The sequence below is a fragment of the Salvia splendens genome, chromosome 3, assembly GCF_004379255.2.
Source record: "Salvia splendens isolate huo1 chromosome 3, SspV2, whole genome shotgun sequence".
Lineage (NCBI taxonomy): Eukaryota > Viridiplantae > Streptophyta > Magnoliopsida > Lamiales > Lamiaceae > Salvia > Salvia splendens.
The window spans coordinates 19,233,657-19,377,306 of record NC_056034.1 but is presented as its reverse complement, the minus strand read 5'-3'; the positions used below and the strand labels follow the sequence as shown (position 1 = coordinate 19,377,306).

General features: G+C 35.2%; 6 protein-coding genes, 2 long non-coding RNA genes, 1 other non-coding gene and 1 pseudogene across 17 annotated transcripts; 5 read left to right on the top strand and 5 right to left on the bottom strand.

Moving 5' to 3' along the window:
- Nucleotides 1-15,569: 15,569 nt before the first annotated feature.
- On the top strand, nt 15,570-17,149 carry LOC121797439. The gene is made up of 2 exons (XM_042196196.1): nt 15,570-16,797; nt 16,876-17,149. The coding sequence occupies exons 1-2, from the start codon at nt 16,332-16,334 to the stop codon at nt 16,911-16,913; spliced, it is 504 nt and encodes a 167-aa protein (XP_042052130.1). The 5' UTR covers nt 15,570-16,331; the 3' UTR covers nt 16,914-17,149.
- Nucleotides 17,150-25,534: 8,385 nt separating this feature from the next.
- Nucleotides 25,535-25,637, bottom strand: LOC121797531. The gene has a single exon (XR_006049894.1). It is a non-coding gene; the product is annotated as a U6 spliceosomal RNA (small nuclear RNA).
- A 36,935-nt stretch (nt 25,638-62,572) lies between these two features.
- Nucleotides 62,573-63,833, top strand: LOC121793491 (dormancy-associated protein homolog 3-like). Of its 2 annotated transcripts, none has more exons than XM_042191501.1 (3): nt 62,573-62,733; nt 62,887-63,042; nt 63,604-63,833. In XM_042191501.1, exons 1-3 carry the CDS (start codon nt 62,619-62,621, stop codon nt 63,717-63,719), a joined length of 387 nt encoding a protein of 128 aa, XP_042047435.1. In that variant the 5' UTR covers nt 62,573-62,618; the 3' UTR covers nt 63,720-63,833. The 2 variants fall into 2 exon arrangements, with proteins under 2 accessions (XP_042047435.1, XP_042047434.1); XM_042191500.1 differs by having other exon boundaries at nt 62,887-63,047.
- Nucleotides 63,834-70,005: 6,172 nt separating this feature from the next.
- On the top strand, nt 70,006-71,834 carry LOC121793428. Of its 2 annotated transcripts, none has more exons than XR_006049109.1 (3): nt 70,006-70,400; nt 70,813-71,350; nt 71,474-71,834. It is a non-coding gene; the product is annotated as an uncharacterized LOC121793428 (long non-coding RNA). The 2 variants fall into 2 exon arrangements; XR_006049108.1 differs by having other exon boundaries at nt 71,422-71,834.
- A 4,439-nt stretch (nt 71,835-76,273) lies between these two features.
- Nucleotides 76,274-83,996, bottom strand: LOC121795373. 3 transcript variants are annotated; one of them, XM_042193894.1, is made up of 10 exons: nt 83,853-83,996; nt 82,396-82,770; nt 78,116-80,840; nt 77,971-78,037; nt 77,760-77,830; nt 77,602-77,667; nt 77,433-77,522; nt 77,090-77,266; nt 76,750-76,945; nt 76,274-76,665 (listed from the first exon to the last, which is right to left on the bottom strand). In XM_042193894.1, exons 2-9 carry the CDS (start codon nt 82,752-82,754, stop codon nt 76,910-76,912), a joined length of 3,591 nt encoding a protein of 1,196 aa, XP_042049828.1. In that variant the 5' UTR covers nt 82,755-82,770; nt 83,853-83,996; the 3' UTR covers nt 76,274-76,665; nt 76,750-76,909. The 3 variants fall into 3 exon arrangements, with proteins under 3 accessions (XP_042049828.1, XP_042049826.1, XP_042049829.1); XM_042193892.1 differs by having other exon boundaries at nt 76,275-76,665; nt 82,396-82,804; XM_042193895.1 differs by lacking the exons at nt 76,274-76,665; nt 76,750-76,945; nt 77,090-77,266; nt 77,433-77,522 and having other exon boundaries at nt 78,100-80,840; nt 82,396-82,804.
- A 13,655-nt stretch (nt 83,997-97,651) lies between these two features.
- Nucleotides 97,652-101,201, top strand: LOC121797304. The gene is made up of 4 exons (XR_006049818.1): nt 97,652-98,198; nt 99,636-99,704; nt 100,361-100,430; nt 100,961-101,201. It is a non-coding gene; the product is annotated as an uncharacterized LOC121797304 (long non-coding RNA).
- A 5,472-nt stretch (nt 101,202-106,673) lies between these two features.
- LOC121796701 lies at nt 106,674-109,497 on the bottom strand. Its single transcript, XM_042195495.1, has 3 exons — nt 109,405-109,497; nt 109,038-109,204; nt 106,674-107,400 (listed from the first exon to the last, which is right to left on the bottom strand). Exons 1-3 carry the CDS (start codon nt 109,495-109,497, stop codon nt 106,674-106,676), a joined length of 987 nt encoding a protein of 328 aa, XP_042051429.1.
- A 2,535-nt stretch (nt 109,498-112,032) lies between these two features.
- LOC121795368 (serine/arginine-rich splicing factor SR30-like) lies at nt 112,033-117,821 on the top strand. Of its 5 annotated transcripts, none has more exons than XM_042193889.1 (18): nt 112,033-112,160; nt 112,544-112,655; nt 112,825-112,890; nt 113,035-113,109; nt 113,196-113,277; nt 113,537-113,616; nt 113,877-113,942; nt 114,149-114,223; nt 114,305-114,410; nt 114,508-114,554; nt 114,664-114,721; nt 114,857-114,906; nt 115,011-115,067; nt 115,138-115,241; nt 115,651-115,701; nt 117,318-117,351; nt 117,441-117,518; nt 117,597-117,821. In XM_042193889.1, exons 2-18 carry the CDS (start codon nt 112,572-112,574, stop codon nt 117,609-117,611), a joined length of 1,128 nt encoding a protein of 375 aa, XP_042049823.1. In that variant the 5' UTR covers nt 112,033-112,160; nt 112,544-112,571; the 3' UTR covers nt 117,612-117,821. The 5 variants fall into 5 exon arrangements, 3 of the variants coding, with proteins under 3 accessions (XP_042049823.1, XP_042049824.1, XP_042049825.1); XM_042193890.1 differs by having other exon boundaries at nt 112,055-112,160; nt 112,568-112,655; XR_006049458.1 differs by lacking the exon at nt 117,597-117,821 and adding an exon at nt 116,848-116,940 and having other exon boundaries at nt 112,112-112,160.
- Nucleotides 117,822-118,169: 348 nt separating this feature from the next.
- Nucleotides 118,170-124,939, bottom strand: LOC121795367 (annotated as a pseudogene).
- A 12,060-nt stretch (nt 124,940-136,999) lies between these two features.
- On the bottom strand, nt 137,000-143,099 carry LOC121797225 (F-actin-capping protein subunit alpha-like). Its single transcript, XM_042195981.1, has 10 exons — nt 142,763-143,099; nt 142,567-142,682; nt 141,506-141,595; nt 140,437-140,501; nt 140,081-140,242; nt 138,821-138,899; nt 138,619-138,696; nt 137,889-137,963; nt 137,776-137,811; nt 137,000-137,376 (listed from the first exon to the last, which is right to left on the bottom strand). The coding sequence occupies exons 1-10, from the start codon at nt 142,866-142,868 to the stop codon at nt 137,263-137,265; spliced, it is 921 nt and encodes a 306-aa protein (XP_042051915.1). The 5' UTR covers nt 142,869-143,099; the 3' UTR covers nt 137,000-137,262.
- Nucleotides 143,100-143,650: the final 551 nt, after the last annotated feature.

The window sequence follows — 143,650 nt, the reverse complement described above, 5'->3', positions numbered from 1 at the left end:
GATGTTTGGACACACGTTTCTAATTTCCCCTAAGGGTTTAATAAGCTTAGGGGCTAGGGTATAGTACGTAGACATTACTAACAAATTGTTGTTATTGGAATATACGTATGTGCATTATTTGGTTTAGGTAGTGCATTATGTAGCTGTTAATTGTCATTATCTCAGTATATTATGCATTATTAGAGGTATTGTGTATATGGGTTAATCAACGGATTGAAGATTACATACGTGCATTTAGTAATGTCTACGTACTATACCCTAGCCCTAAGCTTATTAAACCCTTAGGGGAAACAAGAAACGTGTGTCAAACATCATAACATTGTACATCTTATTCGTATGCATTGCAGTTCACATATTGTGCATTATATAGTTAATAACATCCATTACTCGTGACAATTTGGTGAATTATTCGTATCGTTTTATAATTTGTTATTAATGCGTACGTATTATACCCTAGTCCCTAAGCTTATTAAACCCTTAGGGGAAACAAGAAACGTGTGTCAAACATCATAACACAGCACATCTTGTTCGTATGCATTACAGTTCACAAATTGTGCATTATATAGTCAATTATATCCATTACTCGTTACCATGTGAAGATTACATACGTGTCTACGTACTATACCCTAGCCCTCAAGCTTATTAAACCCTTAGGGGAAACAAGAAACGTGTGTCCAAACATCATAACATGGTACATCTTATTCGTATGCATTGCAGTTCACATATTGTGCATTATATAGTCAATTATATGCATTACTCGTGACCATGTGGTGCATTATTTGTAGCGGTTTCCAGCCATTATTAGATTACTATTGTACCCTCATAATGCATAAAATAGGACAAATAATGCAACACGGGATTAATTACCCAATGTTGATCTTGACCGTCCATTTCTCTAATCTAATGGCTGATATTAAGAAGGAAAAAGGAGGAAATATAGGAAAAGGAAATGAATACATCCCTATATATATATATATATATATATATATATATATAGGGGAGCCTTATTCTCCTATTCATCCTTTAGATCCTTTATTCTTCTTAATATGGGCCGTTAGATCTCATTCATCAACGGTCCAGATGATCTGCATTATTACACTATAATGGTGCATTATTAGTCGGTGTGCATTATTCAACTGAAAATCTGCATTATTAAATGACACGTGGCACCAATCTAACCGTCGGATGACAAAATCGTGGGGCTGAGATTAAAAAGAACAAAGAACAAAAGATACAAAAAGGAAATGAATACATCCCTATATATTTATATATATATATATATATATGTTAAGGTCCTTCGCAGCTTTTCAGTCCATACTTCTTTTTAATCACAGCCCTTGGATCCTTGAATTGGATGGTTGTGATGATCTGCATTATTACACCATAATGGTGCATTATTAGTCGGTGTGCATTATTCAACTGAAAATCTGCATTATTACATTATAATGGTGCATTATTAGTCGGTGTGCATTATTCAACTGAAAATCTGCATTATTAAATGACACGTGGCATCAATCTAACCGTCGGATGACAAAATCGTGGGGCTGAGATTAAAAAGAACAAAGAACAAAAGATACAAAAAGGAAATGAATACATCCTTTTATATATATATATATATATATATATATATATATATATAGAGTAGTGATATAGGGCAAGTGCCAACTAACTACATAACTAGAGAACAAATCACAGCCACAAGATTAAGAAGATCAAGGTCTAGTATTAATACATGAAATTTTAGAATTTAAAGGAGAAATTAGTTCCCTCTCCCATAAACTTACTCCACAATAACAAAGCAGGGGTATAATGGTCATTGACAGCCAAAATTAGGTTACGTCATTGCAAATTCAATCCAATATCCGTTGGTCTTCTTCACCTCGACGCAGCTGCTGGCGCTCCGCCGCAGGAACTGCGGAATATTACCTGCTCCGATCTCTCCTCTCGCGCAGGCTTGGGAGGCTGACCGGTCTTGTTGTTCTCGATTAGAAACGAGATTCTCCCGACTCTACCGACCTCCATGGCGCTGCAGGAGTTGTGGTGCGAGGAGACGTCGGAGCAAGAGCAGGAAGAGAGATGCTGCTCGCCCGTGTGTATTGTGATATGCTATAAGTAATTAGACTTTTGTGTTGGACATTTTTACTTGAAACAAAATTGTTAGCCACTCCACCACAGCTGAAAATTTGCAAATTAAAAATGTTAGGTTGATTTTGCAAGAAAAGTGAAAAATCATTATTTTTCTATATTGCTATTTGCTCCTACTTTTCTGGTAAGGAAGTTAGAATGTCACAGTTGAGTACGGATCCCATTTGTCATAACTTCAATCTTAAACTTTGCTCCAATAAGAAGATGAGATTTAACTAACAACAACACACACCATCGTACTACTCAAAAATTTGGCCCATGAGACGATCCGACAACCATACAAACTAGAAAGAGTTTTAGCAGACCTCAATAGTTGAGAAATCTACACAAATTTCATGTCAGTTGATCAAATTTTCAAAATTTGTGTTTTGTTAATAACAGTGAAGTAAAATCATGCTAATAGTGATGTGTTTTGTTAACAACAGTGAAGTAAAACCATTTTAATAGTGATGTGTTTTGTTAACAACAGTGAAGTAAAATCATGCTAATAGTGATGTGTTTTGTTAACAACAGTGAAGTAAAATCATTGTAATAGTGATGTGTTTTGTTAACAATTATTAAGTAAGTAAAATCATGCTAATAGTGATGTGTTTTGTTAACAACAATGAAGTAAAATCATGTTAATAGTGATGTGTTTTGTTAACAACAATGAAGTAAAATCTACTAATTCTGGTGATTAGAGGCTACTTTTGATTGATAATTTAACGAAGCTTTACAGTTGATCGATCGAGTAGAGCTTGAACTTGACATTATATAATACAAGAATTGATGAAATCAAGTAAAAGTGTTTTCTCATTTTAGAATAAGTAATTTATTAAATTCAATTCTTTGATAAATAGAGTTGGAATTCTACTCAATACCAATGAGTCAAGCATAAGCTTAACCATACTGCGTAGAGTTCAAATTGTACGATTATCTGCATATATTGCACAACTCAAATAATGAAAGGAAATTTCATCTTATTTATTCATAAATGAACGATCAATTACAAGAATCAATGAAACATTTATTTAATCAAATAAGAGAAGAACAACCATAATATGGTTGATACACAATTTCGAGAGGCAAATTAATAATGAAGAAAACAAATTCTTCAATGAAAAAGGCTCAAAAATTTAAATTTAAGATTCTCAGCTTCCTTCTCAGTTGCCTGCACAACCACGGAGATGGACTTCTCAGATTCACAGAAAATCTTCTCAGATTCATCACTCGAAATTCTCTTTATAACATCAACAAACATACTAAACTAGTGATCATAATGCAAACAACAAATTAATATATGATACTTATATCACAACCAACATCAAGTCCAAAACCGCCGCCGCCAATGCAAAACCAATGCGCGCACGTAACCCCGCCGCCGCACTATCAGGCCGCGCGAGAATCATGGACCTGTCGACATCAACTATGTCCCCATCGGACTCCAGCCTCCACCCTAAAAAAAACCCGCGCCGGAGACCCGGGAAACGGCAGCACCGGGAACATAATATAGTCCTCCTCCTCCGCCGTGAAGTTGAAGTTGAAGTTAAACACGTTATTTCCTAAAATACCCCTATGCAATTTCTATTAACTAAAAATGTTTACTTATTTTAGTCATTGGATTAAGATAATGTGTGGCTAAGATTTGTTCTCTAGTTATACACTTAATATTAGTTTTTTTTTATACACTTAATATTAGTTATGTATATATATATATGCCGGGTCCTGTTAGGTCGAGATTTTTAGGCATAATTGAGAACTAAGATGCATTTTCAGCCACTCATTCACAATTTTCGCGCGATGTCGACTACAGAGACATTATGTCAACTAGGGGGCATAATTGTCACTTTCGCGCGATGTCAATTACAGAGACATTATGTCAACTACGATGTCAACAACAAACGTTATTTATGTCAACTATTATGTCAACACCAACATTTTACAAATAGTAATTAATGTCAACAACAAATATTTTCATGTCAACGACCTATATTATTTATGTCAACAACAACGTTATACATATAATATATGTAGATATATGTAGTTGACATGGATTATATATGTAGTTGACATTATAGGGTAATGTGTCACGACCACATCTCCCTAGTCAAAGAAAGTGTAGTTATATCGCGAGTAAATCTTACTGAAACTGTCTCAACTCATCATAAGATGCTTAATTTAAATGAAACTTTGTCTGAAATGTGTTGATGGTACAAATCATATTGAATCAGAGTAGTTATGAAACAATTGTCTTTACTAGAACAAGTTCTAAATTTGCGCAACGGAAGAGTACCAAGACAAATGTAATATGTATGAAGACATACTACACCAGCTATCTTCCTACTTATTTAGTCTTCTGTCCCAACACCTCCTCGGCTTTGACATCGATCAACCTGCACATTAAGGAAAATAATATGCAGGGCTGAGTACTTGATGCACTCAGTGGGCTCATGCCGAAAATATTTTTCATTTAGTTGTCAGCCAATCTGAGTGAACGCGGAGTTTCTTTTCTGAAAACAAGTCCCGGTCACTAAAATCTATTATTTCTTTCTGAAAGTAGACTTCAGTCTGAAAATAGAGAAATCATCATCAATTAGTTCATCCACTCCTACACTTAGTTAGCAATCTCTCTTCGGTAGATCAATCCTTCAGCATTATCCTTCATATTCTCGTTCCTCGCCGACAGCCATGGTCACCTGAAGCTCATCAGTTCGCCGGAGTTCCACATCCTTTCGTTCCAGTCAGCGTATTTCGTAGTGTTAACAGTTTCATCGCCCGGAGTGGCAAACAATCTTTATTTGCTTTCTTAGTTAATCGCACTTTGTTTTCTTACGTTGGATTTGTTGCACTTTCAATATTTGCTTACTTTGCAGTCTTAGTTGTGATCCAAACGTTTCTATGATATGAAATTGTTTTTGTGCATCGGTTATTGTTTGATATTGTTCTTTTCTGCCTAGATAGCTTTATTCCAGTAGTTACGGTAATTTCCGTTTGTTGCGAGCATGTTTCCATTTCCGAATTGATAGATCTGAGTACTTGAGTTCAGTTTGCTGGTAGATTTTAGATCTAAAATGGTTAAATGTGAAAGCCTAGTTTACGTAGTTTCTGACACCTTGCATGTCGCCCAGTAAGTTTAGTCGCAGTTTCGGTATTTGACCTTTTGATTTGAGGTTTTAATTGTAGATCTGTTCTCAGGAAGTTGTTGATCTGTATTTCTATGGTGATAATTCTGGATTCGCTGATCTGATTTGATTCATGTTGAAGAAGACAACATCTCCATCTAACTTTTGGACCACTTTTGCTTTTTTAACCACTTGCTACTTTTGTCCTTTACTTTTCAGCTGTCACTTTTCAGATCTGTAGGCCTAGTCACCTAACTACCTCTTTTCCTCTGATATTCCGTTTAGCCTTTTATAGTAAACTCGTACTTTCCATATATTTCCTGAAACCTATGCTCCCCACTTTCCACGTACACAGCTACATGTCAATCATCTTTCTCCCCGCCTCCTAGTCAGTAGAGTAACATCTTAAATTCCAGCCTAGATAAAGTCTCAACCCAAAGCGTGGTAGCTAACCAAACCTTTCCAGAATTTCACCACAATTCCCAAAGCGCATTCATCTCTATGGGATTCAACCCTTACGTCCACTATACTAGTCAGTAGAAGTGGGTTGAGGAATTATTGATACCAGGTTCAGGCATAGCTGGGGTTCCATCCTGATCAGTAGGATACATCCTGTGCTCGACACGACACCTGACACAAACCTGCTCTTTCAGCCACATTCCACGATCACTGGGCCGGCTAACCTGGAGCTAGCTCACGGCCCCTGGACCGGCCAACCTGGCGCTAGCTCACGACCCCTGGACCGGCCAACCTGGCGCTAGCTCACGGTCCCTATGAGTACACTAGTCCGAGTAGGGTTTGCGGCCAACCTAGTGCTAGCTCAAGGCCCTACTGGGACCCGAATTCGATTTAACTAGTTCGCATAGCCAACAGATAGACAATTATAAAATAAAACTGGGCATGACAACTCATTCAAATAATCATGTTTTCACATAAAACACGCTTTAAAAGAAAGAAGAGAAAGCCCACCTCGATTGCTTAAACTCTTACAAAACGGGTACTTTCCTTGTCCTGAGATTACTCGTCGAGCGACGACGTTCCTTTACAAAAATAATGTACTTAAATTAGGCTTTAAGTAATTATTTATCTTGCATGTATGCATGCCTAAGCGTGTGCTTATTATTTTTCTTCCTTCTATCTGAATTTAGAAGTCTTAAATCTTTAATTAAATTCACGATTTAATTTATTCGAAATCTTGCGGAACTGCTCGGGTATAATAAATTGTTGGATTATTTCTTTTAGTATCTTGAGATACTTACTTGGACTACTAAATTCCACCTCAATTATTTACTGACTTTTATTGTAACACGACTAATATTTTCCGGGCTCAAGAGATTAATTTCTAAAATTTAGGCTTTCGTGGATCGGTTTAAAATAACCCGGTCCAAGCTAATTTTTTTTTCCTCACACCAATTCATTCCATCTTTAATGAGGAGCCCAACTTAATTAAATTTCTTGGCCCAACTCAAAACTAAAGAGGCTTTAAAATCAAGAGGTTTGGCCCAAAGGAAAGATATACTCCCCATCTCTCGTCGGCCTACCTCCCCCTTTCTCTCTAATTCAATTTTCAAAGCCCTAGCCTCCAATCTCTCTCTTCCTCGGCGTCCTTACATCGACCGCTCCGACGCCGGGCCGACGGTATTGTCGTCGCCACTGTCGGCTGTACCTGGTGCCCCTCTGTCGCTTCATGGTTCGCGGTGCCTTTCGCGATGACGTCGGTATCCAGACACGACATCACCGCCACCGCCCGCAGTCAAGGATGAGCAACCGTCTTATTGCTGACGTCGCATCCATTTTTTTCTTCCTTCGACGACACCGAATCTCTCAGCTTATGAGTGATACGCAGACGGCGGTTCTTCCTGCCAAGACCCTCACACTAACCAAAGCCAACCTAGAACCGCCTATTACCGGTTACAAACCCCAACTACCCTTTTTCCACCCCATAACTGAATCGTCTCTCCCATTTTTCATTTCACAAACCCTCAATTTTTCCATTTCTCTCTGCATTTTTCCACCATCACTCCACAAAAAAACCACCACCCACATTCACCCAAGAATCACAGATCTAAACCATGGGAAAGAAAGCCTGGGCGAAGAAAGTAAAGGGCGAGAAATCTACTGCTCACCGCAAGGAAGAAACCCCAGAAGCGCAACCGCCCGTAGAAGCGCGACCTCCGAACCCGCCATCTCGGGCGCCAGTTCCTCAGGCGCTGACGATGATTTCTTTAGACGCCATGGCAGAGTTTCTGCGACTACAAGACCCTAATCGGGACTGGACAGCGACACTGGCCGGTTTTAGTCAAATAGGGGGAAAAGGGAGTATGACCGGAGGAGCCCCATCTGAACTGAATGTTCAATCCACGGTACAACCAACTGTTTCCATTTCGATTTCCGCCGAAATTCCACCAGAAAGAAAATCTCCATCGGTAACCGTCCCACCAGAATCTTCGGAACCCTCCCAAACTCCACAACAAAGTGATTCGATGGAGGTTGACCCCATATCCGCCCATTACTATTCTGACTCAGATGAACGTGAAGCGAGGAAAAGCAGGGAACAGGGGAGCCTACAGGGAGACGATGAACCAGAGAAAAAGCCGGCAGCGGGGACCGTTTCTCAAGGAACGGCGAGGGAAGAGATAGATTTAAATGAGACGGCCAAGAAACAAGGCCTAATGACGGATGACGAATTTCAGGCAATTTTGGATGGAGTAAACAAGAGGGAAGATGATACTGCCACGATGGTTGAGGATCTGAACCTCACATCTAGGGCAGTAGGAGAAGATGAAGAAAGCAGAGGCAGGAGAGGTTGGAAAGAACAGTGGCAGAGTTAGCCGATGATAATAGAAAAGCAAGAGCGGAGTTAAGCCGTTTGGCAACTGTGATGGAAGGAATCCTGAAAGAACTGGCGACCGAGAAGTTGGTCCGTGAAGCTGGACCGAGTGGCCATGGAGGCCAGGATGATGAACCCATGGGAACCGAGACAGAAGAAGAGAAACAAGAGGAAGCAGATGCCGAAGAGTCGACAGAATCTGGGAACAAGCAGTCCGAGAATGAGGAGGAACAATCGAAAGAACCACCTGCACCACAACCTGCCCCGCGAAGGAGTAGGAGGAACAAGTGACCAACCATACTGACCAGTTAGTTTTCTTTTTATTTTCAGTTTTTAGTTTTTCGTATTTTAATTGTGTTTTGCTGTGTTTTCATGTAGTATAATCTGTGTAGTATGTGAGCAAACCCCTTTCATAACACATAGCCTACGCAATAGTCTAAGTGTGAGAAGTAAAGGGTTTGCTATTTTTGGCGCATGTGTTTGTGTTTATGTTGTTTTCTTTCCGTGTACATGTACCTCACACTTAGCCTATTATATAGTCTAAGTGTGAGGAGTTTGTTGTATATATATGTTTAGGTTTGATGGTTTCTATTTAGATTTTAAACTCTCCCACTTAGCCTATTATATAGTCTTAGTGTGAGAAGTTTTTAGTATAAGTATGTCTTGTTGTGTTTTGGTATGTCTGTGTGTCAGCCATACTGGCCATTACCTTTTTCCACTTCACAGCCTCATCTGAGGGCAGACACGTGTGAAGTGGGAGGGGGGAATGCACTGGCCAGTATGACATGTGTACATACGTGTTATCTGTGTTTAAGTGTTTGTATAGTGTCTAGGTCTAGTTTTTTTTATTTGATTGGGCTTAAAACTCAACTGTCTCGAACTGATGGTGAGGGGAATTGAGGGAGATAGGACATGCTGAAAAATGGAAACCACCCCCCCCTAGTATCTCCTAGTCAGTATAGATGATGCGAGTATGGGAGAAAAGCCTACACTTAAAGCCAAAACACAAAAGCCCTCTTAAAATTTGAGTCAAAAGCCCTCTTAAAATTTGAGTCAAAAGCCCACACCGCGTGTAGCAACACTGAAGGCAGTAGGAAACTCTCAAAATATATATATATATATATATATATATATATATATATATAGAGAGAGAGTTGTGATCAACGTCGAACCAATTTTAAAGACCGAACTAGAGACCAAATCTCATCCACCCATTAATCACATCTAATGGTTATTAAAAATTAGAACTTATCTACTTTTTTATTCAATCAAATTGCCAAAAGGTTAGTTTTGGAATTACGTCGCCATGATCCTCGCCTACGGCTCCGTCAAATGGTGGAAAATCTTCACCCCCGACCAGTACTCCGGCATCAAACGCTTCGTCGCCTCTTCGTCGTCCCTCTCCTCTCCTTCCACTTCATCTCCACCAACAACCCCTACGCCATGAACTACCGCTTCATCGCCACCGACACGCTCCAGAAGCTTATCGTCCTCGTTGTCTGGTCGAGGATCAGCGCCCGAGCTTCCCTCGATTGGTCCATTACCCTCTTTTCCCTCTCCACACTCCCCAACACCCCTCGTCATGGGCATCCCCTTGCTCAAAGGCATGTACGGCGCCGACTCCGGCAGCCTCATGGTCCAGATCGTCATCCTCCAGTGCATCATCTGGTACACGCTCGATCCTTAATCTCCGAGCAGTTCCCTAACACCACTGCTTCAATCATCTCCTTCCGCGTCGACACGGATGTCATTTCGTTGTACGTGAGAGAGCCGCTGGAGACGCAAGTTGAAGTTGGCGAGGATGGGAAGCTTCATCTTATAATAACTGTACTTCATCTTATAATGAAATAACTTCACCCGAGAAATAGAAACATTTCGGTTAAAACCTCCCTCCCCCATCGTCTACATCTCGCTCACTGCATCTCTCTCCAGTGCCTCTACCTTCGCCGGCGAGTGGCGGCAGGCCACCCGTCATTCTCCCTCTTACTCACATCGGGCATCTCTCTCTCTCTCTCTCACCATCTGCCTTTGCTCAAAGTCGTTCACTCTCATCCCCGTCTCCAATTTCGAACCCTAGCCATCCGAAAAATCCTCTCTATCAATCTCCTCTTTCAGCAACTTATAGCCACCCTTGATTCGTGACATCCGGTGTTGGTAACCGCCATAACTCGGCTCTCCCTACTCGCGGTACAACATTGTTGTTCAGGCACCGACTCGAGGTCAGTCTCGGGTTGAATTTCACCCGCAACTCGGCCCCTATATAGTGTGCCACCACCGCCCCTACTACACTACCGTCGTTCAATCACTTCATCTTATAATCACTGTACTTCATCTTATAATGAAATAACTTCACACGAGAAAATGGAAACATTTCGGTTAAAATGAGCCAAAATTTGAACAGTCCAAAATAAATAACATCATCTTATGATATAATTTATCCATCTTATAATTACATTGCTTCATCTTATAATCAAATAACTTCACCCGAGAAATGAAAATAACTTATAATAATGTATTATGACTAAATAGCCTCTGGTATGAAGTAAATTGCTCTTAGGATGAATGACGGAAATTATTTGTACAATATCTCATCTCATCCATCAAAAATTAGATCCAATGGCTAATATTTGGTCTCTAGTTCTACACTAAGGAGGTGTTGTGCATATAAGGGGACCCTATATATATATATATATATATATATATATATATATATATATATATATATATAGATGTATTCATTTCCTTTTCCTATATTTCCTCCTTTTTCCTTCTTAATATCAGCCATTAGATTAGAGAAATGGACGGTCAAGATCAACATTGGGTAATTAATCCCGTGTTGCATTATTTGTCATATTTTGTGCATTATGAGGGTACAATAGTAATCTAATAATGGTTGGAAACCGCTACGAATAATGCACCACATGGTCACGAGTAATGCATATAATTGACTATATAATGCACAATATGTGAACTGCAATGCATACGAATAAGATGTACCATGTTATGATGCTTGGACACACGTTTCTTGTTTCCCCTAAGGGTTTAATAAGCTTAGGGGTTAGGGTATAGTACGTAGACACGTATGTAATCTTCACATGGTAACGAGTAATGGATATAATTGACTATATAATGCACAATTTGTGAACTGCAATGCATACAAACAAGATGTGTTGTGTTATGATGTTTGACACACGTTTCTTGTTTCCCCTAAGGGTTTAATAAGCTTAGGGGCTAGGGTATAGTACGTACGCATTAATAACAAATTATAAAACGATACGAATAATTCACCAAATTGTCACGAGTAATGGATGTTATTAACTATATAATGCATAATATGTGAACTGCAATGCATACGAATAAGATGTACCATGTTATGATGTTTGACACACGTTTCTTGTTTCCCCTAAGGGTTTAATAAGCTTAGGGGCTAGGGTATAGTACGTAGACATTACTAAATGCACGTATGTAATCTTCAATCCGTTGATTAACCCATATACACAATACCTCTAATAATGCATAATATACTGAGATAATGACAATTAACAGCTACATAATGCACTACCTAAACCAAATAATGCACATACGTATATTCCAATAACAACAATTTGTTAGTAATGTCTACGTACTATACCCTAGCCCCTAAGCTTATTAAACCCTTAGGGGAAACAAGAAACGTGTGTCAAACATCATAACATGGTACATCTTATTCGTATGCATTGCAGTTCACATATTGTGCATTATATAGTTAATAACATCCATTACTCGTGACAATTTGGTGAATTATTCGTATCGTTTTATAATTTGTTATTAATGCGTGCGTACTATACCCTAGCCCCTAAGCTTATTAAACCCTTAGGGGAAACAAGAAACGTGTGCCAAACATCATAACACAGCACATCTTGTTCGTATGCATTGCAGTTCACAAATTGTGCATTATATAGTCAATTATATCCATTACTCGTTACCATGTGAAGATTACATACGTGTCTCTGTAGTATACCCTAGCCCTTAAGCTTATTAAACCCTTAGGGGAAACAAGAAACGTGTGTCCAAACATCATAACATGGTACATCTTATTCGTATGCATTGCAGTTCACATATTGTGCATTATATAGTCAATTATATGCATTACTCGTGACCATGTGGTGCATTATTCGCAGATACCAAAATGTGGCAGTTACTTTTCTGTCAAATGTCAATAATAACCCTATAATGCATACAACCACCTTCTATAATGCAACACGGAACCAGTTTTATAGAATCAATCTGATCCGTTGATGCCTTAGATCTAAGATGTGAAAAGGAGAATAACGCTCTCCTATATATATATATATATATATATATATATATATATATATATATATTTTCCAACCCTTAGAACCCCACTTTCTAGCCATATATACACAGATATAACCCCTAGCCCCTGGAATTGTGTGTGCGCAAGGCATAAGGAAAGGAGGCAACTGGCCAGAAGGACATACAACAAAGAAACCAACTGGAGCGAAAAGAATTGAGAAGCAGGGAGAAAATCGACCGGGAAGTCATTCCAGGCCCAAAAATAATAAGAAGGAAAGAAGGAAAATGTGAAGAAAATGGTCGAAAACACTTGACCACAAAAAGAATGAGAAGGAATAAGGGTGGCGAAGCCACAAGACGCTACTGACCAGTTGGGAATCAACTTTGGAAAAAGTCCAGCCAAGCAGAAGTGGCAGCCGAAAGCCTGAGCGCACACAGTTCCCCCGCATCAGAATAAAGTAATGGTTTTTGAACCTTAGAGCCTAGGAACAACCACCCCAAACACTATAACCCAATAGCCTCGTTACAAGCCTAAAAGACCTTTAGTAGCCGCACGTGAGATCTAAGTCCGAAGCATCTGTGGTTCAGCGCTATGAGAGAATACAGTCCTAACATCCCTAGTGAGGAGTGAGTGACTGAGAGAATCTAGTGTTAAGCCGCGAGTGTGGGTGATCTTGACAAGCGGATGTACTGACTAGGAAGGAAAAGGGGGGGCGGCGGAAATTCAAGGTTGTCTAAGGCCGGATTGCACCTGATCCCAAGGGGAGAGATGGTTGAAAGTATAGCCCAATTGAGTTGTGTTTAAGTGTCTTTAGTTCTATTTATGTGTATGTGTCCGTGCTTATGTGTTTTTCTTTGCGTCATAGTTTAGGGTCTAGGTTAGGATAGAGTCGGTCAGGGGAGTAACCAAGCTAGAATTCGACTTACTTCTTTTGTTGTTCTTCATGCTTGAGGACAAGCATGTGGTAAGTGTGAGCAGTTTGTTAAGTCATATTCTAGGCCTTGGTTACTGGTCAGTATAATGTGCATAATTGGAATATATCTACAAAACAGTTGCTAAAGTGTGCAAGGAAGTGTTCTAGCCACTATGGGAATGTTAGGAAAATTCAGGTGAAAATGGCTTCAGGATGTTGTTATCCTGACCAGTATACATGCTAAAAAGGCTCGAGATGGAGAAGAAGGATAGCTGGGAAGATTAGCCGCAAGCAAGGGGGCAAAAGAGTCATTTCATGTGTGAAGTCTACCCTAAAAATCAAGGGAGGCCTCCCTATAAAAGGAAGCCACTTGGAGAGAGAAATCATCATCAATTAGTTCATCCACTCTTACACTTAGTTAGCAATCTCTCTTCGATAGATCAATCCTTCAGCATTATCCTTCATATTCTCGTTCCTCGCCGACAGCCATGGTCACCTGAAGCTCATCAGTTCGCCGGAGTTCCACATCCTTTCGTTCCAGTCAGCGTGTTTCGTAGTGTTAACAGTTTCATCGCCCGGAGTGGCAAACAATCTTTATTTGCTTTCTTAGTTAATCGCACTTTGTTTTCTTACGTTGGATTTGTTGCACTTTCAATATTTGCTTACTTTGCAGTCTTAGTTGTGATCCAAACGTTTCTATGATATGAAGTTGTTTTTGTCCATCGGTTCTTGTTTGATCTTGTTCTTTTCTGCCTAGATAGCTTAATTCCAGTAGTTGCAGTAATTTCTGTTTGTTGCGAGCATGTTTCCATTTCCGAATTGATAGATCTGAGTACTTGAGTTCAGTTTGCTGGTAGATTTTCGATCTGAAATGGTTAAATGTGAAAGCCTAGTTTACGTAGTTTCTGCCACCTTGCATGTCGCACAGTAAGTTTAGTTGCAGTTTCGGTATTTGATCTTTTGATTTGAGTTTTTAATTGTAGATCTGTTCTCAGGAAGTTGTTGATCTGTGTTTCTATGGTGATAATTCTGGATTCGCTGATCTGATTTGATTCATGTTGAAGAAGACAACATCTCCATCTAACTTTTGGACCACTTTTGCTTTTTTAACCACTTGCTACTTTTGTCCTTTACTTTTCAGCTGTCACTTTTCAGATCTGTAGGCCTAGTCACCTAACTACCTCTTTTCCTCTGATATTCCGTTTAGCCTTTTATAGTAAACTCGTACTTTCCATATATTTCCTGAAACCTATGCTCCCCACTTTCCACGTACACAGCTACATGTCAATCATCTTTCTCCACGCCTCCTAGTCAGTAGACTAACATCTTAAATTCCAGCCTAGATAAAGTCTCAACCCAAAGCGTGGTAGCTAACCAAACCTTTCCAGAATTTCACCACAATTCCCAAAGCGCATTCATCTCTGTGGAATTCGACCCTTACGTCCACTATACTAGTCAGTAGAAGTGGGTTGAGGAATTATTGATACCAGGTTCAGGCATAGCTGGGGTTCCATCCTGATCAGTAGGATACATCCTGTGCTCGACACGACACCTGACACAAACCTGCTCTTTCAGCCACATTCCACGATCACTGGGCCGGCCAACCTGGAGCTAGCTCACGGCCCCTGGACCGGCCAACCTGGCGCTAGCTCACGGCCCTTGGACCGGCCAACCTGGCGCTAGCTCACGGTCCCTATGTGTACACTAGTCCGAGTAGAGTTTTCGGCCAACCTTGTGCTAGCTCAAGGCCCTACTGGGACCCAAATTCGATTTAACTAGTTCGCATAGCCAATAGATAGATAGTTATAAAATAAAACTGGGCATGACAACTCATTCAAATAATCATGTTTTCACATAAAACACGCTTTAAAAGAAAGAAGAGAAAGCCCACCTCGATTGCTTAAACTCTTACAAAACGGGTACTTTCCTTGTCCTGAGATTACTCGTCGAGCGACGACGTTCCTTTACAAAAATAATGTACTTAAATTAGGCTTTAAGTAATTATTTATCTTGCATGTATGCATGCCTAAGCGTGTGCTTATTATTTTTCTTCACACCAATTCATTCCATCTTTAATGAGGAGCCCAACTTAATTAAATTTCTTGGCCCAACTCAAAACTAAAGAGGCTTTAAAATCAAGAGGTTCGGCCCAAAGGAAAGATATACTCCCCTCTCTCGTCGGCCTACCTCCCCCTTTCTCTCTAATTCAATTTTCAAAGCCCTAGCCTCCAATCTCTCTCTTCCTCGGCGTCCTTACGCCGATCGCCCGACGTCGGGCCGACGGCTCCGACGTCGGGCCGACGGTATTGCCGTCGCCACTGTCGGCTGTACCTGGTGCCCCTCTGTCGCTTCACGGTTCGCGGTGCCTTTCGCGATGACGTCGGTATCCAGACACGACATCACCGCCACCGCCCGCATTCAAGGATGAGCAACCGTCTTATTGCTGCCGTCGCATCCATCTTTTCTCCCTTCGACGACGCCGAATCTCTCGGCTTAGGAGTGATACGCAGACGGCGGTTCTTCCTGTCAAGACCCCATAGCAGCTCGCTGTCTAATCGGACCTTCACCACGCCGAAGCTAAGTCCCTACTAGTTTATCGTGTTTCTCTTGTTATTGGCTAGTCTTAGTTCGCGTTGATATAACAGATTCGAGCAAGGTTCTGGTTTGGGGCTTAGGGTTATTAGTACCTATTTTAAAAGATTGATTCTTTCTCATGTTGACTGTTGTTTCTATGTGACTGATTCTGTGTGGAAAGGAGGCTTACTATTCTTCTCAGATCCTCATGTTATTATGAATCGCTTTCATGCTTTGTTTCTATCATGCTCAAAATGATGCTATTAGACTTAAGATTTTGAGCTGATGGGTGTTACATTTCCCCTGCACCTCTACTGAACTTGCTAAGTTGCTCCCCTCCTCGGTCTTGATCTCCCTCACTCATCCACTTGTTGCTCCGTTTAGTGAGTATATTGTTATGTGATGGAGGGTGAAACTGAGGCAAGAGGTATTTATAGGGGTTGTAACTGAAAGCTGCAAGTTTGTTACTAAATGTCAGGGGAAAGGGGATCCTCGGCTGCCCCTTTGATTTCCTGCTCCTTCCTGCAACGCTGCAGACATGTACCCGGTGCTGTTAAGGGGCTGCTGTATTCTTGTTTGTATCCTACTGAAATTTTAACTGCATTTGGCTTCATGTGGGTACTTAGTACTTGGATTCATAAATGGAACTTGTTTTTTGTTGTGGCAGGTGCACAAGAATGGGCAGAGGTTGTTAACTGCAGCTCTGCAGTTTGCTGCAGCTGGAAGGCAGACGTTGCAGGCTTATTTGTCCCATTGCAGCCTGCGGTTAAGGCTGGGAAAGGCAGGGGTGGTACTCGAGCTGGAGTGCAGAGTTGCTGCAGCTCTCCTCTTCTTTTTATTCTGGTTCGTGGCAGCCTCTCGGCTGGTGGAGGAAAAGGCTGTAAGAGCTGCCCTCCATCCTCCCTATCTTGGCAAATTTTGGTCTTCAACAAGGAAGGTAGTGTTGCCTCTTACTCCCTTTTGCTTTGATTGCTAGTTATCGGTGCTTATTGGTTTTGTTTGGTGGTGTTTGCAGTTGGAAAGTGGCGATGGGGTGAAGGAGTGGCTGGCTGAAACGACCTCGTGTGTCACGTTTCGTTGTTCTTGACCCTGCGGTCGAACGAAAGCGAGGCCCGAGGCCCTGGTGCAGAGTGCTTTGGCTCGAGATGGCTGAATATCCTTGCTTAATATTCCTTGTTTTGTTTTCCTTCGCTTTCTTTTTATTGTCAAACATTTGTAAACTTGAGACTTAGCTCGAGATGTATACCTCGTATCTCATTTACTTAAGAAATAAACGGCTATTTATTTTTTTTGTGCCTCTAACAAGCGTTTTCTCAAAACACGGTTTGCATCGTACTCGTAATGACTAAATTAAAAGACGTAGTCGTTCTACGTTTCAACTTTATTTCATAAATCTCACGAAATGAGTTCGCGGCTATTACATAATGATATAATGAAAACCATATATTTAATACAAACTCAAAACGTTAATCCTAGCCACTAATTATTATAGATCAACACCTATTATGTTTCAAGATTTAAATTTTTTTAACTTCTATGAATCTGTCAACAGGGGGTATATTAGACACTTTCATAATACGGTGAATCATTTAATTATAGAATAATTGTGAAATCTCAATTTCGTCGTTCTCTCTCCTTCCACTATTCATGTTAATTAAACCGTTTCAATTACTCCCCCTCATTCCAACTTTTTACCTTTTCGTCACTCTCTCTCCTTTTCGACTATTCTCCCCCTCGTTCTCTCAACCCTCATTCAACGGCTGCAGCGGCGATTATTTGTGAAGCAGCAGCAGAAAAAAGAATCAATGCAATTTAATGCAAAAAATCACCAACGGCAGAACAAAAGAATCAACGAAATTTCAGTGCAAAAAATCAACACAGATTTCATAATTCAACAAAAAAGCAACACGATCTATTCAACACAAATTCAACAAAAAATCAACACGGATTTTAGAATCAACATAGAATCAATACGATTTCAACAAAATATTCAACTTCAGCTGAACAAAAAAATCAACGCAATTTCAACGCAAAAAATCACCAACGGCAGAACAAAAGAATCAACGAAATTTCAGCGCATAAAATCAACACAGATTTCATAATTCAACAAAAAAGCAATACGATCGATTCAACACAAATTCAACAAAAAATCTTCATAAGATTAACACATATTTTAGAATCAACATAGAATCAACACTATTTCAACACAAAATTCAACATCAACAAAGAATCAACGCAATTAAAGTTTCGACGTCAATTACAATGGTGTTAAGATCCTTTCGAAGATGTGAATATTTTCAGTTTTGGAAGGTTGGAGAGAAATTAGGAACGCATAAACCGTTCAGAAACTTAACTTACAAAAATACCCTCTGTTGACAAAATACATGCTCTTGTTGAGATAGAAATTCTACGCAATATTAACCACAGATCTGTTATAATTAATGGTTGGGATTAAAGTTTTGAGTTTGTATTAGGTATATGGTTTGCATTGGATCACATCCCTAACATTATATGTGTATAGTTGACATGAATTGTATATGTAGTTGACATATATTGTACACATAATTGACATTATATGTGTGTAGTTGACATGAATTGTATATGTAGTTGATAAAAGAAAATTTAAAAAAATAATAATAAAACATTTTTTAAAAATTTTAAAAAATAAAATTAAAAAAATATTTATTGAATAAAATGTACCGTGAAATTACCATTTTGCCCTTTCATAATATCTAAAAATATTTTTCATCTGGCAAATTCTGGACCACTCATTTAATAAAAATGAGTAGCTGATAATGCATCTCAATTCTCAATTAGGCTAAAAAATCTCAAATGATCACAACCCTATATATACCTTCATCCTTAATATTTTAATTATTCAACAGCCATATATATGTATTCTCTCTTTCATTTTACCAATTATATTAATTTTCATAAAGTTCCAAAACTTTACCAATCATATTAATTTTCATAACGTTCCAAACGAGTATGATGCATAATGAATTAGAATAGAGATGGACAGTGTATCTAGAATGGAGATTGACAGTAATGCTATTCCATATTGCTTTCTCAATATTCACCTTCAAAAGAAGACTTTTGTCATTGATTCTACTCCAGTTTTTATCCATTTTTCACTTAGCCTTCTTCAATTTCCAACATCAAACCCAAATCTATGTAATGATGAACATCAAATAAAGCCGACATATCGAATCCAAACAATATACTACTACTATTAAATTTTGATTTACATCAACTATACTCCTAATATATAGTTGTGGTACTCGGATAGATCAACCGAATTGTGGATGGTCACAGCTGCATCAATTGCTTGTAGGTCGTGATGCGCCTTTAGTTGATTGTATAATAAAATTTGACTAAAATTATGAAATATGAGGTCTACTTACCAAAAAAAAATGTGAAATGGTGCTTTTATTGGGACCGGAGGGAGTACTATTGGCTTAGAGCATCCACTATAGGGAGGACTAGTCCATCCCATAGCCCGCCCTATACCAATTTATAGTCTTCCACGTCAGTATTCTATGTCCTACATCTTCAGCTGCCGTGGATGGACTATAGCCCTCCATAGAACCTTCCCTATCTTTTACTAACAATCATTTGGTATTTATTTTTAATTTTTTACTTTTGAATATAATAAAATAACAAAATACATAAATTTAAAACCACAATATGAAAATCTTCGTTTTATTAAAAAATGAAAAAGTACAATGTGAAATACTAAAAAACTACAATTTCATTGGTTACGTACCAAATTTCTTCGATGTGAAGTGAGTTAGGGAAAGAGATTGGAAGGCGTGAGAAATGAAGATAAAATGTGATGTATTTATATTTTATAGAGTGGAAAATAGGATAAAAAAACAAAAAATAAAATTAAAAAATAGAAAACCATAGAACGGGTGTCCGCAATGGGCAGACTATAGCCCGGACTATATTCCGGACTATACATAGGGCGCGGGTGTATGGGGCGAGGCTTAGGTTGGCTATGTGCAATGGTGGACTATACTATAGTCTGTCCACCGCGGATGCTCTTACTCTTACCTATGAGACTAAATATCACAAGAAACGTGTTCTGTTTGTACAAGTGTTACCTCATCATAATCTAGAGATAGATTGTTCGAGAACTCCAACATACAAATGAGGGAAAGGCAGATAAAGAAAACTTGCTAAATAAGTCATCATCACCTTTTCACCATGGTATCGGAGAAAGAGTGGGGAACCCATGTTGGAGAAGAAGGTCACGTGCAAATCCAAAAGAACAAATCTCATGTGTTATGCACGTGCCCTGCTTCTCCAACAAGGGCTACTCACCCATAGTTATTGAACTAAGAACCCACAAGAAAAAATGGAAGGCACAGCTCCTGCATTTATATAGGACGATTTAAATCAATCGAGTTGCCATTCTTTAAATTCTCTTCACTATCACGAAAGAAAAGTGATCTACATTACTTTTCTGTCAAACAAGCATAATATTGATTGTTTTGGTTTTCGGGAAAATGAATATTAAAGGCATGTATTTTTGGGCATGAAAAGTCATTATTGTTTCCTACTTACCTTGGTTGCATGATGAGAAACAGAGTGAAAATTCAAAATGAGCAATGAAATTTGTGTTTTTTTACCCCTAGAGATCTGACCTCAATTTCACACGTTCAAGTAAATCTTTTTCGTCCAGCTTTTGACACTTTGCATCGATCTTTGCCATCGTTCAAGTAAATCTTTTTTTACCCCTAGAGATCTACTTTTTTTAAAAAAAATGAATTTAAAATTAAAATCGAACCAAACAGAATTACTTGAAAAAATCAAACACCAGAAACTCAAATTTGAACTACAAAATTCAATTTGAACCCTAAAACCAAAATCTCAACTAAAAAAATCAAAACCGAAATTGCACAAATATATCTAAAATATGAAGGAAATAAAATCAAAAAGTTCAAAAATTAATTTTCTATAATTAACATAAAAATATAGTACGTCGTATTAACCAATTAATAAAATCAGACACTTATAATCTATAATATTTAATTATCATAATATTTGTTAAACTACATTTGAATTTCATTCAATCTTTCTATGTTTGTTTTGTTAAATTGTTCAATATCCCTCCCAAGTAACAGGATCCTTGTACTTAACTTGGCCTAATATTTATGTACAGTTTTGTAAACTTTCGACCTTAATTACGAGATCATCTAATTGACTTCTGATCTGCCATAAAAGATATTCAATGATCCTTGTTAACATTCTCTTTTATGAAATGTCTGTCAACTTTCACATGTTTTGTTCGGGCGTGTTAAACTGACTTTTCTAAGATGTTGATTGCCACGTTGTTGTTAAGAATAACTTGCACACTTTTGAAGGTTAATAAGTTCAATTTTGTCATCAGTTTTCTATAGTCACGGGATATCGGTCAATCTACTTTTGATTACTCGAAACTTTGTCTCGATGCTTGACTAAGGGCAACCACATTTCATCTCTTACTTCTCTATGTCTCAAGTAGTCTCCGATGAAAGTAAAGTACCTAGCAGTGGATTTCCGATCAATAGGATTTTCAGTCTAATCTGTATCGGTTTACCCATCTATTTTCAAGTGATAGTGTTTGCCAAAAAAAGTCTGTCTTGTTGTCCATTTGGAAATGTTACGCAAGATGGGGTTGTTCAAACCCATCTGCCCTATTTAATTTGAGTTAAGGATGTTTGGAAATGCATAACTCAATACACATTTCCAAATGCGTATTTAGTTAAGTATTTCCAAAATGCATGCAACTCTACATGGGCCTATTTCAAAAATCCAGTTTCTACATAAGCTCATTTCATAAATCAAGTTCCAACATGAGCCTTTTGTACATGGGCCTATTTCGAGAATCCAGTTTCTACATATGCCCATTTCAAAAATCAAGTTCCTACATGAGCCTATTTCGAGAATTTTGCTATTGAAAGTGACCTCATTTAAATCCAAATATCATAAAGTTCAATTATAAGTAAAAGACACGATATTGATGTAGTGCTAAGTGAAATCATTTTGTTTCCACGAAGACAAAATTAACAATAAATTTTCAAAACGTATAGATAAGTTAAGTGGGACCTTCGAGAGGATATTGAAAGTGGCTTTAAATCAGAGAAAATATCACATTGGACAAGTCTCGTATGGCCCATTTTGGCGTCTACTGGCGGCTGATTCATTCAGCTGAGACCACTTTATTCAGAGATTAAGAACTTAATTAATCACTTTTTAATATTTCATTCATTTTTCTGTTTTTCATATAATTAATATTCTTGCAGACCAATTATTTACGATTATTAATGACCATCCATCAGTACCAGTACATATATTAATGATAATATAATTACGTATAATAAAGATAATTAAAACAGTACTATTTTCTGTTTTCCATATCATTAATATTCGTTCTAAACAAATTATACCTTTTTATATTATTATTAATGACCATTCATCAACACCATTATATAGATATTAATGATAATATAATTATTTATAATAAAGATAATTAAAAAAATTATATACTAGTATATTACTATAAAATTCCTAAAAAATACAACTATGACAAATACAGAATAAAACGTAATCAAATCTAAAACGTTAATAACATCCAGCTGAAATACAAAATTTAAAATACACAACTGTTGTTTAAAACATTTCATAATATTTTTGCATGGATTGAAATTATGGGAATCGAAGAACAAATTATTGTCAGCAATCATAGTACGTAAACGAAAATAGACACTGAGCGAGAAAGAGATTATAGCAAAAATGAAATACTATATAGAGATCAAAGAAAAGATTTTTGTTGTTAAACTATAACAAACTTGGTTTTAATCTTTAAAAATAGAATTAGAATCCAGGAAATTGAGTGATTCCCCCTTGAATAAAAAATCATAAATTTGGTATAAATTTTACTTTTTTAATATAATATCTAAGTATAAAATTTATACTCTCTTTTTCTACTATAGTTGAGACATTTCTTTATACGGTAAGTTTATGAAAATAATGTTTAGTGAGTTATCTGGAAAGAGAATAAAGTATGAGAGAATAATCTAAGGATTAAGTAAAAAGAGACCAAAGTAAGATAAAATAAATACTATATCGTAACAACATTGGTAATGGTTGAAGGGAAAAGTGTCGCACTGCAAGTTCCAATGCAATGCAAGGAGGGCCGTGTTGCTAGAGGGGGAGATAGGTGGGGCACCGACTAGGGTACCCTTCCAATGGTAGGATTCCGAGTAATGGTGGCGGTCCGGGCAATGGAGCGGTGCCCATTGTGGAGGCAACGCTGAACCTATAGGGGGTGGTGGTGGTGTTTTAGGGAGGGACGGTGGGTAGAGTTTGCATTTTTTTTAAACCCAAATTTTAAACTCTATAAATACAATTATATCATTTCATGGAAGAAATTTGGATACAAACACTATCAGATTCCAGCAATTGAGTTAGTCTTCTTAGTTAATGTAATTTTTAAGAATATTAAGGAAGTCATTTTGTTATTTATATATTGTTATTTATTTCAATTCATAATGTGAATGATAATTAAAAAATTCAAATTCAAATTGTTGGAATAGAGGTATGAAGTTGTAGGATTTGTGGTGTGTAGTATTAGTTGAGGAGAATGATGATGTGTCAGTGAGGATGTTCTAAAAGAGATTATACTAGTATGTTTTGTTTTGTTGGAATAGGAAATTACTTATCTATAATGAGACAACTGAAAAATGAAAATGATTTAATTATAATGGTATGGAGTGTATATTATTTTTTATCTTAATATTTTAAAAAAAGTTATAAATTAATGAAATTGTAATAAATGATACCATGAATAAATTCAATTATAGTGATACATTGTAAATTGATTTTATTTTAATATTAAAGAAAAATTTATGAACCAATGAAATTGTGACAAATAATACCCCATCATTGGGTAATAAATAGAGGTAGGGAGACTATGCAATCTTCTTTTTTTGAAGGAACGACTATGCAATCTTATTTATTTCGATTAGTCACCACTCACCATGGATTAACGAAAGATTGGCATGTACTAATCTCTTTTACTAATCTCTTTCTCCCATTAAAAATAAATGAAACATTTTCCTTTTTTAGGTTGTCCCATTAAAAATAAAATGTTTCTTAAAATATAAATAACTTTATCTCTACTTTTCTTTTTCTTTTATTTTACTCTCTATTCTTTAACCCACAAAACAATACTACATAACCAAAAAGCAAATATTTCATATTTATTGGGAAGGAGGAAGTAATATTTTTCTTTTTTACTCCCTCCGTTTTTTAAAAATAGCAACTATTTTCATTTTGGGTTGTTTCTTAAAAATAGAAACTTTAGAATATTTCTATTTTAGGACATGACATCACAATCCACTAACTCTACTTTTACTATTTTTTCTCTTCTTCTCTCTTACTTTACCATTTTTCTCTTCTTCTCTCTTACTTTACCAATTCTTCTCACTTACTTTACCAATTGTGCATTAAAACCCGTGTCGTTTCAGATGTTTCTATTTTTTAAATACGGAGAAAATATTAATTAATAGGATGGAAACAGAGACATGCTCATGGTGTATGTGTTATTACCCAGTCTTTCAGTATTATGTATTTACACAAACCACCCCCAACTAGCTATTTGATTTTGGAAAGATTGCTTTTTCCCCAAAAAAATATAATGAGTGATGATATTAGCGGAAACATCTTGTTGTAATGAGTCTGGGTTCGAATTCCATTACTGTTATATAGTGGCTTACATCTCTCAGGCACAAGTGTGAGGCTGATAGAATAAACCTCCTATCGGGCTGATAGGCGTCCGTGGATCGGCGATCGATAAATGTCTGTCACGGGAGAGTGCCCGTCGAGCAAGACGGTTTTCTCACTTTGGAGAAGAGAATGAATGATAATATTAATATTCTTGATTGATTTCTCAAATGATTACAATAACTCCTATTTATAATGCTAATAACTAATTTAATGAACAAGAAAACAAAATATAGAAAAAAAATCGCAAATCCCAAATCTAACTAACTAAATAATGCTTGTATCAACTCCCCCGCAGTTGAAATCCACTTTGTCTTCAAGGTGGGAAGTACGACACGCTGAAGAGAGTCGAAAACATCAACTTTGGCAGGCTATTGGCAGTGTGATGTCGGGCTGCGGAAGTAGGGTTGTCCGGCGGCTAGAGCTCGGCAACCAAATCTGGTGTTGTGGGCAGAACGTCTTCCGTCGGGCAGCAGCGCAACTTTGGTTCGAGATGGTGGGAAGGCATAACTAGTTGTTGTGCGCGGGTGGATTCCTGTTGGGTAGCGACGTAGCTATGGTTCGATCGGTGTGGCTAGTTGCTGTGCGCGGTGGATTCCCGTCGGGCAACAACGTAGTTGTGATTCGATCGGTGTTTTGGAGGGTGAAATCGCGATGAAAGCACCAATTTGATAGGATAAACCTCATATCGGGCTGATCGGCGTCCGTGGATTGGAGATCGATAAATGTCTGTCGCGGGCGAGTGCCCGTCGAGCAAGACGGTTTTCACACTTGGAGAAGAGAATGAACGATAATATTGATATTCTTGATTGATTTCTCAAATGATTACAATAACTCCTATATATAATGCTAATGACTAACTTAATGAACAAGAAAACAAAATATGAAAAAGATCGCAAATCCCTAATTTGGATCATTTCTCGATTTATGCGTGTCATCCTTGCGCAGGGGCCATGCTAATCTTCTCTGTATCTTTCCAATTTTATCGGATGTCCCCGAAGGGACGCAAATCCCTAATTTAACTAACTAAATAATGCTCATATCAAAGGCCTTGGGAGATGGGCTTTTGGCAGCCAGTGGGTTAAGGCCTCCCCCTTAACGGAATACTGCGTACCCTGATTGAACCCCCTCACATGATGTCGGGCCAAAGTGTGAGGGCCATTAAGGCGACGGAATAGCCTTTTTTGCTGCAATGATGATATTAGTCTCCAACTGAAGGGGGGTGTTTAGTGTATTAAGTAAGCAAATAGTAATAAAGTAGGAGACAGAAATATTATTTTCTCTATTTTATTCTAAATGGAGCATTTCTTATTCAAAATAAGATTTTATATAGTGATTTTGTGAGTTAAGTTAAAACAAAACAAAATGTGAGAAAAAATTAAATAGAGATAATGATGTTTCTTTTAGCCTGCTGGTAAAACCTGAAACCCAAGAATTTAGGATTAGAGTTATTAATAATTAACTCAATAAGATTTCAACCCAATAAGTCTGCAACCTGAATAAGATTGACTCGAATGTCATTGGACTGGCCTGATTGAAATACCTACATAGTGAAAATACATAATATTTAGTTGAACAATTCACTTTCCTACAAAACTTTTAATCAACGCGAGGGAGATCTAGGTGGACAAAATTCCATAAGTAGCTTTTAATTTTTTTCTAGTTAGAGACACTGAAGTCTTTTACCATCATGCCTTAATTGCTACTGAGATATTCTTTTTCTTTAGCTTATTTAAAATTTCAAATACGAATTGAAATGTCAGTTATAGAACATACCATAAATTAAAATTTATAGTATATTACATCTTCGTTTTATGTAGAAGTGGCCATTCAATTTCGTGAGATGCTCATTGGATTAACACCATAGCTAGAGCTCTTTCTTTCTAGAGCTCATTCATTCCACTATCACTATGAGTAGTATAGTAGTACGTAGTAGTAGTAAGTATAGTTTACTAATTAAGAAGACCATAGAGACTCATTGGTGTTAAAAGTGATTGAATTTTCTAAGCCAAATATTTGTTAATACTGACTGTATTTTTCTAAGCCAAAATGTTTCATATTCGAATTTCACTAATACGTAATGTTAAATTCGTCCATTACCAGTAGTCTTAATAATAGAGAATATAAGTTTGGATATAAATTAGTAAAATAAGAAATGGAAAAAAATGTATGGTATTATTATTTGAAGACGGATAAATATAAGGGAATGAGCAAAAGTAGTGGATCATATTTAAAATTAGGAAGAGACTAGTTTTTGTGCTGGAAATGAAAATATGGATTAAAACTACACATTTTATTCTTATAAAGATGTTTTTTCAACTGAAAGAAATCCTTATAAATAAGACATTTTTGAAACCTCATGTTTTGTTTTCATATTTCACTAATCCGGAGTACAATATTTTGAGAGATTTAAGACTGCACGGTTTATTTTAAAAATGATTTTCCAAGTGAGGGGAATAAATCATTAATATACCGAAATTGGAGAGTCGGATAAGTTTTGATATAAATTGGTAAAATAAGAAATGGAAAAAAATGTATGGTATTATTATTTGAAGACGGATAAATATAAGGGAATGAGCAAAAGTAGTGGATCATATTTAAAATTGGGAAGAGACTAGTTTTTGTGCTGGAAATGAAAATATGGATTAAAACTACACATTTTATTCTTATAAAGATGTTTTTTCAACTGAAAGAAATCCTTATAAATAAGACATTTTTGAAACCTCATGTTTTGTTTTCATATTACACTAATCCGGAGTACAATATTTTGAGAGATTTAAGACTGCACGGTTTATTTTAAAAATGATTTTCCAAGTGAGGGGAATAAATCATTAATATACCGAAATTGGAGAGTCGGATAAGTTTTGATATAAATTGGTAAAATAAGAAATGGAAAAAAATGTATGGTATTATTATTTGAAGACGGATAAATATAAGGGAATGAGCAAAAGTAGTGGATCATATTTAAAATTGGGAAGAGACTAGTTTTTGTGCTGGAAATGAAAATATGGATTAAAACTACACATTTTATTCTTATAAAGATGTTTTTTCAACTGAAAGAAATCCATATAAATAAGACATTTTTGAAACCTCATGTTTTGTTTTCATATTTCACTAATCTGGAGTACAATATTTTGAGAGATTTAAGACTGCACGTTTTATTTTAAAAATGATTTTCCAAGTGAGGGGAATAAATCTTTAATATACCGAAATTGGAGAGTCGAATAAGTTTTGATATAAATTGGTAAAATAAGAAATTGAAAAAAATGTATGGTATTATTATTTGAAGACGGATAAATATAAGGGAATGAGCAAAAGTAGTGGATCATATTTAAAATTGGGAAGAGACTAGTTTTTGTGCTGGAAATGAAAATATGGATTAAAACTACACATTTTATTCTTATAAAGATGTTTTTTCAACTGAAAGAAATCCTTATAAATAAGACATTTTTGAAACCTCATGTTTTGTTTTCATATTTCACTAATCCGGAGTACAATATTTTGAGAGATTTAAGACTGCAAGTTTTATTTTAAAAATTATTTTCCAAGTGAGGGGAATAAATCATTAATATACCGAAATTGGAGAGTCGGATAAGTTTTGATATAAATTGGTAAAATAAGAAATGGAAAAAAATGTATGGTATTATTATTTGAAGACGGATAAATATAAGGGAATGAGCAAAAGTAGTGGATCATATTTAAAATTGGGAAGAGACTAGTTTTTGTGCTGGAAATGAAAATATGGATTAAAACTACACATTTTATTCTTATAAAGATGTTTTTTCAACTGAAAGAAATCCTTATAAATAAGATATTTTTGAAACCTCATGTTTTGTTTTCATATTACACTAATCCGGAGTACAATATTTTGAGAGATTTAAGACTGCAACGGTTTATTTAAAATGATTTTCCAAGTGAGGGGAATAAATCATTAATATACCGAAATTGGAGAGTCGGATAAGTTTTGATATAAATTGGTAAAATAAGAAATGGAAAAAAATGTATGGTATTATTATTTGAAGACGGATAAATATAAGGGAATGAGCAAAAGTAGTGGATCATATTTAAAATTAGGAAGAGACTAGTTTTGTGCTGGAAATGAAAATATGGATTAAAACTACACATTTTATTCTTATAAAGATGTTTTTTCAACTGAAAGAAATCCTTATAAATAAGACATTTTTGAAACCTCATGTTTTGTTTTCATATTTCACTAATCCGGAGTACAATATTTTGAGAGATTTAAGACTGCAACTGTTTATTTTAAAAATGATTTTCCAAGTGGGGGGAATAAATCATTAATATACCGAAATTGGAGAGTCGGATAAGTTTTGATATAAATTGGTAAAATAAGAAATGGAAAAAAATGTATGGTATTATTATTTGAAGACGGATAAATATAAGGGAATGAGCAAAAGTAGTGGATCATATTTAAAATTGGGAAGAGACTAGTTTTTGTGCTGGAAATGAAAATATGGATTAAAACTACACATTTTATTCTTATAAAGATGTTTTTTCAACTGAAAGAAATCCTTATAAATAAGACATTTTTGAAACCTCATGTTTTGTTTTCATATTTCACTAATCCGGAGTACAATATTTTGAGAGATTTAAGACTGCAAGTTTTATTTTAAAAATGATTTTCCAAGTGAGGGGAATAAATCATTAATATACCGAAATTGGAGTGTCAAATAAGTTTTGATATAAATTGGTAAAATAAGAAATTGAAAAAAATGTATGGTATTATTATTTGAAGACGGATAAATATAAGGGAATGAGCAAAAGTAGTGGATCATATTTAAAATTGGGAAGAGACTAGTTTTTGTGCTGGAAATGAAAATATGGATTAAAACTACACATTTTATTCTTATAAAGATGTTTTTTCAACTGAAAGAAATCCTTATAAATAAGACATTTTTGAAACCTCATGTTTTGTTTTCATATTTCACTAATCCGGAGTACAATATTTTGAGAGATTTAAGACTGCAAGTTTTATTTTAAAAATGATTTTCCAAGTGAGGGGAATAAATCATTAATATACCGAAATTGGAGAGTCGAATAAGTTTTGATATAAATTGGTAAAATAAGAAATTGAAAAAAATGTATGGTATTATTATTTGAAGACGGATAAATATAAGGGAATGAGCAAAAGTAGTGGATCATATTTAAAATTGGGAAGAGACTAGTTTTTGTGCTGGAAATGAAAATATGGATTAAAACTACACATTTCATTCTTATAAAGATGTTTTTTCAACTGAAAGAAATCCTTATAAATAAGACATTTTTGAAACCTCATGTTTTGTTTTCATATTTCACTAATCCGGAGTACAATATTTTGAGAGATTTAAGACTGCAAGTTTTATTTTAAAAATGATTTTCCAAGTGAGGGGAATAAATCATTAATATACCGAAATTGGAGAGTCGAATAAGTTTTGATATAAATTGGTAAAATAAGAAATTGAAAAAAATGTATGGTATTATTATTTGAAGACGGATAAATATAAGGGAATGAGCAAAAGTAGTGGATCATATTTAAAATTGGGAAGAGACTAGTTTTTGTGCTGGAAATGAAAATATGGATTAAAATTACACATTTTATTCTTATAAAGATGTTTTTTCAACTGAAAGAAATCCTTATAATAAGACATTTTTGAAACCTCATGTTTTGTTTTCATATTTCACTAATCCGGAGTACAATATTTTGAGAGATTTAAGACTGCAAGTTTATTTTAAAAATGATTTTCCAAGTGAGGGGAATAAATCATTAATATACCGAAATTGGAGAGTCGAATAAGTTTTGATATAAATTGGTAAAATAAGAAATTGAAAAAAATGTATGGTATTATTATTTGAAGACGGATAAATATAAGGGAATGAGCATAAGTAGTGGATCATATTTAAAATTGGGAAGAGACTAGTTTTTGTGCTGGAAATGAAAATATGGATTAAAACTACACATTTTATTCTTATAAAGATGTTTTTTCAACTGAAAGAAATCCTTATAAATAAGACATTTTTGAAACCTCATGTTTTGTTTTCATATTTCACTAATCCGGAGTACAATATTTTGAGAGATTTAAGACTGCAAGTTTTATTTTAAAAATGATTTTCCAAGTGAGGGGAATAAATCATTAATATACCGAAATTGGAGAGTCGAATAAGTTTTGATATAAATTGGTAAAATAAGAAATTGAAAAAAATGTATGGTATTATTATTTGAAGACGGATAAATATAAGGGAATGAGCAAAAGTAGTGGATCATATTTAAAATTGGGAAGAGACTAGTTTTTGTGCTGGAAATGAAAATATGGATTAAAACTACACATTTTATTCTTATAAAGATGTTTTTTCAACTGAAAGAAATCCTTATAAATAAGACATTTTTGAAACCTCATGTTTTGTTTTCATATTTCACTAATCCGGAGTACAATATTTTGAGAGATTTAAGACTGCAAGTTTTATTTTAAAAATGATTTTCCAAGTGAGGGGAATAAATCATTAATATACCGAAATTGGAGAGTCGAATAAGTTTTGATATAAATTGGTAAAATAAGAAATTGAAAAAAATGTATGGTATTATTATTTGAAGACGGATAAATATAAGGGAATGAGCAAAAGTAGTGGATCATATTTAAAATTGGGAAGAGACTAGTTTTTGTGCTGGAAATGAAAATATGGATTAAAACTACACATTTTATTCTTATAAAGATGTTTTTTCAACTGAAAGAAATCCTTATAAATAAGACATTTTTGAAACCTCATGTTTTGTTTTCATATTTCACTAATCCGGAGTACAATATTTTGAGAGATTTAAGACTGCAAGTTTTATTTTAAAAATGATTTTCCAAGTGAGGGGAATAAATCATTAATATACCGAAATTGGAGAGTCGAATAAGTTTTGATATAAATTGGTAAAATAAGAAATTGAAAAAAATGTATGGTATTATTATTTGAAGACGGATAAATATAAGGGAATGAGCAAAAGTAGTGGATCATATTTAAAATTGGGAAGAGACTAGTTTTGTGCTGGAAATGAAAATATGGATTAAAACTACACATTTTATTCTTATAAAGATGTTTTTTCAACTGAAAGAAATCCTTATAAATAAGACATTTTGAAACCTCATGTTTTGTTTTCATATTTCACTAATCCGGAGTACAATATTTTGAGAGATTTAAGACTGCAAGTTTTATTTTAAAAATGATTTTCCAAGTGAGGGGAATAAATCATTAATATACCGAAATTGGAGAGTCGAATAAGTTTTGATATAAATTGGTAAAATAAGAAATTGAAAAAAAATGTATGGTATTATTATTTGAAGACGGATAAATATAAGGGAATGAGCAAAAGTAGTGGATCATATTTAAAATTGGGAAGAGACTAATTTTTTGTGCTGGAAATGAAAATACGGATTAAAACTACACATTTTATTCTTATAAAGATGTTTTTTCAACTGAAAGAAATCCTTATAAATAAGACATTTTTGAAACCTCATGTTTTGTTTTCATATTTCACTAATCCGGAGTACAATATTTTGAGAGATTTAAGACTGCAAGTTTTATTTTAAAAATGATTTTCCAAGTGAGGGGAATAAATCATTAATATACCGAAATTGGAGAGTCGAATAAGTTTTGATATAAATTGGTAAAATAAGAAATTGAAAAAAATGTATGGTATTATTATTTGAAGACGGATAAATATAAGGGAATGAGCAAAAGTAGTGGATCATATTTAAAATTGGGAAGAGACTAGTTTTTGTGCTGGAAATGAAAATACGGATTAAAACTACACATTTTATTCTTATAAAGATGTTTTTTTCAACTGAAAGAAATCCTTATAAATAAGACATTTTTGAAACCTCATGTTTTGTTTTCATATTTCACTAATCCGGAGTACAATATTTTGAGAGATTTAAGACTGCAAGTTTTATTTTAAAAATGATTTTCCAAGTGAGGGGAATAAATCATTAATATACCGAAATTGGAGAGTCGAATAAGTTTTGATATAAATTGGTAAAATAAGAAATTGAAAAAAATGTATGGTATTATTATTTGAAGACGGATAAATATAAGGGAATGAGCAAAAGTAGTGGATCATATTTAAAATTGGGAAGAGACTAGTTTTGTGCTGGAAATGAAAATATGGATTAAAACTACACATTTTATTCTTATAAAGATGTTTTTTCAACTGAAAGAAATCCTTATAAATAAGACATTTTTGAAACCTCATGTTTTGTTTTCATATTACACTAATCCGGAGTACAATATTTTGAGAGATTTAAGACTGCACGGTTTATTTTAAAAATGATTTTCCAAGTGAGGGGAATAAATCATTAATATACCGAAATTGGAGAGTCGAATAAGTTTTGATATAAATTGGTAAAATAAGAAATTGAAAAAAATGTATGGTATTATTATTTGAAGACGGATAAATATAAGGGAATGAGCAAAAGTAGTGGATCATATTTAAAATTGGGAAGAGACTAGTTTTTGTGCTGGAAATGAAAATATGGATTAAAACTACACATTTTATTCTTATAAAGATGTTTTTTCAACTGAAAGAAATCCTTATAAATAAGACATTTTTGAAACCTCATGTTTTGTTTTCATATTTCACTAATCCGGAGTACAATATTTTGAGAGATTTAAGACTGCAAGTTTTATTTTAAAAATGATTTTCCAAGTGAGGGGAATAAATCATTAATATACCGAAATTGGAGAGTCGAATAAGTTTTGATATAAATTGGTAAAATAAGAAATTGAAAAAAATGTATGGTATTATTATTTGAAGACGGATAAATATAAGGGAATGAGCAAAAGTAGTGGATCATATTTAAAATTGGGAAGAGACTAGTTTTTGTGCTGGAAATGAAAATATGGATTAAAACTACACATTTTATTCTTATAAAGATGTTTTTTCAACTGAAAGAAATCCTTATAAATAAGACATTTTTGAAACCTCATGTTTTGTTTTCATATTTCACTAATCCGGAGTACAATATTTTGAGAGATTTAAGACTGCAAGTTTTATTTTAAAAATGATTTTCCAAGTGAGGGGAATAAATCATTAATATACCGAAATAGGAGAGTCGAATAAGTTTTGATATAAATTGGTAAAATAAGAAATTGAAAAAAATGTATGGTATTATTATTTGAAGACGGATAAATATAAGGGAATGAGCAAAAGTAGTGGATCATATTTAAAATTGGGAAGAGACTAGTTTTTGTGCTGGAAATGAAAATATGGATTAAAACTACACATTTTATTCTTATAAAGATGTTTTTTTCAACTGAAAGAAATCCTTATAAATAAGACATTTTTGAAACCTCATGTTTTGTTTTCATATTTCACTAATCCGGAGTACAATATTTTGAGAGATTTAAGACTGCAAGTTTTATTTTAAAAATGATTTTCCAAGTGAGGGGAATAAATCATTAATATACCGAAATTGGAGAGTCGAATAAGTTTTGATATAAATTGGTAAAATAAGAAATTGAAAAAAATGTATGGTATTATTATTTGAAGACGGATAAATATAAGGGAATGAGCAAAAGTAGTGGATCATATTTAAAATTGGGAAGAGACTAGTTTTTGTGCTGGAAATGAAAATATGGATTAAAACTACACATTTTATTCTTATAAAGATGTTTTTTCAACTGAATGAAATCCTTATAAATAAGACATTTTTGAAACCTCATGTTTTGTTTTCATATTACACTAATCCGGAGTACAATATTTTGAGAGATTTAAGACTGCACGTTTTATTTTAAAAATGATTTTCCAAGTGAGGGGAATAAATCATTAATATACCGAAATTGGAGAGTCGGATAAGTTTTGATATAAATTGGTAAAATAAGAAATGGAAAAAAATGTATGGTATTATTATTTGAAGACGGATAAATATAAGGGAATGAGCAAAAGTAGTGGATCATATTTAAAACTGGGAAGAGACTAGTTTTTGTGCTGGAAATGAAAATATGGATTAAAACTACACATTTTATTCTTATAAAGATGTTTTTTCAACTGAAAGAAATCCTTATAAATAAGACATTTTTGAAACCTCATGTTTTGTTTTCATATTTCACTAATCCGGAGTACAATATTTTGAGAGATTTAAGACTGCACTGTTTATTTTAAAAATGATTTTCCAAGTGAGGGGAATAAATCATTAATATACCGAAATTGGAGAGTCGATAAGTTTTGATATAAATTGGTAAAATAAGAAATGGAAAAAAATGTATGGTATTATTATTTGAAGACGGATAAATATAAGGGAATGAGCAAAAGTAGTGGATCATATTTAAAATTGGGAAGAGACTAGTTTTTGTGCTGGAAATGAAAATATGGATTAAAACTACACATTTTATTCTTATAAAGATGTTTTTTCAACTGAATGAAAATCCTTATAAATAAGACATTTTTGAAACCTCATGTTTTGTTTTCATATTACACTAATCCGGAGTACAATATTTTGAGAGATTTAAGACTGCACGGTTTATTTTAAAAATGATTTTCCAAGTGAGGGGAATAAATCATTAATATACCGAAATTGGAGAGTCGGATAAGTTTTGATATAAATTGGTAAAATAAGAAATGGAAAAAAATGTATGGTATTATTATTTGAAGACGGATAAATATAAGGGAATGAGCAAAAGTAGTGGATCATATTTAAAATTGGGAAGAGACTAGTTTTTGTGCTGGAAATGAAAATATGGATTAAAACTACACATTTTATTCTTATAAAGATGTTTTTTCAACTGAAAGAAATCCTTATAAATAAGACATTTTTGAAACCTCATGTTTTGTTTTCATATTTCACTAATCCGGAGTAGCAATATTTTGAGAGATTTAAGACTGCACGTTTTATTTTAAAAATGATTTTCCAAGTGAGGGGAATAAATCATTAATATACCGAAATTGGAGAGTCGGATAAGTTTTGATATAAATTGGTAAAATAAGAAATGGAAAAAAATGTATGGTATTATTATTTGAAGACGGATAAATATAAGGGAATGAGCAAAAGTAGTGGATCATATTTAAAATTGGGAAGAGACTAGTTTTTGTGCTAGGAAATGAAAATATGGATTAAAACTACACATTTTATTCTTATAAAGATGTTTTTTCAACTGAAAGAAATCCTTATAAATAAGACATTTTTGAAACCTCATGTTTTGTTTTCATATTTCACTAATCCGGAGTACAATATTTTGAGAGATTTAAGACTGCACGTTTTATTTTAAAAATGATTTTCCAAGTGAGGGGAATAAATCATTAATATACCGAAATTGGAGAGTCGGATAAGTTTTGATATAAATTGGTAAAATAAGAAATGGAAAAAAATGTATGGTATTATTATTTGAAGACGGATAAATATAAGGGAATGAGCAAAAGTAGTGGATCATATTTAAAATTGGGAAGAGACTAGTTTTTGTGCTAGGAAATGAAAATATGGATTAAAACTACACATTTTATTCTTATAAAGATGTTTTTTCAACTGAAAGAAATCCTTATAAATAAGACATTTTTGAAACCTCATGTTTTGTTTTCATATTTCACTAATCCGGAGTACAATATTTTGAGAGATTTAAGACTGCACGTTTTATTTTAAAAATGATTTTCCAAGTGAGGGGAATAAATCATTAATATACCGAAATTGGAGAGTCGGATAAGTTTTGATATAAATTGGTAAAATAAGAAATGGAAAAAAATGTATGGTATTATTATTTGAAGACGGATAAATATAAGGGAATGAGCAAAAGTAGTGGATCATATTTAAAATTGGGAAGAGACTAGTTTTTGTGCTGGAAATGAAAATATGGATTAAAACTACACATTTTATTCTTATAAAGATGTTTTTTCAACTGAATGAAATCCTTATAAATAAGACATTTTTGAAACCTCATGTTTTGTTTTCATATTACACTAATCCGGAGTACAATATTTTGAGAGATTTAAGACTGCACGTTTTATTTTAAAAATGATTTTCCAAGTGAGGGGAATAAATCATTAATATACCGAAATTGGAGAGTCGGATAAGTTTTGATATAAATTGGTAAAATAAGAAATGGAAAAAAATGTATGGTATTATTATTTGAAGACGGATAAATATAAGGGAATGAGCAAAAGTAGTGGATCATATTTAAAATTGGGAAGAGACTAGTTTTTGTGCTAGGAAATGAAAATATGGATTAAAACTACACATTTTATTCTTATAAAGATGTTTTTTCAACTGAAAGAAATCCTTATAAATAAGACATTTTTGAAACCTCATGTTTTGTTTTCATATTTCACTAATCCGGAGTACAATATTTTGAGAGATTTAAGACTGCACGTTTTATTTTAAAAATGATTTTCCAAGTGAGGGGAATAAATCATTAATATACCGAAATTGGAGAGTCGGATAAGTTTTGATATAAATTGGTAAAATAAGAAATGGAAAAAAATGTATGGTATTATTATTTGAAGACGGATAAATATAAGGGAATGAGCAAAAGTAGTGGATCATATTTAAAATTGGGAAGAGACTAGTTTTTGTGCTAGAAATGAAAATATGGATTAAAACTACACATTTTATTCTTATAAAGATGTTTTTTCAACTGAATGAAATCCTTATAAATAAGACATTTTTGAAACCTCATGTTTTGTTTTCATATTACACTAATCCGGAGTACAATATTTTGAGAGATTTAAGACTGCACGGTTTATTTTAAAAATGATTTTCCAAGTGAGGGGAATAAATCATTAATATACCGAAATTGGAGAGTCAGATAAGTTTTGATATAAATTGGTAAAATAAGAAATGGAAAAAAATGTATGGTATTATTATTTGAAGACGGATAAATATAAGGGAATGAGCAAAAGTAGTGGATCATATTTAAAATTGGGAAGAGACTAGTTTTTGTGCTGGAAATGAAAATATGGATTAAAACTACACATTTTATTCTTATAAAGATGTTTTTTCAACTGAATGAAATCCTTATAAATAAGACATTTTTGAAACCTCATGTTTTGTTTTCATATTACACTAATCCGGAGTACAATATTTTGAGAGATTTAAGACTGCACGGTTTATTTTAAAAATGATTTTCCAAGTGAGGGGAATAAATCATTAATATACCGAAATTGGAGAGTCGGATAAGTTTTGATATAAATTGGTAAAATAAGAAATGGAAAAAAATGTATGGTATTATTATTTGAAGACGGATAAATATAAGGGAATGAGCAAAAGTAGTGGATCATATTTAAAATTGGGAAGAGACTAGTTTTTGTGCTGGAAATGAAAATATGGATTAAAACTACACATTTTATTCTTATAAAGATGTTTTTTCAACTGAAAGAAATCCTTATAAATAAGACATTTTTGAAACCTCATGTTTTGTTTTCATATTCACTAATCCGGAGTACAATATTTTGAGAGATTTAAGACTGCACTGTTTATTTTAAAAATGATTTTCCAAGTGAGGGGAATAAATCATTAATATACCGAAATTGGAGAGTCGGATAAGTTTTGATATAAATTGGTAAAATAAGAAATGGAAAAAAATGTATGGTATTATTATTTGAAGACGGATAAATATAAGGGAATGAGCAAAAGTAGTGGATCATATTTAAAATTGGGAAGAGACTAGTTTTTGTGCTGGAAATGAAAATATGGATTAAAACTACACATTTTATTCTTATAAAGATGTTTTTTCAACTGAATGAAAATCCTTATAAATAAGACATTTTTGAAACCTCATGTTTTGTTTTCATATTACACTAATCCGGAGTACAATATTTTGAGAGATTTAAGACTGCACGGTTTATTTTAAAAATGATTTTCCAAGTGAGGGGAATAAATCATTAATATACCGAAATTGGAGAGTCGGATAAGTTTTGATATAAATTGGTAAAATAAGAAATGGAAAAAAATGTATGGTATTATTATTTGAAGACGGATAAATATAAGGGAATGAGCAAAAGTAGTGGATCATATTTAAAATTGGGAAGAGACTAGTTTTTGTGCTGGAAATGAAAATATGGATTAAAACTACACATTTTATTCTTATAAAGATGTTTTTTCAACTGAAAGAAATCCTTATAAATAAGACATTTTTGAAACCTCATGTTTTGTTTTCATATTTCACTAATCCGGAGTACAATATTTTGAGAGATTTAAGACTGCACGTTTTATTTTAAAAATGATTTTCCAAGTGAGGGGAATAAATCATTAATATACCGAAATTGGAGAGTCGGATAAGTTTTGATATAAATTGGTAAAATAAGAAATGGAAAAAAATGTATGGTATTATTATTTGAAGACGGATAAATATAAGGGAATGAGCAAAAGTAGTGGATCATATTTAAAATTGGGAAGAGACTAGTTTTTGTGCTGGAAATGAAAATATGGATTAAAACTACACATTTTATTCTTATAAAGATGTTTTTTCAACTGAATGAAATCCTTATAAATAAGACATTTTTGAAACCTCATGTTTTGTTTTCATATTACACTAATCCGGAGTACAATATTTTGAGAGATTTAAGACTGCACGGTTTATTTTAAAAATGATTTTCCAAGTGAGGGGAATAAATCATTAATATACCGAAATTGGAGAGTCAGATAAGTTTTGATATAAATTGGTAAAATAAGAAATGGAAAAAAATGTATGGTATTATTATTTGAAGACGGATAAATATAAGGGAATGAGCAAAAGTAGTGGATCATATTTAAAATTGGGAAGAGACTAGTTTTTGTGCTGGAAATGAAAATATGGATTAAAACTACACATTTTATTCTTATAAAGATGTTTTTTCAACTGAATGAAATCCTTATAAATAAGACATTTTTGAAACCTCATGTTTTGTTTTCATATTACACTAATCCGGAGTACAATATTTTGAGAGATTTAAGACTGCACGGTTTATTTTAAAAATGATTTTCCAAGTGAGGGGAATAAATCATTAATATACCGAAATTGGAGAGTCGGATAAGTTTTGATATAAATTGGTAAAATAAGAAATGGAAAAAAATGTATGGTATTATTATTTGAAGACGGATAAATATAAGGGAATGAGCAAAAGTAGTGGATCATATTTAAAATTGGGAAGAGACTAGTTTTTGTGCTGGAAATGAAAATATGGATTAAAACTACACATTTTATTCTTATAAAGATGTTTTTTCAACTGAAAGAAATCCTTATAAATAAGACATTTTTGAAACCTCATGTTTTGTTTTCATATTTCACTAATACGGAGTACAATATTTTGAGAGATTTAAGACTGCACGTTTTATTTTAAAAATGATTTTCCAAGTGAGGGGAATAAATCATTAATATACCGAAATTGGAGAGTCGAATAAGTTTTGATATAAATTGGTAAAATAAGAAATTGAAAAAAATGTATGGTATTATTATTTGAAGACGGATAAATATAAGGGAATGAGCAAAAGTAGTGGATCATATTTAAAATTGGGAAGAGACTAGTTTTTGTGCTGGAAATGAAAATATGGATTAAAACTACACATTTTATTCTTATAAAGATGTTTTTTCAACTGAAAGAAATCCTTATAAATAAGACATTTTTGAAACCTCATGTTTTGTTTTCATATTTACACTAATCCGGAGTACAATATTTTGAGAGATTTAAGACTGCACGTTTTATTTTAAAAATGATTTTCCAAGTGAGGGGAATAAATCATTAATATACCGAAATTGGAGAGTCGGATAAGTTTTGATATAAATTGGTAAAATAAGAAATGGAAAAAAATGTATGGTATTATTATTTGAAGACGGATAAATATAAGGGAATGAGCAAAAGTAGTGGATCATATTTAAAATTGGGAAGAGACTAGTTTTTGTGCTGGAAATGAAAATATGGATTAAAACTACACATTTTATTCTTATAAAGATGTTTTTTCAACTGAAAGAAATCCTTATAAATAAGACATTTTTGAAACCTCATGTTTTGTTTTCATATTTACACTAATCCGGAGTACAATATTTTGAGAGATTTAAGACTGCACGTTTTATTTTAAAAATGATTTTCCAAGTGAGGGGAATAAATCATTAATATACCGAAATTGGAGAGTCGGATAAGTTTTGATATAAATTGGTAAAATAAGAAATGGAAAAAAATGTATGGTATTATTATTTGAAGACGGATAAATATAAGGGAATGAGCAAAAGTAGTGGATCATATTTAAAATTGGGAAGAGACTAGTTTTTGTGCTGGAAATGAAAATATGGATTAAAACTACACATTTTATTCTTATAAAGATGTTTTTTCAACTGAATGAAATCCTTATAAATAAGACATTTTTGAAACCTCATGTTTTGTTTTCATATTACACTAATCCGGAGTACAATATTTTGAGAGATTTAAGACTGCACGGTTTATTTTAAAAATGATTTTCCAAGTGAGGGGAATAAATCATTAATATACCGAAATTGGAGAGTCGATAAGTTTTGATATAAATTGGTAAAATAAGAAATGGAAAAAAATGTATGGTATTATTATTTGAAGACGGATAAATATAAGGGAATGAGCAAAAGTAGTGGATCATATTTAAAATTGGGAAGAGACTAGTTTTTGTGCTGGAAATGAAAATATGGATTAAAACTACACATTTTATTCTTATAAAGATGTTTTTTCAACTGAATGAAATCCTTATAAATAAGACATTTTTGAAACCTCATGTTTTGTTTTCATATTACACTAATCCGGAGTACAATATTTTGAGAGATTTAAGACTGCACGGTTTATTTTAAAAATGATTTTCCAAGTGAGGGGAATAAATCATTAATATACCGAAATTGGAGAGTCGGATAAGTTTTGATATAAATTGGTAAAATAAGAAATGGAAAAAAATGTATGGTATTATTATTTGAAGACGGATAAATATAAGGGAATGAGCAAAAGTAGTGGATCATATTTAAAATTGGGAAGAGACTAGTTTTTGTGCTGGAAATGAAAATATGGATTAAAACTACACATTTTATTCTTATAAAGATGTTTTTTCAACTGAAAGAAATCCTTATAAATAAGACATTTTTGAAACCTCATGTTTTGTTTTCATATTTCACTAATCCGGAGTACAATATTTTGAGAGATTTAAGACTGCACGTTTTATTTTAAAAATGATTTTCCAAGTGAGGGGAATAAATCATTAATATACCGAAATTGGAGAGTCGAATAAGTTTTGATATAAATTGGTAAAATAAGAAATTGAAAAAAATGTATGGTATTATTATTTGAAGACGGATAAATATAAGGGAATGAGCAAAAGTAGTGGATCATATTTAAAATTGGGAAGAGACTAGTTTTTGTGCTGGAAATGAAAATATGGATTAAAACTACACATTTTATTCTTATAAAGATGTTTTTTCAACTGAAAGAAATCCTTATAAATAAGACATTTTTGAAACCTCATGTTTTGTTTTCATATTACACTAATCCGGAGTACAATATTTTGAGAGATTTAAGACTGCACGTTTTATTTTAAAAATGATTTTCCAAGTGAGGGGAATAAATCATTAATATACCGAAATTGGAGAGTCGAATAAGTTTTGATATAAATTGGTAAAATAAGAAATGGAAAAAAATGTATGGTATTATTATTTGAAGACGGATAAATATAAGGGAATGAGCAAAAGTAGTGGATCATATTTAAAATTGGGAAGAGACTAGTTTTTGTGCTGGAAATGAAAATATGGATTAAAACTACACATTTTATTCTTATAAAGATGTTTTTTCAACTGAAATGAAATCCTTATAAATAAGACATTTTTGAAACCTCATGTTTTGTTTTCATATTACACTAATCCGGAGTACAATATTTTGAGAGATTTAAGACTGCACGTTTTATTTTAAAAATGATTTTCCAAGTGAGGGGAATAAATCATTAATATACCGAAATTGGAGAGTCGGATAAGTTTTGATATAAATTGGTAAAATAAGAAATGGAAAAAAATGTATGGTATTATTATTTGAAGACGGATAAATATAAGGGAATGAGCAAAAGTAGTGGATCATATTTAAAATTGGGAAGAGACTAGTTTTTGTGCTGGAAATGAAAATATGGATTAAAACTACACATTTTATTCTTATAAAGATGTTTTTTCAACTGAATGAAATCCTTATAAATAAGACATTTTTGAAACCTCATGTTTTGTTTTCATATTACACTAATCCGGAGTACAATATTTTGAGAGATTTAAGACTGCACGGTTTATTTTAAAAATGATTTTCCAAGTGAGGGGAATAAATCATTAATATACCGAAATTGGAGAGTCGGATAAGTTTTGATATAAATTGGTAAAATAAGAAATGGAAAAAAATGTATGGTATTATTATTTGAAGACGGATAAATATAAGGGAATGAGCAAAAGTAGTGGATCATATTTAAAATTGGGAAGAGACTAGTTTTTGTGCTGGAAATGAAAATATGGATTAAAACTACACATTTTATTCTTATAAAGATGTTTTTTCAACTGAAAGAAATCCTTATAAATAAGACATTTTTGAAACCTCATGTTTTGTTTTCATATTCACTAATCCGGAGTACAATATTTTGAGAGATTTAAGACTGCACGGTTTATTTTAAAAATGATTTTCCAAGTGAGGGGAATAAATCATTAATATACCGAAATTGGAGAGTCGAATAAGTTTTGATATAAATTGGTAAAATAAGAAATGGAAAAAAATGTATGGTATTATTATTTGAAGACGGATAAATATAAGGGAATGAGCAAAAGTAGTGGATCATATTTAAAATTGGGAAGAGACTAGTTTTTGTGCTGGAAATGAAAATATGGATTAAAACTACACATTTTATTCTTATAAAGATGTTTTTTCAACTGAAAGAAATCCTTATAAATAAGACATTTTTGAAACCTCATGTTTTGTTTTCATATTTCACTAATCCGGAGTACAATATTTTGAGAGATTTAAGACTGCAAGTTTTATTTTAAAAATGATTTTCCAAGTGAGGGGAATAAATCATTAATATACCGAAATTGGAGAGTCGAATAAGTTTTGATATAAATTGGTAAAATAAGAAATTGAAAAAAATGTATGGTATTATTATTTGAAGACGGATAAATATAAGGGAATGAGCAAAAGTAGTGGATCATATTTAAAATTGGGAAGAGACTAGTTTTTGTGCTGGAAATGAAAATATGGATTAAAACTACACATTTTATTCTTATAAAGATGTTTTTTCAACTGAAAGAAATCCTTATAAATAAGACATTTTTGAAACCTCATGTTTTGTTTTCATATTTCACTAATCCGGAGTACAATATTTTGAGAGATTTAAGACTGCACGTTTTATTTTAAAAATGATTTTCCAAGTGAGGGGAATAAATCATTAATATACCGAAATTGGAGAGTCGGATAAGTTTTGATATAAATTGGTAAAATAAGAAATGGAAAAAAATGTATGGTATTATTATTTGAAGACGGATAAATATAAGGGAATGAGCAAAAGTAGTGGATCATATTTAAAATTGGGAAGAGACTAGTTTTTGTGCTGGAAATGAAAATATGGATTAAAACTACACATTTTATTCTTATAAAGATGTTTTTTCAACTGAATGAAATCCTTATAAATAAGACATTTTTGAAACCTCATGTTTTGTTTTCATATTACACTAATCCGGAGTACAATATTTTGAGAGATTTAAGACTGCACGGTTTATTTTAAAAATGATTTTCCAAGTGAGGGGAATAAATCATTAATATACCGAAATTGGAGAGTCAGATAAGTTTTGATATAAATTGGTAAAATAAGAAATGGAAAAAAATGTATGGTATTATTATTTGAAGACGGATAAATATAAGGGAATGAGCAAAAGTAGTGGATCATATTTAAAATTGGGAAGAGACTAGTTTTTGTGCTGGAAATGAAAATATGGATTAAAACTACACATTTTATTCTTATAAAGATGTTTTTTCAACTGAATGAAATCCTTATAAATAAGACATTTTTGAAACCTCATGTTTTGTTTTCATATTACACTAATCCGGAGTACAATATTTTGAGAGATTTAAGACTGCACGGTTTATTTTAAAAATGATTTTCCAAGTGAGGGGAATAAATCATTAATATACCGAAATTGGAGAGTCGGATAAGTTTTGATATAAATTGGTAAAATAAGAAATGGAAAAAAATGTATGGTATTATTATTTGAAGACGGATAAATATAAGGGAATGAGCAAAAGTAGTGGATCATATTTAAAATTGGGAAGAGACTAGTTTTTGTGCTGGAAATGAAAATATGGATTAAAACTACACATTTTATTCTTATAAAGATGTTTTTTCAACTGAAAGAAATCCTTATAAATAAGACATTTTTGAAACCTCATGTTTTGTTTTCATATTTCACTAATCCGGAGTACAATATTTTGAGAGATTTAAGACTGCACGTTTTATTTTAAAAATGATTTTCCAAGTGAGGGGAATAAATCATTAATATACCGAAATTGGAGAGTCGAATAAGTTTTGATATAAATTGGTAAAATAAGAAATTGAAAAAAATGTATGGTATTATTATTTGAAGACGGATAAATATAAGGGAATGAGCAAAAGTAGTGGATCATATTTAAAATTGGGAAGAGACTAGTTTTTGTGCTGGAAATGAAAATATGGATTAAAACTACACATTTTATTCTTATAAAGATGTTTTTTCAACTGAAAGAAATCCTTATAAATAAGACATTTTTGAAACCTCATGTTTTGTTTTCATATTACACTAATCCGGAGTACAATATTTTGAGAGATTTAAGACTGCACGGTTTATTTTAAAAATGATTTTCCAAGTGAGGGGAATAAATCATTAATATACCGAAATTGGAGAGTCAGATAAGTTTTGATATAAATTGGTAAAATAAGAAATGGAAAAAAATGTATGGTATTATTATTTGAAGACGGATAAATATAAGGGAATGAGCAAAAGTAGTGGATCATATTTAAAATTGGGAAGAGACTAGTTTTTGTGCTGGAAATGAAAATATGGATTAAAACTACACATTTTATTCTTATAAAGATGTTTTTTCAACTGAATGAAATCCTTATAAATAAGACATTTTTGAAACCTCATGTTTTGTTTTCATATTACACTAATCCGGAGTACAATATTTTGAGAGATTTAAGACTGCACGGTTTATTTTAAAAATGATTTTCCAAGTGAGGGGAATAAATCATTAATATACCGAAATTGGAGAGTCGGATAAGTTTTGATATAAATTGGTAAAATAAGAAATGGAAAAAAATGTATGGTATTATTATTTGAAGACGGATAAATATAAGGGAATGAGCAAAAGTAGTGGATCATATTTAAAATTGGGAAGAGACTAGTTTTTGTGCTGGAAATGAAAATATGGATTAAAACTACACATTTTATTCTTATAAAGATGTTTTTTCAACTGAAAGAAATCCTTATAAATAAGACATTTTTGAAACCTCATGTTTTGTTTTCATATTTACACTAATCCGGAGTACAATATTTTGAGAGATTTAAGACTGCACGGTTTATTTTAAAAATGATTTTCCAAGTGAGGGGAATAAATCATTAATATACCGAAATTGGAGAGTCGAATAAGTTTTGATATAAATTGGTAAAATAAGAAATGGAAAAAAATGTATGGTATTATTATTTGAAGACGGATAAATATAAGGGAATGAGCAAAAGTAGTGGATCATATTTAAAATTGGGAAGAGACTAGTTTTTGTGCTGGAAATGAAAATATGGATTAAAACTACACATTTTATTCTTATAAAGATGTTTTTTCAACTGAAAGAAATCCTTATAAATAAGACATTTTTGAAACCTCATGTTTTGTTTTCATATTTCACTAATCCGGAGTACAATATTTTGAGAGATTTAAGACTGCACGTTTTATTTTAAAAATGATTTTCCAAGTGAGGGGAATAAATCATTAATATACCGAAATTGGAGAGTCGAATAAGTTTTGATATAAATTGGTAAAATAAGAAATTGAAAAAAATGTATGGTATTATTATTTGAAGACGGATAAATATAAGGGAATGAGCAAAAGTAGTGGATCATATTTAAAATTGGGAAGAGACTAGTTTTTGTGCTGGAAATGAAAATATGGATTAAAACTACACATTTTATTCTTATAAAGATGTTTTTTCAACTGAAAGAAATCCTTATAAATAAGACATTTTTGAAACCTCATGTTTTGTTTTCATATTTCACTAATCCGGAGTACAATATTTTGAGAGATTTAAGACTGCACGTTTTATTTTAAAAATGATTTTCCAAGTGAGGGGAATAAATCATTAATATACCGAAATTGGAGAGTCGAATAAGTTTTGATATAAATTGGTAAAATAAGAAATTGAAAAAAATGTATGGTATTATTATTTGAAGACGGATAAATATAAGGGAATGAGCAAAAGTAGTGGATCATATTTAAAATTGGGAAGAGACTAGTTTTTGTGCTGGAAATGAAAATATGGATTAAAACTACACATTTTATTCTTATAAAGATGTTTTTTCAACTGAAAGAAATCCTTATAAATAAGACATTTTTGAAACCTCATGTTTTGTTTTCATATTTCACTAATCCGGAGTACAATATTTTGAGAGATTTAAGACTGCAAGTTTTATTTTAAAAATGATTTTCCAAGTGAGGGGAATAAATCATTAATATACCGAAATTGGAGAGTCGAATAAGTTTTGATATAAATTGGTAAAATAAGAAATTGAAAAAAATGTATGGTATTATTATTTGAAGACGGATAAATATAAGGGAATGAGCAAAAGTAGTGGATCATATTTAAAATTGGGAAGAGACTAGTTTTTGTGCTGGAAATGAAAATATGGATTAAAACTACACATTTTATTCTTATAAAGATGTTTTTTCAACTGAAAGAAATCCTTATAAATAAGACATTTTTGAAACCTCATGTTTTGTTTTCATATTTCACTAATCCGGAGTACAATATTTTGAGAGATTTAAGACTGCAAGTTTTATTTTAAAAATGATTTTCCAAGTGAGGGGAATAAATCATTAATATACCGAAATTGGAGAGTCGAATAAGTTTTGATATAAATTGGTAAAATAAGAAATTGAAAAAAATGTATGGTATTATTATTTGAAGACGGATAAATATAAGGGAATGAGCAAAAGTAGTGGATCATATTTAAAATTGGGAAGAGACTAGTTTTTGTGCTGGAAATGAAAATATGGATTAAAACTACACATTTTATTCTTATAAAGATGTTTTTTCAACTGAAAGAAATCCTTATAAATAAGACATTTTTGAAACCTCATGTTTTGTTTTCATATTTCACTAATCCGGAGTACAATATTTTGAGAGATTTAAGACTGCACGTTTTATTTTAAAAATGATTTTCCAAGTGAGGGGAATAAATCATTAATATACCGAAATTGGAGAGTCGAATAAGTTTTGATATAAATTGGTAAAATAAGAAATTGAAAAAAATGTATGGTATTATTATTTGAAGACGGATAAATATAAGGGAATGAGCAAAAGTAGTGGATCATATTTAAAATTGGGAAGAGACTAGTTTTTGTGCTGGAAATGAAAATATGGATTAAAACTACACATTTTATTCTTATAAAGATGTTTTTTCAACTGAAAGAAATCCTTATAAATAAGACATTTTTGAAACCTCATGTTTTGTTTTCATATTTCACTAATCCGGAGTACAATATTTTGAGAGATTTAAGACTGCAAGTTTTATTTTAAAAATGATTTTCCAAGTGAGGGGAATAAATCATTAATATACCGAAATTGGAGAGTCGAATAAGTTTTGATATAAATTGGTAAAATAAGAAATTGAAAAAAATGTATGGTATTATTATTTGAAGACGGATAAATATAAGGGAATGAGCAAAAGTAGTGGATCATATTTAAAATTGGGAAGAGACTAGTTTTTGTGCTGGAAATGAAAATATGGATTAAAACTACACATTTTATTCTTATAAAGATGTTTTTTCAACTGAAAGAAATCCTTATAAATAAGACATTTTTGAAACCTCATGTTTTGTTTTCATATTTCACTAATCCGGAGTACAATATTTTGAGAGATTTAAGACTGCAAGTTTTATTTTAAAAATGATTTTCCAAGTGAGGGGAATAAATCATTAATATACCGAAATTGGAGAGTCGAATAAGTTTTGATATAAATTGGTAAAATAAGAAATTGAAAAAAATGTATGGTATTATTATTTGAAGACGGATAAATATAAGGGAATGAGCAAAAGTAGTGGATCATATTTAAAATTGGGAAGAGACTAGTTTTTGTGCTGGAAATGAAAATATGGATTAAAACTACACATTTTATTCTTATAAAGATGTTTTTTCAACTGAAAGAAATCCTTATAAATAAGACATTTTTGAAACCTCATGTTTTGTTTTCATATTTCACTAATCCGGAGTACAATATTTTGAGAGATTTAAGACTGCAAGTTTTATTTTAAAAATGATTTTCCAAGTGAGGGGAATAAATCATTAATATACCGAAATTGGAGAGTCGAATAAGTTTTGATATAAATTGGTAAAATAAGAAATTGAAAAAAATGTATGGTATTATTATTTGAAGACGGATAAATATAAGGGAATGAGCAAAAGTAGTGGATCATATTTAAAATTGGGAAGAGACTAGTTTTTGTGCTGGAAATGAAAATATGGATTAAAACTACACATTTTATTCTTATAAAGATGTTTTTTCAACTGAAAGAAATCCTTATAAATAAGACATTTTTGAAACCTCATGTTTTGTTTTCATATTTCACTAATCCGGAGTACAATATTTTGAGAGATTTAAGACTGCAAGTTTTATTTTAAAAATGATTTTCCAAGTGAGGGGAATAAATCATTAATATACCGAAATTGGAGAGTCGAATAAGTTTTGATATAAATTGGTAAAATAAGAAATTGAAAAAAATGTATGGTATTATTATTTGAAGACGGATAAATATAAGGGAATGAGCAAAAGTAGTGGATCATATTTAAAATTGGGAAGAGACTAGTTTTTGTGCTGGAAATGAAAATATGGATTAAAACTACACATTTTATTCTTATAAAGATGTTTTTTCAACTGAAAGAAATCCTTATAAATAAGACATTTTTGAAACCTCATGTTTTGTTTTCATATTTCACTAATCCGGAGTACAATATTTTGAGAGATTTAAGACTGCAAGTTTTATTTTAAAAATGATTTTCCAAGTGAGGGGAATAAATCATTAATATACCGAAATTGGAGAGTCGAATAAGTTTTGATATAAATTGGTAAAATAAGAAATTGAAAAAAATGTATGGTATTATTATTTGAAGACGGATAAATATAAGGGAATGAGCAAAAGTAGTGGATCATATTTAAAATTGGGAAGAGACTAGTTTTTGTGCTGGAAATGAAAATATGGATTAAAACTACACATTTTATTCTTATAAAGATGTTTTTTCAACTGAAAGAAATCCTTATAAATAAGACATTTTTGAAACCTCATGTTTTGTTTTCATATTTCACTAATCCGGAGTACAATATTTTGAGAGATTTAAGACTGCAAGTTTTATTTTAAAAATGATTTTCCAAGTGAGGGGAATAAATCATTAATATACCGAAATTGGAGAGTCGAATAAGTTTTGATATAAATTGGTAAAATAAGAAATTGAAAAAAATGTATGGTATTATTATTTGAAGACGGATAAATATAAGGGAATGAGCAAAAGTAGTGGATCATATTTAAAATTGGGAAGAGACTAGTTTTTGTGCTGGAAATGAAAATATGGATTAAAACTACACATTTTATTCTTATAAAGATGTTTTTTCAACTGAAAGAAATCCTTATAAATAAGACATTTTTGAAACCTCATGTTTTGTTTTCATATTTCACTAATCCGGAGTACAATATTTTGAGAGATTTAAGACTGCAAGTTTTATTTTAAAAATGATTTTCCAAGTGAGGGGAATAAATCATTAATATACCGAAATTGGAGAGTCGAATAAGTTTTGATATAAATTGGTAAAATAAGAAATTGAAAAAAATGTATGGTATTATTATTTGAAGACGGATAAATATAAGGGAATGAGCAAAAGTAGTGGATCATATTTAAAATTGGGAAGAGACTAGTTTTTGTGCTGGAAATGAAAATATGGATTAAAACTACACATTTTATTCTTATAAAGATGTTTTTTCAACTGAAAGAAATCCTTATAAATAAGACATTTTTGAAACCTCATGTTTTGTTTTCATATTTCACTAATCCGGAGTACAATATTTTGAGAGATTTAAGACTGCAAGTTTTATTTTAAAAATGATTTTCCAAGTGAGGGGAATAAATCATTAATATACCGAAATTGGAGAGTCGAATAAGTTTTGATATAAATTGGTAAAATAAGAAATTGAAAAAAATGTATGGTATTATTATTTGAAGACGGATAAATATAAGGGAATGAGCAAAAGTAGTGGATCATATTTAAAATTGGGAAGAGACTAGTTTTTGTGCTGGAAATGAAAATATGGATTAAAACTACACATTTTATTCTTATAAAGATGTTTTTTCAACTGAAAGAAATCCTTATAAATAAGACATTTTTGAAACCTCATGTTTTGTTTTCATATTTCACTAATCCGGAGTACAATATTTTGAGAGATTTAAGACTGCAAGTTTTATTTTAAAAATGATTTTCCAAGTGAGGGGAATAAATCATTAATATACCGAAATTGGAGAGTCGAATAAGTTTTGATATAAATTGGTAAAATAAGAAATTGAAAAAAATGTATGGTATTATTATTTGAAGACGGATAAATATAAGGGAATGAGCAAAAGTAGTGGATCATATTTAAAATTGGGAAGAGACTAGTTTTTGTGCTGGAAATGAAAATATGGATTAAAACTACACATTTTATTCTTATAAAGATGTTTTTTCAACTGAAAGAAATCCTTATAAATAAGACATTTTTGAAACCTCATGTTTTGTTTTCATATTTCACTAATCCGGAGTACAATATTTTGAGAGATTTAAGACTGCAAGTTTTATTTTAAAAATGATTTTCCAAGTGAGGGGAATAAATCATTAATATACCGAAATTGGAGAGTCGAATAAGTTTTGATATAAATTGGTAAAATAAGAAATTGAAAAAAATGTATGGTATTATTATTTGAAGACGGATAAATATAAGGGAATGAGCAAAAGTAGTGGATCATATTTAAAATTGGGAAGAGACTAGTTTTTGTGCTGGAAATGAAAATATGGATTAAAACTACACATTTTATTCTTATAAAGATGTTTTTTCAACTGAAAGAAATCCTTATAAATAAGACATTTTTGAAACCTCATGTTTTGTTTTCATATTTCACTAATCCGGAGTACAATATTTTGAGAGATTTAAGACTGCAAGTTTTATTTTAAAAATGATTTTCCAAGTGAGGGGAATAAATCATTAATATACCGAAATTGGAGAGTCGAATAAGTTTTGATATAAATTGGTAAAATAAGAAATTGAAAAAAATGTATGGTATTATTATTTGAAGACGGATAAATATAAGGGAATGAGCAAAAGTAGTGGATCATATTTAAAATTGGGAAGAGACTAGTTTTTGTGCTGGAAATGAAAATATGGATTAAAACTACACATTTTATTCTTATAAAGATGTTTTTTCAACTGAAAGAAATCCTTATAAATAAGACATTTTTGAAACCTCATGTTTTGTTTTCATATTTCACTAATCCGGAGTACAATATTTTGAGAGATTTAAGACTGCAAGTTTTATTTTAAAAATGATTTTCCAAGTGAGGGGAATAAATCATTAATATACCGAAATTGGAGAGTCGAATAAGTTTTGATATAAATTGGTAAAATAAGAAATTGAAAAAAATGTATGGTATTATTATTTGAAGACGGATAAATATAAGGGAATGAGCAAAAGTAGTGGATCATATTTAAAATTGGGAAGAGACTAGTTTTTGTGCTGGAAATGAAAATATGGATTAAAACTACACATTTTATTCTTATAAAGATGTTTTTTCAACTGAAAGAAATCCTTATAAATAAGACATTTTTGAAACCTCATGTTTTGTTTTCATATTTCACTAATCCGGAGTACAATATTTTGAGAGATTTAAGACTGCAAGTTTTATTTTAAAAATGATTTTCCAAGTGAGGGGAATAAATCATTAATATACCGAAATTGGAGAGTCGAATAAGTTTTGATATAAATTGGTAAAATAAGAAATTGAAAAAAATGTATGGTATTATTATTTGAAGACGGATAAATATAAGGGAATGAGCAAAAGTAGTGGATCATATTTAAAATTGGGAAGAGACTAGTTTTTGTGCTGGAAATGAAAATATGGATTAAAACTACACATTTTATTCTTATAAAGATGTTTTTTCAACTGAAAGAAATCCTTATAAATAAGACATTTTTGAAACCTCATGTTTTGTTTTCATATTTCACTAATCCGGAGTACAATATTTTGAGAGATTTAAGACTGCAAGTTTTATTTTAAAAATGATTTTCCAAGTGAGGGGAATAAATCATTAATATACCGAAATTGGAGAGTCGAATAAGTTTTGATATAAATTGGTAAAATAAGAAATTGAAAAAAATGTATGGTATTATTATTTGAAGACGGATAAATATAAGGGAATGAGCAAAAGTAGTGGATCATATTTAAAATTGGGAAGAGACTAGTTTTTGTGCTGGAAATGAAAATATGGATTAAAACTACACATTTTATTCTTATAAAGATGTTTTTTCAACTGAAAGAAATCCTTATAAATAAGACATTTTTGAAACCTCATGTTTTGTTTTCATATTTCACTAATCCGGAGTACAATATTTTGAGAGATTTAAGACTGCAAGTTTTATTTTAAAAATGATTTTCCAAGTGAGGGGAATAAATCATTAATATACCGAAATTGGAGAGTCGAATAAGTTTTGATATAAATTGGTAAAATAAGAAATTGAAAAAAATGTATGGTATTATTATTTGAAGACGGATAAATATAAGGGAATGAGCAAAAGTAGTGGATCATATTTAAAATTGGGAAGAGACTAGTTTTTGTGCTGGAAATGAAAATATGGATTAAAACTACACATTTTATTCTTATAAAGATGTTTTTTCAACTGAAAGAAATCCTTATAAATAAGACATTTTTGAAACCTCATGTTTTGTTTTCATATTTCACTAATCCGGAGTACAATATTTTGAGAGATTTAAGACTGCAAGTTTTATTTTAAAAATGATTTTCCAAGTGAGGGGAATAAATCATTAATATACCGAAATTGGAGAGTCGAATAAGTTTTGATATAAATTGGTAAAATAAGAAATTGAAAAAAATGTATGGTATTATTATTTGAAGACGGATAAATATAAGGGAATGAGCAAAAGTAGTGGATCATATTTAAAATTGGGAAGAGACTAGTTTTTGTGCTGGAAATGAAAATATGGATTAAAACTACACATTTTATTCTTATAAAGATGTTTTTTCAACTGAAAGAAATCCTTATAAATAAGACATTTTTGAAACCTCATGTTTTGTTTTCATATTTCACTAATCCGGAGTACAATATTTTGAGAGATTTAAGACTGCAAGTTTTATTTTAAAAATGATTTTCCAAGTGAGGGGAATAAATCATTAATATACCGAAATTGGAGAGTCGAATAAGTTTTGATATAAATTGGTAAAATAAGAAATTGAAAAAAATGTATGGTATTATTATTTGAAGACGGATAAATATAAGGGAATGAGCAAAAGTAGTGGATCATATTTAAAATTGGGAAGAGACTAGTTTTTGTGCTGGAAATGAAAATATGGATTAAAACTACACATTTTATTCTTATAAAGATGTTTTTTCAACTGAAAGAAATCCTTATAAATAAGACATTTTTGAAACCTCATGTTTTGTTTTCATATTTCACTAATCCGGAGTACAATATTTTGAGAGATTTAAGACTGCAAGTTTTATTTTAAAAATGATTTTCCAAGTGAGGGGAATAAATCATTAATATACCGAAATTGGAGAGTCGAATAAGTTTTGATATAAATTGGTAAAATAAGAAATTGAAAAAAATGTATGGTATTATTATTTGAAGACGGATAAATATAAGGGAATGAGCAAAAGTAGTGGATCATATTTAAAATTGGGAAGAGACTAGTTTTTGTGCTGGAAATGAAAATATGGATTAAAACTACACATTTTATTCTTATAAAGATGTTTTTTCAACTGAAAGAAATCCTTATAAATAAGACATTTTTGAAACCTCATGTTTTGTTTTCATATTTCACTAATCCGGAGTACAATATTTTGAGAGATTTAAGACTGCAAGTTTTATTTTAAAAATGATTTTCCAAGTGAGGGGAATAAATCATTAATATACCGAAATTGGAGAGTCGAATAAGTTTTGATATAAATTGGTAAAATAAGAAATTGAAAAAAATGTATGGTATTATTATTTGAAGACGGATAAATATAAGGGAATGAGCAAAAGTAGTGGATCATATTTAAAATTGGGAAGAGACTAGTTTTTGTGCTGGAAATGAAAATATGGATTAAAACTACACATTTTATTCTTATAAAGATGTTTTTTCAACTGAAAGAAATCCTTATAAATAAGACATTTTTGAAACCTCATGTTTTGTTTTCATATTTCACTAATCCGGAGTACAATATTTTGAGAGATTTAAGACTGCAAGTTTTATTTTAAAAATGATTTTCCAAGTGAGGGGAATAAATCATTAATATACCGAAATTGGAGAGTCGAATAAGTTTTGATATAAATTGGTAAAATAAGAAATTGAAAAAAATGTATGGTATTATTATTTGAAGACGGATAAATATAAGGGAATGAGCAAAAGTAGTGGATCATATTTAAAATTGGGAAGAGACTAGTTTTTGTGCTGGAAATGAAAATATGGATTAAAACTACACATTTTATTCTTATAAAGATGTTTTTTCAACTGAAAGAAATCCTTATAAATAAGTACATTTTTGAAACCTCATGTTTTGTTTTCATATTTCACTAATCCGGAGTACAATATTTTGAGAGATTTAAGACTGCAAGTTTTATTTTAAAAATGATTTTCCAAGTGAGGGGAATAAATCATTAATATACCGAAATTGGAGAGTCGAATAAGTTTTGATATAAATTGGTAAAATAAGAAATTGAAAAAAATGTATGGTATTATTATTTGAAGACGGATAAATATAAGGGAATGAGCAAAAGTAGTGGATCATATTTAAAATTGGGAAGAGACTAGTTTTTGTGCTGGAAATGAAAATACGGATTAAAACTACACATTTTATTCTTATAAAGATGTTTTTTCAACTGAAAGAAATCCTTATAAATAAGACATTTTTGAAACCTCATGTTTTGTTTTCATATTTCACTAATCCGGAACAATATTTTGAGAGATTTAAGACTGCAAGTTTTATTTTAAAAATGATTTTCCAAGTGAGGGGAATAAATCATTAATATACCGAAATTGGAGAGTCGAATAAGTTTTGATATAAATTGGTAAAATAAGAAATTGAAAAAAATGTATGGTATTATTATTTGAAGACGGATAAATATAAGGGAATGAGCAAAAGTAGTGGATCATATTTAAAATTGGGAAGAGACTAGTTTTTGTGCTGGAAATGAAAATATGGATTAAAACTACACATTTTATTCTTATAAAGATGTTTTTTCAACTGAAAGAAATCCTTATAAATAAGACATTTTTGAAACCTCATGTTTTGTTTTCATATTTCACTAATCCGGAGTACAATATTTTGAGAGATTTAAGACTGCAAGTTTTATTTTAAAAATGATTTTCCAAGTGAGGGGAATAAATCATTAATATACCGAAATTGGAGAGTCGAATAAGTTTTGATATAAATTGGTAAAATAAGAAATTGAAAAAGATGTATGGTATTATTATTTGAAGACGGATAAATATAAGGGAATGAGCAAAAGTAGTGGATCATATTTAAAATTGGGAAGAGACTAGTTTTTGTGCTGGAAATGAAAATCCGGATTAAAACTACACATTTTATTCTTATAAAGATGTTTTTTCAACTGAAAGAAATCCTTATAAATAAGACATTTTTGAAACCTCATGTTTTGTTTTCATATTTCACTAATCCGGAGTACAATATTTTGAGAGATTTAAGACTGCAAGTTTTATTTTAAAAATGATTTTCCAAGTGAGGGGAATAAATCATTAATATACCGAAATTGGAGAGTCGAATAAGTTTTGATATAAATTGGTAAAATAAGAAATTGAAAAAAATGTATGGTATTATTATTTGAAGACGGATAAATATAAGGGAATGAGCAAAAGTAGTGGATCATATTTAAAATTGGGAAGAGACTAGTTTTTGTGCTGGAAATGAAAATATGGATTAAAACTACACATTTTATTCTTATAAAGATGTTTTTTCAACTGAAAGAAATCCTTATAAATAAGACATTTTTGAAACCTCATGTTTTGTTTTCATATTTCACTAATCCGGAGTACAATATTTTGAGAGATTTAAGACTGCAAGTTTTATTTTAAAAATGATTTTCCAAGTGAGGGGAATAAATCATTAATATACCGAAATTGGAGAGTCGAATAAGTTTTGATATAAATTGGTAAAATAAGAAATTGAAAAAAATGTATGGTATTATTATTTGAAGACGGATAAATATAAGGGAATGAGCAAAAGTAGTGGATCATATTTAAAATTGGGAAGAGACTAGTTTTTGTGCTGGAAATGAAAATATGGATTAAAACTACACATTTTATTCTTATAAAGATGTTTTTTCAACTGAATGAAATCCTTATAAATAAGACATTTTTGAAACCTCATGTTTTCTTTTCATATTACACTAATCCGGAGTACAATATTTTGAGAGATTTAAGACTGCACGGTTTATTTTAAAAATGATTTTCCAAGTGAGGGGAATAAATCATTAATATACCGAAATTGGAGAGTCGGATAAGTTTTGATATAAATTGGTAAAATAAGAAATGGAAAAAAATGTATGGTATTATTATTTGAAGACGGATAAATATAAGGGAATGAGCAAAAGTAGTGGATCATATTTAAAATTGGGAAGAGACTAGTTTTTGTGCTGGAAATGAAAATATGGATTAAAACTACACATTTTATTCTTATAAAGATGTTTTTTCAACTGAAAGAAATCCTTATAAATAAGACATTTTTGAAACCTCATGTTTTGTTTTCATATTTCACTAATCCGGAGTACAATATTTTGAGAGATTTAAGACTGCAAGTTTTATTTTAAAAATGATTTTCCAAGTGAGGGGAATAAATCATTAATATACCGAAATTGGAGAGTCGAATAAGTTTTGATATAAATTGGTAAAATAAGAAATTGAAAAAAATGTATGGTATTATTATTTGAAGACGGATAAATATAAGGGAATGAGCAAAAGTAGTGGATCATATTTAAAATTGGGAAGAGACTAGTTTTTGTGCTGGAAATGAAAATATGGATTAAAACTACACATTTTATTCTTATAAAGATGTTTTTTCAACTGAAAGAAATCCTTATAAATAAGACATTTTTGAAACCTCATGTTTTGTTTTCATATTACACTAATCCGGAGTACAATATTTTGAGAGATTTAAGACTGCACGGTTTATTTTAAAAATGATTTTCCAAGTGAGGGGAATAAATCATTAATATACCGAAATTGGAGAGTCGAATAAGTTTTGATATAAATTGGTAAAATAAGAAATTGAAAAAAATGTATGGTATTATTATTTGAAGACGGATAAATATAAGGGAATGAGCAAAAGTAGTGGATCATATTTAAAATTGGGAAGAGACTAGTTTTTGTGCTGGAAATGAAAATATGGATTAAAACTACACATTTTATTCTTATAAAGATGTTTTTTCAACTGAAAGAAATCCTTATAAATAAGACATTGTTGAAACCTCATGTTTTGTTTTCATATTTCACTAATCCGGAGTACAATATTTTGAGAGATTTAAGACTGCAAGTTTTATTTTAAAAATGATTTTCCAAGTGAGGGGAATAAATCATTAATATACCGAAATTGGAGAGTCGAATAAGTTTTGATATAAATTGGTAAAATAAGAAATTGAAAAAAATGTATGGTATTATTATTTGAAGACGGATAAATATAAGGGAATGAGCAAAAGTAGTGGATCATATTTAAAATTGGGAAGAGACTAGTTTTTGTGCTGGAAATGAAAATACGGATTAAAACTACACATTTTATTCTTATAAAGATGTTTTTTCAACTGAAAGAAATCCTTATAAATAAGACATTTTTGAAACCTCATGTTTTGTTTTCATATTTCACTAATCCGGAGTACAATATTTTGAGAGATTTAAGACTGCAAGTTTTATTTTAAAAATGATTTTCCAAGTGAGGGGAATAAATCATTAATATACCGAAATTGGAGAGTCGAATAAGTTTTGATATAAATTGGTAAAATAAGAAATTGAAAAAAATGTATGGTATTATTATTTGAAGACGGATAAATATAAGGGAATGAGCAAAAGTAGTGGATCATATTTAAAATTGGGAAGAGACTAGTTTTTGTGCTGGAAATGAAAATATGGATTAAAACTACACATTTTATTCTTATAAAGATGTTTTTTCAACTGAAAGAAATCCTTATAAATAAGACATTTTTGAAACCTCATGTTTTGTTTTCATATTTCACTAATCCGGAGTACAATATTTTGAGAGATTTAAGACTGCAAGTTTTATTTTAAAAATGATTTTCCAAGTGAGGGGAATAAATCATTAATATACCGAAATTGGAGAGTCGAATAAGTTTTGATATAAATTGGTAAAATAAGAAATTGAAAAAGATGTATGGTATTATTATTTGAAGACGGATAAATATAAGGGAATGAGCAAAAGTAGTGGATAATATTTAAAATTGGGAAGAGACTAGTTTTTGTGCTAGAAATGAAAATCCGGATTAAAACTACACATTTTATTCTTATAAAGATGTTTTTTCAACTGAAAGAAATCCTTATAAATAAGACATTTTTGAAACCTCATGTTTTGTTTTCATATTTCACTAATCCGGAGTACAATATTTTGAGAGATTTAAGACTGCAAGTTTTATTTTAAAAATGATTTTCCAAGTGAGGGGAATAAATCATTAATATACCGAAATTGGAGAGTCGAATAAGTTTTGATATAAATTGGTAAAATAAGAAATTGAAAAAAATGTATGGTATTATTATTTGAAGACGGATAAATATAAGGGAATGAGCAAAAGTAGTGGATCATATTTAAAATTGGGAAGAGACTAGTTTTTGTGCTGGAAATGAAAATACGGATTAAAACTACACATTTTATTCTTATAAAGATGTTTTTTCAACTGAAAGAAATCCTTATAAATAAGACATTTTTGAAACCTCATGTTTTGTTTTCATATTTCACTAATCCGGAGTACAATATTTTGAGAGATTTAAGACTGCAAGTTTTATTTTAAAAATGATTTTCCAAGTGAGGGGAATAAATCATTAATATACCGAAATTGGAGAGTCGAATAAGTTTTGATATAAATTGGTAAAATAAGAAATTGAAAAAAATGTATGGTATTATTATTTGAAGACGGATAAATATAAGGGAATGAGCAAAAGTAGTGGATCATATTTAAAATTGGGAAGAGACTAGTTTTTGTGCTGGAAATGAAAATACGGATTAAAACTACACATTTTATTCTTATAAAGATGTTTTTTCAACTGAAAGAAATCCTTATAAATAAGACATTTTTGAAACCTCATGTTTTGTTTTCATATTTCACTAATCCGGAGTACAATATTTTGAGAGATTTAAGACTGCAAGTTTATTTTAAAAATGATTTTCCAAGTGAGGGGAATAAATCATTAATATACCGAAATTGGAGAGTCGAATAAGTTTTGATATAAATTGGTAAAATAAGAAATTGAAAAAAATGTATGGTATTATTATTTGAAGACGGATAAATATAAGGGAATGAGCAAAAGTAGTGGATCATATTTAAAATTGGGAAGAGACTAGTTTTTGTGCTGGAAATGAAAATATGGATTAAAACTACACATTTTATTCTTATAAAGATGTTTTTTCAACTGAAAGAAATCCTTATAAATAAGACATTTTTGAAACCTCATGTTTTGTTTTCATATTTCACTAATCCGGAGTACAATATTTTGAGAGATTTAAGACTGCAAGTTTTATTTTAAAAATGATTTTCCAAGTGAGGGGAATAAATCATTAATATACCGAAATTGGAGAGTCGAATAAGTTTTGATATAAATTGGTAAAATAAGAAATTGAAAAAAATGTATGGTATTATTATTTGAAGACGGATAAATATAAGGGAATGAGCAAAAGTAGTGGATCATATTTAAAATTGGGAAGAGACTAGTTTTTGTGCTGGAAATGAAAATATGGATTAAAATTACACATTTTATTCTTATAAAGATGTTTTTTCAACTGAAAGAAATCCTTATAAATAAGACATTTTTGAAACCTCATGTTTTGTTTTCATATTTCACTAATCCGGAGTACAATATTTTGAGAGATTTAAGACTGCAAGTTTTATTTTAAAAATGATTTTCCAAGTGAGGGGAATAAATCATTAATATACCGAAATTGGAGAGTCGAATAAGTTTTGATATAAATTGGTAAAATAAGAAATTGAAAAAAATGTATGGTATTATTATTTGAAGACGGATAAATATAAGGGAATGAGCATAAGTAGTGGATCATATTTAAAATTGGGAAGAGACTAGTTTTTGTGCTGGAAATGAAAATATGGATTAAAACTACACATTTTATTCTTATAAAGATGTTTTTTCAACTGAAAGAAATCCTTATAAATAAGACATTTTTGAAACCTCATGTTTTGTTTTCATATTTCACTAATCCGGAGTACAATATTTTGAGAGATTTAAGACTGCAAGTTTTATTTTAAAAATGATTTTCCAAGTGAGGGGAATAAATCATTAATATACCGAAATTGGAGAGTCGAATAAGTTTTGATATAAATTGGTAAAATAAGAAATTGAAAAAAATGTATGGTATTATTATTTGAAGACGGATAAATATAAGGGAATGAGCAAAAGTAGTGGATCATATTTAAAATTGGGAAGAGATTAGTTTTTGTGCTGGAAATGAAAATATGGATTAAAACTACACATTTTATTCTTATAAAGATGTTTTTTCAACTGAAAGAAATCCTTATAAATAAGACATTTTTGAAACCTCATGTTTTGTTTTCATATTTCACTAATCCGGAGTACAATATTTTGAGAGATTTAAGACTGCAAGTTTTATTTTAAAAATGATTTTCCAAGTGAGGGGAATAAATCATTAATATACCGAAATTGGAGAGTCGAATAAGTTTTGATATAAATTGGTAAAATAAGAAATTGAAAAAAATGTATGGTATTATTATTTGAAGACGGATAAATATAAGGGAATGAGCAAAAGTAGTGGATCATATTTAAAATTGGGAAGAGACTAGTTTTTGTGCTGGAAATGAAAATATGGATTAAAACTACACATTTTATTCTTATAAAGATGTTTTTTCAACTGAAAGAAATCCTTATAAATAAGACATTTTTGAAACCTCATGTTTTGTTTTCATATTTCACTAATCCGGAGTACAATATTTTGAGAGATTTAAGATTATTTTAAAAATGATTTTCCAAGTGAGGGGAATAAATCATTAATATACCAAAATTGGAGAGTCGAGAATTAACGATGGAGGTAGTCGATTTCACCATAAAATAGACAGGTGAAAATTTTCAAAGCAGTCAATTTATGGATTTGGATTAATGCCACGGAGCCGTTTAATCTAATCGATCTTATCCAGTCGTCACGTGTCATCGCCATCACAATTCCCACAGATCTGATCCAACGGCCCACATTCCATCAAATCCCAAAAGGTGCTCGATCTTTAACGCCCACTCCGTCCATAAATATCTTCACTGAGACCAACACCTCTGCTAACCTTCTCTTAAGCATGGGATTACTCGATCACCTCTGGGACGATACCGTCGCCGGCCCCCCACCCGACACCGGCCTCGGAAAACTCAGGAAACACGCCACTTTTAGCTTCCGATCGAATCCCGGCAAGGGTACGTCGGAAGTGCTGAAAACAGATCTAGCCTAATCTATTGCATTAAACTGTGTGTTTATCTTTGATATTATTAATCGGATTTCGGTGTAAACGGATGCAATTTGAGAATTTATGATCGTCGTAATGTAAAATTGATGAAGTGTAATTGCAGAATCGGAACAAGTGATGGACAATCGAAGATCGTTTGGAGAAGATGAAGTGAGAGTGACTAGAAGCATAATGATCGTAAAGCCGCCGCAAGGGAGTCAGAAGGACTCGCCGCCGGTTTCCCCCGCCGGCTCCACTCCACCGGCGTCACCTTTCGCCGGTAAGGTTTGGAAATCCAAATCGAAGCTCATTTAATCGGTTTTTAGATACTTATCAATTTATTGAATAAGCTAAGTCTTTGCCTGTATAATGTGTTAGGTAAATGGTGGGGCATATTAGATAATGAGATTGTATGATTTGGATAATAGATAGAGTACAAGATATTTATTATTTCTAGCTAGTGATCTAAAGAAAAAACTATATTTATGGAAAAGGTCACTTTCTTTAAGGTAGCTGGTTACACTTTATATGTGAAACATGCTATCTTTTAGAGGTTTGTAACCAAGATTAATATTTGCTTTATTAGTTAGGGTTTTGTTTAGGGTATAGCGGCAATGTTATACTATTTTAATGAGAAATTGGTAAAATAAAAGAGAAAGAAGAAAAAATGGGCAGAGTATAAGAAGGATTTTTTTCATTTTTAAGAATGAGACTATTTTTTTAGGACATTTTAAAATGATAAAATGTGACTATTTTTTATGAAGAGATTATAATAAAATTAGAGTAGGTATGTAGGTAATTAGTTGTGGATATTGATGCATATATTACTCTATGTAATTAGGCGGAGGAGGAGGAAAGGAAGCATTCCGTTTCCGGCGGAGGTCGGCGTCGTTTGCTTACGAGAAGGCAAGAGTTGGCGGAGGAGCCGGTGGCTCTCCTCCTGCTTACGACGTGTGATATTTACTGAGGCGGCGACGGGAAAGGAGAGAGTGTTTTGTAATTAGCTATGTACATGTATATATGCGTGCTATGTATATGTATGTCGAGCCTTTTTCTCGTTTCTCTTTGCTAGATTCCGCGAGATATCACGTGAGGCTATCATATTATTCACATGATAATAAAATTAGGGCTGACAATTTTCGACACGACACGATAATCTGACACGAATTCGCACGAAATTATTGGGTTGGGGTCAAGTCTTATTGGATCCGTATCTTTATCGGGTTGACCCATTAAGAACCTGATAATTTCGGGTTGGGTTCGGGTCGGATGCGGGTCGGATACGGGTAATCCATTAAGAAATAATATTATTATTTTTATTATTATTTAAAAATATATATATATTACTTTATTTTTTTAATTTCTTATAAATTAGGTTTAAATAGTATAAAACGAATTTTAATTGTGTAAATTAGGTTAAAAATTAAGGTTTAATCGTGTAATATTAGGTTTTAATCGTGTAATATCAGGTTCGGGTTGTTATCGTGTCGTGTCAATCCATATTATATCGTGTCGATAACGGGTTCGTGTCGGGTGCGGGTCGTGTTCGGATTTGAAGGTAGCAGGTCGGGTTCGTGTTCGGATTTATAGTTTCCTTAACATGTCGGGTTCAGGTTAGACCTTATTGGGTTGGGTCATTATCAGGTTGATCCGATAATGACCCAATCCGCACGATTTGCCATTCTATTATTCAATTTAAATAAAAATATTTCCACAAAATTAAAATATATTAAAAATACCTGAAATAATATTACAAATTATAAAAAAAATTAAAATTACATAATTAAATTTCTAAAAAATAAAAATTGCATAATTAAAATACTAAAAAATAAAAATTACTTAATTAAACTCCTAAAAAATAAAAATTATGTAATTTAAGCGTAAAAATGCCTCCGGGGAATACTAGTCATCATCCGGCAATACCCCCAACGTTCTTTGGAGACCCCGTATCATCGCCACATGCGATCGAAGTTGCTCGGGGGTCATATTTGACCTATCGGCCAAATTGAGTTGTGCCAAAACCCCCCACAACGAGTTGGTGGGGGGTTGAGGTGGCACATAGGGAGTGGGAGCCAGTTCGGGAGCGGGGGCGGATGGAGTCGCAGCGCGACGGCGGTTGGCCGCCGCCTTCTTCCTTCCTTGCGGTCGGCGTTGGGAACCGCTCGGGCCGGCGTCGGGGCTACCCAAGTTAGCTCCGGCAAGTTGGCTAGCCACGTCTTCGAAGCCGGCGTCGGATAATGATACCGACCTTGACCGTTAGGAGGAGCCGCTAGAGGAGGATGTTACGCCTCCCCTATACTTCGGATGCGACCGCTTCTCCTGCCAAATGTTGAGGTACTTGAAAGACTTGTAGTTCATGGATTGGTAGGTCGACAAGGCGGAACTGATGATGTCAACCTCGCTCCAGCCACTTCCCGCTGACCGCTCTTCCTGGAGGTAATACGCCTAGAACTTTTGGATTTTTTCGTTAGCTCTGTATATGGCGTTGCGCACCATACTCTCGTTGCGCTCGATTGTTCCACCCGACCGATTTTCATTGTACCGGCGACAGATGCGCCACCAATAATGATCGCCGGATTGGTTCGTGCCAACCTCCTGATCTTCGGAGATTGACAAGAACGCTTTGAACAATTGCTCCATCTCCGCCGGAGTGTACGGTGTGCGGACATCGCGAGTAGGAGGAGTCGGAGTTTGGGAGGTGCAGCTCGACCTGGCTCTAGGTCGGGTGTCCACCCGTCTTGCCCTTCGGGGGCATCTTGGTCGTCGATCAGGTAAGGCCGGTAGCCACCCGGAACTTCCGAACTTTGGGTTTGAGGAGGGGCCTCCGGACTAGGAAATGGTTGTGAACCGAACCAATCGGGGTTCCAACCGTGGGAGCCGGGGGATGATCGCCGTGGCCGGACATTGTTTTGTTGTAAGAGTAAGAGTGAAAGGAAGATTTAGAATTGAGAATGGATATGAGAGAATTTAGATGAGAATCGTGTAGTGTGGTGTGAATTTTTGGTGTGGAAGTGAGGGTATTTATAGATGAAAATGTGTATTTTTGGGGAAATAATTGAAAAATAAATTAAAAGTGAGTATAAAACGGATATAATTTTTTGGAAAGTGGGAAAATATATATTTTAATCGGATTTTTTAATTAAAATCTGATTTTTTTTTAAAAAAAATTAAATTGCCAACGGCTATGCCGTTGGCCAATAAGAAGCTGTCACGTCGCCTGCTCCCTGGCACAGACGTGCTCGATGCATCGAGCAGCGCCGTGCCAGCGGCAAGAGCCCAGCGGCGGACAGCTCATCCGCGCCGCTGGCACGGACTGACGGACGAGCTTGTGCTCGCCGATGTGGATGCTCTAATACTCGTTTATAAGTGAACAGCTTATCACCTGACGTATAACCCTCAGGATATGCAAATCCTCACAATTTTATAAGGGAACGACGTTTGGCTACGATGTTATAGTCACTAATCTGGATCAGAAATATAACCTCCATTTTTATGTCTATTGAAATAAATACTTCCTCCGTTCTAAGAAAGATGACCCCTTCCTTGGGGTACGGGAATTTATGCAACTTTATTTTGCGTGTGAAGTGGCGAGAATAAATGTGTTTTCATTTTTAGTAATGTGTCATCTTAGTTGGGACAAACCAAAAAAAGGAAAGTGAGTCATCTTCAATGATGGGACGAAGGGAGTACTACATACGTCATACGTGGATATGCTCCTTTTACTTTCATACTATTATAACTAGTATTACTCCCGTGCTATGCACGGACTAAAATATTTTTAAAACAATAATTAAAATTATAAATTAATTAAATAAAAAAAATAATGCTATACATGACACATTGTATTTATTCCAAAATGTAGTACTCCATATGACATCAAAAATAATTATGCATCGGAAAAAATCACTTATTAAATAAACTCATGAATATGAATTAAAATATTTTCGATACCTAACCCAAATTATAAACACATCAAAAATATATTATTTTGCTTTTAATTAATTGATAACTAAATATGTCTTTACTTTTAAGTTATTCCCTAATCCACCAATAATATACTCCTACAATTTTGTACCTAAAATACATAATACAAAAAAACTATCATCAACACATTTTTTAGTCATCTACAATATAAGATAAAACTCATTATGATGTTGGACTTGAAAACAAAAATATTTAAGCTCCAAGAATCTTATTTGTTCATTTCTCCTCCAACAATCAACAACCTAATAATGATATAAATACAATCTCCTCCCTACATTCTCCCCGCTTTTCTCTCTTCCTCCTTCATCTATGCTTCATTCACACTGCTTTTGTAGCACTCAAATAAACAAAGCTTGGTGTATGTGCTCACCTGGTGAATGTGGTAATTGTCACAATTACATTGGAATTTATAGAAGATCTTTAGGCCATCCACAACGTTGTCACTATATCGTCTCTTAACCGTCCCTTAAATTACTATTCGCGGGTCTCACTGTACTTTTTTACTCCATCCCTTAACTAAGGGACGGAACCTGCAACCCTCCGTCCCTTAACCGTCCCTTAAATTACTATTCATTCTATTTCATTTTTTATTTTTATTTCTAACCAAATTCAATTTAAAAAAACACACTTCATTAAAAATAAAATTAAATTACAACATAAAAAAAATACAACTTAAAATTCAAAAAAATAAAAAAAGACATAATTAAAATCCTAAAAAAATAAAAATGACATAATTTAAAATATAATTTTACAGAAAATAAAAAAAACTACTCCGCCGGCGAATCATCCCCCGGAGGAGGCGGTTGAGGTGCACCGAAGCCTTGAGGAGGCCGAATGCCAAGTTGTGCCGCCATAAACGTAACTCCGTTAAGCCAGGCTTGGTATTGGGTGGGCGTAAAGCGGGAAGTGTCTGCCATTGTGGCAGTCATGTACATGGACATAAGGGAGTTCGAGGGTCCCCCCCGAGCCCGCCTGGCTTGATTCGGCTCGGCCCCTCTTCCCTCTAGCCTCCTTCGCCGCATTTCTCTCTTGCGGCCGACGGCGCCCAGGGGAGGACCCCCCGACATCATCTGTCGGGGTCTCCTCCTCCTGCTAGGCAAACTCTTGTGGCCCGCTGCCCGAACCGCCCTCACCAGACGAGTATTGGCCACTCGTCGTGTGCTTCGTGCGCTTCGAGGTCGAGCCCGAGCTGGACCGCACACCGCCGGCCCACCTTTCCTCGTCCCTAACGACCTCCCAAACATCGGCATATTTGAATTGTTTGCCGGTGTCTTCGAAGTAGACCCGCAAACCCGACCTCAGAATGTCAGCTCCCGTGGCTCCGCTTTGGTACTGAGCCGCTTCATGCTTGTAGATGGCGCAGAATCATTTGACCTCTCTGTCGACTCGGTCAAAGTGAGCGCGAAGCATCTTATATGTGCGGCGGCGGGTCTTTTTCGGCTTAATCTCGTGGCAGGCCTCGGTGACCTTTTCCCAAAAGCACTTCCGGGGTTGTTGATTCCCGCCGATGGGATCGTACGAGACGCTGATCCAGGCGTTGTACACCGCCAGTGTTTCTTTGGGGCCCTATGGATGCCGGCCTAGATGTTCCTCCTCCTCCTCTGCCCTGGAACTTCCCCCGCCTCGGCCTCCTCCCCCGCCTCGGCCTTCTTCCGAAGTGGGTTGAACCGAATAATCCTCCCGAATCTGGGAGAGTCCATGCGAATACCGCGGGGCGAAGGGACGAGTGTATGCATCCACATCAAAATTGGGTGGTTGGAACCCCCTGCGTCGACGAACCCTGGGTGCCCGAGGTAGACGAACCGGAACCACCCAATGTGTTGTACATGTTCCCCCAAGCGCCGAACGCGTTGAGATCCCACGAGCCGGAGCCGCCACCTCCAGAGTTTCCGTCGTCGGACATTTTGTGATGAAATGTTAGATGAAAATTGGAGAGGAAATGGAGATGATTTGGGAAGAATAGATGTGTAGTTGTGTGTGAAATGAGGATGAATTAGGAGTATTTATAGAGTAAAAAATTTAAAAAAATTAAAAAAAAAGGAAAACGACTATTAACGGTAATATTACTGTTTTTCACATTTTTTATTTTTATTTTTTATTTAATCTGAATTTTAAAAAAAATGAATTATTGTATCAGTGTGACGATGCCTAGGGGTGTCGAAACGGGTAGCGGGTAACGGGTAATCACGAACCCGACCCGTTACCCACCGGGTATCGGGTACCCGTTACCCGACGGAATCGGGAAACGGGGCGGGGTCTGGTATAATAATTTTGGGTTATGCGGGTATCGGGAATCCTGATACCCGACCGGGTAATCCCGATAGTCCCGAAAATACCCGATATATATTGATATTTTATAATTTTTTATTTTTTATTTTAATACTTGCTCTTCATGATGTAATTTTTTTAATATTTTACATGGCTTGATCTCAATTCTCAATAAAATTAAATAATAATAAAAAGTTTCAGGTGAGACTATTACATTCATCAAGTAGTATTTTTAAAAAAACATCTAAAATATACAAATAATATTTAAAAAAAGAAGATTTCAAAAAAAAATGTTTCGGGTCGGGTACCCGCGGTGTCGGGTGCGGGATACCCGACTCGGGTATCGGGTATCACCCGACTAAATGCGGGACGGGTATCGGGACTAACTTTTCGGCCAAAATCGGGAGCGGGTACCTGACTCGTCGGGTGCGGGTACCCGTTTCGACACCCTTAACGATGCCCACTCGCGGGACGGCGAGTGGGTGTCACGCATGGCCTGGGAGCACGCCACGTCGCCTCGGCGCGTAGCGAGCCGTCACGGCGGAACGGGACTGGTGACTGCCTGGGGGCGGGCTGGTGACGGGACGAGACGCTGCAACGCGTCCTGCCCCGGTTCTGTCACGCAGGAACGGAATACGGGCCACCCGCGTAACGCGTTGCGGGTGGCCTTATTGCTTTTGGTATTCTTCCGAGACTGACTTTTGGTATGTCCACTATTATAACTTAAATCAATAGTAGTAATTGTTTAGACCTTTCAAATAATGTTGATTGATTAAATTGACCTTTTAAATAATGTAACGTTAGCTTAATTAAGATTATGATAATTTTCTGAAACGGCCAGTGAAGATGGACAAATTTATTAACAAAAACAAATTCTATTAAATTTTAATATTTTAAATTAAAATGGCAGTTTTGTAAATAACACCAAAAATAATCTTTTATATACGTATAGATACAAAATTACTTCTATTGGCATATTAGGTATCCAAAGGTAATTTTTTGAAAGACATTTATTCAATGAAAGGGCTCGGGTGGTAGCCCTGAAATACCACTGTAGCAAAATGGTTTCCACCGTTTGGTACGCCTGAAACCATTCTCCTCGACCCGATAAATTGCAGCCGGGTTTCACTCCCTCATCTACTATTTTCACCCAATTCATGTCAACTCTATCAGGCTGGAGGCGAGGTATTAGTTTCTCAGTTATCATTTGTGCGCTGAAAGGGCTGTGTTTGGCCATTTATACCCTCGGGAATATTCAAACGACCGACGCCAAAGCTCCCTCCGCTCACCATCTTGGCGTGTGCGTCTTCTCCCATTGACGGCGCCGACCTAGTTTTCTCTTCAAATTCCAACCGGCTGACAAGTTGGAATTCAATTCCGCCACAGGTTTGTTCGAATTCATCGATTCAAGCTTTCGATCTACTGGGTATGAGTAATTGATTTTGTTTCCTCAAATTGTTGGTGTAATTCGACAAAGGGAAGCCTGTAGATTCTTCAATTTGGGCGATTTGTTTGAAATAGGGGTCTGTAGGGATAGCCGGTTAATCAATTATTCCGACTGGAGTTTGGTCGACTTAATTACATGTTTGCTTGCCTTAATTCCAACACCACTTCACAGTTGCAGCACCAATTGTGCCGATTGGTGGTTCCTATCATAATGTGTTCATTGTGGTTAGTATTCCTCTGGTATTGTGATATATGTGGTCCATTGTTGTTGTTAATATTGTGCACAACCCGCCCCTCCCCTCTTTGTATGCATCCATTAATTCCGTCGTTGTTATGCCGACCCGTTCAGCAGGATGGAAGCCGGAAGGCAAAAAAGGCATGAGGAGATGGAAGTCGCGGTCCTGATGATCGAGGACATTGTCCGAGACCATCAACAAAACTGCTTCGCAATGTTGAATATGGTTAACAGCTTGGTGAGCGGCAAGGACGCCAGTTCGGAACATAACCACGATGCTCAGAATCGTGTCTCATACAGCATGACAGACAAGATACCTGCGCAAGTTAGACATATGAACCGCCTTACTGCCCTCACCGACATTGACTGCATAAACAATCTCCGGATAGACCGCAATGCATTCGGCCATTTGTGTCGCATACTCCGTGATAGGTGTGGTTTGGTTGACCAAAGGTATGTTCGTGTGGAGGAGCAGGTGGCGATGTTCCTTTGCACATTGGCTCACCACACAAAAACGCGTATAGTTGGCTTCAGATTCATTCAGTCCAAGCAAACTGTTAGCCGTTAGTTATTCATCTGCACAAAGGCCTCTTCGTGGAACCGTCTCCGGTGGATGACATCCAGCTGTGACGACCCAAGGTGGAAATGGTTTAAGGTAATTAAATCTTTGACTATGATCACTATTCGACAATGTCCTACATAAATTAATGTTTGTATTTAACATAGGGTTGCCTTGGTGCATTGGACGGGACATACATTAATGTCTGTGTTTGTGCAGCTGAAGCTCCTCGTTACAGGAATAGGAAAGGTGAAATCTCAACGAACACTCTTGCAGTGTGCGACCGGTGATAAGAATGAAAGGGGTGAAGGGTGTTTTAGTAATTTCTGCCACATTTTCAAGGATTCGTGGGCTGAACCAAACGCCACATAATGGGGCTGCATAATTTTTTGTTTGCTCTACCAAACAGACTAAACAATTGTACATGCACATGGGAAAAGCCCAATACCTATAGAGTCATGAAAATAAGTTTTCAGCCCCTACCACCCGAGCCCTAATACTATATTGTAAATTAATCTATGTATACAATATGTTTCTTGCGGTGTCTTTTCCAGTTAGAAAAATCACTACTTGAGAAAGAGTCATCCTTTAGCGTCAATGAACCACGCTTAAAAAGAAAACACCAAAAGTAGTATTGTCTCAATCTTTATTAATTGTTTTAAGGTTATTTTTACCAAGATTGTTGCATGCATCTAATAGTTTATCGTTTACTCTCAAATCCTTGAAACTTGAATGATATATTTTATATCCACTATTTCATCCTCCATAATTAGAATTTCAACAAATCCTCCATAACAACTTCTTTAGAGGCGGCAACGACGTGCGTTTAAGATTTTTGTGTATGGTAGTTAGAAATATTGAGGTCTGCGTGAAATAATATATAGATTAGATGTAAAACAGACTAGGCCTCATCTTCTCGATAAATAAAAGATCAAACTCCAACACGTCTCTTTTTTGAGTAAAAATAATTATATCAAATTGATAAACTAAACTTATTGATTGCACCATTTTGCTATAATCTAATGAGATATTGGTCTCTAAAATCATAAACTTTGTCCATAGTTTGTTATTTACCATGAACTTTTAAATTGGTCTAGAATATCACAAACTTTGCACTTTGTTTGGTATTTCCCAAAATGACCGAAATAAGATATTTTCATCAAAATCTTATTTTACGTGACCAACCATGATACGTTTTATGGTATTTTAAACCACTTTTTAAGTTCATAACAAGTGTGATAAAAAATCACGTAGAAAACGATATTGATTTAATTGTGTCAAGTGTGATAAAAAAAAGCCTCGTAAGTTGGTCAAATATAGTGGTAGACATGCCATGAGAAATACCAAACAAAGTGCAAAGTTTGTGATATTCTAAATCAATTTTAAAGTTCATGAGAAATACCAAATTTTGGACAAAGTTCATGGTTTTAGAGACCAATATCCCTAATCTACTCCCTTTATTCCATGTTAATTAGATAAATTTCTATTTTCGTAAGTTCCAACATAATTAAGTCATTTTTATTTTTAGCAAAAAGTAACCCTCTATCTTACTTTATTCTCTCTTCCTTTCTTTATTTTCTTACTTTATTCATCATCCACTTAACACAATGTTTTTAATCTCCGTATAAAAAAGAAGTATATATTTGCAGATTTGCTGTTAATTTATTAGTACTTTATTTAATTGTATATAATAATATTACTATCATATACGACAAGCCCAACCCCAGTCATGAATTTACCAAATTTATTCTTAATATTCTCTTTTCTCTCCCTCACACTATCCATTGCAACTTTCTCTTCATCATAAGTTTATCTAACGTCAATCCTCCCACTACAAAACAAAAACGCGTTACGTCCTCGGACACTATCAAATACTCCCTCCGCCAGCGAATAAGAATCCCATTTTTTCATTTTAATCCATCCGCGAATAGAAGTTCTGATTCACTTTTATCATAAATGGTAATAGGGTCGCACCTCCCACTAACTCATTTCACTTACATTTCACTTAAAACTAATATATACAAGTGGGACTCATATTCCACTAACTTTTTTTCACCCACATTTCTTAACATTTCTTAAAACCCGTGCCGTCAAGAAATGAGACTTCTAATGGCGGACGCATGGGCGGACCCATGTAGAAATAGGGTAGGGCTAAAGCCATTAATAAAAATATTTTTTAAACTTTTTTCTTTTATAAATTTTTAAAATTTATTCAAATTTAATGTAAATTATTATATAAAAGCCCTTATAAATGATCTAAAACACCAAAAATATAACTTTAGAATAAAATTTAGAAATCACAGCCCCCAATCATATTTTTTTCTGCGTCCGCCCTTGGGCGGGGCTGACGGAGGGAGCATCAAGTGAGTAGTATATTCCAAGCACGAAAAACTTTTGTTTAAAACACTGAAAAATGGTGTACTTGCGTGCACTTTACGAACGCAACAAAGGTTGTTGGAAAATAATGGCGCTAAAAGTTCCTGTGATAAATTACGACTATATTCCGAGCACAACATATAAATCAGGTTCGATAGTAAGTTATCAGTTAATTTTATACAGTCTGTATGATTATTTTTGAAGTTACAAACTTTATATTGATTTGCGAACTCTTTACAAAGTCCACAAGCAAAATTTTGAGGAGAAGCGAAATTGTATGCACAAATATAGGCGCTAGCTTCGACCTCTAAAGTGCACCACCAACGTACAATTATAGTTAGGGATCTCAAGGATTTTGAGGATTAGAGCACCCACAACCGTGCTCTTGCCAACGAGCACGGTTGTGGGCCCGACCCCACTTTTTCTGCCTACTCTTAGGCAAGAGTACAACACCCACAGCCGTGCTCTTTCGCAAGGGCGAGCACAAGGGTCCCATCATTCCATTATTCAATTCAAATAAAAACATTTCCACAAAATTAAAATACATTACACATACCCGGAATAATATTACAAAATACATTAAAAATTAAAAATTACATAATTAAAATCCTAAAAAATAAAAATTACATAATTAAACTCCTAAAAAATAAAAATTTCATAATTAAACTCCTAAAAATTAAAAATTACATAATTAAATTCATAAAATTAAAAAACCCACTACTCGTGGCCGAATTTCGCCCACATGTGTTTGATTAGGTCTTCTTGTAGCTCAACGTGGGTTCGGGTATCGCGCATTGTGTGCCTTGTGTCGATCCTCTCACCCACCGTCGTATGCACACCTCGGCGTGGGGGAGACCTCGCGCTTGAGCTTCCGTCTTCATCCTCGTCGTAGAAGTTAGCCGCCTTCCGTCCTTCGTCGGCTATAATCATGTTGTGTAAGATAATACACGTGTACATGATGTCGGCGATATTTTTCACGTACAACAGCCGATCCGGGGCCTTCACAATGTTGAATCGGGCTTGAATGACCCCAAAGGCTCTTTCGACGTCTTTCCGCCCAGACTCTTGACGCTGCGCAAAAAGAACCCGTCTCGGGTCTTGCGGGTTGCTGAGCGTCTTCACGAAAGTTGACCACCTTGGGTAGATACCATCGGCGAGATAGTAACCCATGTGGTATACATTTCCGTTGACGGTGAAGTCGATCGCCGATGCTACACCATTCAACACATCATTGAAGAGGGGTGAAGAATAGAGCACGTGAGTGAGGAGTGACGGGGGTATTCGCTGCGACATATGCTTCATAAGCGGCACGATGTTGTTCGTAGTATTCTTGTTCTTCGCGCTCCGCTTCCGCAATGAGATAAGTGAAATCCATTTCAGGTTTTGAGTGAGAGATGAAGGTGTAGATAAGTTGTATGAAAAATATGAATGAGAGATGAATGAGAGATGATTTGATGTAAAAAATGGATGGTGAATGAGTGTATTTATAGATGATTTTGGAGAAAAAAAATAAAAAAAATACAAAAAAACGGGTAAAAATGTCATTTTTTTGGGATTTGGATTTTTTTTTATTTTTTGGTATTATTTTTGATTTTTTTTAAAAAAAAATGATTTTCCAACGGATATGCCGTTGGCCAATCACATATTGTCACGTCGCCTCGTCGCCTGTTCGCTGGCACGGATGTGCTCGATGCATCGAGCAGCGCCGTGCCAGCGGCAAGAGCGCAACGGCGGACAGCGGTGCCGCGCCGCTGGCACGGACGAGCGCCTGCTCTCCGTTGTGCATGCTCTTAGTGATACACTTTATAACCTCTAAAGTTTTGTCGTCCTTCATCTTAGATACCAACCCAAATCTGGAACAAAATCATCCTAATTTACATCGCGAATAAAACCTTCGCACCGTTTAAATTTAATGTCTCGACAATTTTTTTGGCAAAAATGAGCAATTCATAATAGAGCAACAAACATAATGTTTGGACCAAAATCATATAATGCTAATATATTTACAAAATAAACCTTAGTATAATATTTAAGTATTTAATTTGCTAGCCGGGGCAAAATATTTTTGACCAGTAAATTTAACGGTATCATTACTTTTAAGGCTTCGATGTAATATTTTAGACCAATCATAAATGATCCTAATTCCTATATTCAAGACAAAATGAATTTATGTCTTAATTCAATTGTCCAAACTTCAAATCACATCTATAGGAGAGAGGAAAAGGGTAAATATAACTTGAGGCATGGCTCTGTTCTTTTTTTTTTTGGTAACTCAGTGGTGTGGCTCTGAAACTTTTTTTTGGGAGAGCTTGTGAGGACGGAAATGGTCAACGGACTTTCACATGATAAACAAAAAAATTGATCATCAACTTGAATCTTTTTTGATATCATGTAAAAATGGCTAGTTCAAAAGATAATACTTTTAAGAGAGTTATCCAAGCTTTAACAGAAGAAACATGATTTTTTACCAAATCCACGTGGAATAAGAATTAGAAGTGTAAAAAAATAGAGATGCGAGCATCCACCATGACAGATGTCCCGGCGGACGTCGGACCGGCATACCGGACGTCCGCACGGGACGTCCGTCATTAGGAAGCATGCATACGGATACGGACGTCCGCTGCGGACACCGGAGCTCTGCGGCTTTCCGGGACGTCCATTGGGATGTCCGCCATTGCGTTGACACTACGGACGTCCCGGCGGACGTCCTGATTTTTTATTGTTTTTTGTGGATGTCCGTCGGGATGTCCTTGAGGATATCTGTCATTGTGTAGTGAGATGTCCTTATGACGTGGCAGTGCAGTGAGATGTCCTATGACGTGGCCGGAGATATTTTTGGGAAGTCTGTCGGGACATCCGTCCCATTGTGGATGCCCTAAGAGATGGACCAAATGAGATGTACAGATAGGATTGCTTCTGCATCGTACTAAAACCAAGCTAATACAAGTATGCAATTAATATATTTTATATATTTCTATATGTATATATGCATTGAAGGAGATGCCCACGTCCAACTCCATTTGTTTCTTTATTACCTGCATTCATTTAATAATCCTGGTGATTACTTAAATTTGCGGCTACTTTCAAATTAAAATAAGAAAGCAAAGAAAAGAGACTACCTTTTTTCCTGATTTCCAGTTCTGTAAATCTCAAACTTATCACGGTCACCATAAAAAAGAGGGAAAAAAACGAGCTGGGCAGTATGATATGATTTTTCTTGCCGGAAATCGCATTTCCGGCATGAACTTGTTCCAAGCTTCCTGACGGGGGCACCTAAATTCACCTCTCCTCTGAATTAAACTTGTTCCAAGCTTCCTGAGACACAAGGAATGCATGTTAAGTGAAAGTCAATGGGGTCACATCTTGCTCTTTGTAACTATAGTAGCGCAGAAATAGTCAGTGTCTGTCTAAACAAATGATAATTCAGAAAAAAAAAATCAACACCTATTACATACAAACCTTTAGTAGATCAAAAACTTTCTCGCATATGTACTTTTGCTGAATTGTCGCACCGCGTTGTTGTAATTTATCAGGGTGAACACAGAGAGTGGCCCTCCTGTAAGCTTTTTTAACAGCCGCAGAAGTTATCACTTCTGTTAATGAAACAGGATGCCAACCACTATCAGGCCCAAGGATCTGCCAAAGGCATTTATTCGTTACACAGCAATCATTTATTGATAACAGATTACATACCATATTAATAACAGTAAAAACTCGAAAAATATGCAAACGTAGTTCTGGGTATAAAATGAAAACTGAGATGATGGATCGAGATATAAGAGAAATGGAAAGAAAATCATACATATTGTAAAGTAGATAGCAGGGCTCGAAGGTTTCTCTGTTTTCCACTTGACCATCTCTTGACTTCAGCATCCAGAGTTTCTGCAACTTTCTGCAGAAATACTTCCTCTAAGATAATAGACAACATCAAACAATAGAAACGAATCTCAACGAAGATATGGCGTTCTTACATTCCTCTCTTCTCTTTCTTTTTGTGCAAGAAAGTCTCGCCTATTTTTCTCTGCCAAGGCATTTGCCTGAAATTGTAGCAAAATGAATATCAGGGTGGTTAAAGGATAATCCTACACAATGAGAAAGAAAAGCACCGGATGAAAAAGAATGCACTCACTGCTCGCTCTGCAGTTCTTCTATATCTTTCCAACCGAGCTTTACACCTCTGAGGTGATTCACTTTCAGCCCCTAGAAAGTTTTAAATCGGGTAAGAAAACCGCCTCCAAGGAAATCATGTAAAATGCTACGTGTAGTTAGGGCTCAAAAATAGAAACAATAACTTGAAAAATAATATTCTAATGGAATCCATGAATATCCCTTATGCATACCATCATGTGTTGAAGAATATGCATATCGCACACAATTCGAGACTCCAGTACCTTGGAAGTAAATGTCCTGGCAATCAGATAAAACAAATCACATGAATATTCAATCAACCAGAATTTAGAACTACATACCAGGAAGCTCACTCACAGATGACAAAAAGCTCTGTCTTGTATCAGTAAATCTAGAAGACGCTGAAAACCTATCAGGTACAGATTTTTCTATTCGATCAAGGGGATCGTGTGCAGGCTTTTGAGCCATTAACTTTTCAGCAGTTCGCTGTCGAGCCTCTGCAGTTGCTCTCTCTACAGCAGCTCGATCAGTCCTAAGTCTTGCCTCCGCTGATGCCTTCTCCAGTCTTTCTTGAGCCTCTGCCAGAGCCCTTTGTCTTACTTCAGCAGTGGCTCTCTCAACTGCAGCTCTCTCACGAGCTTCAAAATATGATCTTTCTTGAGCTTCAAGAGCCGCCTTATCAACTGCCATCGTGTCCTTTTCTCTTTCCCTTTCCCGCTCTCTTTCTTCCTCTAGTTTTCTCATATGTTCATTTTCAGGCGCAGTTTCCTGTCTTATTCTTTCCCCTACTTTTAGGTCTTTTCCTGCAAAGTTGCCTCTCATATTTGAGTTTTTTACTTCAATTGGATGGCTTGTAGCATCTTTCTTAGATGATAGTCTGTCACTATATTGTTTCGAGAATGATGGGATTTCTTCCATCTTCCCTCCACTAGCATTAGACTCTGGTATCACTTGACGCAGATTGCAGTTATCACTGATATCCACCCTCTTAACAGTAAACTGAGCACTATTCATCTTTTGGCCCTCACCACGAGAGTGTCCCAGTTCGGACGATATTAAACCTGATGTAACACGTGAGACCCCCATGTCAGAGCCACAAGTCTTCGAATGTAACATCTGCTTGGGTTCACAAGGAGAGTTGATATCATTGTTTGCAGCACTGGGAGTGTTTATCTCTAGTGAACCATCTTGATTCTTGCTGAATTCATGAAATCCACCTAGAACCCATATGTCACCCCCAGTCTCAGTTTTATATGTACTACTCTTAGGTTTATCTTTCATGTCCCCATTTTCTTCAGGTGAAAATGCTCTTTGAGAGGATCTCAGCATTTGCATATTATCATGCTTCCCCAAGTCTTTAGTTGCAGTCACTTCATCAATTTTATATCCCCCCTCTGATACTTCCAATTTATCCCCATCTATGAGGATAGGACTATCGAGATCCCATTCTACTTCACTCTCATCATGTCCATTAGGTTCAATTTCTTCAGCATGCTCACTCATCTCTTCATGCAAACTAGCATCCGAACTCGATTTCATATTTCCTGTTTTTTCAAAGTCCTCTTCCTCACTAACTGCTTCTGTCTCAGACATTCTGAACCTCAAAACAGTATCTTCATTGTTGCGCACATCTTGATTTCTCTCTTTATTTACATCCAACTCATATCTGGCTTGGCCAAAAGCCTTCCTAGATGCTGACTCATTCACTGTCAGTTTACCTGTTTCCATATCTTTCTCACAGTCAAGCCATCTATTCGAACTGTTACCATGGCCAGCAGCTATATACGAGTTGTCACCACTCTCTCTATGCTTCTTAGAATCTCGAAGGATCTCACCATTCTCTTTCAGGTCATAATTTTCTTCCAGAATGCTTTCAGATTGTTTTACAGAATCCCCACTTTGTTGTATGCCAGTTCTGTCTTGCATAATTTCCCTTGTTTCTGCTTGCATGACATCTTCAAAACAACTTTGAAATTCTTCCACGAGAATATTTTGTCCATCCATAATACGAGTCTGTTTTGTTATTTGAGAATCAACAGACCTTTTCTCAGCATCCATTCTATTAGGAGAATCCTTGCTCTTTAATTTAGCCTCTACTTCATTCTCATTTCCCCTAGCTTCTGTCTGCAACTCAAAATATGCAGTTGCTTCCCTCCAAACAACATCACGAGCAGAATTATCAGCAATGCTGTTAGAGCATTGGACTCCATGAGGCACTAGTATTTCCTCAGTGCTCTCTATTGATTCCATCCTTCCTTCAACAATAGGCATGGAGATTGGGGTTTTATCCCCACATGAGTGAAGGAATTTCTCATCCTCAGTGTCCATGGAGGCCCTGGCAGTCTCATTTGTTTTCTCCGCCACGTTAGCAGCACTGTGGCTGCGGATATACTTCCCCTCCACTTTAACATTCCTATTTTCACTTTCCTTACACTCAGCAGATAAGGTAGCATTTATTTTCGCATCAAAGAAAGGTGATGCAATGTCATCAGCCACTCCGTCAGAGGTATAACACTGAAAAGGATTTCGTTCTGCATTTTGTTTGTCATGCTGACTTTTTTTAACAGCTAAGACAGGTGGAGGCCTAGATGGGGGTGGTAATCGCAAAGGCTTAGTTCGCAGACTGATATCACATACTGTAACAAATGGTTTTATTTGGGTAGTAGAATTCCCAAGTATCTCCAAAGGTTTAGAATCATTTGTATGTGTATCAGAGACACTGAGTGAGGAATTTGGTGAACACTTGCATTGCTTTTCTCCAGCAACTCTTGCACCATATTCTCCACCGTGGTTGGTGTTACTTAGCATGCCCTCGGAGAAATCTTCATCATCCCCACCCCAGGAAACAGGACTTTCATAAAGAGAGAAAGTATATCCAGGAACAACACTAAAATTAGTCACATGACTGGTCGTGGTGAGCACTGTACCGGTGCTGATATGACAAGATTTATTATAAGATGCAGTATGCTTGTTAATGTTTTCCAATGACTGCTGAAAATCACCATCTGATAACCTTTGGCTCTTATCAGATCCAGCCAGCGGATCTAATTCATCTGACAGAGACCCACTTTGTGCTGGACTCCTAAAAGAAAATATTCCAAACACAGGTCGCAGTTACAACAAAGCATGACCAAGCTTTTCTCTCAAAGAGAAGGAGAAATGTTTAGCTTATCTAATTACAAACAACTACAGTCAAACTCCTGAATACATCGACGATATATACCTCCCAATCATAAAGATGGCAACCCAAAAGTAAAAAGCATTAGTAAGCAATTTATTCTAACTAATTGTTCATTAAGATGCTTGAACTTTGAAATCTCATATTGAATTAGCTCCTCCGAATGAATTTTGGAATGCACGTTTGTTATTACGTTATATGTAGAAAAGAAAATATAACAAGAAGGAAAAAGTTCAAATGCATTTGAATTCACAACACTCTCTGAAGGAAATAAACACCCTCTCCAGGTGACCTTGGAGCAACTCTCTTTAAGCTCAAGGGTTCCAAAGTTCTCTGTAACTCCTTTGTTTGTCAAGAAGTTCCTATTCAAAGCTAGCGAGTTTAGTTGTAAGAATTGAAGCCACCACCAGGACAAGCACCAGTCCCTTTCAAGACGAAGTGATTAACCCCTGGGATATAATGCTATATAACACCGATACGCCACCCTGTTGCCGTATCACGTATCGGATACGTATCCGATACCGATACGCGACGGATACACCGTCGATACGTATCCTGGGCGTATCCGCGAGCTGGGCCGTATTGGGCCGGGAAACCTCAGATTCGATACGTATCCTTCGGCGTATCCGCGAGCTGGGCCGTATTGGGCCTTCATCCTCCTCTATCTGCAAAGATCTGAGGTTCTCCTCTTCGAAATCAACGTCCATCTCTGTCGAAGAACTTCGCAACTTTCAATTTACGAACTTCAATCCGATTTGGGAACAAAATTGACAGTTAATCGGATATGAAGAAGAAGAAGAAGAAGAAGAAGAAGAAGAAGAAAGGGGAGGCGCCGCTATTGCCTCAACTAGGGATTGAAGAAAATTGGAAATGGGAGAATGAATTGGGCAAGAAGTAGTCACGATGGAAAAGGAGTATATTTGGGGCTCATTTTTTGGGCCAATTTATTACTCCATTAACTTTGTCTAATTTTGTAACTATAAATAAATATTTTGATCAATATTATTGGTAATATGGATAAGTATAACCAAAAAATCGATGTGGTGTAATCGACCATAAAAGAAATTGACTTTAGCTTTTAATATTTTGTAATTTTATTATTTTTATTTGTATAATAACATTAGAATATCTATTTTGTAATTTATTATGCACTATTATTATTTATTAAAAAAATAGTTAAAACGTATCCGCGTATCGGGTTGTTTGGGAAAGAGCCGTATCCGCGTATCCGTATCCTTCGGATACTGATACGCGTATCCGTATCCGTGCCGCATAGATATAATGCACTCAAAGTCTAAAATATTACCTAATTCTGAAATTAAGTTCCATATGAAATACTAGACCTAAGCAGTGATGCTTGTATTCTACACTTGACAAATATTAAGATAATAAAATTCATGACAGATAATTTTACACAGAATGTAAGGTAATAGATTACTGGAGGCATATAAATGAATACCAGGGGTCATCAGAGGAGTCTGAGTCATATCTGCCACTGCAGTGGCCAACTAAATCCTCAACTGATGCTGTACAGTCAAAGCCTTCACAGTCCCCAAAAACCTCATTGTAGTCAACATCAGAGTGGAGGCTGGAGTCCTCACTGGCCATGAGTGGGAGATGGAGCAGGGGTATTGACGAAGATTGTGAGGTGTGAAAGCCGCCAAAAATCTCCAAGTAATCCTCAAAGCGTGGGGCCAGAGTTGGCAGGCCCAACTTTGGAGGGCCACCAAAAACATCATTGTATATGGACTTGTGAGAAGTGAAGGCATTGTTGGAAGAGAAGCTCCTCTTTGGGAGTGACAGAGAAATATTCTCCATATCCTTTACTTTGTCTCTGAAAGGAAGGTGTATATTGTGCTGTATATTGACTGCTCAACCAATGAAATTGAATATATCATGCAAACACAGAAAAGAATGAGAAACAAAATGCGACCTAATGAGAGAGACTCGAAGACATTTGCATAAAAATAATACCGAGTACAGCACAATATCAACAGAAACAAAAGAAGTAGGTATATGAAGAATTGTGTGATCAAACAATCCATTATAATATGTGGTGGATTGGTCTAAACCATTTTTATCTAAGCTATGCCCAAAATAAACAACCACAGGCTGCAATATTAAAAGTTATAGAAATATCTGAGTAAGCATTGACTACAGAGAGTTAAAAGTTAAAACAAAGACACAACATTTTAAAAATCCCTTCGAAGTATTTATCCTAAAATGAACAAAATATCAGGCATATGGGGCTGACCACTTATCAGTTATCACAGTTTTAATCTTTCAACTTCACATCATCAATAACCCCTGTAAAACTTCTTTTGAGATTTATGCTAGCCAGGGGTAAAACTCCGAATACAGCACAGTTTTTTCCATCATCCAGTTCCAAAATTTGTCTTCTCAGTCCCATCACTCACAGAATGCTAGTTATAGGACGAGTCATCAATTATTACGAAACTATCACAAGTCAAGGAAACGCAAATAGAGCAAGAGCGATCCCCATACACATACAAATAGAATCATTTTCCCTATTGTCTCAGTAAGAATACGGTACGAAAATGGAAAAAGCGCACTTATTAATAATCATCCACTCCTACGCTACATCTCATTCCTAATTTTACATGCACACAAATCACATAGTGGTTTTACACAATTACACATAAACAAAAGTTCCAGTGCATTCAAAAATCCAGCATTGGAGTAGACGACCAAAAGATAATTAAAAAGACGATCGCCAAGTTACAGTTTCAGCAACTACAACACATTATCCGGTAACCTATTATCCCCCCGAGGCTTCAGTCGCACAGTTTAAATCAGCTAAAATATACTGATTTAAGAAGCAAACAAACACAATCCTCCTAAATAAATAAAGGAGCTGCAAAAAAAAAATGAATTTCGGAGCAGATTATGACTCACCTAGACCTAGGCGGGAGCGGGAGCGGGAGCGGGTAGAGAAGTGGAGGCGGCGTAGGTAAGTGAGAGGGAAATGTTCTTCTCCAAATCCGTTACTTTTTCAGTGAGAGGAAGGAGCATGGCGTGAGTATGGTGGTGGGATGAACGATGAAGGCTCGGGTTTACAAATACTAATTTTCGAATTAAAAAAAAAAAACTAATTTTCGAATTCAAAATTATTTTTTTATATATAAATATACTGCGCCGAGTCCTATTAATTAATACCGAAATTCTTAGCATAATTAAAATTTAAACAGACTTGATTTAGTGGGTGGGTGGGCTTATTAAATAAAAAAATACTCTACGAATTACAATTACTTATTACGAATACATGCCAGCTGTACCGTACGGACGAACTAGAAGTTGTTCGCAAAACTATAACCAGAATATTTTACCAAACGCTTTTCTAATTATTTTATGTTTATTTAAAAAGAATACATTGTATGGCTTATAAGGCCGTCCACAATAGGAATAACCAACTAATAGCCCAGCAATAGCCTAGCCACAAACTCCTCCTGCCACATCATTAACACTAAAAATCCTCCTGCCACATTATCAAAACAAGCAAATAGCCCAGTCATAGCCTAGTCATAGCCTAGCCACATCACTCAAAATTATATAAAACAAATAATTAACAATCACACAAAATACGGAATTAAATTTACCACACACAGACAAGATAATTCAATAATAATATTAAAATTTTAAAAAGTACATTAATTAAAATTAAAATAACATTACAACATCCTCATTAATGAGTTTGTCCCACATCGAAAGTGGAACATAAAATATTCAAGATGTCTCTATAAAAGAGAAACAACCAAGAATGAGTTTGTCCCACATCGAAAGTGGAACATAAAACATTCACGGATGTCTCTATAAAAGAGAAACAACCAAGAATGAGTTTCATAAAAAAATATTAAATAAAAAAATTAAAAAATCCGCTGGGCGATGCGCTTGGCGATCCGGAGCGCTGCAATAGCGCCGAGCGGATCGGCCAGCGCACCGCCTAGCGCCGTGAAACCACCGAGCGCTCGGCTGTTTTTAATTCCGAAATCCGCTGGGCGGTTGCAATGGACCGCCTAGCGCCGGCGCTCGGCTAGGCGGTGCGCTAGGCGCCATTGCGGATGGCCTAGTAAGAACATAATTAAAACGTAGTAATGACATGACTAATGCGATATTAGAGCTTCGAGTTTCGTCAGAATTTAAAGTGGATAAAGTAAGCGGGGACAAGAGATTTGAGTTGTATTCTCGAATTTAAGCCTTTAAGCTAGGGCGCTAATCATGGGAGTTGACAAGTTATTGTTAGGGTATCAAGCTTTTTGTATTAACAGAAAAAAAGAAGATATATATGAGCCATGGCTCCAATTTTGTTTATGCTAATAATTAATTACAAGGATGCTCTAGCATCGTTTCTCTATGGTATAAAACAATTCCCTCAGAGCATCCGCAATGGGCGGACGATGGCACGCCCGATGGCGCGCATCGTCCGCGCCATCCATCGTCCGCACCCATTGCGGGTGCGTGCCATAGGGCGCGGACGATAGTCGCGCCCTATACTTCGGTCGCGGAGGATAGCGCGGACGATGGCCATCGTCCGCCCCATTGCGGCTGTCGCGGACGATGGCCGCGGACGATGGTCTTCGTCCGCCCCATTGTGGAGGTCGCGGACGATGGCACGCGGTTTTGATTTTCTATTTAAATCTCGTTTCTCATTCAGTTGTGCATACGAACATATCGACTATCTCTTTACATATTCTCTCTCTACATCCAACCAAAATGAATCTCGGCGACGACACCAATAGTTCCAGTTCGTCTGAATCCGGTGGTTCGCTTGACGAAGCATTAGATGCAGCCGTTGAAGAGGCCATGGCGGCATGCTATGCGCAAATGCAGCGCGAGAAGGAGGCTACAGGCCGCGAGTGTCTGAAGAGCTTTTGTCGGGGGATAGTAGAGTCCTATGGCGACACATATTTGCGCAAGCTGACAGCCACTGATTACCAGGGTCTGATGCAGATGCACGAGAGGGCGCACGGGTTTCCCGGGATGCTCGGGAGCATCGACTGTATGCACTGGGAGTGGAAGAATTGTCCGACGGCGTGGAGAGGCCAATTCACAAGTGGATACAAGGGCAGCCACCCGACGATGATCCTCGAAGCCGTCGCTGACCATCGGCTCTGGATCTGGCATGCTTACTTCGGCGTAGCCGGGTCGAACAACGACATCAACGTCCTCAACTCGTCCACCCTCTTCACCGACCAATGTAACGGCAACGGCCTGGCCATCAAGTTCACTGCCAACAGACGCCAATACCATATGGGGTACTACTTGGCCGATGGCATCTACCCACGGTGGCCAGTTTTTCTAAAGACGGTCAGCTGCCCAATTGGTGGGAAGAGGGTTTTATTTGCGCAAAAGCAGGAGGCGGCGCGGAAGGATGTCGAGTGGGCATTTGGGGTGCTCCAATCACAGTGGGCAATTGTGAAAAGGCCGGCTCGTTTCTGGTACAAGGAAGTCATCGCCGATGTCATATATGCGTGCATAATCATGCACAACATAATAGTCGAGAGTGAAGGCGGAAGCATCACCGACTGAAATGAAGACGACCGTGCATCTAGCTCTTCCGGCGCATCGACCGACACACCCGATAGAGGGTTACCGTTAGGCTTCGAAGAGGTTCTATCTAGACAGGCCGCAATGCGCAACCTACAGGAGCATGCGCAGCTCATGAGCGACATGATTCAACACGTGTGGGCTAGTAACCGCCGTCGCTGAGTTTGCATTTTTTTTAATTCGCATTGTAATGTATTAATTTTTATTAAATGAAATGAAGTTTTTGAAATTCGTATTTTAATGTATTATTTTTTTTAAATTCGTATGGATTTTGTAAATATTAAAAAAATGATGACGTTGCGCGCCTTAGGGCGCCACACTGCAGGTGGGGAGGTAGGAGGATAAAACTGCTGACGTGTCGCTCCATAGGGCGCGCCTTAGGGCGCCCCATTGCTAATGCCCTTATTAAGTAAAAAAAATACTCTACGAATTACAATTACTTATTACGAATACATGCCAGCTGTACCGTACGGACGAACTAGAAGTTGTTCGCAAAACTATAACCAGAATATTTTACCAAACGCTTCTCTAATTATTTTATGTTTATTTAAAAAGAATACATTGTATAGCTTATAAGGCCATTCACAATAGGAATAGCCAAGCAATAGCCCAACAATAGCCTAGCCACAAACTCCTCTTACCACATCATCAACACTAAAAATCCTCCTAGCACATCATCAAAACAAACAAATAGCCCAGTCATAGCCTAGTCATAGCCTAGCCACATCACTCAAAATTATATAAAACAAATAATTAACAATCACACAAAATACGGAATTAAATTTACCACACACATACGAGAAAATCCAATAATAATATTAAAATTTTAAAAAGTACATTAATTAAAATTAAAATAACATTACAACATCCTCATTAATGAGTTTGTCCCACATCGAAAGTGAAAAAAATATTAAATAAAAAAAATTAAAAAATTCGTTGGGCGATGCGCTTGGCGATCCGAAGCGCTGCAATAGCGCCGAGCGGATCGCCCATAGCACCGCCTTGCGCCGTGAAACCACCGAGCGCTCGGCTGTTTTTAATTCTGAAATCCGCTGGGCGGTTGTAATGGACCGCCTAGCGGACCGACTAGCACCGGCGCTCGGCTAGGCGGTGCGCTAGGCGCCATTGCGGATGGCCTAATAAGAACATAATTAAAACGTAGTAATGACATGACTAATGCGATATTAGAGCTGTGAATTTCGTCAGAATTTAAAGTGGATAAAGTAAGCGGGGACAAAAGATTTGAGTTGTATTCTCGAATTTAAGCCTTTAAGCTAGGGCGCTATCATGGGATTTGACGAGTTATTGTTAGGGTATAAGCTTTTTGTATTAACAGAAAAAAAGAAGATATATATGAGCCATGGCTCCAATTTTGTTTATGCTAATAATTAATTACAAGGATGCTCTAGCATCGTTTCTCTATGGTATAAAACAATTCCCTCAAAGCATCCGCAATGGCGGACGATGGCACGCCCGATGGCGCGCATCGTCCGCGCCATCCATCGTCCGCAGCCATTGCGGGTGCGTGCCATAGGGCGCGGACGATAGTCGCGCCCTATACTTCGGTCGCGGAGGATAGCGCTGACGATGGCCATCGTCCGCGCCATCGTCCGCCCCATTGCGGCTGTCGCGGACGATGGCCGCGGACGATGGTCATCGTCCGCGCCATCGTCCGCCCCATTATGGAGGTCGCGGATGATCGACGTAGACGATGGCGCGCGGTTTTGATTTTCTATTTAAATCTCGTTTCTCATTCAGTTGTTCATACGAACATATCGACTATCTCTTTACATATTCTCTCTCTACATCCAACCAAAATGAATCTCGGCGACGACACCAATAGTTCCAGTTCGTCTGAATCCGGTGGTTCGCTTGACGAAGCATTAGATGCAGCCGTTGAAGAGGCCATGGCGGCATGCTATGCGCAAATGCAGCGCGAGAAGGAGGCTACAGGCCGCGAGTGTCTGAAGAGCTTTTGTCGGGGGATAGTAGAGGCCTATGGCGACACATATTTGCGCAAGCCGACAGCCACTGATTGCCAGGGTCTGATGCAGATGCACGAGAGGGCGCACGGGTTTCCCGGGATGCTCGGGAGCATCGACTGTATGCACTGGGAGTGGAAGAATTGTCCGACGGCGTGGAGAGGCCAATTCACAAGTGGATACAAGGGCAGCCACCCGACGATGATCCTCGAAGCCGTCGCTGACCATCGGCTCTGGATCTGGCATGCTTACTTCGGCGTAGCCGGGTCGAACAACGACATCAACGTCCTCAACTCGTCCACCCTCTTCACCGACCAATGTAACGGCAACGGCCTGGCCATCAAGTTCACTGCCAACAGACGCCAATACCATATGGGGTACTACTTGGCCGATGGCATCTACCCACGGTGGCCAGTTTTTCTAAAGACGGTCAGCTGCCCAATTGGTGGGAAGAGGGTTTTATTTGCGCAAAAGCAGGAGGCGGCGCGGAAGGATGTCGAGTGGGCATTTGGGGTGCTCCAATCACAGTGGGCAATTGTGAAAAGGCCGGCTCGTTTCTGGTACAAGGAAGTCATCGCCGATGTCATATATGCGTGCATAATCATGCACAACATAATAGTCGAGAGTGAAGGCGGAAGCATCACCGACTGAAATGAAGACGACCGTGCATCTAGCTCTTCCGGCGCATCGACCGACACACCCGATAGAGGGTTACCGTTAGGCTTCGAAGAGGTTCTATCTAGACAGGCCGCAATGCGCAACCTACAGGAGCATGCGCAGCTCATGAGCGACATGATTCAACACGTGTGGGCTCGTAACCGCCGTCGCTGAGTTTGCATTTTTTTTAATTCGCATTGTAATGTATTAATTTTTATTAAATGAAATGAAGTTTTTGAAATTCGTATTTTAATGTATTATTTTTTTTAAATTCGTATGGATTTTGTAAATATTAAAAAAAAGATGACGTAGAGCGCCTTAGGGCGCCCCACTGCAGGTGGGTAGGTAGGAGGATAAAACTGCTGACGTGCCGCGCCTTAGGGCGCCCCATTGCTAATGCCCTTATTAAGTAAAAAAATACTCTACGAATTACAATTACTTATTACGAAAACATGCCAGCTGTACCGTACGGACGAACTAGAAGTTGTTCGCAAAACTATAACCAGAATATTTTACCAAACGCTTCTCTAATTATTTTATGTTTATTTAAAAAGAATACATTGTATGGCTTATAAGGCCATCCACAATAGGAATAGCCAAGCAATAGCCCAGCAATAGCCTAGCCACAAACTCCTCCTGCCACATCATCAACACTAAAAATCCTCCTACCACATCATCAAAACAAACAAATAGCACAGCCATAGCCTAATCATAGCCTAGCCACATCACTCAAAATTATATAAAACAAATAATTAACAATCACACAAAATACGGAATTAAATTTACCACACACATACGAGAAAATCCAATAATAATATTAAAATTTTAAAAAGTACATTAATTAAAATTAAAATAACATTACAACATCCTCATTAATGAGTTTGTCCCACATCGAAAGTGAAAAAAATATTAAATAAAAAAAATTAAAAAATTCGTTGGGCGATGCGCTTGGCGATCCGGAGCGCTGCAATAGCGCCGAGCGGATCGCCCAGAGCACCGCCTAGCGCCGTGAAACCGCCGAGCGCTCGGCCGTTTTTAATTCCGAAATCCGCTGGGCGGTTTGCAATGTACCGCCTAGCGGACCGCCTAGCGCCGGCGCTCGGCTAGGCGGTGCGCTAGGCGCCATTGCGGATGGCCTAATAAGAACATAATTAAAACGTAGTAATGACATGACTAATGCGATATTAGAGCTGTGAATTTCGTCAGAATTTAAAGTGGATAAAGTAAGCGGGGACAAAAGATTTGAGTTGTATTCTCGAATTTAAGCCTTTAAGCTAGGGCGCTAATCATGGGATTTGACAAGTTATTGTTAGGGTATCAAGCTTTTTGTATTAACAGAAAAAAGAAGATATTTATGAGCCATGGCTCCAATTTTGTTTATGCTAATAATTAATTACAAGGATGCTCTAGCATCGTTTCTCTATGGTATAAAACAATTCCCTCAGAGCATCCGCAATGGGCGGACGATGGCATTCCCGATGGCGCGCATCGTCCGCGCCATCCATCGTCCGCGCCATCCATCGTCCGCACCCATTGCGGGTGCGTGCCATAGGGCGCGGACGATAGTCGCGCCCTATACTTCGGTCGCGGAGTATAGCCCGGACGATGGCCATCGTCCGCGTCATCGTCCGCCCCATTGCGACTGTCGCGGACGATGTCCGCGGACGATGGTCATCGTCCGCGCCATCGTCCGCCCCATTATGGAGGTCGCGGATGATCGACGTAGACGATGGCACGCGGTTTTGATTTTCTATTTAAATCTCGTTTCTCATTCAGTTGTTCATACGAACATATCGACTATCTCTTTACATATTCTCTCTCTACATCCAACCAAAATGAATCTCGGCGACGACACCAATAGTTTCAGTTCGTCTGAATCCGGTGGTTCGCTTGACGAAGCATTAGATGCAGCCGTTGAAGAGGCCATGGCGGCATGCTATGCGCAAATGCAGCGTGAGAAGGAGGCTACATGCCACGAGTGTCTGAAGAGCTTTTGTCGGGGGATAGTAGAGGCCTATGGCGACACATATTTGCGCAAGCCGACAGCCACTGATTGCCAGGGTCTGATGCAGATGCACGAGAGGGCGCACGGGTTTCCCGGGATGCTCGGGAGCATCGACTGTATGCACTGGGAGTGGAAGAATTGTCCGACGGCGTGGAGAGGCCAATTCACAAGTGGATACAAGGGCAACCACCTGACGATGATCCTCGAAGCCGTCGCTGACCATCGGCTCTGAATCTGGCATGCTTACTTCGGCGTAGCCGGGTCGAACAATGACATCAACGTCCTCAACTCGTCCACCCTCTTCACCGACCAATGTAACAGCAACGGCCTGGCCATCGAGTTCACTGCCAACAGACGCCAATACCATATGGGGTACTACTTGGCCGATGGCATCTACCCACGGTGGCCAGTTTTCCTAAAGACGGTCAGCTGCCCAATTGGTGAGAAGAGGGTTTTATTTGCGCAAAAGCAGGAGGCGGCACGGAAGGATGTCCAGCGGGCATTTGGGGTGCTCCAATCACGGTGGGCAATTGTGAAAGGGCCGGCTCGTTTCTAGTACAAGGAAGTCATCGCCGATGTCATATATGCGTGCATAATCATGCACAACATGATAGTCGAGAGTGAAGGCGGAAGCATCACCGACTGGAATGAAGACGACCGTGCATCTAGCTCTTCCGGCACATCGACCGACACACCCGATAGAGGGTTACCGTTAGGCTTCGAAGAGGTTCTATCTAGACAGGCCTCAATGCGCAACCAACAGGAGCATGCGCAGCTCATGTGTGACATGATTGAAGAAGTGTGGGCTCATAACCGCCGTCGCTGAGTTTGCGTTTTTTATTAATTCGCATTGTAATGTATTAATTTTTATTAAATGAAATGAAGTTTTTGAAATTCGTATTTTAATGTATTATTTTTTTTTAAATTCGTATGGAATTTGTAAATATTAAAAAATGATGACGTGGCGCGCCTTAGGGCGCCCCACTGCAGGTGGGGAGGTAGGATGATAAAACTGCTGACGTGGCGCGCCATAGGTCGCCCCATTGCTAATGCCCTCATTTGGGTCCATCGTGCTGCGCACTTTACATAAAGATAAATTAATTGTAAGACTGTATAAAATATTCAAAGTTGAAGCGTGTATTAATAATTAATAATAATACATGATGCATTGTTTTTCTCCCTTGGAAAAAAGGATGGTGCAGCGTAGTTGAATAAATTAAAATAAGCAATGGTTATGATCATTGTTATTTAATACTACTATATATTACTAGTAATAATAAAGACAAAGTAGCATGCCTGCCCCTCTGTCTATATATGTTTAAAATAAGCAATGGTTATGATCATTGTTATTTAATACTACTATATATTACTAGTAATAATAAAGACAAAGTAGCATGCCTGCCCATCTGTCTATATGTTTGCCTCATATTCAAGCTTTCATTATGGGTTTAGGAACTCAATTATTCTTTTTTCCAGATTATATTATCCTATCTATCCACCAAATTCGGTTATGTCTTCCTGAAACTTTCAACTTCTCCATTGAGAGGTTGAGGAATTTGATGAATATGATTTCGAAATCGCAACTTAATTTGTTAGTAATATATTCGCACGGTTTCTTAGAGCATCCGCAATGGGCGGACGATGGCACGCCCGATGGCGGGCATCGTTCGTGCCATCCATCGCGCGCACCCATTGCGGGTGCGCGCCATAGTCGCGCCCTATACTTCGGTCGCGGATCCGCGCCATCGTCCGCCTCATTGTGGAGGTCGCGGACGATGACACGCGGTTTCGTTTTTTTATAAATACCGTTTATTTGTAACATTTCATTTCACGCGAATTCATTTTCGAAACTTACATTTACATAATTACTACGAAATGGATTCAAGCCCCAATAGTCCTACGTTTAGAGCAGGGGCGCATTGGCCGGGTACATAACCCGGCGATTATCGTTCGTTCGACACCAACACCCATTACGATCCCGATTTCAGTACGGAATCGTATGGGTTGTCTGACATGGAGCCGTCTCTGCACCGCCCAACCGCAGCGGCCGATCCCGACCCCGCCGCGACCGCTTCCGCCCCAGCCAGAAAGAAGCGGAACCGGCAGCGGGCGTTTGAGTCGTTAGCAACAGCGTCGATGGCAAGGACGATGTTGCAGACTCACAGGGCCCTCAAGAAGTGTACCGACCCCGACGAAGCCGAATATCTCCAGGCGTTACTCGATGAGCTGCGTCGGAAGTTGGGAATTGGTCTGACTTTGTTTTTTTTTTATTAGTTCAATGATGTAACTTTTTTTATTAAAACTTCGTCATTTGTTATTTAGATCGTTTTTTATTTACTCGTTACTTGTTATTTGAAAACAGTTAAATTAATTAAATAAAACAATAAAATGATGATGTGGCGCGCCATAGGGCGCGCCTTAGGGCGCCCCACTGCAGGTGGGGAGGTAGGAGGATAAAACTGCTGATGTGGCGCGCCATAGGGCGCCCCATTGCTAATGCTCTTAGTCGATATCAAAAATAAATAAAAAATTAAAACTTTCAGGTATGAAACTAACACAAACACATATTTTAATTACAAGATGCATATCGTATTATAGCTATATTAAACTTGCGTCTTAATTTTGCCACTTAAACACAATTTTTATCTGCTGCACTATTGGATTCATTACACTAAACTGTTGCTAAGATATACTCCCTCCGTCCCGGACTACTTGCACTTATTTCCTTTCTGGGCGTCCCAAGTTATTTGCACTCTTTTCATTTTTAGTAAAAATTATCAACTGCAGCCGCAATTGTTGACTTTGTTATACACTCATTCCTTAATCTCCGTGCCGAAAAGGAAATGTGCGAGTAGTCCGGGACGGAGAGAGTATTTATTTTGAGTTGAAGAAATGAGATTTAGAAGTATAACTTGGAAGATAATGATTGCTATCGCGGACTCAAATGGATATAGAGAAAAAGACCTTTTGTCGTAATCAGGGCTTCTTTTATTATAGTTATATTGATTTATTTGTGTGAATTGTCAGTCAAAATAGATTGAATTGACATATGTTTATATCTGACACATAACCTGCCATTAAGAGTGAGGCAGACATCCCCAATAGCCCCCCTAGTTTTTGTCCATAGTCCTAAAATTTTGTTTCCGCCATTATGGTGGACATCTCCAATAGCCCCCAAATTTTATAATTAATTTTTATTTTATAAATGTTTCAAGTAATTATGAATAAATTTATCGGACTATATGTAATTAGAAGACGACGACTATACGTGAAGAAATTAAAATTAAACACTAAATTTTCGTCGTATTAAAGTACAGGAAAAATTATAGCCCTAGTGTTGCACCTGTTGAATCAGAGCATTCCACGTGTCTCTCCACAAATTGTCCATTTCTGACCACAAAGTCTAGTGAGAGAAATTTTTAGTGATGAAGAGTTGGAATGGTGCGAAATAATTAATGGAATGAGGTGTATTTATAGGTGAATTAAATTAAAAAAAAAAAAAATTGGGCGTCCACCGGTGCGGCGGACACCACGCCACTATAGTCGCCCCGCCTATTCACCGAGTCCGCCCCGGAGGAGGCGCGTCCTCGCCTCGGAGTCGCTGAAGGCCCGTCCGCCGCCTATCTCCCCCATTTCCTTGTCCACCCCGAGGGCGGACGCCAACTCCACTATAATTCGCCCCGGGACCGCCCCAAACCGCGGCTATAGCCGCGGCTAACCATAGTGGACACCCTAATAAGCTTCAAATCTAATCTAAAAAAAAAGAATTTATTATATCAATTTATTTCTATCTATGGCAGATTAAGTTTGAAATGTAAATCATCCATTTTATTCCCGTCCAACGTTTAATTTCATATCAAGTTCTACAATCCTTTTGACCAAACGCTCTTCACTAGTCTATAAAACTCTATTGCAATTTACAAATGTAATTTTTCATGCTTTAGGAGTACAGTATGATTATCAAAGGTTGTTTAGTGTGTAAGACACATTTCTTACCCGCCCTAGAAGTAAATGGTGTGATACACTGAAGTGAATTATGCCGAATTAGGTGGTTTATGAATCATACAGCGATTTTTAGACCAAGAACTGCATGTAAGATTACAGTTATACTCCCATCAATTTCAGTTCCCCAATTTCACAACTTTGTCTACATAAATAAAGGTACTCTCTCCACCTATCATCTTCATTGTGAGCTGAAATTACTTTGTTAGTTTTCGATTTCAAACCCAATGTTTGGTTTCACAAAATTACTTAGAATTGAAATTGAATTACAATTCCAAATATTTCAATTCTACCATTTGAATTATATTCAAAATTGATAATTAGAATTTTGAATAGTTATAAAACTACGTACCTTTCATTTTGAGCACCAAATCCAGTTACAATTCCATTTTATAGTTGTCACGTTAGTATTTCATATTTTAGTCACAACACCCATAACGCATCTCCATTTTCAATTCCAAATCTAGCTACAATTCAATTTCTTCATTTCATCACTTTTTATAATATTCAATTTTATATATTTATTTAAATTATGTTATTATAAAACATAACAATAAAATAATATAAATTTTAAAATATCTAAATAAAAATTCCTAAAATAATAGTATAAATAAAAAAATTCATAATCTAAAGCCCATAATCTAAAGCCCTGAATGACAAATACTAAAAAACTACACTTAAACATAATTACAAATCCAAATGTCTTTCACTCTTCTAGATCCCGTCACCCACCCTCCACCAGTGCAAGCATCGAACCCAAACAGCCAACACCGGTGCTGTGGTATTCACCAAGTCGACAAGGTATGTGTGAAATAGGCCAACTAGAAGCCGAATTCATGAATTTTTTGACACGAAAAGCAAAGATTTGAACACCGACTAGTTTGCGGCTTTTGAAATTCATAAATTAGTAGTTGTTTTGGTCAGGGTTTTCTTTGTCTCTGAAGCGCAGACATTGATTTTTGTTTAAAAGGAGGGATTCGGGTATCTAATTTCTGTTTTGTTATGACAGATTCACAATGACTAAACGAGGTCGTCCGTCGCGCTCTCAACCTACACAGGCTGCAGGTATAACTGCGTGTATAATTGCATCAGTTGATTAAGTGTATAAAATGAGTGTATAATTGCTTCAGTTGTTCGACATCAGTTAGGCTTGCAGTGTGCATTCATCTTCATATGTGGTTAATGGCTGGAAGGGTAATTGCATAACTGTGTTGTGCGCATTAGATAATCTAAATTTACATTGTTGGTTTATTGGGATGCATTATTTGTTTAATATTTTGTATTATGTACCCGGTACTTTTGCTGTTGTGGGAATTTGTGATTATTGAAAGATACATATGTGCATTATTTGGTTTAGGCAGTGCATTATGCAGTATGTAATTGTCATTATCTGCAGTATATTATGCATTATTAGAGGTATTGTGTATATGGGTTAATCAACACGGTGAAGATTACATATGTGCATTATTTGGTTTAGGTAGTGCATTATGTAGCTGTTAATTGTCATTATCTGCAGTATATTATGCATTATTAGAGGTACTGTGAATATAGGTTAATCAACACAGTGAAGATTACATATGTGCATTATTTGGTTTAGGCAATGCATTATGTAGCTGTTAATTGTCATTATCTGAAGTATGTTATGCATTATTAGAGGTATTGTGTATATGGGTTAATCAACACAGTGAAGATTATATATGTGCATTATTTGGTTTAGGCAGTGCATTATGTAGTTGTTAATAGTCATTATCTGAAGTATGCTATGCATTATTAGAAGTATTGTGTATATGAGTTAATCCACTGAGTGAATATTACATATGTGCATTATTTGGTTTAGGCAGTGCATTATGCAGTATGTAATTGTCATTATTTGGAGTATATTATGCATTATGAGAGGTATTGTTTATATTGCTTAATCAACTCAGTGAAGAGTACATATGTGCATTAGTTAGTTTAGGCAGTGCATTATGTAGTAGGTAATTGTCATTATTTGGAGTATATTAGGCATTATGAGATGTATTTTTTATATTGCTTAATCAACTCAGTGAAGATTCAAAGTGCGCATGTCATGCTGTATTCTGTTTTAATGATAATTTTCTGATGTTTTATGTTGTTTGGTCCATATCAGAGAAGCAGTTACGACTCGACATCGACGAAGCGGTCGACGATGTAATTCCGATATATTTCAGCGAAAACCAGTCTAAGGCAACGAGGTATTAGAGAGAGAGACCGGCGAAGTTCAACTTCGAACAGTGGGTCAAGAATTATGGGCTGAAGTGAGTGAGAGTCTCGGTCGGGTGATGGAGGTTCATGTGTTAATTGATAGCTTGATTGTAACGACCCGCTAAGACGATATTATTAGAAACAATATTATTAGCTTGATTATCTATATAAGTAACTTTTATGCGATTAAATCCGAGCTACGATAGATTGTCGTTTTTTTTTTGTTTTGATGTTAGGCAAGTGAATAGAACACGTGAATATATTACACCGATATGATTATAATAAATTTAAATAAATAATAAGTAAGATCCCACAATCAAAATTTTAATGCTCGGTACATTTAACAAAAATCCAACAAAATTAAATTTATACATCATGCGTTTTAAGAAAATCGAGTACTTCAACGAGGACAGCCAAGAACAGGAACCGAGTATACCTACACCAAATTAAATGAATAAGTGAACAAATACTCAAATAATTAAATTAATAAAAAAAAGAAAAAAAAGAGAGAATAGACAGATCCGATAGAATCAAATAATATCAGCAGCATTAAATGTTGCATTAATTGGACGGCAAAAGAAATCATATCAAATCATATCCTATCCTCTGACAGAATATTTTGAAAGATACACGCCTCCACTTGCCATCTTTTTATCTTTTTATGCATATGTGCGCATATACAAATCCTTCACACACCTCACATAAACATTTTAACTCCACAACATTCTCCCAACAAAGCCGAAGCAGGAGAAGGAAGCAATCCATGAGGACCTTTTGCATATCACAAAGGAGACAAATTCAACAAGTCCTTTTCACAATCACACAAAGGTGAGTACCCACACCTCACTTTTCCCACATGTTGAAACATTACACATAGGCAAACGTATTCTCTGCCCAAACCACAATATTCAATATGTTGCATATAGGCAATTTAGCTAATCAAGAACATAGTTGCTTGCTATAGCATCTGAACATAAAAATGGCAGATTCCCAAAGGATAATAGGAACTTATCTTGAAACAATATATGAATCTGCCGGATTTCCGGCAACAAGCTTCGGCACTCCGTCGTTGATGAAAACAGTGCCATACCCTCGAATCAACCATCAAAATTTTAACTTTCACCCATCTACATGTTTCAAACACCAAGAACTTTATCTATGTATAAATTAACAAAGTAAAAGTCTAGAGAACATAGGATGAAGTTCTTGCTGTCGGGAGAAAGTAAATGGTGGTTGTGGTGTTGTCGGAGAGGGGAGTCAGTAGCCGTAGCAGGGTTGGGGAGGCTGCCGGTGGTGTAGTAGCGGCGTAGGAGAGATGCCGGAGCCGCCGCTTGTGCATGCACAGCGGTGGCAGCGACGCGCACGAAGGGGAAGACGACGGTGGCTGGGGCTGTGCGAGGTGACAGCGGCCTCCGCAGCGGCGGCTAACCTGAACGAGAGGGAGATCTGGAGATGACGGCGGCGTCTGTGGCTGCGCACGGTGGTGGCGGTGCGTCGTCGTGCTCGCTGCGGCGGCGGTGGTGGAGTAGTCCGTGAGAGAGAGGAAGAGAAAGAAGGGAAGAAGTGATGGAGGGGAAGCTGGACGGCGGAGACGGATTCGCGGCGGTGGAGGATTCGTGGAGACGGCGGGAATCGAAGTGGAGAGAGAGAGAGAGGAAGCCGACAGAGAGGGAGAGAAGGGAGCAGGAGAGATGAGGAGGAGGAAGGGACCACCGCCGGAGGTGGTAGTGGCGCGACGGCGGCACCGGAGGTGGAGGCGGCGCTGGTAGGGTGGCTGGTCGACGGAAATTCTGATTTGAGAGAGAGATTTTCCCTATTTGGTGCAATTTGGGGAAGAAGGGTGAATAGTTTTTGAGAGAGAGAAACCGATAATGGGGTGGAGTATATGGGTTTTATTTTTATTGTTGGACTAATGAATTAGCTACTTGGGCTAAGGGAATGGAAGAATATAAATTAATCATGCTTAGTTTATGATAGTTTATATTACTTTGTCAAGACAAATTAATTTTTTGTAGAAGATAAAACTCTAGAACTAAGTAGACGATTTTCTCTTTAATTTATTGATTGAGACTTCTAAGTGAAAAGTTAATCTACGGATTAAATTTTAATAATTTGGCGAGAAGACAAATTTTCAAAGTACGAATGTACAGATTCATTTTAACCGAAAAACAAGACTAATAAGAGAAAAACATGAATTAAGATGCATATATCATATTTAATTTTCTTAAAGCTAAATTTAGCTTGTACTTTTGTTTCAAAAAAAAGGTAGAACACGGAGGAAGGTAACACTGTGAAATAGAGAATGATTCGTGAAAATCTTGAGAAGCATATGAGGTGAGCTTTCTTATACTAAAATACAAATCGTATTATATGAAAACTCTAATTCCTTTAACCATTGGGTTGCACTGTTTTATTTAGTCCAGTAAATTCTTGAATTATAAATTAATCATGCTTAGTTTAGGATAGTTTATACTCCCTCCGTCCCATGCTACTCGCACTTTTCATTTTAGGCCGTAAATTTGAGATTGATTTTTTTATGTAATTAAAAAAGAATTTTAGGTTTAATGAGACATCACTTAATAAAAGAGCTCTTAACTTAAACTAACATATTAATTAAATGCATTAATTCTAACTTAAATTATAAATAGTGTAAGGACTTTGTGACGAGCCGAAAAGCAAACGTGCGAGTAGCACGGGACGGAGGGAGTATTACTTTGTCAAGACAAATTAATTTTTTGTAGAAGATAAAACTCTAGAACTAAGTAGACGATTTTCTCTTTAATTTATTGATTGAGACTTCTAAGTGAAAAGTTAATCTACGGATTAAATTTTAATAATTTGGCGAGAAGACAAATTTTCAAAGTACGAATGTACAGATTCATTTTAACCGAAAAACAAGACTAATAAGAGAAAAACATGAATTAAGATGCATATATCATATTTAATTTTCTTAAAGCTAAATTTAGCTTGTACTTTTGTTTCAAAAAAAGGGGAGAACACGGAGGAAGGTAACACTGTGAAATAGAGAATGATTCGTGAAAATTTTGAGAAGCATATGAGGTGAGCTTTCTTATACTAAAATACAAATCGTATTATATGAAAACTCGAACACATGTTCGTGATTTATAAAGATGTTGTCTTGCCATAAATGTTTTGTATATGATGCCTATCTGTTTTGCTAAGGCCAAGTGAATTATGAATGATGATATATGTGAATCGATTCGATTTTGAGTCCTGGTAGGGTGGTATCCATACTTGGAACCTCTGACCGTGAACGGCAGAGAAGGTGACCGTGGAAGGTGGCCACCTTCCCGGCACATGGAAACCTCTGACATGATGGGCAGAGAAGGTGACCGTGCGAGAACACCATCTCGACGGCACAATGTGATCAGATATGGCTAAGTACAGGAAAAAGGGACTGCAGTCCAATGTGAATATTTTTAGTAAGCTCGGGCCTTTTCAATAAACCCCTGAGTGTTACTGTGATGATGATGGCTTGACAATATTTTCAAATGTATATTTGTATTTTTCGGCAATGTGTTCACTGAGTACTTTTGTACTCAGCCCTGCATATATTTCTAAATGTGCAGGTTGAGCAGCGAAGTGGTGGAGGAAGTGCTATTGAGACAAGACATTTAATTCAGTCAGATTTTGACTCTCGGAGGTTCATGTCTTCATACATGGAACCGCGTTCATTTACTTTCGTTGTGCATCTGAAAATACTCAAGTCTATTTTGTTCAAAACTCTGATATTTTGAGATTTTTACAAATAATTACTCGAGTTTTCATGATCGAGTATCTTTTCTTATGTATCAGCACTTGATTAGTCAAGACTCGCAACCAATGTTTGATTTTATTTTCCCTAAATTCTTTTCCCGCTTCTTATACCCCCACCCCTAGTCACGGTTCCCCGATATGCTATCCTTAGCAAGTGCGGTCGTGACATTGATTGATTATTTAAAAACGTAAGGTTTTTAGTAGACACATGATGGAAAGTGGACGCAGCCACCTTGTGGCGTGGTATATTTTTAACAACTTTTTATGTACGTTTTGGTATAAGACACTGATTTTGGGACTATGCATTATGAATGGAGTATGTGCCATTATTCAGCAATATAGTATGTGCATTACGTTTTTTGAGGTTGTGCATTATGTGTAAAGCAATTGTCATTATTTGCAATATAGTATGCATTATGATAATTATTGTGTATATGGGTGAATTGCTGCTTTAGTCATTTTCAGGCGTGTGTGTTTAGTTTTTTAAGTTCTTTTGTACTTGGGAGATTAAATCAGTTAATTATTGTTGTGCGCATCAATCAATTAAAATTTTACATTATTTATGTTCTGGAATGCATTGTTCGTCAAAAGTGGATATAGATATGGGATATGGTTATGTGCATTATTTGATTGAGACCTTGCATTATGCATCGAGAAGTTGTCATTATTTTGAATGTTGTAGGCAATACGAAGAATCAATGGGCACATGGGTACTTCACTGAGTTAATCTCACAGTTATATAGAGTAATTGAAGATATAGAATACAATAATGCACGAAAACAGTGAACTAATGCAATAAACAAGATGTAGACACTTGAAACACTATGACAACCATTCGAAAAACAAGACGACTACGACCAACAAAAAGCAATGATGTTGTGTTTATCGAAACTGAGTCAAGCTGGCCTTTTGCCCTTCCGCGTATCTTTCTCCATCGCCATCTCTTTAAGCAATGGACAGTTCCTGGAGTCGTGATGACCCATCTCATCGCACGCCTTACACTGTTTAAGAGGCCTAGTCGCATCCTTTATAGCCTTCTCTTTCTTCGAAATCAGACGGCTCGCAGAGCTGCTAGCGTGAGCCTTGGTCTTCACGACATCCAGAGGATGGACCTCAACTACTTCAGGCCTTACCATACCATAAAACTCTTCAACCATGTGAAAATGTACATTATGTATATCTGTTGTAAAAAATACCTACGCGCTATGCATGTGCAACCCCAGACGAATTACTCCAGCTCGTGTATTTGGACAAGGTTTTTTAGACTTAGAACATACTACACCCTAGCCCCTATGCTTGTCAAACCCTTAGGGAAAACAAGAATCGTTCGCCAAACATCGACACACGGCAAAACTTATATTAAACAGGTCAGGATAAATGTTCATTACATATCACAAATAATGCATTACAGAAACTAAACTACGCATTATACTACAGGATACATAACAGAGTATGCAATACATAACTCTATACAAACACTACATACTAGACTCTGTTTTATTACGTTTATGAATTATACTAAAGTAAGTAGGGTTTAGGCTCCCCTCAACCTTCGACCAATGAATGAAACTCGTAAACTTTGCTTAACAACACCAAAAAACAAATACGATTGCGCATTGAACCTACTAATTTACTACAGTATGCGTGTCTTTGCTTAACAAAACCATAAATCACATACGATTTACTACACCAGAAATTCTGCAATCCGCGAAGAAGTAGGCGAACACAGTATTGGAACAAAAACGATATGTACCTTCTTCCATTGTTCAATTAATAACAAAAACCAAAGAGGAACACCCAGAAATCGGCGACGAACTGTTGCAATGCAATACATAAACGACCGGTTTTCTTCAATAACCAAATCCGGCGACGAACTTCAGGCGCGATGAAATTTGTGGAGTGCAGACGCATAAATTTTTGGGAGATACCAGAAATTGAACGTGATCTCCATTCAAAATAACCGCTGATATTGGAAGAAAAAATCATGGGATTTTTCATAACAACCACCAATGTCGAATCCCTAAAATAGCCCTCTCGCCATTTTTAATGATTTAATTTAACATATTTTGTGATTATTTGGGACCGTTAGATCTTCAGAATGAATGGCCGAGACTAAAAAGAACAATATAACAAAAGATACAAAAAGGAAATGAATACATCCTCATATATATATATATATATATGTATGTAAATGGGGGCACTATGGTCAATAAGTGAAATCCTGTAAAAAATCAAAGCAAATCTCAGTCATTGGATCCTTAGATTAGATGGTTGTGATAATAATATCTGAGCTACATTATTACACTAAAAGCGTTACATTATTAGCCGAACTACATTATTAGACTACACAATCTACATTATTAGGCTAAAACGCGTTACATCATTATCCGAGCTACATTATTAGACTACACAATCTACATTATTAGATGACACGTGACATTAATCTAACGGTTACATCACAAGATCCAATGACTATGATTTGCTTTGTCAGTTATGGATATAAACACTCCACTGTATGTATATATAAAACGTAGGAGTATATAATTATTGACATATAATTTCCACAACAATGAAACGGTCGGTCACACGCAAATATTAGTACATTATTAGTATTCTTTCTCACAATTAATTCATAATTAATTAGTTATGGTGTTCGCATTCACTCTCATAATTAATTAGTGTTAATTAATTAGCATGGCCTCAATATCTAGTTAAATTAGCCAACCGTCTGATAAAAAATGCTTAGAATATTTTGTGTATATGAAATCTTGAAAAAGAAATACCAATAACATCGGCTAAAAGCAGTTTAACTACTTCTCTAGGTGGAAATTGAAATTAAAAAAAAATCTGCATGTAAACTAAGACTATCTTTAGCGAATTAGTCAGCTACCTGATTCTTTTCCCTTAGTATGTATTTGATGTTGCACTTATTATATTGTTATAGATTTTAATTAATTGCAATAGTGTCTAAAACTTATAAATATTTAAAATTATGCTCAAAACTCGCCGTTTATATTAGTATAGATAGATATGACAAAATGACGATGATGTGCCTGAGTAAAGTTAGGCGAAAAAATGGTCACTAAATAGAAAGATGATGAAAAATTAATGAAATAAATTTAAAATAAATTTAATTGTTATCAATACAAAACGCTTTATTAGAAATATATTGCATTCATTGTCACAAGTACTTACTCCTACTAGATACGGAGTAACTAGTAAATCGAGGCATCGTTTAATATAATGTTGTGTTTTGTCTTTATTAAATGATTCTTCACTCTTGTATATAAATTTTGTATTCGTGCATAGGCCACAATAGCATTTAAAAAAAATCGCAATTTTTCAAACATTTTGACATTCTTTTAAAGAAAAACAATAAATTATACTACTACATCTATGAACTTATGAACCTCGGCATGTTTAAGCAATTGATGAAATCTCTACTGTTAATTGCCTAAAACTTAACAATAGTTTCATAAAAATTCTTTATAGTACAAATTTGTTGTCAGATTTAGTTCGGTCAATTCATGTTTCACCACAAACTTTACTCGTTTGATAAGAATGATGGGATATAAGAAGATTTGCAAAGTAAGATAAGAAATGCGGGCTTCGTGTCAAGATAAACTTAAATAAGGTTTTTTCGTTGTTGTTTGATAGACAAGAAATAATGCAGAAATGCTATCCGACCAAATTTATAAGATACATATCCTTGTATTTTGAGGAAAAGACTGCGAGCTTGGATGGGCCATAAAGGGATAACACAAGCTTATATGATATGTTAACTATGATACTAAACACTTGGAAATAGTCATATAAATATCTATATCTAGACATTACCAATTTATAAAAAAAAAATATACCAAATTTTAATTCATGGAGTAGTAAATTTTTCACAAAATTCAATCTTGCCCTAATTTAATTTTACATGGTGCACCGGGATATCTATGTCATCTAACTGTCGGTTCCTTCATTAATGGGATGAACTTATAAAGTTGTAAAAAAATAAACAAACTTTGAAATACATAAATTTTAATTTGCTAGTAAATATAATCGTGTCGAATTTATTACTCCAAGTTATAAGTTGGTGCATTTTTCACCACTTAAAGTTCATAATAAAAACCTGATTTGACCTAATATTAGTGTATTTATTGACAAATAGCCTTTAATATTATAAATAAAATTATGTTCATATTTATAAAAGACATAAAATTGAACTTGTCAAAACGCAATTAAATAAAAAGGTTCAGAAAATAAATAAAGCTCCTTTCAATAAATAAATAAAACTAATTTGGGATGAGTGCAGGGACAGAACTAGAAATCGAAATGAACCGGTGCTGAAATTTAACGATAAATATGCCTAAATGCGCGATGCTTCCGTAATAGTATTATCCATTTGCAATTACTTTGACTCGTTTCTAATAGTATTAAAAATGTAAAAAAGAAAAATATTAGAAAAATATGCGTCATTTTATATACTCGTAATTTTATAAAATAATATGAGTAGATTGTGAAATCTATATATCAAAATTAATGAAAGATAATAAATGAATATGTATCGGCATATAGACCAAAAATAAAATATGAGATGAATAATTGCTCACAAAATATTAATTAATAATGTTATTATAGAAATAAAAATAATAAAATTACAAAATTTAAATAAATTGATTGATATAATATGTTATTATATAAATAAAAAGTAATAAAATTTTAAATCGTACAGTAATTGATTTTGAAACATTTTTCAAGAAGAACAAATATTAGTAATATTCCTAAATTAATAATAACACAAAACAAGAAATGAGATTTTAATGTGATCTCCTGTTATCGAGGTCATAATTACATTTCCTTTTCAACACTCTTTTTCTCTTCCCTCAATCTCTCCATTTCTTCTTCTTTCTCAAGCTTTTTGTTGTAAAAAAGAAAGCACTAAAACACTATATGCGATTCTCAGAGACGGCACCGGCCAAGCCCCCACTGGAGCCACCGCTCCAGCGGGGCTTGGCCTATGCTATCTCCGTCCCTGGATGAGTGTAAATGTATTCTAATACCATGGGAGTAGATAAGTGGCTGATCACATTTTACCAATAAAACGAGCATTCTAACTATTAGAATATCCACATCGGTGACCCTCACCCAACCCAACCCCAATCAACTTTTTAATAAAATACTCATTTCTCTTTCGTCCACATATACAACCCCCAACTTATTAAAACTTTTACTTCCATCAATGACCCCAACTCAACCCCAATACATATTTTCTTTTTCATATAAATCAATATAAATTTTATAATTTTATTCAAATATACTAAAAACTCATATAAAAATTATATAAATTATTTTATAATTTAAATTTATAATAAAAATTATTACACATTCATATATAATTCATATATAATTGAAGTCCAACATAATAAAAAATACACAAATAAAAGAAAGAAGGTACAATAACAGAAATAAACAAACCAAACTACAAACTAAAGTGAAAAATAAGAAAGATAACTAAAAAAGATAAACATTACACATTCAATTATCTGTGCCAAATTTTTCCCAAATGTGCTCAATCAAATCATCTCTAAGGGCAATATGAGCTTCTCTATTGCGGAGTTGATCTTGATTTGTTAAATAAGAAAACAAACTCCTGATCCGTTGAGTAGAGTAGTAAAAAGCTTCAGCATTTCCTTCTTGTGCTCTTATAGGTGTATCTTCAAAAAACTCAGTAGGATCATAATAATTTTGATATGTATCACGTTCATCTTCTACTATTATATTATACATGATGATACAAGCAATCATAATTTTTCCCATCAACATCTTGTCCCAGACAAGGCATGGCCTTCGCAAATATGCAAAACGTGCTTGTAGGACTCCAAATGCTCGCTCAACATCTTTTCTGATAGACTCTTGGAATTGAGCAAACAACTTACGCTTTTGAGTTTGTGGAGAAGTGATTGACTTGATAAATGCAGCCCATGGAGGGTATATGCCATCAGTAAGATAATATGCCCTATTATACTGATGACCATTTACTACGTAATTAACATTTGGTGCTCGACCTTCTAAGACATCATCAAAAACAGGAGACCTATGGAGTACATTAATATCATTGCACGAACCTGGAGTTCCAAAGAATGCATGCCATATCCATAAGTCGTATGATGTAACAGCTTCGAAAATGATCGTTGGTTTTCCACTTCTCCCTGTATATTGTCTAGCCCATGCATTAGGATAATTCTTCCATTCCCAATCATGCCTGGAAAACCACGTTAATTTGCTACATATAAGAGTCTAGTCAGATCTTGTTCAATAGGTCTTCTAAGATATGTGGCACCAAAACATGAAATAACACCTTCAACAAAATGTATTAGAGAATCTATCTTCACCGTTGAACTCATCCGCAAATATTCATCAACGACATCGGATGATGTCCCATACGCCAACACCCGCATAGCTCCTGTACATTTCTGTAATGATGACAAACTTTATCTCCCTGTAGCATCGCGTCTCTCTTGAAAATACTCATCATTAGCAGTAACAGCTTCTACTATCCGAAGGAATACGGATTTGTGCATGCGAAATCAGCGTCAGAAGACCTCTGGTCCGTATGTCGGGTTGGGACCAAAGTAGTCATTGATCAAACGCTCAGCATCAATCTCGCGTTGTCTTTCACAATATCTTTTTCTGACTGTAGAAGCGTGAGCCCCTACAGTTAGATTGGGATTGGTGGATAACATGTTCTCAACAATTGTATATATTTGATGATTTTGTTGAGAAACTCGTTCCTCCCATTGATTAAGTGCAATGGTATTTGAATCATCAGAACTTGAATCTGATGAAAGTGATGAGTTTTCATTGGAAGACATTGTTTTGGAGGTGGAATGTGTAGTTGGTGTTATCTTCAAAAAATTTCCACAAGCTATTTATAAACTAAATATATTTGCATGTGACACTAAACTAAACATGTGAGACACACTTGCAGTAAAGCATGTGACATATCAATAATTTTTGCAGGATTTCACATGCGATACGAAAATCATGTTTTCACCAAAACATGTGATATTACAGTGATGCATGTGACATTTCAAAAACTTTTGTAAGATAATGCATGTAGCACCAAACTCATATCTGTAAATGCATGCAATAAAGAGCGGATGCTTGTCACATCTCAATTACTTTTGCAGGAAAATCCATGTGATACCAAAACTCAGATCTGCAAATGCATGTGATAAAGAAATGATGCTTATGACATCTCAATTACTTTTGCAGGAAAATGCATGTGTCACGAAAATCATATCTACAAATGCATGTGATAAAGAAATAATGTTTGTGACATCTCAATTACATTTGCAGAAAATGCATGTGTCACGAAAATCATATCTACAAATGCATGTGATAAAGAAATAATGTTTGTGACATCTCAATTGCTTTTTGCAGAAAAATGCATGTGACACCAATTTATATCGCACAACCTTAATATTACACAAATTTATATTACATAAAGTACAAACAAAGATCACACCAACATAAGCAAATTAAGATCACACAAAACTAACATTACATAATTAAAAGCACACCAAACTAATATTACTTAAACTAATGTCACGCCAAACTAATATTACATAACTTATTGTCATATCAAACTAAAATCATTCATTTTCCAAACACAATCTCCATTAGTCGGTGTTTCATCTCTTGATCTTCTGGGGACAAGTGCTCTTTGTCCAACAACTTAATCAACATTTTTTGGTACATCTTCATAGAGGGCTTTTCTAGCTTTTCACGCTCTATCTGCAGTCGAGTCTTCACTAGTTTGTTTTCATTATCTTTAGCTAGCCTTAGTGCATGAAGTTCTGCAACAACTTGAGCATTAGTAGAATCAGATTTTGTTACCTTACTTTTGCCTTGTCTCTACCTATAGGCCGAGAACTAGTTGAATGTCCAGATGTAGGAGTTTCTGGATTTGAAGGGATAGTATACTCGTCAGATTCAGAAGTCTTTGTCCTCTTTGAGTTGCTACCATCTTGTTCATAAGCAACATTTTCATTGTCAGGAAATACCTATGTTGTATCATGAATGCTCCACTTCTCATGTTGAGCTTCATTCTCAACATCTTGGTCGCACATTCCACTCATTCGCACGTTTGCTTCTCTAAAGCAGCCACCCATTTGTTTGCATTTTCTTTAAGTCGTTTCCATTGACACTTCATAGACTCCATGTTTCTTTTGTTAATTTCATCTGGATTTTTTGCTTGACTTACGTGATACAAATTTTGCACATGTAACCATAGTGCTTCTCCCTTCTGATTTTTACCACGCACACTATCTACGCTTGCATAGACCCAAGCAGACATAAGTGCTAAATCTTCTTTCACAACCCAGCTTACATTTTTTGAGCTCCTCTTCTTTTTGTTCGCTTGTTGGGCATCTCTGAACAAGTTGCGGGTGATATTTTCTGATGTGGGAATTTCAGTAGATGTATGAATTTGGCTTATATTTGGAGATAATTCAAGGTTCAGTGAATACTCTGGATTTGAAAAAAATTGGGGATTCTGATAAGGTGGTGAAAATTTTAGAAAATTTTGCAAACTTGGATATTCTGATGATTGTTGATAATTTTGGGAATTTGGATAGGTTGGGAAACAAGGGCGATAATTTGGATCCATAAAACCAAATTTATCAAAACAAGAATGAAAGGAAATTTTGTTTGATAAATTTGGCTTGCTTGTGATGAGTTCTACATGTTAAGTAGGATATATATAGAAAAATGAAGCACAATATAGTAGCAAATAATAAAAAATAATAATAATAAATAATAAAAACAATAAATTAAACATAAATTAAAAAAATGAAGTAGTTCACGTCATTTTTTGGAAGAGTGGTTCACATGATTTTTTTGGAAGAATAATTCACATGATTTTTTGGAAGAATAAGAATAATAATCATTGAATAAAACAAATTAATAATTAAAAATAATAAAACATTTTAATGTTCAACTAATAAAAATGTGACATGTGGACATGACCCCACTTTTTGTATGGGTCGGCTGACCAACACCAAAGAAGGAGGGGGTTGAGGTAATTTATTTTAGAATTATTTTTATTTATTGCTATTTTGGGGGGTTATGGGTGACCTTGGTTACAAGGTCACCTATGAAAGTAGTCTTAATGGCTATCTCCAAAAGCAAAAATGAACGAAGAAGACAACAATGTCCATTCCAATTTTCATATATTTCCCTTTTTCTTTTGTCGTGTCCCAAGTTCAGTTGTGATGTTTTGTTATTTTTGAATGCGATTGATTAAGTAAGAAAATTAGAATGTAAATATTAGAGAACTTACTAAAAAAATAATATTCAAATTTAAATGAAAAGGCGTGGAGAAAATATTCAGTGATTCATCCATACCAAAGTAGATTAATATGTGGTGTGTCCAATCAATGAATATTTGACGAATGGAGAACCACATCCAACTAGACTTGAATTTTAATGCAGTTATTTTTAGAAGATATTCATTAGACTAATTATATGGAAAATTGCATGATAATTAAATAGATATTACCATTATATTTTTTGCCTAAATGATAATATATGTCCAGGGTTACGTTAGTGTACTAACTAATTTACAATAATAACTTATAACTTTCAATTATGTGTATTAAAATTATCAACACAAAGACATAATTATATCAATACAACATGTAAATTTAAATATCAATACAAAGACATAAGTTTATCAACACAAGATGATTGATAAATTTATGTCTTTGTGTTGATATTTTTAACATTCAAAATTGATATTAGTTATTTGTTATTACCGTAACTTAGTTAGTATTTGATCACACACCTATATGTCCATACTTAAATTAAATATAGGCATAATACAATGTTTATTTTCATGTTAAGTTACTAAGTATGTATATAATCGTTTACATGCTTGTGAAAAAGAAGATAGAAAAATGAAATAATGGCTATACTTTTTATTTTTGTAGAATTTTCAATTATATAATTTATATACATAAGTACATAAGAAAAATAAATTATAGCCATAAAATGTTAGTCGCCTCTTGTATATAATATATTGCATACTTAAATTACTACTACTAATAATATTTATATTTTTTTGCCGCAATAAAAATTATAACCATACACTTTGTTAGTATTGTTTAAAATTTTATGGTGATGATTACATAATTGAAAACTCTATACAAATAATCATATAATAAAATAATTGATACTATTATTTTTAAAATTTATGGGGATAAGTACATATATAATTAAAAAATCAGCACAAATAAAAAAGCATGACAATAATTTTATTTTTCCATCAGTTTATTTTTAACGCATATAAACAATTATACATGTAGTCAGTAGCTTAATACGAAAATAAAATTTTTATTTAAAAGTATGTACATAGTATATTATACTTGAGAAGTATTGATTTTCCATATTTAAAGATTAAGTAGTTTTTAATGAAAATAGTCTAATGAATATTTTCTAAAAATAACTTTATAAAAGTGTGCATGTTTAGTGGAAGTAGACCACTTTATACTTCTATTTGTCAAAGATTCATTAGTTGATCACACCACCTCATTTTGTCACTTTAGCGTGGATGAATCACTGAATATTTTCTCAAAGGCGTGGATGATAATTAGTTCTTATTTTCTTGTCACAAATCAAGAAGCTTAATCATTATACTATCATTCAAATAACAAAACCATATCTTTTGTCTTGCATTCTTACATTTTTCAAACAATACTAAAATGGACCAAAAACAGAATAGAACAAAAGAAACTGGATTAAAATGCAAATTACAGCGAGAGAACTAGAAGTTTCGAAGGAGGGTATTATGGGAAACATGCTAAATGAAACAGGTAAAACTTTGTTGATGATGAGACAAGTGTCAGTGTTTTTTCACCGTCCCTGTTGTATATTCTTCATATAAAACAGAAAATCCCACTTCACAAATCACAACTACTCGAATTCTCCAACTCGCCAACTTCTACGCAAATCTCTAATCAGGTAATTTTCCTTTTCTTTTTCCTTTATATGAAAAAATTTTCATCGTAAATTTTCTGTTGTCGCCTCTAATATAGGGAATTCGTAGTGAACTTGCTGTGTTTTCTCTACTCTTTTTTGTGTTCGTATAATTCTATCAGCGATCGTGATCGTTTGTTTGATTGTATCCGAGTATCCGACTAAACTAAATCATTTCTACTTGTTTTTTTTTTCAAATTGAATGATTATTTCACTAGAAATTAGACGCGTGAATATTGATACGATCGGATTTAGTATTTCAGGACGATCCTGTGGGTTTTATTGTGATAAGCTCGGAATTTTGTTTTCCATTTTGTCGTATGAAATTTGTTGGCACCCTGAATTTATCCTTGGCATGTTTTTGACAGTGCAATTTCTGTGATCATTTCAAGGACAATGGGCCGTTCTAGTCGAACAATTTACGTTGGTAACCTTCCTGGGGATATTCGCGAGACTGAAATTGAAGACTTATTTTACAAGGTTTGATATTCTAATCGTTAATTATTTACTCAGATTGTAGTTATAATTACTTTATGCTTGCAATGAAGAAGTTACATGGCTCATATTGGTATACTTTATGCTTGGATGTTCAAGTTATTTAAATATTATCTGAATTCTAATTTGTGACTTTGTGGTTATATATGGACAGTATGGGCATATCGTTGATACTGATTTGAAAACGCCTTCAAAAGCACCCGTGTATGCTTTTGTGGAGGTGAGAAGCCTTTTGAAGCCTTTATCTGATTGATTTTTATTAGTGTGATTATGGCAATGCAATGCGCACATGGTGATGTTTATGATGCTCTGTTGCTCTCATTTGTGTCGCAATTGTTAATTGTTATTGACTGCATTTTTTTAGTTTGAAGATTCGCGTGATGCTGAAGATGCCATTCATGGCCGAGATGGATATAATTTTGATGGCTATAGGTTAAGGGTGAGTGGGATGCTGTACTAGCTTGGTTATTATGATAATTCATTCTCGTAGCTCGGCATATTTGACTATCTTCTGTCTCAATGTAGGTCGAACCAGCATATGAAGAGAGAGGATCCTCATCCTATAGTGAAAGTGGTCGCCGTGCTTCAAGACGTTCTGACCACAGGGGTAATAAGTTGTTTGTATGAATCTTATATTCTTCTGAACTGCAATGCTGCTTTGAAAAGTGGATTCTTGCCTAGCAAGTATTGAGAAACAGTGTTTTGGCAACTTCACTCTTGACTTTCTGCGTTATGAAATAAACATAACTTTTGATAATGTGCATGATTATGGATACAAGTTTTCAAATGTTCTCGGATTTATGTTAAATATATTATGTCAGAAAGACTTTTTGATAATGCTTATATGTGATTCCATGGGTTGATAGGACGATCAAGTAGCACTATTTATGTGGGTAATCTTCCTGGAGATGTTCGGGAGAGTGAAGTTGAAGATTTATTTCACAAGGTTTGTAATTTCATTCAAACAATTCACAGACCAAAGTCCTGTTAAGTTGTTAGGGAATATTCATGTCAGACTTTTCGAACAACTAGTGTTTTCACTTATAGCTGGCAGTTTGAGTATGTGCTTTTTTTGTATTTTTGCTTTATTTTTATTGTATGAGCCTTGCTAGGACATTTTCAGTTTTTAGAGGTCGAGGTTTGGAGTTTGCAGTCTCTTATATAAGGAACAGTTCGCTGATTGTCATCACTTTTTTCTCATTGCAGTATGGGCCTATAGTTGATATTGATTTGAAGACCCCTCCAAGACCACCTATTTTTGCTTTTGTTGAGGTGAGCACTGAGCAGTCTTTGAGGTAGTGAATTATTATTTAATTCAATTAAGTGCCCGCACATACAATAAACAAAATTCCAATGTGGTAGGCAGATTGCTCCAATTCAATATGCAACAGGGTGGAAAAGATTATTTTTAGTACTATAATATAATAATTCAGCTTTCCCCTTATATCGTGAAATTATACATCACTATTGTTTTTCAGTTTGAAGATCCTCGTGATGCTGATGATGCCATCCGTGGAAGGGATGGCTACAATTTTGATGGCCATCGATTACGGGTATGCTGTGTGCTGTATACTCATCTTTGCAGTAAGCTATGTCACACTGGTATATTGAGGTCATTGTTTTTCTTGATATAGGTTGAACTTGCTCATGGTGGCCGAGGATCATCATCCAAGGATCGTATCAGCAGTTACAGCAATGGAAGTAGTCGCGGTGGACTTTCAAAGCATTCTGACTACAGGGGTGTGTTTTCATGAGTCTTATTTTGTCTTGCTACAATATTTTGTCCGTTTATCTTGTTGAAATTTTTTGATGACGTCTTGAGATTTAAATTTTGCAGTCTCGGTAACTGGACTCCCTTATTCTTCTTCGTGGCAAGACTTAAAGGTGAAGGTTTTTATTTGGCATCTCTGTGCGAGCTTGAGAGAGAGAAATGATGGAAGGAGAGGTCTTTCTTGTTTCTATTTTATTAATATTAGTGTGACTGCTAGTGCAGGATCATATGCGTCAGGCTGGGGATGTATGCTTTTCTGAAGTTTATCGTGACCGTTATGGTAAGCATATCACTGTTGTTTACTTAAAGAAGTTAGAATTGAAGGTTTCTAGAATTCTGCAAATGTACTTGTTTTGTGTGAGATATACTAAAAGATTGTGAAGGATGCTGGTTGTTAAAATTTCTTTTGTCTCAGGCATGCGGGGGATTGTTGACTACACAAATTATGATGACATGAAATATGCAGTAAACTCACTTAATTGACTTGAAGCAAATTAGTTATTACCTATCAGCCATCGTAGTTATTCTTCTGAATATTTAGTAACTTGGTGTTGGGTGTGTGGGTACAGATAAAAAAGCTTGATGATTCTCTTTTCAAGAACCAGTTTTCTCGGTCTTATATAAGGGTATGTAGGATTTGATTATAAATCCAAAAATATTAATGTCTGTAGTTACTAAAGCATCCGCAATCTCTAGGTGGAGGAATTCGATGCTAGACGTAGTTATTCAAGGAGCCCTAGCAGAAGTGTTTACTCAAGAAGCAGAAGTCCCAGCCGCAGCTACAGTGACATGAGTAGAAGGTATAGTATACTCATTTTTGGTTGTACACATTATGGTGAAAATTTAAATAGCCAGGATTAACAACATTTGTTTTTTTGGTCACTTTTGGAGGTGAATCCAAGATATCCCTAACATCAAAAGTAATATTTTTTTACTTCTCTTTCTAAGCCGTTAACAATTATACCTTTTGCATTCGTTTTTGTGGCAGTGGATGGGGTTGAAGGGGGGTATGGGAGGGTATGACTATGAATTTTGGTTTTTAAGGAGGTGGCTATAAAACTTACTGTATGTTTTTTTTATCCAAAATACCTACTTCTATAAATTAACACAAACATCTTTGCTTTTCATTTTGGTAAACCTATCACCAAATGTATTTTGCTGTGTTTCTTCTAAAACCAAACATCTAACTACATCTAGGTCCCTTTCTAGGTCTTCTGCTTCTGTTTCGAGATCTGTGTCCCCACCTCCCTCAGCGTCAAGGTATGTTTGTTTTGGTCCTTGCTTACTCTGATGTCACTGTCACTTGATAAACTCTAGAGAATTTGTTTTTACAAAAAGCATGCTGTTTATTTTGCGTGAATATTTTATATTTACATGCTATCAAAAGATTCCAGTTTGTAGTTGGACTTTCATGAACTTTTAATCATCTTAATTGTAATTACACTAGTGAATCTCCATAGGATTTAGATAATCAGCATTAGAAGTATATTGGAAATTATAGTAAGGCTGTGTATGTCCCAGTGCAGTAGGCTGATATCATCTTTTTAGAGTATATTATGTGTTTCTTGTTTATCCATCTCTCTTCTGTCCCTCTTTTTTCCTTTCTGAAACAAAAAGGCTTTACGCAGCGATGTTTGAAATCTAGAGTTTTGCTTTAACCTCCCTGTCCTAATTTTGTCGTTATTTTTTAGCTTCCTTACACTTATTTTGCGCCTAAAGCAGTACACCTTTTGGTGCTTTGATCCTTTTGGAAACCCACTTGTTTCGTACCACCACCACCACCACTACTACTACTACTACTACTACTACTACTACTACTACTACTACTATGTTCTACTGGAGCTTCTTTTACGCCTAATGTAGGATGCCCCTTAGTGTTTCAATCTTTTACGCCCAGTTACCAATAAAATGGGCTAAAGGATTCTTTCATGTTGAGAAGCTAATGATAGCGACAATGTGGTTGTCGATTGGAAACTAACCGAAATAAGATTAAGGAAAAAAACAGATCCCAAAAAATAAATGATAGAACAAGAAGGATAAATAAATACTAGATAAAAAACTAAATACGATAAATAAACCTCAACTTGAGGCCCTACGGCTAGCCTAAACTACTGTCCCACGATAAGCTATTGTCGTATTCTAATTTTCCCCAAACGCAAATAGTTCTTCTAACAAAGATGAAGGAAAGAAAGCAGTTCAGGCTGTCAGCCTGGGTTTTTCCTCAAGTTGCTTTCAAAGTATTGTTTGTAGACCATACAATTTCTTTTTGATTTGTTCCATCTCTGAAAAACTTTTAATTGTCCTCCAATAATGTTATATGAGGATTTTGAGGATGGGCCTGTTGAAAAGGAAGCTTTGAGGTTACAATACACCATCATGAGTTTTTTCCGTTTATTTTCTCTCTAGATGTGGATTTGCGTTGTGGTCTGGGGATTGCATGTTAGGATCTTGATGCTATGCAATGCTCAAATTCACGCGCTCAATTCTTTCTGGTGGTCGGTAAGCATCTGCAGCGAAATGAGATGGTAATTCATTCTAGTATGCTGTGTGTGGCCAAAGCCGTTAATAACATTATACAAGTCCTACTTACAACGCAGTTAATATTATTCTATCCAAAAAATAGAGGTTGAAATATTAGTCAATGGCCTGTTGTGGAGTTGTGCAAAATGGTACAGATTATAGGAGGGAGTAATTTCCAGCTTCCTTGCAAGTAAAAATATTTTGTATTATTATTGTATAATGTTGCATATATCTGATACGGAAATGTGATGCCTTATTGAATGAATATGAATCGACATGCAACCTCACTCATGCACACACTTGGGCTTGAAACCCCTGATAAATACTTATTGATTCTTTTACGTGAATATGTACAGATACCGATCAAGATCTAGGACTCCAACGTCGTCTGTAAGTGAAAAATATGTGTGCGTGTGTTAATATATTTTATTATAATCATGCGAAACTTTGTGTACTATCTTCTCTATGGTATTGCACAGCCAGCTGAATTCAGGCGTGACAGTGAGAGTCCATGGAGGAGGAGGAGCAGGAGCAGATCCATATCGCATTCACAGTCTGTATGTCTGCAACACAATTGTCAATTTCGACATGTCCTATAATTTATATTCACACTCTAATTTTGCGGTGATTGTCAGGAGCTATCTGAGTGAGCAAATATCCAGATGGAAGCCGCTTGCAAACATAGTTTGTGTTTATGATAATTTAAGTACAAGGAGTAGTAGATCCATGGGGAACTCCTTACTATTGAACTTATGTTGAAAATGAAATCTTATGCAAACCAGTAGCATGAGGTGACATGTATTAGATATGTATTTGGTGATTTAATATGAGGTGACATGGTAGTAGATGTATTTGGTGAAGTAAGCGTGTCATCATGCGCTTTTTGCTTTTCGTTTCGTTTCGTTTCGTTTCGTCAGTCTTTGCAATCTGGTATTGATATCATGTTACGAAACTAAAAGCCCCCACCAAGCAATTTATAAGTATAGTACGATCCATACATTGAATTATACAGTCAAGTATAATCCAACATCAGCCAACCTCTACTCCCTGGGGTTTTCATATTTCATTGCTTCGTATATATTAATAATGTACTTTCTCCTTTCACTCATAGGTCAGGCGGAGAAATGGATGTGTTAAGTGTGTTAAGTAAATAGATAAAAAAAAAAAGTAAGAGAAAGAAAAAAGTATAGAGAATAGAGTATATCCTAGCCGAAAACTCAAATTATTTCAATGGTAAAAACCTTGTGTATTTTCGCAAAGCTATTGCCTAGGACAAAGATTTCACTTATGAAAACAGTCCAACAATGTATACATAGAATCCCTTGAAATGAAGGGGCCACAAGCGACGAACCTCTTTACTTAAACAAGGGATCTTATTCCCCCAGGGGGGAGCATACAACCAATAGGAACCCAAAGTCCATCACACAATGCCGGTGGCGAGTGAAACCGATAGTTCAATGCCAGTGCTCGGAATATTCCAACCATTATAGATCATTGCACAAACATACATCATCTGGTACCAGTCATGGTAGTCACAGTTTTTCACCAGAACACAACTAAAATACCTATGACCGATTATGAGATGGCAGCCTCTCAGATCCATGTCTCTGGCGGAAACCATTGGGTCGGGTTCTGGTCTCAGCTGCAGGAGCTGGTGGCTGAAAAGGCCCCCATATTGAATCTCTATCGACCTGGCTTGGGGGAAAGGAGGGTTGTTGTTCTCGCTCCCATCCATGGAAATGATCATGGTGGGAATTTTCCATTTCATGGACGTTTCTCCCTGAAGAACCCGAGAAGAAGTAAAACCCACCAGACTGGTCAGATGCCGAGGCAACTGGGGCAGCATGAGCTGAACTCCTATGACTGCTGGATCTTCGTCCGGTGGGTAAAACAGGATTGCGTGCCGATGGGTTACTGCTAGACTGCTGGAAGCATGCTTGACGAGATGGACGGTCACGAGTCCGGGCAACAGTTCCAGGGTATGGTGTTAGGACAGAGGAGGTTCCCGAGCTGTGAGCTCTGCTGGCTGAACTGTATGCAAAAGTGCCAAAATCATATATTGACTCCAGATTAAAAGCTCCCCAAAATCCCATGTTTAAACAATGAATTAAGTATCATTTAAACCCAATTTTTGTGGCCATTAATCAATATTTTATTCATTCTAGTCTACTGTACAAGTCTATGCTTTAGGCAATAGAGAATAATCCATCTTGAATGTTCTCTCGAGAGCCTAAAACTGATGCTGAAAATATTCTCAGAATTTTCAGGTAAAACAACTGACCTGTGACCAAGCATGAAGGATGGATGCATTCCAGCCCTTGGGATATCAGAACTATTCCTCGTTGTTCTCTGTGTCATGGGTGTAATCAGGGGTTGGTCTGCTCCAACAATCCGGTTACTTGGACCAAATTGAGATGAATGATCCCAATTTTGATAGTGCATGTCCATCGAAGGAAAATCGTATGAATTAGGAACTTCACTAGGAACTGTCGGCCCAGTCCAGTGGTTACTATAATTGGATCCTTCTGAAACACTAGTACTTGAAGCTGTAGAAGATGGATGTACTGGCCCAAAATAAGTAATATACGGGCAAGGATGAGTTGTGGATGATACAGGCGTATGTTCCGCAAAGACGGCATGATGTCCAACAAGATCGTGATCTATGAGATATCAAATAGTCCAATCATTACAAACTTGGTCTAAGCCTTAGCAAGAAGGTGTCAAAAATGAAATCTTACATGTGCTTGATGAAAACTCTCCTTCACTGGAAAAAAAGGAAGGTATCATTAACTCAACAGCTCGAAAAAGGTTAGCATATAGTATTATAAAAAATATAAATGAGTATATGAATATCAAATAAGTAAATAGGAGTAAATAGTAATAGTAAGTCTATGATACGACAAAATCTTCACTCTCTCAGTGTCTCACCTGTTAAGCAAGTCAAACAATATACAACGCCAAGCACCTGAGAGAAGAGAATGTCTGTCCAAATTGTAGAAAATAACAATGATAAAAGATGAACTGATTTAGTCATCCAGATTACAACTTTGCATATGCAGCATCTTATGAAGCAACATCTGGACAGCTCATATAAATAAGGTGATTAAACATTGCTATAAGTCAATTTTTTTAGTCTTACAAACCAAAGGACTCCTACTGTTTTGCAACAGAGGAAGCCCACCGAACAATTTTAGAAACATAATAGCTATGTTTGCCTAAATGCTAAAGATTCATAAGTAAAACATTTAAAAAAATTGCAGTTGAGGGGAAAAACAGGCCAGACCATTATATACATTATGATGAGTACAGGCCTGAAGACATTCGTCAGTGAACCACAACTCTATTCAGCTGCGAGATCTGTACAAGGCTTCAGAAAACAAAATTTTTATTCGAGTTGCTACTTAAACATCCACCAAACTAAGCTTCCAGATCACTAAGGTTAGGTTGCTAAACTAGACAAAACTACAGAAATTGAAAATCAACAACCCCCAGCCCCTAGACGGGCCTCTGACAATTTGTGATGCCCATCAATTATCAGGGCTTATAAACCTAGGACTTGTGCAAATACTTAAAATGTTTGGTCTCTGTTTCTCAAAGGGGGTGTAGCAGTAACTGAGTTTAGGTAAAGCTTGTTGGTCTGAGTCACCAGCAGGCTATATGACAGATTCTAAAAGCAAGGAAAGATGGCCACTGGTGCAAAAGTCTCCATAGGCAGCCACCTGGGAACCAAGCCGCAGCCAGCAACACCCTTGGCCAAATTAAAGGCATCAGATTTCAATAACCAAAAGGATCCCCGAAACACCACTCATTGGCTGTGAATCAAAGCTAGGCATTGTATATATGTGTATTAGATTTGGCTGTAAATAATAGTAAGTCATTTTGAAATTAGTCCAAGATTATCTTCGTGTCTTTAGAAAGTTTCTGCAACTTACACTAAAAATATCACATATCAAGGAACACATGTGTGCGTGAGCATGCCCTTGCTCCAAATTTGTGGCTGGGGAATTACAAACATTATGGTTACGTTTATAGCTTTCTTTGGATATAAACACTCTCAGACATCTATAAGATAAATTGTGAGAATGATATAGTTGTTCAAAGATATTTCACTTACATGATCCATACATCAAAAAGAAACTAAATTAACTAGTGTATGCATTTAATACTACGTCAAAAATTACACACGAGGTAAGATAGGAGCTTACTCAAAGGATGATGGGAGCCTTGTTAACCCATTGAACGGACACCAATGAACTCCAAATGACTGAAATAATAATTTTGAAAAAAGTATTCAAGAGTTTATGGACATACAAATAAAGCTTATGCACACATATGATCAGCATGAGTCACTTGAAGTAACCATCAATGTCTCGCAAAATCAACTCAGAATTTAAGATCCCCAAAATTCATGCAAGTCATATTTTATACACTGGTATAACATACAATCTGAAAAAATACAGCCACTTTGATGGAAAAAACGGTTTCCCATCTGAAACCATTCCCCAACTTCATGAACTGTTGGTCTTAGAAAGATCGCTCCAGAACATTACTGTTAAGTACATGGTAGATTGACAAAAGGAGAGTAGAGGACAGTGGGGAAATAATAGGTCATTCTGTTCATCAATAGCAAAAAAGACAATGACCAAACTTCACAGAAGTTTTTGGGATGTCAATTAATTAATGTCTAGAAGGAGACGATATTACTAACTAATAGATGGTAGGTCAAACATGATCGAGTTCTTCTTACAGCTTCCATGTACAGCCATATCATGGTTCACAATGGGAACTTAGGCTTGTTCACAAAGAGCGGACAATATATCCTACTTCCACACTTCGATGGAACTTATAACCCCCCCCCCAAATTAAATACTGATAAAATATTCAAGCAAAGGAATCTCAATTCTGAAGACTGGAAGAGAATGTGGTGTATACAGATGTTTGGATAAATGCTAGATAAGACAAACGGTCAAAAGAACAACAAATAAGAATACCTATGATACTACATCAACATCAATGTTAAAGCACAGTAGGTATGATCACCCTTATTCAAAATGAATAACATATAAGATGATATCCAAAGGGCCAGGTACAAAAAATAACATAACATGGAATGCTTCAAACATGCTCTTTAGAAACATATACCCACTGTCCCTTAATTCATTGCTCATTTCTTTATTAAAGATTAATAACGTATAAGATGAGATCCAAAAGAGGATCAGGTGCAAAAAACAACATAACATGGAATGCTTCAAACATGCTCTTTAGAAACATATACCCCCTGTCCCTTAATTCATTGTTCATTTCTTTATTAAAGATTAATAACGTATAAGATGAGATCCAAAAGAGGATCAGGTGCAAAAAACAACATAACATGGAATGCTTCAAACATGCTCTTTAGAAACATATACCCCCCTGTCCCTTTATTAAATGTTAGGTAAGTGTGTAGAGCCGTGAAAAAAGGGCCCACATTTATTTTAGGGGTATCATATTACATTGTAAATGTAAACTAAGCGGCGGCCATGCTTAGTTTTTATGTAAATATGTTGATGAAGTGAGAATAAATATAAGGGATTGTTGGAGTTTAATCGAGAAACACAATCGAAAGATGAACTCGTTTGAGGCGAAAAGAAGTGTATTACTTTCTTGAAGAATTGTTATACAAACTGATTCACTCTCAATTGAAAGATGAAAACCGGAAAAATGAAGAAGCTAAAAACTAACTAATCACACAGCTAACAAACTATTTATACTGCATTCAAATCCAACGGCTAGTTGGATCCAATGGCTGAGATTCAATCTCAGATATGGCGCGCGATCCTACGGCTCCTGAAGCTTTGGAACAGTAAGGTTGTTACACTCATTTCTTCATCATCTTTCATCACTCTTCTCAGCAATCTAGCATGCAGCATTTACAGGGATAGTGGTGGCGTAATTACCAAAAACGGAATGGGCAATGTGTTGGGAGACAGACAAAATGGTCAAATAAGCACTGTTTTAAGGGATGGAGAGAATTATACAGGTAATGTTGAAGAAATGGACGGATGGATATTATACAAGTACTGTTGAAGAAAAAAGTTAGATGACAGTAAGATAATATTATTAAATAACAGATAAATCAAGAGAATTACCATTTCAGAATAATTATCATAGAGATCCTCGTCATGGGCCCAATCATCCATACTAAACTCAGGTAGTGGACGACTACCATTTGGGGCACTGCATAGATCCCTTTATATTGAATGCCGAACCAATGCAATCTGTATATTTTTTATGCAACAGTAAGAAACATAATGTGGATCCTCAATTCTCTAACTTACAACAAATTTTGGGATAATAGTGTAAAAGCAAAATATGATAAGAGGAATGTGTCAGGCCTAAACATCTCCATAAGGAAAAGTCTTCAGAATTAGATGAGTTAATTTAATGATTATAGCTAACTTTAAAATATAAGCCAAGACAGATGACAAAAAAGATTACCATGAGGCAACATCAAAGGTTGGCAAAACTTCGGTTTAGAAGGAATAATTATGTAGATAGCATATGATAGCAAAACCAAAAAAAGGCATGCATGTGCGTACTAGCTAAAGTCATCCATTACCAGAAACCTACCACAAGTTGAGCTAGTACACAGTTTGGGTTTCAGAAACAATCTCCCTGCATTACTTATACCTATTGCCCCATAAAATGTGCTGTAATTAAGTATCCGATGCTAATCTGTTCCCAAATTTTACTCGCATATTATAAAGAAGGGCAAATAGCCAAAAAAACCACAAAGTTTGGCCAAATTACGGTCTATCCATAAACTGACAAAAATTGCCAATTAAATCATAACTTTGACGATTTTCTGAATTGTCATATGAGGTTGAATTTAGGGAGAATTGAGCATGACATGGATGTCGGGAACTGAAGACGTGGATGCCGGAATTGAGCATGCTTTTTGGGCTTTTGGAATATTGATGTATTATGTTCACATCATGTTCAATTCTGGCGTACACGCCATACGCTCCCGGCTTCCACAACATGCTCAATTCTCCCCAAATTCAACTCCATGGGACACCAAAGAAAATCGTCAAAGTTGTTATTTAATTGGACATTTTTGAAAGTTACGGGACAGACCTGAATTTGACCAAACTTTGTGATTCTGTTGGCAATTTGCCCTATAAAGAATTTTCCTGCTAGTCCTACAAAATTTGCACCTGGAAAATTACATGACTACTAATTACGGAAGAGCCAATCTTATAACATTCAGAGCCCACCGATGGACCAAGTCTCCAAAAAAGAACTAAATTGCATGTGCATTACATCTAAACAAAATTCAGACTATCTCCGCAACCAATTTTTAAGAACTAAGTCAAGAATTTTTTTAATTTCAGCGTTCAAAAGTCAATTCCCCAGAAGAATTCCAGTAATTAAACTTCCCCAACCAACAACTTATTCCCAGATCCTAAAATTCAATCAACAGCATGTCTAATTCTAATTGGGGCAAAAAGATCAACCAAATATATTGATCAGGTAAACAAACCAACAACAACCCATTAGCTTTAAGCTCTTCTCCACTTCAAGCTAAAATTGACCAATTGCAAAACATTGGACAGGTACAACAGCTAGATCATGTGACTTCCCCGATTCAATTTTGCAAAATTAATACTCACCAAGGTGAAATTGATGGCCACATTGAAGCTTAGCCCAAGATCTATCTCCATTATTGGTGACAGCCTCCAAGCAAATAGAGCACGATACCGCCGCCGCTTTGTACACTCCGCTATCGCCGTCGTCGAGAAGATCCGCTTCTTCTCCCAATCCCATAATTTAAAACGACTTCTAGACACCCTAAACTTTTACAATCTAACCAGCAACGGGTCCTCAAATAATTTAGAAGGTCTGATAAATTGAAGTTAAAACGATTGAAGGAATACAAGGCACATCGTAGGAGCTCAGACTAGAGTTGGAGAATTAGGGAGAAATTGGAATGAGAAAAACTGTTTGAGAAAATCCCGTTTACAGGGTACTTTTATGTTAAAAATAACATAAATTTACTCATTTTGTTATATATTCCATATATGGGTAAAACGTCACCAACATTGGCGTGATTATAAGTTAAGACGCCACCCGCATTGGCGTCTTACAATTTAGAACCGTATGTCCTCGTATTTTAGCAAAATACAGTATTTGTTAAAACACGCCAACTAGCTTGGCGTGTTTGTGATAGTTAAACACGCCTTCGGTAATGGCGTTTTTCATTAAACATGCCTATGGAACTGGCGTGTTTCAATATTGAGAGCACCGACGTTTAACGCGTGGTTCAAGTTAAACACGCCTTCCGTAATGGCGTGTTTCAATAGACACGCCAATGGAATTGGCGTGTTTTAATAGTCACGCCAACGATAATGGCGTGTTTAGTCAGAAACCGTATATCATCATTCCTCCCCAAACGCGAAACACACAGCAACGTCAAATTGTCGTCGTCGTTTTCATCTTCTCCTCCTCAAATCGCGATTCTCCCAACCTCTCCTCCCCGAAATCGGTGATTTGGCTCTCCCTCCATCAATCGGTGCTATTCTTCCCCGTATTTGAAAAATTTACCGGTTAGTATGCTTATTTTTTACAATAATAGAGTAATTGAATACCGTTGTTATTTAGGTTTATTTAGGTTGTAAATTGATGTTGCATTGTTTGGGTTTAAGTGAATTTGTGTATTGTTGAGATAGTTGAAATATTGGTGTTTAGTTAGAGTATAAATTTGATTATAAACCTAAACCTTAGTGTTGTTATAGCTTAAAAATTGGGCAAATTGATTTGGTTTATGTGAGTTTTGCTTTATTTGGGTTTTATTTGGCTTATAAACCTAAACTCTAGTGACAAACTATTGAAATTGTGTTAGGTCGATGTAAATTGTTTAGTTTGAATTGTTAATGTTGTGTAGGTGAATTGTGTTATGATTTTGTGCAATGTTGTGTAGGTGAATTTGGCTCTTTGTGCATTATTTGATATTGGTGTTCCAGTTTGTGATAGTGGATTAAATTGTATATAATTATTGAAAGTGTTTAGGTTTGTTTATTGTTTAATTTGAATTGTGAATGTGTAGGTAAATTATGGCATCATCTTCAACTTCTCGTTGTCGGCTCTTATGTGGTCCTGCGGATCCTTCTGTACTGTATCTTCAGAGACAACACGTCTCTAATAATATATGGGTAGGAGTTCCATCAGAAGATGTCCGATGCCGAAGATTTGAAGGAATCATTTGGGATGTTCTCATACATCCCCGTGTTTTGGCGGTAGTGGACCAAATGGGGTTCGGCGATATTTTGAGATGTGGTCAACCAAAGGACATTGACCACCATCTTATCACCGCATTGATTGAACGTTGGAGGCCAAAGACTCACACGTTTCACTTTCCAGTCGGTGAAGCGACTGTGACATTGGAAGACGTGGAGGTCTTATGGGGCCTCAAAGTTGACGGAGAGGCTGTGACGGGTTACATCCCCTCGAAGGATGTGGGATATTGGAAGGACATGTGTTTGGATTTTCTAGGATTTATACCAGACGCAATGGAGTTGAAAGAAATGAACTGGAAGCAAACAAGCTTATCAAAACAATTGAGGATTGAGTTGAATGATGAGCACGATGAGTACATATATGTTCAGCGGGCTCATATCTATTGTCTACTATTACTTGGTGGTCTGATGATCTCGAACGCCACCGGAAATAAAATTCCGTTCTTCTACGTGCAATTTTTCATGGATGTAGAACGGTGTTCTACCTATAGCTGGGGTGGTGCGACGCTTGCTTGCTTGTACCACAATTTATGTGAAGCTGTCGTTGGTAGGAGGACTGATGTCGGGGGAGCTTTAACTTTGTTACAGCTGTGGGCTTGGGAGAGAATCCCAAATATTAGACCGAGGATGCTAAATCCCGAGCACATAGACTACGTACCATGTGAAATCGCGTAAGTTGTTCACTAATTCATTGTTTAAGCTTAATTTTCATCAATTTCCGTGTTATTCGCTCATAATTTAAATTTTTTAGGTGGAATGGTCCGGCGTCATATGTAAAAGCACCCGGACATTGTATTGAAAATTTTCGAGATCAGTTCTCCGTAATGCACGCCAACCAGGTAAATTATATAACTTAAATTGTTTTTTATTTGTTGTTGATGATTGAATTTATTTTGAATAAATTTGTTTCACACGTAGTTTATTTGGAGGCCTTATGTCCAGCGAACCTTGCCGGATTGTTGTGTTGTCGGTCGTCCTATATGGACATCGATAACAACTCTTATTTGCTGGAATATGGTTGAGCCACACCTGCCACAACGAGTGTTGCGATAATTTGGGATTGTCCAACCGTATGTCCCACTCCTCAGCCGGTTTCAAGGTTCTGATTTTATGAAACAGGATCGCCGTGGAAAAGCTGGCCGGAATTGGGTTGATTACCACGCCCATCATATCCAGGCGTGGGACAATAGGCACGACTTGGTGTGGACTGATGTGGAGTACACTATGGAGCCTGTTGCAACCGATGAATACATGAATTGGTTCCGCCAAATAACTGTGGTGTATTTAACCAAACCTGGCGTGCATGCTGAAGAGGGCTTCCACGAAACGACATCTTCTCATAACTTCGCGGTAAATTGCAAACACTGTGTAATTATTTAAATTCATATTATGATATGTATTAACTTTGAAAATTGTAGGTGGAGACGCTTCACAACATACGCCACTTTCTAAGTGGCCAAGATATGACAGAACATATGGCTTTGGAAACCATTTCGAGGATGGTTGAAGACGGACTGCAGATATCCGGGGAGGTTGAGCTGATGGACTATCATCCTTCCCAACGCTCTGCAATGGACATGGACGTACCTGTGAGGCAAAAGGGAAAACGACGAACCAAGAAGAAAACTGCCTGCGGCGAGTCGTCATCTCAGTTCGTAAATGACGAAGATGGAGTTTTTGTGGATCCACCTCCACCTAGATCTGCAGTTCGAGGTCGTCACTCTAGATCAGCCACACCGGTGGTACAGGAGAAGATATTGGCCTCAGTGATGTCCACGCTTCTCAACCGCGGTCGTCTGTGCGAGATGATTTTTTTGGAGTGGATCTAGAGAACGCTGTTGTTGAAGATACTCCACCCTCTAGGATCCCTAGATCGACATCCAGAATCGGGAAGGGGATACAGGGTCTATTTATGCGGAAACGGCGAGACGATTAAACTAAACCCCAACTATTTGTATTTGGTGATGCATTGATATTCGAGTTTGTTCATTGAGTTGCACTCTTTATATTGATAATTTTATACATCCTCTTTTTATGCTTATTTATATTTTTGATTTGGGAATGATTGCAAGAATAAGCGGGGTAATTAGTAAGATAATTGCAAAAATACGCGGGGTAATTTGATAAAGGCTGCCCTTTTTTTCTAAAACACGCCAATCTAATTGGCGTTTTCCATAAATACGCCAAGTCAATTGGCATTTTTTACAAACACGCCAACCAGGTCGGCGTTTTACATTGTCTTCACCCGACTGGGTCGATTTATTCAACATAAAATCCACCCGGTCGGGTGAAAGTCTCTGGCCTGACCATGAACAAAAATGTCGACCCGACCGGGTGGAATTATTCAACATAAAATCCGCCCGGTCGGGTGAAAGTCTCTGGACTGGCCATGAACAAAACTGTCGACCCGACCGGGTGGATTTATTCAACATAAAATCCACCCGGTCGGGTGATAGTCTCTGGCCTAAAACACGCCAACCTCATTGGCGTGGTTATAAAACGCGGCAAGTCACGCCAACCTCATTGGCGTGCCAGGATTTTGTCTTTGCAACTCATTCAAATAAGCTGGTAAAACTTTGAAATTCCACTCCCACGAACCATACACAAGCTCAATAGCTGTCCTCCGAGCATACCATGCTTTCTTGTAACTAACTTTCACTTGATATCTATTTTCAATATCCGCCACAATTGCTTTTACCTTGTAGCAAGGATCGTTTTCTATCTGATGTCGAACACTCAACGCTATCATACCCGACGAAAGATTAGCGTGCCCATTATAATTACGATCCCCCATGCAAGTATGAGCAGTGCTAAACACTCTAATTTGCCAGTGTTCATCATGCTTCCTCAATGTTGCTCGGCACTCCCACAAACATGGCGGTAAGTACTTATCTTCCTCATTTCCTTGTGGCCACTTACAAACTGCATGCCATCTCTTTCCTTTACTTTCAGCAACTGTGTATTGTCGGATTTTTTCCAAATGCCAAAAAGTCACAACTGATTTCAATTCCAATTTCGTTTTAAATTTAGTATGCAAACCGACATTGCTCGGATCTTTTTCACCCCAATAATGCACATTGGGATCATCAGACTCAAAGTTTTTTGGATCAAAACTATCATATGGACCGGGTAAGGTACGAAAATAGTTCATACCGGGCTGTGGGAACTGTGGAACTACTCTTCCTCGTACTGCTCTTCCTCCAACTGTTGTTTCTCCAACCACTGTTTCTTCAACTGTTGTTTCTCCAACAGGAATGGGTCTTGAAGCAACAAATTGGTCATCATCCGATGAAGCACCATCTGAGTCTGTACTATCCGGATCAACATCTTCAGAATCATAAGGTGATTGTGGATCAAGAAAATCGGCTTTATCAGGACCAATTATGGCCTCAACCACATCACAATTGTCTCTGTCCCCTAAATGCACGCCTCCAACATCAAAATCTTGTGTTGTATCGAAACATGGTTCTTGGCCTCTCGTAGACGTACCAACATCATAACTTATGAGATGATGACTATGTTGTTGAGTAATTGCCGAATACTCAACATACAATTAATTCAATTTGACCTCCTGTAGCCATACTCTCACTAAACATTAGTGGCATGCATACTTCTTCTAGTAGAATACCTATAAACGTGACTGAAGATCCATAGAATATATGACGTTTCCATACTATTTGAACTTTGTTGTCAAATATGCTTATCCTCATCCTTTCACAAATTGTTTCCACAAGCTTATCGTAGGAAATACTTTCATCCAACATAATGAATCCTTTTGCAAAAGGAGGATCATATGAAATAACTGGTCCGGGAATTATCTTTCCATCCCAATATAAATTGACACACCACGTCATACTGTCTGCATTAATGTAAAACACAAACATTGGCAAAAAATATTTCTATTAAGTACACTACAATATATACTATCATAACAACCTATCAAATATAGGTAAAAAATTAGATATACTACAACATATAATACCATAACAATTGGTCAAAATATTTCTATTAATTACACTGCAATATATAATACCATAACAATCCATCAAATTATTATATAAATTACACTACAATATATACTATCATAACAATACATCAAATATTGGTAGACTAATGTTTGGAAGAATGAGTCAAAAATTATATATACTAACCGATTGGGAGGACTAATGTTTGGAAGAATGAGCCAAAATCGAAATCTACACGCTTAAATCCACCATCGGGTCGACCCGAACAAGGGAAGTGTTTTCGCGTTTTTCCGCCTTGGGGAGGGTTTTCGCGTTTTGGGGAGGGAAAGTGTTTAGGGTTCGCGATTTTGGGGGAGATCTGGGGGAAATATGGTTCAACAGAAACACGCCAACAAAGTTGGCGTGTTTATCTTAAACACGCCAATTCAATAGGCGTTTTTTAACTTAATCACGCCAATTCCATAGGCGTCTCTAACTATTAAAAACGCCAACGTTGTTGGCGTGTTATCACTTAATACGCTAACCTAATTGGCGTGTTTTAAGTTAGCTGTATTTGGAGAAAATACGATTAAAATACGACGTCATTGTAAAATGCCAACTCCATTGGCGTCTTTACGTATAGAAACGCCAACTCCGTTGGCGTCTTTACTTATAGACACGCCATTTTCATTGGCGTTTTTCCCATATATGGAAGATATATCAAATTGGGTACATTTTCGTTATTTTAATGGCAAAGTCTCCTAGAAACCCGACTTTCCCAAAACTGTTTAGTGTCAACGTATTTCCTTCAATTTTCCTAAATCTTTGGCAGTTGGAAATAATTTTTTGTGTGTGTGAATTGGTTAATGATAATAATTTGAGACTAAATCATACAAACTCATATATACGGGTGACATAATCTTTAAATTTATTTGTCTATAAAAGAAAGTAGCAATTTTGGGAAAATTAGTTTGCTAATGTCGGATGCAAGGAATAATCGTGATCTTTAAATTTAAATTTATTTACCTATAAAAGAAAGTAGCAATCTTAGGAAAATTAGTTAGCCAAGTCGGATGCAAGGGATAATTGTGAGATAGTAGCAATTTCGGAAAAGTTAGTTAGCCAATATCGGATGCAAGGGATAATATACTACTCCCTCTATGTCTCATATTAGTCGCACTTTTTAATTTAGGTCAGAAATTTGAAATTGATTTTTTAGTGTAATTAAATTATTATACTCCATGTCTCATCATAAGCGAGTCACTTTCATTTTTGGGATGTCCATAAGTGAGTCATTTACATTTTAAGAAAAAAAAAATCTTTTCTCTTACTTTATTTTCCCAATTTCTTTATTCTTTTCACTCCTCTACTTTTCTCTCTCCACTTTAACTCTTTATATATCAATTTCCTTAAATTTTGTGCCAAAAGAAGTGGCTCGCTTATGATGAGACAGAAGGAGTATTAAGTGTAATGAGAAATCACTTAATAAGGGAACACTTAATTAACTAGTATAATACATACCATAATTCTTACTTAAAATCTAAATAGTTTAAGTAGTTTGGGACGAGCCGAAATAGAAAAGTGCAACTAACATAGGACGGACGGAGTGAGTATATCAGAGCATCTCCAGTAAGACTGGACGTCAAATAGCCCTCACATAGCCTTCACACTGCCACATCATCAGCACTACAATTCAAAAGAAAAAAAATAAAAAATAAAATCTGACGCCGGTTTGACGCTGATCCGGGACCCACAATGGCACCGTGAGGATCGGCGTCGGAACCGGCGTCATCGCGCGAATCGGCATGGCCACGCCGATTTTGACACCGATTTCGCCGACGCCGGTTCCAATGGTTCGGCGTCAGAACCGGCGTCGGTGAAAAATCGGCGTCGCGATTTTGACGCCGGTATTGGAGATGCTCTCAGACGAATGTTTAAAATTAGTTATGTAATGTCTTACGCAAGTGATTACATAAGTCATGCCAATGTTTTAAAATTCGGATAGATAACGAAATCGACAAAACTATCAATTTATGGTTCAACTGGTATAATTGGTTAGACCACTGGATAGATAACGAAAATTCGAATATATAACGAAAATTATAGCATATATTAGTATATAAATATTAATTCTTCCATCCCATAAATTTTGTCACACTTTCACTAGGCACGTGTTTTAAGAAATATAATAAAAAGTGAGTTGAAAAAGTTATTGGAACGTGAGTCCTACTTTTATATACTCCTTCCGTCTCAAGATAAAGCAAAACACTTCTTTTTGGCACGAGATTTAAGGAATTGATATTTAAAGAGTTAAAATAGATAAAGTAAGTATGTGAAAGAGAAAAAGTAGAGAAGTAAAGAGAGAATAAAGTGGGTGGAGAATAAAGTAAGAGAGAAGATTTTTTGCTAAAAGGATAAATGACTCACTTATAGTGGGACATCCCAAAAATGAATATGACTCGTTTATCTTGGGACGGATGAAGTATTATTTTTATGGAGTAATAAATTGTGAATGAGAATGAGTTGGCGGAATATGGGGTCCACTATAAAAAAAATAGTAAAAAAGTGAAATGTAACATATTTTGTGGGACGAACGAAAATGAAAAAATTTAACAAACTTTCTGGGACGGAGAAAATAAATTATAATGATAGTTTGGTACAACAAGTGTAGGCACTCCATAATTTAGTGGTATGTCCTAGGTTCAAATAAGTACAAAATACATTTATATTTGAATAACACATTAAAAAAATTGACAAAACATGTCGAAGCAGTCAACGGTTCTCGATCCATCTGGTCGATTTATCCAGTTTAGAATAGTCTAATTATCTACTGATATTAACATATAAACCAGACCAGACCAAGCACTGATTTGCGATCGAACCAATCGAACCGATAGGTCCATTCCGATTTTTAAAACACTAGGTCATACCATTGTTTTCTAATGGAATCAAGCAGATTCATGACCCAATTGTTACATGGTTCAATAGTTCAATGAATCTAGTCATTGATTGAATTAAAAAACAATACCAAATATTCCATCAATCACCTAAAGTTAAATATTTAAGACATGAGTTTCAATGTAAAATTGATAAAGTATAAATAAAAATAAAAATAAGTAATTGAAGTAGTGTTAGCAGTAGTGGATAGTGGAACCCGCATTATTCGTAATGTATGCATAGTGAAAATGTTTTCAAAAATAAGAAGTTGACTAATTTTGCGGAATTAACTAAAATGACAAATTGAGACTTATTTTTTAGGACAGATAGAATATATACAATCATCTTCATTACCCACCCCACTCTCTAGCTTTTCTCTATTGCTCTATTCTTGGCGCCACTTCTTTTGTCTTCCCTCTGGTATGAACTGTGATTGCCCACCAATAGATTTGAGAACCTAAATTGTAAGAACTTAGAGCATCCACAACCGTGCTCTTGCCAGCGGCACGGTTGTGGGCCCGGGCGGTACTATTCATGCCTGCTCTCTGGCAAGAGCACAACACCCACAACTGTGCTCTTCCGCAAGGACGAGCACAATTAATTTAAAATTCAATTAAACAATAACATTTCCATAATATTAAAATTCATTTAAAAACCACAATAAATATTACAAATGACAAATAAAATTAAACATTACATAACTAAAATCCTAAAAATGAAAAATTACATAATTAAAATCCTAAAAATTAAAAATTACATAATTAAAATCCTAAAAATTAAAAAAACCACTACTCGTTGCCGAATTTCGCCCACATGTGGTTGATTAGGTCTTCTTGTAGTTGATTGTGGATTCGAGTATCGCGCATTGTGTGTCTTGTCTCGATCCTCTGGCCAACAATCGTATGCTCGCCTCGGCGTGGGGGAGACCTCGCTGTTGAGCTTCCGGCTTCGTCCTCGTCGTAGAAGCTAGCCGCCCTCGGCCCTTCGTCGGCTATAATCATATTATGTAATATAATACACGTGAACATGATGTCGGCAATATTATTCACGTACCACAGCCGAGCCGGGGCCTTCACAATGTTGAATCGAGCTTGAAGGACCCCGAAGGCTCTTTCGACGTCCTTCCACGCTGACTCTTGACGCTGCGCAAAAAGAACCCGTCTCGGGTCGTGCGGGTTGTGGAGCGTCTTCACGAACGTCGACCACCTTGGGTAGATACCATCGGCGAGATAGTAACCCATGCGGTATGTATTTCCGTTGATGGTGAAGTCGATCGCCGGTGCTACACCATTCATCACATCATTGAAGAGTGGTGAAGAATAGAGCACGTTCAAGTCGTTGTTGGATCCAGCAACGCCGAAATATGCATGCCAAATCCATAGGCGATAGTCGGCGACCGCCTCAAGGATAAGTGTTGGGCCGTCGCATACCTTAAGTGTTGCCCCCTCCAAGCAGTCGGGCAATTCTTCCACCTCCAATGCATGCAGTCAATGCTGCCAAGCATTCCGGGAAAGCCATGGACTGATTCGTGAAGACGAAGCAACCGTTGGCAATCATCGGTGGTGGGTGCCCGAAGGAATTCATCCCCAAAAGCAGAACGAACGCCCTCGCAAAAATTCTTTAAACAAAGGATTCCAGTGGACTCACCGATATGCAAATACTCGTCGAAGATGTCGGCCGTTTGCCCAGTAGCGAGTTGTCGGATGGCACACGTACACTTCTGCAACGCCGTGATACTTTGCCGGCCGGCTGCATCTACACCTGTTTGAAAGTATTCAACACGTGCAGACAATGTGTTGACAATTCGCATGAACAAGCGCTTTGACATGCGAAAACGGCGCCTGAAGTAATCTGCCGGAAACCGCGGATGGTCGGCAAAGTAGTCGGCAACGAGCCTTTCGTGGGCTCCCTCCCGGTCACGATGGATGTAGCGGCGATTTGATCTAGTGCGTTGAGGAGGATGAGCGGGGGTATTCACTGCGACATATGCTTCGTAAGCGGCACGATGTTGTTCGTAGTATTCTTGTTCTTCGCGCTCCGCTTCCGTCATGAGATGAGTGAAATTCATTTGATGTTTTGAGTGAAGGTTGAATGTGTTGATAGTTTGTATAAGAATTATGAATGAGAGATGAATGAGAGATGAATTGATGTGATAAATGAGTGATGAATGTGTGTATTTATAGATGATTTTGGGGAAAAAAATAAAAAAAATCAAAAAAATTCAGAAAAAATGGGAAAAAAACGGCCATATTTTTGGGATTTGGAAAATATTTTTTTTTATTTTTTAGCATTATTTATAATTAAATACCGATTTTTAAAAAAAGTTTGAATGCAACGGCTACGCCACGTGTGCGCATGCTCTTATGATCTCAAGGTTGTATTAGATTGTACCATTGGTTATTAGTTTGATAGAGATCTTGTGATTACTATGATTTTCATTCTACACATACAAATCATGATTAATTCGTGTCAGAACTTATGCATATATGATTAATCATTCTAGTAATAATGAAGTAGCTAGGTATTGAATTAATAGTTAATGAAATATTTGTTCTAGAACTCTTTACTTTAGAGCGTTTCATCTCAATTATTCTTTATCATTTTGTTACTTCGTTAATTAAAACATTTTTCTTGCCTATTATCTACATAGTACTCCCTCCGATTCCATCATAAGCAAGCCACTTTTCTTTTAGGGGTGTTATCCTATAAGCGAGTCATTTCTCTTTTTAGCTAAAATAATACATTTCTTTCTCTCGCATACTTTATTCTCTTCATTACTCCTTCCATCCCATAATAGATATCATACTTTCCTTTTTAGATTGTCCCACAAAAGATGTCACATTTCCATTTTTGAAAAAAGTTCTCTCACATTAATATAAATATACTATTTTATCTCTCCATCTAACACACAAAACAATATCTCATAAAATCCCGTATTATTCTTCAGCTATGTCATCTACTATAGAACGGAGGGAGTACTTTACTTTTCTATCTCTCATACTTTACTCTCCACTTAACTATTTAAATATCATTTTATTAAATCTCATGTCCAAGAAGGTGAGACCGAGGGAGTACCTATTCTATCTGGTTTGTTCACATGCGGTAATTTTTAAAAACTACCCCCTCTGTCCCACAAGAATATGCACTTGTGGTCGGACACGAGTTTTAATGCACAATTGGTAAACTAAAAGAGAATGGATTCAGCCTCATTAGAGAGAGAAGAGTTTTCAAATTTAAAAAATGCATATTCTTATGGTACAGACTAAAAAGAAAATAGTGTTGGAACGGAAGAAGTATTAACATTTCCGATATTTATACTAGCAGAATCACATTTGACGTAAATTTTTACCATCTGGCCTGGACGAAAATGTCTTGGAAACCTTGGAGCTAATTTAGACATTTCTTCTTTCCCCTTTCACAAAAGACACTCCTCTCTTCTTTCCCCTGAAAATCTCGTTGCACTTGAATGATACTAGGAATTTCTAGAGATACAATTTAGTAGTGTAGGCCATTCTGAATCCCCTGAAAAAGTTAGCTAAGCTAATCTGTTTAGTTTTGACCCTAAAAATCAAATGTCCAATGGATTGATTATATGGAGTCAATTAAGAAGCTTAGGAGAAGTGAGCCATCAACCAGCAAAATCAAATGTCTAAAGTAGCACCGGAGGTCTCCAAAGCATTTTCGTCCTAAAAATAGGTCAAGAAGTGAAAAACAAGACATCATATATGATTCTACCGATAGCATAAAGACTATAAATGTCAATATTTTTTAAAAAAAATTACTGCATATGGGCGTAACTCAATAGAACAAATACCTTTTTTCGTAGTTCACTCAATCCAAAAATATGGTCGCATTTGATTTCAATAGTTCGAAACCCATATCAACCTTTCAACTGAAACTCAATTACGATCAACAGGAAACAAGTGAGTTGGTTCAACATATGAATACTTTACATCCCTAAGGTATACACAAATCATTTTTTTCAGAGAATTTCCTCCAATTGGCATATAAACCAAGGCCATCGAGATAGAGGAAGTGTGGGGAAGCACAGGATACAATACAGAAACAGGAAACAAAATCACCAATATGAAGGCTGAATTTAGAAATACTACAGTATACAACACTCAACCTTGACGAAGAACCATTTACTTCTTTTTTTCCAGTCCCAAGTTCTTTTGGATATCTTTTCTGAGACTGAACTGTGAGGTGTTATGCCATGGGAATAAGGTCCGAGTAACAGGGAGCTTCCTCCGAAGGTCCTACGATGCAGAAAAGCAACAGAAGAGTATCTCAACTTTCTTAGGCCCCACAGATCTTTCCCAGAAATAATAATGAATTGAGCTGGGATTCAAATAGTTTGATGCTAAAAAACCACACATCTGTTTGACTGTCCAATTTGCAGAAAAAAAACGGTGTAGCTAGGACATCTAGTAAGTAGTAACCAGAGGCAGAGCACAACAACAATGAAAAGCAGGCTAAACATTGCAATGATGGGAGCGGGCATGAGTTGGTCACAAACTATAAGTTGACTTCAGGAAGCATGCTTACATACAGAAAACTGGTTCATGGAACTACAAATTATAAAACATCATTTACATTTGTCAATAATAAGGAGATTTCTCAGAGGTCAACCATGAGGAAGATATCCAAGAGAGTACCTTGAAGGTGGCGTCAGGTAATTTTGAATAGGATGTCTGCCAGCCAATACAATAGATTTAGTAAAAAGAAATTTTAGAAAATAAAGATACTAGACACAATAAAGAGTGAGAACCTGAAGGGAATTTAGATACTCCGTCTCGTGGTGGCGTATAATGGTGGTCACAGAATGTGCAGAGTCTTCAGGTGACTGTAGAAATCAACACATATCATCAACATTCTGTTATATTCTGCAAACTTTACCCTGTTATATTCTGCAAACTTTACCAAATAATATCTCCTTAACATCATGGATATTCCTCCTAATCTGCAACTAACAAATCTAGTATCGACATTCTCAAAATCCTCTCCTGATATGGAGTTACAAAGAGACTGAAAATAGACAGCCACGAACTATACCCTCAGTAAATTTTGTATATCTTTCGTGAAAATCTCATTAATGTTTTGTAAAAAATTACAAGTAATATCAATAATTATGGATATCCTTGAACTGAATCAGCAAAAAGCTTAATGTGCCCTAATGGTTTGGTGGACAGAATGAAACAACACAAATAAAGAAAGAAACAATTTCAAATCCAAATTCTTGATTTAATGAGGTGCATTAATTCTGAAACTAGAAGACGTGTCTAGCTACAGTAAATATGTGTTGTTAATTAATTAAATGTTTGATAGACCAGATTTGCCTATAAACCATTGTCACAGCTAACATAACCAACATGCCAAAGATGGGATTAAAATGTATAAGTCACTGTGTCCAATCTAATCTGCCAGTAACATGACATTAATAGGTAAATTAACCACCCAGGAACAGAGAATATCACTAAATATAACATTTCAAGTATTACCGTAAACATAGTGGAATCTTTGCACTCATGCTTTGCATCTAACTGGACATTTCCCTCCTCGAAGTAGTGGGCGCCAACCTACACAAAATATAAAATTCATGTTTCTCTACATTTCTTTATTTTCCCCATTGACGAAAAATACTACAGCAATTGGAAGATAGTATCCTACAAAATCTCATTACAAAAATAAATGGAAGACTACCTGAAGTGTACCTCTAACTTCCACTAATTGCGCCTCATCCTTGAATTCCACATTCCATATTGACCGCCAACTTCCATTGCTACACAAACAATGGAATTGTAAGCAGAAAGACAGACAAGAATTAAGATCTTATAACGATTGTGTCTCAAGTAGGCTGACTTTTCCCAGGGACGAATCTTCTGTCACATACAGCATGTATAATCTACACTGAATATTATATCGAACAAGGAAACAGGCAGACATGACAAAATCGACTCAATTAATAAGTTTATTTCTCCCCATTGCGCATGTACAACTGGTAATCCTTTTTTACTTTGAACATCTTTTTTTTTCTTGTGAATTACAAGTCTGTTATAATTTTGTGCAGTTATTTTAAGAATTAATTCCAGTGGATAAATCAAGCTTTTCTTCATCTTCAAAATTTGTCACTGTTGTCCAGATAAGATTAGAGCTTAATATATATCACCACAGCATGATTCAGAAGATATATCTCCAAATATCTTCCTTTGACTCGGATATATATAGCATATGGAATTATGCAGACTATCTCTGCTAATCAAATGACTTACGAAAGCAATCATTTTCCAATATACCTCCATAATAAAGCATGAAACGTTCAGTAAGTCTATCTGTGCCTGATGAAGTACGCATTGAAAGCTTACTGAGGCAGAAACAACATAGCTCACAAAGATTTGATTTTGAGTTGCCTGCTATAAATATATCCCTAAGCTCTCTATAACTACTTCACTAATCATGAATTGTGTTTGTCTCAGCAAAAAAGAAAGCAGCAATACTACATCCTCAATTGAAAGTTCTCAATGTGTCCAACATCAAGAAAGTTGAACAAAATCAAAAAACAAAATAAGTTCTACCAGATAGTGGTGTCTTTTCTGTGAGACAGCAAAGAGAAGAGTCAAACAGCCTGAAGTAGCTTTTATAGAGTTGCACCAAATTTTATTGGGCAGTTAGAAATTGAAAATTTTGACATGAATGCGCATAAGCAAAGCAGCCCACAGCCCGAAACACGCCAGAAATGCTTAGTAGATTCCTGAACCCCATCTAGAAACTTGTGGCGTGTCTATCAGTTTGCTACTTTGTAACTTTCAATACAAAGTGAATGAAGAACTAATTTCAATTATAGTTAAAATAAAAAATGCACCAAATTACACGAAGCTGCAAGAACACGATGATTAACAAAGGTAGATAGGAATGTATCATATGTGAGTACATTGAGTAGTGATAACTGATAACTGAACTTACCAGAAATTCTGGGGGCTGAGTCTAGCAGCAGAAATTACCACAACAAGCTCAAAATCCATGCCTGGTTCTTCCACATCTTTCCCGTTAACGCAATGAACTGAACAGATTCCTTTTGGGTACGCTTCACTAACATACTTAGTAACTTCTATATCCAATGCATAGCTGCAGAAAGAACATCAGTAAAACAAGGCTCTTATAAATGATGCCATAAAGATCATTCTGAATCCTACTTCTAGCTAATTAAGTAGGTTCAGATTTAGGTTTCACCAGCTGCTAGTTCACGGAGCAACACAACAGCCTTTTCATTTCTGAACCACAAGACTAAATATATCAAGAGGAAAAACACCAAAGCATACCGATATTCCTCAATATATGGTGTCGGAAGCTCTTCATCATTTGCAGGTCGAGCACGCCTACAGACCTGAATTAACACAAAATACTATAACATGAAAACAGAAAAAATAATGTATTGACTCATTTACACCAAACAAATTAGTAGTGAATAAACAAAAGGGTCGCTGCATACTTTATGCTTTGCTGGGTTAAGTTCAGTTACATAAACACTATACCTTCAAGCTCCAGTCCCCAAAACAAAGGCTCAATATAGGAATAAGAATCTCAGTGACTATTAATCATGCAAATTAGAATATACTAGTATGGGGTTAAGATGGCTATCAATGCATTCTTAGCATCAATCACACAAATAAATGATACACACATATTCCATAAAATCTATATTACCTAGATGCATTATCAAGTATTGTCTTCAATGAATGTAATGCAATCAAAGTAGGAATCTGTTCTCTGCCAAATTGTACATATGGTCTATATCAATGAAATGCATTCATTATGAGCTTCAAGATTGATTAGCAGGTGTTAGTAATTTAGCATTTAAAGTTCCCTTTGATCATCTTTACCAAAACAAAACAAATCATCCATTTGAGGAAAAACAAATCATCTACTTGAAAACACTTAAGGAATTGAGCATAAGAACTTCCATTAACAGTTTAAGTGGATACTGCTGTAAGGCAATCTAGCAATTGCATTGAACAGGTTTGGGTTCCACTGCTTGAGGGGTTAATATTTGTTTATCGAGAAATAGACCCGCTAAACTAAATTTAAAGTTGAATGCACCAAGTTCTTAGATCATCTTATGAACACATTCAAAATGATAGGAGTGTTTAGCAATTTTAACTTTCATTACAGTTACTCTCCAGTTCATGTTAAATATAACTTCAACATTAAAAAAATAGTAAAACAAAATATTAACCATCAAATAAAGTCCATAATCAAGTTACAGAAAGACCTAACCATGTTGACAAAAAGATGTGATAACTTGACACATTTAAAGATGAGTTAGAAGGACACTGTGCTGTAAGTCCTGCAAATGTATGGCCTTAGTACTCCTGGAAACACTGAAGATACCTGGTTCACATGGTCAACAATCGCAACTTGAGCAGTCCTAGGATCAAGATACTCATTCTCGCCAATCTCGCTAAATGGTGTAACCATAACCTGATAACATAAAGACAGTACAAACATGTGAATATGAAAACCTCTACCTGAATCAATAACCTTGAGAGCCTAAGAAAAAGGACAATATGAGTATCCACTAATTGTTCAATCCTTGTTTCAAGTGTATTTAAAATGAACTACTATCATACTATTACTATATAGATAAAGTTACAGGATTGGCTTCGTCATAAAGCTGTATAAAGCTAGAGTAACTTGTTTGTGCAAACCACCCTTGTTTCCAAACATTGAACACCACAAACCACACAGGCTAGAGTAATACTCCCTCCGTCCCACTTTCGCAGTCCCGGTTTACCATTTTTGGGTGTCCTAGTTTAGGAGTCCCGCTTGGAATATTCCATAAATGGTAATTGGTCTCACATTCCACTAACTTTTTTCCACTCACATTCTATTATAAAACGGAGTAATATATAAAAGTAGGACCACATTCCACTATCTTTTTTCCCAACTTTCCTTTATATTTCTTAAAACCCGTGCCGAGCTCAAATGGGACTCCTAAAGTGGGACGGAGGGAGTATTAAGAATACAAATTTAGCATTGTGTACTACCAAATCACAAATGTAAAAGTTTATTAAAATCACATGTCCATCTAGTTCTGTGCAATACAGCTGAAAGACACAAATCTTGCAGCAATAAGATGGAAAATAATCATTGTCCATTCTTAAAAGTATCAGCATCTTCCACGTTATCTGGTGGGAGATCTAGCTAATACAGTATGTCTTAAATTTTCCAGAATTCGTTATGGGTTAACTGAAGTCAATTGTCTGCCAATTTATAGAGTCTCCGATTAACTCAAATTAAAGTCTGGCCATATGAAGCGCATATACCATATATGCCAAGTGAGCATAATGAGAGAAGTAAAAAAACTAGGCCATTTTCCCTTTCAGAAAATTCGTGCAAACAATTACACGTAGAAGATAATTAGGGCAAATTAATCGCACAATGGGCGTTACCTCACCGCTTCTATCAGGAAAATCCAGGCAAATCATGTGGGATTTGTTGTAAAGAGGAAATGCCTCTGCCGCCGCCGTGATATACAGCGTTTCATCCTGCAAAACCGCCTTCATATCTGCGCAGCATTAGTAATTAAATTGTGAATTCGTCGAATCATTCGTATATACACATGCATGACAATTAATGAGGGATTACCTTTGGCGATGTATTGGATTTCGCCGGCGGGAGCGTTGAGGAGAAACCATTTGGCGATCTCGATTTTCTGCTCATCAGTGGGCTGCGTCTCTTCCTCGTCTGACATTTCTGAGATCCCAAAAGGGGTTTGGAATTTTGAACTGACTCAAATTTCTCCCTCTAAATCAAATGACACACACACCAATATATATATACTATTGCTAAATTACAGGCTAATCTATGCATAAATTAAGGTATTAAGGTTTCATGCTCTGCACTCTCTGTTCAGTTTTTTTAAAATCTTCTACACCTTTGATAAATGATGGAGTACAGATTTCATTGCTCCTTAGAATTCTCTCTGGATCTCAGCATTAACTTTATCTATTTCGTTAATTATTATTAGTAGTAGTATTAGTGTTATTTATTGATAAAATAAATTCAACAAATTCATGTAATTGAAATCATAATACAAATTCTTTCGTCAAATTTGTGTTATAAACCTCTAAACATAGTATATAGTTCCACCTATATAAAAACAAATTAAAAATTGTGAATTGGTTACCAGCAGATTCTGCGCCACACAATATTAGGAATTAAATGAAGTACTAGGAATTAATTGAAGTTATAATAGAGCTCCAAAGAACATGGAATGTTAATTGGGTTAAACCAGTCTCTGGTTAACGTGCTCAAGTTTAAGGCGGGCTAAATATACCGAAATACCGCACTTATCGTACCGAAAAAATATAAAAAATATCGAATTTGCGGTATACCGCAAGTTGCGGTACGGTATGATACCGTATAGATTTTCCTATACCGCGGTATACCGCATTTACAATATTTGCCAAAAATTCGATATATATGTTGTATTTAAAATTTATATAAAAAAATAGTTAATATGTTAAAATCCCT

Excerpts from the sequence above, each read along its gene's own strand:
- LOC121793491 (XM_042191500.1), top strand. The coding sequence starts at position 62,619 with ATGGGATTACTCGATCACCTCTGGGACGATACCGTCGCCGGCCCCCCA. Across the intron at positions 62,734-62,886 it reads CCGATCGAATCCCGGCAAGG|AATCGGAACAAGTGATGGAC; the intron begins GTACGTCGGAAG and ends GTGTAATTGCAG. Across the intron at positions 63,048-63,603 it reads CGTCACCTTTCGCCGGTAAG|GCGGAGGAGGAGGAAAGGAA; the intron begins GTTTGGAAATCC and ends CTATGTAATTAG.
- LOC121796701 (XM_042195495.1), bottom strand. The coding sequence starts at position 109,497 with ATGTCTGCTTGGGTCTATGCAAGCGTAGATAGTGTGCGTGGTAAAAAT. Across the intron at positions 109,205-109,404 it reads ATGTGCAAAATTTGTATCAC|GTATTTCCTGACAATGAAAA; the intron begins GTAAGTCAAGCA and ends GATACAACATAG. Across the intron at positions 107,401-109,037 it reads AGAGACAAGGCAAAAGTAAG|GCATGATTGGGAATGGAAGA; the intron begins GTAACAAAATCT and ends GTGGTTTTCCAG.
- LOC121795368 (XM_042193889.1), top strand. The coding sequence starts at position 112,572 with ATGGGCCGTTCTAGTCGAACAATTTACGTTGGTAACCTTCCTGGGGAT. Across the intron at positions 114,555-114,663 it reads CTTCGTGGCAAGACTTAAAG|GATCATATGCGTCAGGCTGG; the intron begins GTGAAGGTTTTT and ends CTGCTAGTGCAG. Across the intron at positions 115,702-117,317 it reads CCACCTCCCTCAGCGTCAAG|ATACCGATCAAGATCTAGGA; the intron begins GTATGTTTGTTT and ends GAATATGTACAG.
- LOC121797439 (XM_042196196.1), top strand. The coding sequence starts at position 16,332 with ATGTCAGGGGAAAGGGGATCCTCGGCTGCCCCTTTGATTTCCTGCTCC. Across the intron at positions 16,798-16,875 it reads TTTGGTCTTCAACAAGGAAG|TTGGAAAGTGGCGATGGGGT; the intron begins GTAGTGTTGCCT and ends TGGTGTTTGCAG.
- LOC121795373 (XM_042193894.1), bottom strand. The coding sequence starts at position 82,754 with ATGGAGAATATTTCTCTGTCACTCCCAAAGAGGAGCTTCTCTTCCAAC. Across the intron at positions 80,841-82,395 it reads GACTCCTCTGATGACCCCTG|GAGTCCAGCACAAAGTGGGT; the intron begins GTATTCATTTAT and ends ATTTTCTTTTAG. Across the intron at positions 76,946-77,089 it reads AAGTTTTTGATCTACTAAAG|GAAGCTTGGAACAAGTTTAA; the intron begins GTTTGTATGTAA and ends CTTGTGTCTCAG.
- LOC121797225 (XM_042195981.1), bottom strand. The coding sequence starts at position 142,868 with ATGTCAGACGAGGAAGAGACGCAGCCCACTGATGAGCAGAAAATCGAG. Across the intron at positions 141,596-142,566 it reads TTCCTGATAGAAGCGGTGAG|GTTATGGTTACACCATTTAG; the intron begins GTAACGCCCATT and ends TTATGTTATCAG. Across the intron at positions 140,243-140,436 it reads CCATATATTGAGGAATATCG|CTATGCATTGGATATAGAAG; the intron begins GTATGCTTTGGT and ends TTCTTTCTGCAG.